This window comes from Urtica dioica, chromosome 2 (assembly GCF_054948205.1).
Source record: "Urtica dioica subsp. dioica isolate 48M chromosome 2, U.dioica_male_clone48M_v1_H2, whole genome shotgun sequence".
Classification (NCBI taxonomy): domain Eukaryota; kingdom Viridiplantae; phylum Streptophyta; class Magnoliopsida; order Rosales; family Urticaceae; genus Urtica; species Urtica dioica.
The window spans coordinates 42,901,686-43,018,853 of NC_142757.1; the positions used below are offsets into that span (position 1 = coordinate 42,901,686).

Consider the following 117,168-nt stretch of genomic DNA (forward strand, 5'->3'; position numbering starts at 1 on the left):
TCATGTTAGATGAAGATCTTCACGTGTTCAACAGGAAATGGCTTCATGATATGATAAAAGCAGCGTCAAAACCAAGACATGTCAATGAGCCAATTCCAAATACAAGAGTTCAAGACTTCAATAAAGACTTTCATGATTTAAGCCATTATCAATTGTTTCAGCCCATTAAAAGCCATCGATTTAAGCTGAAACGATTTAAGAATCCCAAAAGTCATGCACATTTATAATCTGATGAAAAATAAAACGATTTTGGCTTCTTAACCATCTCTTCAATTGCTTAGATGATGTGTTGTTACAAGAAGTTGGCTCTTTGATTCAGGCTTGCTTATTGTCTCTCGTGGTGGTTCTAACATCTCAAAGAACATCTCTTGGTTAAAGTTGTCAGCTCGCGGTGAAGTCTTGCTGACAGCTTTATTTCTGGGCTCGCTGGATGCGTGCCATCTGTCTCTGTCTTGGATCAGAGGACATTCGTTTTGTTTGTCTCGTATATAAGACAATGCGAAACCCCAGGTAGGGTTACACACTTTCACGCCGAAAAACCTGAGTGTGCCAAAAAGGTCTCTGTGTATTCTCCATTGTGTGAGTTTTGTTTTCCTGGGCGAAGAACAACACACTAATACACTGAGTGATTGTAAGGGTGAAAAGCGATGGGAGCTCAAGTCTAGGGGGAGCCTAGACTAGCATCAAGCTACGGTTCACTGGGAGTTAGGAATAGTGAAAGGTGTTACTACTGTCTGACACAACACCTTAGAAATAGTTCATACAGTAGATCTGGACTTTCATGATGAATTAAGCATTTTGCTTCCAGAAGTTTAGACCAGCTCATGCCAAGATTTATACTTTTTTTTCCATTCATTTTGGCTTAAACCATGAAAGTCTTTGTTGAAGTCTTGAACAGTATTTGGAAAAAGATATTAGAGACCACGTGAATCACAGGTTTCATCGAACTTGTCGACGTGGTTCGTATTACTTCAATTAGTAACAATTTTGATAGTTTGGACAAAAATAGTAGCAACTATGGTTTTGAACACTTTTACTAGTAACTGTAGACTTATATATCTACAATTGTTGTTCATTGTAGACTTGTAAGTCGACAGTTTCTGACAACTGTATACGTCTACATTTATTAGTAAAAAGGTCGAAAAACATGAATTTCCGTTAGGCTTAATGGAAGTCAACATTTCCGTTAATTTCCATTAAGTAATAAAAAAAATTTAAAAATTAAATGGTAAATGAAAGGGACTCAAATGTTAAAATTTTAAAAGAATGTATTAATATGTAAAATTTAACTATATAGAATATAATTTTTTTTTTATAGATAATAACTATAGAACTATAATTTTAAAAATTTAACTATATAGAATATATTTTTTAGATAATAACTATAAAACTATAAATTTAATAATTTAACTATATATTATATTTTTTAAAATTAAAACTATATAGTATAAATTATACTTATAATAAAAATTTATATAATATAAACTTAAGAATATAAAATATATATCTAAATATCTTGTGTATAGTAAGTTTGTAGAGAGAAATGTAGATTGTAAAGAGATTGGAGAGAGTTGAGAATGTGATTTGTTGTGAAAATTGAATGAAAATCGGGTGTATCTATAGTCTAAATTGAGGGATTGATGAAAGTGTAAAAATGTTGTTAATTTTCGAGTTCAAACGGTAATAAATAGACAAATATTCTCAGACACTTATCTCAAAACGGGAACAAAACGCCTGCTAATTTCCAACAACCTCTCTGCCATTTCCATTTCCATTTTCATTTTTATTTCCGAGTTAGATGAAAATCGGCACTTCCGTCAAACACATCATGGTATTAGGAAGACCTTCCTTCAATGTGGTACCCTTCCGAATGTCATGTTTAAGTGTATTAAGAGCATCTTTAATGATTTAGCTAAATGTATTGCTTAGCTAAATAGTATTTTTGCCACATAGATTTTTCTAGAGCTAAATAGTTAAGCAACTAGCTTAAATTAGCTAATTTGCTTAGATTTGCTTAGCTAAATCAATAGCCAATATGCAAAACAATGGTTAAGCAACTAGCTAAACATTTTTTATATTTACAAACAAATCATATTCTTGTTCTTACAAAAGGGTCATGTCGAGTGACACTGACAGTCGTACTATATGAAAAACATGTGTAATCAGAGAGATGTAAATTAAAGCCTATGTATCAATCTTCGGTATAACAGAGCAATCAAATACTTCTGTTTAAAGCGTGATGAGAGAGAGAGAGAGAGAGAGAGAGAGAGAGTAAACAGCACTTTTGACGAGCTAATAATTATAGTATTTAATAGTTTCGGAACCAAAAAAAATTAATAGTACTTGATTACAAGTATCATACCCCCTCCTCAAGAACACAACATGCATGTATATGAATAATTTTTTATTTAATTACTTTACAGGTTTATTAACTCCACAACATAGATTAACAATACGTGGCTAATTTATCTATTCATATTCTTAACTAGTATATTCTTCTTTAACATGATTGACATGTTGTGAAGGTAAAATACTACTATTAGAAAATGACGAGTAATTATGTAACACCAACGAAAAAAAAAAAGTTCAATCCATTAAGGTCGAATATCATGAAAGAATATTTTCTTTTTTCTATGGTATTTCATGAGAAATACTCTCCACGTTCATATATATTAAAGTTGACCCATGATTTATGAGCAAAATGGTGTTCGAATTAATGATCAAAATTACGAAAATTACCTACAATCGTGCACTTGTGATAATCCCTATTAATGAATATTGTGTTATAAATAAATAAAAAATGTTTTGAGGTCAATAAGCTGACTCACATATTCAAAAAATCAACTTGAAGTGAAAGCGAGAGCTTAGAAAAATCTTAAAATAATCCGTCGAAGTCTGAATTCGCCGAAAAATACAACAATAAAAAAAGGTAATTCGATTTTTTTCGCTTTCGCTTTCATTTTTACGTGTTCATGTTGCGTAGAACACATTTAGATCGCGTGTAAGCTATTACATATAATATTTCTAAACTTCCAAGACATTGATCATGTATTTGTTTGTGAGAAATATATATTTGATAAATTTGATGATGAGATTATAATGCAGCGATTTTAAGCATGAGATGCTAATTATAGTACCATTTTTCTTTTATCTTTGAGTATTAATTTTTTTATGCAATTAAAATAATTTTCAAATCTTCAACATTATAAATTTATATTTAGCCCCTCTTATATAATTTATTTTGGCTTTGGCCTAACTTTAGCTATGATAACACAATAGTTTTGAGCTTCTAAATGGCTAGAAAGGTGGCTGACAGAGCATATATGTTTATCTTTATCTTTAAGGCAAGAAAAAATTAATATCAAAAAGTTAAATTAAAATAAAATAAATGGTCATGTAATCACAAATCACACCGCTCAAAATCATGGTAAAGCTGAATTTTAGGTTGAATATATGTTACTAGAATTCAGAAATTATGTATATAAAATCAGCAATCAATTAAAAGGAACATAAAAGATATTTTCGATGGAAATACTAAAATATCGTATCTAAACATTTTATTTGATATATTTAGTTCCGTTTTGATAGGATTTATCTTGTGAAACTCGTAAACCAAAAATATCTACTAATTCATGTGTAGAGATTGCGAGCACCTTAAAGAAGAAAATAAAAATCAAATTTAATTTTATGTTGATAAAATCTAACATTTTTTGTCCGCTCAAATATTGGATTTGAAATTCATGAAAAGAAACAAAGGTTTTCAAAAATAGTCATTCTCGTCGATTGTCCGACGATCGTGTTATCATTCTCGTCGATCATCAACAACTCTTGTGTTTTTTTCCAAACATCTTCAACGAGGTGGAAGACATCACCATCACAAGGCTTCCTTCGAAGGCTCATGATGTTGACCAACATGAAGAACATTTGAAGATTTCACAAGTGAGGCGTGATAAGACACGGCAAGAAGTTTTACTATTACCGTTCTCTAGACGTACCCAAATAAGTTGGCTTTGAGAAACGTCTCACGAGGGCTACAATATATCCAAGTTTAAGAAATAGCTCTTGTATAATTCAGGCATCGTAACTCAACTTATTATTGTACAAGTATAAAATAAATAGTATATATGATTGTTGACTGTATCAATAATGGTTTCTTCCTATAGCAGTTTTTGGCCACCTGAAATAACCATATCATTGCATTATTGTACATTTATTGTGTAAAAGTTCTTCTGATAGTGCGATGCTGGAACAGTTAAGTTTATTCACTCATATGTTTCACTTTTAAATAAACACCATGTGATGCACGTATTCAGAACTAGGAATTTCCTGTAAAATAAAATTTCAGGAGAGCCTAATTTATAAATTTTTAAAACAAAATAAAAAGATTGTTTTTTAAAATGGGCAAAAGGTAAAAAATAAATAAATAAATAAATAAAAATAAAATAAAGGGGGCCTGCAGTTCCCCCTAGGCTAGCTGCCTCCGTCTTAACGTATTTCCAGTTTTTTTTTCTTTCTTATTTTTACCATTTCTAATTTTATATATACTTATCATATATGTTCACTATTACTAATAGTGAGCTAAACCCCTATATTGGATGAGAAACTGTCTCTTTTGTTAAGAAGTTAGGCCTAAATCCATTTCCGCTATTTGCTCTTTATAAATTTGTAATTTGAATGGGTTGAACCCCCATTTCATATGTACTTTCATGAATTGCAAAAACACATGAAATGTAATTTGATTAAATCCCAAATTAATCACATGTTATGATTGAGTGACTAAGGAACATGTATATGCACATCTTTTTATTTTTTTCATTCATGCATGTCTGTTGCTTGTCCTGCCAACCTTTCGGGTTAGGGACCATTCGAGGATTGAAAAGAACGGTGGTAAGCTATTAGGGGAAGGGAGACAGAGACACAACGTATGAAGAGGTTCCCCAGTGCGAGTCATATATCATCAAGTATATAGATAAATATAATAAAGGGTTATTAAGTTATATAGCCACACGGATATAGTGGATTGAGATATAGCTCATCTTTGGTTAATTTCTTGTAAATAGTCAAGTAAACTTATTAACAGATTAATAAAAGCCTTATTTAACACAACCAAACATATATTTTAGGTAGTTAATAGGCTGCCACGTATGCAAGTTGGCTATTTACAAATTATTTACCAAAGGTTGACTAATTTACAATTCATATAGTTTAGATGGCTTACGTAGCCAATTTTTTGTATAATAAATGTATATTAAATATTATGATAAAAAAATAACATCGTTGTTAATCCGTTTTTTGGATAAACACTTATGGACACATGACGTGGGTGGACCTGACCACGTGTCTTTGAATATGTGGGATTGAGAGTGTGATGATGAAATATTCCTCTTATCAAGTGAAGAGCATGAGAATCGATTTCTCAAGCTCTTTGACACTTTTGTAGAGGGAATATAATTTGAATTGGTAGCATTTGTTTGTGAGAGATAGTGAATTTTTATTCCCCCACTCTAGAGAGAATGGAAGTAAATTGTTCCTTTTTTGTAAGATTTTGAATAAGTGAGGTGGTTTTGATTTCTCTTGGTTCTTGATTTTAGTCTTAAAAATGTTTTTTGTGAGAGAAATGACTGAGTAGATAATTTAACATAGTCTCGGTAGAGAGAGAAAATGTTAGCCATTGACATGTGTTTGTCTTAGGTATTTATAGTGAAGTGATGAGAATTGGGGTAAATTCGTCATTTATCAGGGTCTTTCTTCCTAGTTTGAGGCGTGCTGGGTCGGGGCAGGCTTCCTTTTGTCGTGGTCAAAGCAACTCGCCCTTTTAGGTGTATCTCCTTCTCTCGAGATCAAAGCAACTCGCCCTTTTTGGCATACCTCATTTTATGGAGATCAAAGCACCTAGCTCGGCCTTTTTGGCGTACCACCTTTTATTGAGATCAAAGCACCTCGCCCTTTTGGCGTACCTCCTTTTATTGAGATTAAAACACCTCGCCCTTTTTTGGCATACCTCGTTTTATTGAGATCAAAGCACCTTGCTCTTTTTGGTGTCCTCACCTTGCTCTTTTTGCGTCCTTTTATTGAGATCAAAGCACCTCTCCCTTTTTGGCGTACCTCCTTTTATTGAGATCGAAGCACTATTGATGTCATTTTCGAGCCTCAACAATCATGAAGAAAACAATTTATGGGATTGGATATTTGATTCGATTTATTTATATGTGTATCTCATAAAAGCGTTGTATAGAAACGAATATTAGTTATTTACTATAATAGATACGAAAATTAAATGAGAGGAGTAAACAATTTATTAATATTCCAATCTCAATTATAAGCGACGAGTTCAACGATTCTGATATGACTAATGAGCTCAAAATACAATAGAGAGAGAGAGAGAGAGAGATTCCAAAGTAAAGTACAAATTCTCTCCGAAAAAGAGAATTTATACTACGACGAGATGCGAGATTCTCGGAGACACGTGTTGGCGACTTCGTCCTTCATCGCCTCTTCTTTTGCCACGTCACTCCTATGTTTGAATGGGCTCGATAGAAATCGTTAACTCTCCAGGTTTCAATGCGATATCGCATCTCCTATGCTGACTTTGGCTTCGTTGCGACCTTTGATGGCTAAGTTCTGAGCTCGTTAATGGACTTGGGTCGGGCCCTAATGATTTGTTAAATTTGTAGGACAATAATTAACAATTTTCGTTTATTTATTATTTAAGTCGTTTCATCGAACTGGGCTTCAATGACAATGGGGCCGAACTCTACCCCCACAATCAGCCCCCAGTCTATTTAATATTTGGAGAATATTGAATAGGCTTAAGAGTCAAAAAGGAGTTGAGTTCGTCCGAAATTTTGGCGCGAATCAAATATTTAAAAATATTTTATTCTGCATGCGCCCCACGTGTCGTGTCTCCACAGTGCCACGACTCCGAAGTCGAATCATTTTGGCGCGTCGACTGAAAATATTTCGCACGAATCTAAGAGATAAAATTTGATTTGATGGTTAGTTATGAAATTTTTTCAGGAAGTGGGTTTTAACCGCCCATTTTTAAAAATATTTCAAAGGTCACTTCAGATTTGCTTCTTACATTTATAGAGAGAGGAAAATTTTTCAGGTAAGTTCTCTAACTTTCTATTTTTCTTTGCTTTCGTTTCGTTATTTCCTCTTTAGCGAACTCGTAAGTTTCTTGACTTCACTCGAATTTTCTTTAAATTCGGCCTGAGTTCTTTTAGAAAGTTGCCAGTTCGACTTCTATCTCCTTTCTTTAGTTGAGCTCGCTTAGGGTAGATCCCAAAAACCATGTTAGAAAATGTGTCAGACCTAGAACGCAACCTTGAATCGTCGTATAGGATTCTAGATGGGAATGAAGATATCCTCAAATCATCCTTAGTCACTTCTGATGATCTGGTAACTTACCGTAAGAGGTATCAAATCCCGCCCGAGGTTCACCTTCTCAAGCCTCCTCCGGGGGCAGCTCCTGATACGATCATTGATAATTTATGTTGTGTTTATGACATTTTCTTTGAAAAGTACGGCCTCGGATTTCTGATTCCATCCCTTCTGTTAGAGTACCTTAGGGTTCTTAAACTCACCATCCCTCAAATGTGCCGAAACTTCGTCCGAATGGTGGTCGAGCTCATTACCCTCTCGATCGAGGTGGGAGTTCACCTCATAGTGATGGATTTACTCTGTCACTTTGTAGTCAAGGCAAATTCGAAACATGAGCCTCGTTGTTTTTACTTGTCGAAGTTCCTGAACAAAGGGATTCTTAAAAATATTCGTGGGAAGGATACCCATTGGGGTAGAAGTTATTTTTATTTTTCTGTTAACGAGCATTTCCTAGGTGCTTACGTCGGATCGTTTCAAACGACCTGGGCCGACGCCCCTAGTACGAATTAGCTCGTTAACATTAGAAGTTCGTGGGTTGTCCGTATTTTCTTTTCAATACTAACCTCCTATTTTTTTAGAGAGAGTTCGTGCTCCCAAGGCCAACATGGAATTTGACGATAAGCTCGCCAAACTCAGAAAAGGTCAAGTCGAGTGGTCTGACTTCGAACCTTTGAAGTGCGACAGGACTTCGGTCGGCTCTCCTTCTTCCTGACTATCGATTTCTCAAGCTCTTTGACGTTTTGGTAGAGGGAATATGATTTGGCTTGGTAGTCTTTGTTTGTGGGAGAGAGTGGATTTTTCTTCTCACACTCTAGAGAGAATGGAAGTAGATTGTTCCTTTTTTTGTATGATTTTGAATGAGTTGAGTGGTTTTGATTTCTATTGGTTCTTGATTTTAGTCTCAAAATTATTTTTTGTTAGAGAAATGGTTGAGTAGAGAATTTGGTATATGTAGGAACTTATTACACATACTAGATGTGTTCTAGCAACATGAACACGTTAAAGTGGAAGCGAAAATGATCGGTTTACCTCCGGCCATTGTTGAGTTTTTCCGGCGAGCTCCGGACTTCGATTCCGGCTAGTTGTTTTGAGGATCTTCTAAACTCTCGCTCTCACCCCTAGATGGTGTTATTTTCTGAATGTGTGAGTGAGTTTAGGAACCCCAAAACTGTCAAATTTATAGGCTCCAAACCATCAATGAAGAATATTGCGATCCCATAATTAAGGGATTGCGATTTGATTTCCGGCATTAATATGAGCGCGATTTGATCAGAATTAATGAGTTTATTATCATATATATGGACCATAATGAGTGGAGATTATTTCCATATTAATTTCTTAAGTGTATAAGGAAATATTCTTTCATTAAGAAGAAATAATCTTACAGTATAGTCTCGGTAGAGAGAGAAAAAGTCAGCCATTGACATGTGTTTGTCTTAGCTATTTATAGCGAGGTGATGAGAGTTAGGGTAAATTCGTCATTTATCAGGGTCTTTCTTCCTAGTTTGAGGCGTGTTGGTTTGGGGAAGGCTTCCTTTTGTCGAGGTCAAAGCAACTCGCCTTTTTTGGCGTACCTCCTTCTGTCAAGGTCAAAGTAACTCGCCTTTTTTGGCGTACCTCATTTTATTGAGATCAAAGCACCTCGGCCTTTATGCAGTACCTCTTTCTTTATGAGATCAAAGCACCTTGCCCTTTTTGGCGCACCTCTTTTTATTGAGATCAAAATACGTCGCTCTTTTTGGTGTACCTCCTTTTATTGAGATCGAAGCGCCTCGTCTTTTTGGCTTATCTCCTTTTATTGAGATCAAAACCCCTCGTCTTTTTTGGCCTACCTCTTTTTATTAAGATCGAAGCGCATAACCCTTTTTGGCGTACCTCCTTTTATTGATATCAAAGCACCTTGCCCTTTTTGACGTACCTCCTTTTATTGAGGTCATTGCAACTCGCCCTTTCTGGCGTACCTCCTTTTATTGAGGTTAAAGCAACTCGCTCTTTTCGCCGGTCGTGATTCTTTGTTTTTGGGTTGGGCCGTCATGTTTTTCCATGTAAGTTTTAGTATAAATGCTAATAATAGTTCTTTTATAGAAGGGGATTATTCCTAAACTATGACATTCAGAATAGTTTTGGACCAAAATCCAATATCTCTAATTTAATCCAAAAACATGACTTGCTTTTTTACACAATTACGTTTTTATCCTTTTATTTCTTTCAATTTTTTCTCATTGCTTTTTTTATCCTTTATTTCTTTTCTTCTTCTGCGTTTCTTTTCTTCTTCTTCTTCGTCCAAAATCTCACACTCTCTCTCTCTCTCTCTCTCTCTCTTGCGTCCAAAAGAAGAAGAACTCCGTCGAGGCTTGTTGGGCTTGTGAATTCGAGGCCCACCTCAAATCCTTCATCAATAAGTAAAGACTTTGCGTTTCTCTCTCCTCCTTATCTTCTTCTTCTTCTTCTTCTCCTCTTCTCCACGCGCGCGACTCCACCTGCAAGAAACACAAGGGAAAAAAAACCAACGAGAAAAGCTTCAGCAAATCTCCATCTCGTCTTCCCTCTCGGCCGCTCCTTCTCCTTCCTTCTCCTGCGCGAGCGCCGAGCGCCGAGCCGACTGCGCGCGCGCTCCGCCGATTGCACGACCAGCCGCCGCCGCGATCTCCCTCACTCTCCTTTGTTCTCTCTCTTCCCGAGCTTTGCCAGACCTGTGCGCGCGCCTCTGACCCGAGTCCCGACGAGCTACGAGTTATCGCGCGACTTCAGACCACCGAACCCTCCTGTGCGCACGCTCCGACCGAGAACAGCAGACGTCGCGAGCCATCGAGCACCAGACCGGGACAAGAACGCCAGGGAAAGAAAACCGAGTTTCATTGTTCTTCGTCTCTTTCATCAAGGTAAGGAATTAGATACTAGGGTTTATAAATTGGGGATTTGAAGATTCTGTGAATTATTGATGTTGTTGGTGTGATTCGGTGCTTGAATTTGTGTTCGAGACTAGTTGTGTTTTGATTTTTGGACGTGTTTTGGACTTGGCCATGAGACTTGACCGTGTATGCTGTTTTTTTTTGCCGTGTGTAACTGAGTTGTTATGGATTTTGTTTGGTCTTCGTTTGAGTTTTGTTCTCGAGGGTCTAGGCTCGATTAGGGCGGGCTACGCAGAGCCCACAGCGGCGGTTCGGGTCGACGAGGACACGGCCCGAGACATGACGGAGCTGCCGCACGAGAGTCGGCGAGGCGAGGCCGGGTAGAATCGAGAGAACGTCGGGTGGATAACTGCGCCCAAATGTGTGTTTATACAATACTGTTGATTCCCAATTTTGATAACATGTGTTTGGTGTTGCCGGGGTTGACAGTAGCTGGTTTATTGACATTGATGTTAATAAACTGTCTAGTTTATTGACATTGATGTCTATAAACCGTCTAGTTTATTGACATTGATGTCAATAAACCATCTGTTTTATTAGCATGTTCTGTTTGAAATTCTAAACATGAGCATGTTCTTTTTTTTTTTTTTATATTAATGTCAATAAACATTGGAACTTATTGGTATTGATTTCAGTAAAATGTCACAGTGAGTTATTGAAAAATAATTAATTCCTGTTCTTTTTTATTTATATTAATGTCAATAAACATTGGAACTTATTTGTATTAATGTCAATAAAAAGTCACAGTGAGTTATTGAAAAATAATTAATTCATGTTCGTTTTTATTTGTATTAATGTCAATAAACATTGGAACTTATTTGTATTAATGTCAATAAAAAGTCACAGTGAGTTATTGAGAGTATTTTTATACTTAAAGAAAATAGATAGTCATAGTTTAGGATTAAATTGAACTTATTTGATTTTGGTCCAAAATCATTGTGGAGGTCATAGAATAGGAATTCTATAACTTTTTTTTAGATATTTCATTTGAAAAAATAAAAATTATTATTTAACCGATTCCTTAACCAGTATCAAAGTAGGGTCCCATCAAAGTATGACTTTAAGCAATTGTCATATCATTCATGTAGAGAAAATATATATATATATATATATATATATATATATATATATATATATATATATATTCCATGTTTGAATATATAGTCAAATTGACATAAAACGGAGGCGGATGAAATTTAAATTCCATAACTCGCATAAAATATCACTAAACCAAACTAAACATCCATAGGATCTAATTTTATTGATATATGTATCCACTCTCAGTCAAAATTCCGCTCTCCAAGACATGAAGGAAAAATAAAATTATATATTTTGAATATTAATCTGTGCGTCAATTCCCAGGTCAGTGTTTGACTGAGTAAAGTCCTACTCATTTTTGTTTTGTTATGTGAACAAATAACCTTGTTATGACGCGGAAGAACTAGAGGCGTACAAAAATTGACCGAAAATTGGTTAAATCGATAATCAAATTGTTTCGGAATCGAAATTCGGTGTCACGTCATTAAACCGAAACCGAATTTAAAAATCGGTTCGGTTATCGGTTTTGAGTATCCAAAAATTTGGTTATCGGTTATTTAACCGATTTTCTTTTTATTTATATAAAACGGATAACCAATTTTGAAACCGGATAACCAGATTTAAAACCGGATAACCGATTTGAATCGGATAACCGAATTTGTTGATTTTGAAGAGATTTAAATCAATTATGAAATCGGTTAACCGGTTTCAGAACTGGTTAACCAGTTTTAAAACGGTTATAAAACTGGTTATCGATTTTACAGAACCGGTTAACCGAATTTTTGGTTAACCGATTTTCGGTTTTGAACCTAAGCGAACCGATTTCACCCATAGGAAGAACACTTGCAAAGACGAATATGAACTCGCGAACACATATAGACTACCAATCACACACACGAACACAAGCTTATACTCAGGTTCGGTCAAATTGACATATTCCTGCCTTCTCCAGTAATCTCATATTGTTTTACAGAAATCGAAGTGTTTACAATGATGAACAAACACACGATCGAATTGAATTTGAACCTCGATCAATTTCTCTCTCAATCGCTCGTGTTTCCCAAAATCCTAGAATTCTTAATCCCCAATCCTAATTGTGTTTGTTACTGTCAACATCTAAAACGCCTGTCTTTTATAAAAGACATAAATGTACAAGAATGTCATTACAACGTCTAAAACACTTAACCACCGAGATTGCTTGTTGCTTACGTCACCTAGTCTGAAAGCAATACTCAGAGTTTATTTTTTTGGGATTTTGACACAAATTCTTAAAAATTCATCTCTTTGATTTTAGTTTTCTTTACGTTTTGGGGTTTTAACACAAATATTACTAAATTCAAATCACTTTATCAAAACCAATTAAAACTTAAAATTTGACACTTCTATTAAAATCAAGGTAAGAGAATTCTTTTCTTGCAAAAATACTCTTTCGTGACTGTTTTCTTATTTCATGATTGATCCGTTACAAAAATTTAAAATTGTTAGCGAAATACAAATTTTTGTGACCGAACTCTCACAAAATTTTGTTTTTTTATCATAAATTTAAGAAGGGTATCACAGGTTTTGGACAACTCATTTAAAAAAAGAACTATCAAATTTTAAATTTTGATTTATTTTGATAAACGACATAAGTTTAGTAATATTTGTGTCACAATTCCTTCTTTTTTTTTTTTAATAAACTAGATAAAATCAAGAGTTGGGAAACAACAAAAAAACCAATGAAACCTAGTCCTCATTCAAACCCGTGGAGCCCGTACAAAATGCACCCGGTCTCACCCATTCACATTTTTTTAAATTTCGTTTTTCATCATTTCCAAGTTTCCAATCTTTGTCTTTTTTATTTATTTTTTTATAATGTCTTAGTATTTACTTTTCATATATTGATCACTATTACAAACCATGAACTAAAAGTGAAAGTTTCCTAAATTGGATGATAAAATGTTCAATATTCAAGCTTATCTTTGTTGTGAAGAGTTAGGTCTAAATCCATTTTTCAGTTATTTTCTCTATATTGATTTGCAATTTGACTTAAATGTACATGGTTCAACCCCCATTTCAGTTCTACTGTTAGGAATTGTATCAAATTTTACTTAATTAAATCCCAAATAATTACATGTGTATGTTTGAGTGAGTAAGGAACATATATATGCACATGTGTTACTCATTTTTTTTTCCTCTTGTGAGTTTCTGCATCTCCTAAGGTTGGACTCATGTCTTGTTGGAAGAATTGTAAATAATGAGCTTTATTTACAAGTAAATGGATGATTTGTGGCTAATATTTGAGTGGGGTCCACTCATCGGAATTTGTTAATTCTTGCGTATTCTTATTCCTCGTTGCGTCGGGTATAAGATTGATTATTTATTTGCCAAAATCATTACTATAATGAATGAGAAATTGATGCTAAAAGTATGCTTAAAGAACACATTAGTCATGTGTAAATGAAGTGAATTGCAAGAGTCCCACATGGGTTGGGTAAGTGTGTTGTTGTGGTGTTTATATACCATCCTCTCTCTTTAGTGGTCAAGCAAGTGCAAGAGAGGAGAGTGTGTGTGGGTTATCTCTTAACCTCTCGCGCGCACACACACACGCGCCGTCGCCGAGCCGGGCCGGGGTTTCGGGTTTCGGGAATGTCTCGGGCTTGGGCCTTGGGCTTATCCTTAACTTTTTATTGCAAAGTTCACTTACGATTTCTTTTAATTCCATAAAATAACTTTTGTGTTATGTTGGGAATTAATTTATTCAGCAAAGGTTTGCATGGGATTAATGCATTACTACGTGCCTTTATTCTGGAGTAAAGGAGACGTTTGAGCGAGCTTCCAAGGCTGCTCACGTTCTTAACTGACGTGTATTCATGTGTGGCTTTATTCTGGAGCATTAAGTGCCTTCAAGTGCCATTACTCTGGGCGTTTTCTTGTTCAGATTCACTCAGAATTATGCCTATAAAAGCAAGGCTTGAGTTCTCATTCGAACAGACAGAACAACACTCCTCTCTCCCTCGCTTTGAAATTGTTTTTGTTTTGTAGTCCGGTGATAGCTTCTGACGCTCGGGTTCTAGTTCGCCGAAGCCGAGTCTTGTGGTGCATTGCTCGTCTTAGTAGTCGTTGTATCCTGGGAGGCTTTCGTTCACACAATCCAGCACCCGTGGGAGGGCGATAAAAGCTTCAAGGAAACCGTCAAACGGGCCTCGACCTTTCCTTGCCATTTTTCCTGTTTTCCATTTCCGGTTTATTTTCTATTTTATTTTCCTTGCATGTGTCTTATATTTCCTATCAATATTATTTGTAATATTGCTAACATGTATGTCACTCGCCTCCAAGCCTATGAGGCGATAGATGGTCAGCCAAGCTTTGGGATTAAGGACTATCTGAGGGTTGAAAAGAACGGTGGTACGCAACTAAGGGGATATGAAACACAACGGTAAAGTCTTTGGTTGATACCCTAACAAAAAACCAATTTGCAAAATAATCCTAATTTTCATTTGTGTTTTTTCTAATGGGTTTTTTTTATGCAAGTTTTAGTTTACATGCTAATGATAGTTCTTTTTATAGATGTCCTAAAACTGTTTTTAGAGAGTTAAATTTTTTATAATAAAATTAACAACTAGTTTATAAATTTCCATTATAATCTTATATAGGTTTGAGATTATAAGCAATTGCCATATCAGTCCTGTAAAGAAAAATAAAATTCTTTTTTGGACGAAAGAATTAGACTACTTCAAATGCTAGTTTCCTTTCCTAACATCACTCCACAGTCCGCACAAGAATATAGTCAAACTCAAGCATAAAATACACATAAAACGGAGGCCGACGAAATGCTAACTCAAAACCTCACATATAATATCACTAAACCAAACTAAAAATTTAAAATTAACTAATTTTATGGATATATATATATATATATATATATATATATATATATATATATATATCAACTCTAAATCCAAAATCCGCTCTCCCAAGGGCAAAGACATGGAGAAAAATAAAATTATATATTTTAAATATAATTCTCTCTGTGCGTGTCAATTCTTGGGTCAGTGTGTGTATGAATGACCGAGTAAAGTCCTACTCTCTTTTTAGTTTTGTCTTTCTTTTGGTAAATTAGATAAAATCTACGGAAGAGAATATTTGGAAAAATAAAAAGGGAAGAAAAAAAAATCAACGAAACGGAGTCTTCATTCAAACCCGTGGAGCCCGCACAAAATGCACCCGGGTCCCACCCACCCACAAATTATTTATTTATTTATAATTTAGTTTTTTATTTCCAATTTTCTTTGTGTCCATATTTTGCGCTATTTTTCCTCTGTAATTTCTCATTTCTTTGTTATCTAACTTTCCATCCATTTTTGCCCATTGACCGACTCTCTCATCAATCAAAATAAAATTTCTCTCCCAAACCCAAACTCCTCTTTCTCTCTCTCTCGTTGGTTTGTTTTGTTTGTTTTAGCTTTCCCCTATCTTTTTCATTTTTGGATTTTCTGTTTTTCTCCTCTTCTTCCCGATTTCAGTTTCTGTCATTCTGGTTGATTTGAAGAAAGAAATAAAGAAAGAAGAGATCCGTCTTTGGATTATCGCTGGACTCTTATTGTGTCTCACCTCATCAAGTCAAGCCGCGACTCTCTCTCTCTCTCTCCTCAATTTTGTTGCCGTACGTTTACTCTCTCGAGTTTCTCGGCGGTGCTTAGACTTCCGCGCAAAGTCTCCGTCTTTCCACGTCGCTCGTTTCGGTGAATCGGTCGAGGAAAAGCTTCTAATTCACGGCGGGTTGACAAGAGAAAGAGCCTGATAGGTCTTCGGATTTTCGCCGGAACACGTAAGTCCGTCCCTCTCGAATTCATCGACGCATTGCAATCCCGAAAGTGATTCAATACTAGCTTTTAGAGAGTAAGTCCGCATAGAAATGGATAATTCGAAAAACAGACATACCGACCACCACCAATTGGGGGTAAACAAATTAGGGAAAAACATAAGGAAAAGCCCATTACACCAACCGAACTTGAACAACAACAATCAAAACAGCAACAACCAAGCAGCAAGGCAACAGCCTCAGCCTCAGGTGTACAACATAAGCAAGAACGATTTCCGCAACATCGTCCAACAGCTCACCGGCTCTCCGTCGCGGGACCCGGCTCCACCGCCGCCGCCGCCGCCGCCGAATCAAAACAACAGCTCGCCGAAGCCCCAGAGTGTTCGGCTGCAGAGGATCCGCCCCCCGCCCCTGACCCCGATCCACCGCCCGGGCCCGCCCCAGTTCGGCCAAAACCCCTTTTCCCGCCCCGGCCCCGGGCCCAGCCTCTTCGGCCAGCCTCCGATTCAGCACCCCAACTTCGCTCCCGCCGAGTCGCCCATCACGGCGTACATGAATTACCTCCAAAACTCCATCCTCGCCGACCCGTCCCCGCGCGGAGCTCAGCACCCGGCGGCGCCTCAGAATCCTCCGGCGGGATTGTTGCCGTTGCCGTCGCCGCCGCCGCCGCAGCAGCAGTTTCTTCTGCCGTCGCCGACGGGGTATTTCGGTCTTTTGTCGCCGAGGTCGCCGTACCCACCCGGGATGATGATGCAGTTCCCGCCGCTGACGCCCAACTTCGGGTTCGGACAGATGGGCGGGTCCGGGATCTTGGGCCCCGGGCCCAGCCCGAATCAGGCGCCGCCGCCGCTCTCTCCGGGGCTCCTATTCCCGCTCTCGCCATCCGGGTTCTTTCCCATTTCCAGCCCCAGATGGAGAGATCAATAGATGACGGTAATTTTTTTGGGTTTTTGTTGTAATGTTGATGGTGTATTGTTTCAGGTTTTTTTTTTTTTTTTTTTTCTGTTCGGACATAATAGTTTGCAGCGGTTTCGGAACGGGAATGTGGGGGTTTGTTTTTCTTGTACAAGTTTCGCAGTGGACATATGTTAGTGTGAAGATAAAGACTACTCAGTCTGGACGATTAACAGAAAGGAGGTAGGAGATTTTACAGATACCAAACTATCATAGGTTTTTTCAGATAGATGATTTTTTTTTGTTGTTGTTGTTGTATTATTGTTAGCTATTATGTTGTATTAGACCATAGTTTGAATGTTAATTTGCTCCTTTTTGAAATTCAACTTGCTTCTCTAAGGAACTCTTTAGCTCTGGTTTTACGTTTGGTTATTGCTTGCTCAATGAAATTTGATCTCGTTCCAGTGGTCCGAAGTCTGGACGAGTCTTTGCTGAGTTCCGATTGAATTATATCACGTTTCTGTTTGTTAACATTCATGATCCTGTTTTGTTTTTTCTTAATCATGTAAAAATGATTCGATCTTGGATAATGACCACAGATTAAGTCTTTAAATAGATTGTTTTCTATGTGGACATTTCCTAGACAAATTTATCTTCAATGCTTTACCCTTTTCTTAACATTTTTTTTTCAGATATCGTAATCAACTGATATTGTGTGGAACTTTGGTGCGTGTATTTATTTATGTTCGTTTATTTTTGTCTTTTAAGTTGCTTCAGAGCAGATTTCTGTTTTGAAAATCTGCCAAAACTCTCGGGTTGATTCACAGTTTGAACTAATTCGATTCTGAGACTTTGGATTTAGTTATATGATTCATGTTGCGTGTGTGTACTGAATGTTGCTTTCTGAATTGTGGTGGTTGAAAATTCTTGCTCAGTTATGATATTAGTTAGTGTTGCTTAGAATTATATAATGTCTTGATTCTCAAGTATGATAATATAAAATAGGCTAATCATTTGTTCACCAATTGGCTTAGTTTTGTTTATTCATTTTATTATTATTAGTGGCTACTTTAAGTGTCATTAGGTATTAAGGTCTTTCTCGTTATAATTCGTTGAGAAAATCATCACTTTTGCTGTGGCATTAGTTATCTTTATCTTAGTTGTCTAATAAACATTTCTAGGAAGTTAAATAAGTAAAACAGTATGTTGGTTGTTTATTCTATTCTTGCCTCTCGAAGGGCTAATGCTTCCTTCATTTTTGGAGATATTTGGCTAGATTGGTTTTAGGATTTACGGATGGAATAAGTAAATGCGTTATGCAATCTAATCAAATTCTTACTTCTAAACAAGATTTTGTAACTGATTTTTTTTTTCTCTCATCGTCTGAAGTACTTGCAATTAATTGAGTATTAACAAAAATGCTACATTTTATTTATTTATTCGGATTGTAGTTTTTTTATTTAATTTTTTTTTTCCACTCATTTTTTATGTACTAACTGTGCCGTAGATGTTATCACAACGTGGCATTACAGCACACACAAAAAACCATGAAGTGTAAATAAATAATAAAAAAAAATAGGGGGACGGTTTCGATAATTTCACGGTAAAGCTGTAGAGCTTCAGTTATAAATTTTGAGACTAGCAAAGAATAAGAAAGGGGAAAATTCGATGAATGCCTCGGACGGTAATTCCCTGAATGCCTCAAAGTTTATAGCATTCCATAGATACCTCGTTTGTTTCTATTTTCAAATCTATTTTTTTTTTTTAAATTCAATGAAACTTTACATACAAGTTTTTTATTATTATTAACTTAGAACAATTTCATTCAGGATCACATTTGATCCTTCCAGGCTGCTAAAGAAATACAATAAAGGAAGGAAGGACTCCCTCCATACTTCAGTAGATTTCTTTTCCAAAGCAAATTCAGTCATAGTATATGCTTTCTAAAATTACAACACCGCGGTTAAAGTATGACAGTAAACTAACAAATGTTATCAATTTTTGTTTTTCTCTGAGCACATAAGTATATATGATGATAAACTCTGAATCAGAAAGACAACGAATGTTATAAATATAAAATATCCCCTCCAAATAAAAAGTTATTTGATGTAGCAATCCTTCCTTCCTTGACTGTAGTACCTATCTTAGCTAAACGTGGCTTACCGGTAGCGGGACGGGACGGAATCCCCGCTACCGGTAATAGAGGTAACGGGACGGGAGGTCCCGTTAAGCCTAACGGACGGGAGTCCCGTCCCGTTACTGTAGCTAACGGGATCCGCGGATCCCGTCAGCGACCGTTGCATTTTTTTTTTTTTTTTTTTTTAATCTCGGCCGTTGGATCAAAGATCCAACGGCCGAAAAAAAAGAGCCGTTTGAATATGAACGTTTGATTATAGCCGTTTGAGCGAAAATGAGGTTTTTTTTTTTTTTTTTTTTTCCCACTTATTTCTAAAATCTATAAATACCCCCTCATTTCATTCATTTTCTTCACACCTTTCACTCAAACTCTCTCAAACTCTCTCAAATTCTCTCAATCTCTCTCTCTAATTCTCTCAAACTCTCTCAATTTTACTCTCTAAAGCTTTCATTTTCTCATGGCATCATCATCCCACAACCGAGGAGGTCGAAGGGGAAGAGCTTCCCGAGGTGAACGAATGTACCGTTTTGAAGAAAATTGGTTGCATTTGTCTCAAAACGCCCCCGACCCAAACACCGAATACTCTTTCGATCCAAATTATGTTGCTCCTACTTTCCACAATACGGAATTCACCGAAATTCCAAACACACAAATGCCATATTATCCTCAAATGGATCCCGAGCAAGCATATCAAGCACAAATACCGCCATCCGAAGCCACTTTTCAAGAGTTTCAAGTGTTCGAGCAACATTATCATCAATCCCAAAATCCAAATGAAGAAGAAGACGACGACGAAACCCAAGATCCAAATGAACAACATGATGACGAGGAGGAGGAAGATGAAGAAGAAGACGTCCCACCACCACCACCTCAGCCTCGAACTCAAGTTCCACGACCTCGACAACGTGAGCAACAAGAGGATACCCGACAAAGACGACAACGACGTGCCCGAGAAGAACAACAACAACAACAACCACCTCAACAACAACAACAACCACCGCAACAACAACAACAACCTCAACAAGCACAAGCATCACGACGTCGAGCGAGGTCTGTTGTCTGGACGTTCTTTGAAGAGGTGATTGCCAACGGTGAAAAAGCCGGAAAATGTCACGTTTGTGGCAAAATCTTTAGCGCTCATAACACTAGAGTTGGGACGTCGCTATTGTGGAGTCATCACAGACACTGCCAGGGGGGGACACAATCTGGAGCCTCTACAACCCAAGTAAGTAACATCGATCCTTTAAGATTTAGACGTGATTTAGTTGAATATTTTGTATCAACCGATCAATCTTTTAGTCATATCGAATCTCAAGGCTTTGTTAGATTCATTAGTTCTTTTATTCCAAACGTACAACTAATGTCTAGGAAAGCCTTGAGATCCGATATCCTAAAATGGTTTTTAGGAGAAAAGGAACAAATGAAAGACTCAATATCCTCTGGTAGATATAGCGTAGCCTTAACATCGGATATATGGACCGGTCAATCTAAGATGGACTTTATGAGCGTTGTAGTCCATAACATAGACGACGATTGGAACCTGAACAAACGTATCATAGCGTTTAGGAGGATAGAAGGTTCTCACACTGGTGAGAACATCTTAGATATCATAGTTAGTGTTTTAGCTGAGTGGGGTTTGAACAATAGGGTTATATCTGTGACCTTAGATAATGCCACTAGCAACAACGCCATGATTAGGGAGTTGACCCAAAAACTTAACGCAGACGAAACCCTTATACATCAACGTTGTGCTACCCATATCATCAACCTCATAGTTCATGCCGGAGCCGCTAGTTACGACCCTTCGATAAACAAGATTAGGAATTACATAAGTTGGATAAATAGTTCAACCTCTAGAGTAGATGAGCTTAAGAGACGGCTTAGACTAAACGGCCTTCAAGAACGCACATTTCACCTAGATAACAAAATTAGGTGGAATTCAACCTTTCTTATGCTGACCAACTTCTTATCCGAGCGTTACGTCGATGTTATTGTTTCTTACATTAACAGCGTACATGGCGAAAACGCTATATCTGATTTGGATATTAGGATGGCTGAATCATTTGTTTCTTTTCTCGACATTTTTTATAAAGAAACTTGTTATCTTTCTGCTGTTTACACTCCCACTTCTTTTCTCGGTCTTCATACTATGACCGCAATAGCTGTGCATCTTGATAAAAATAAAAACGAAACTATTTTTCAAGATTCTATTCAAGCAATGACAGCAAAGTTTTTAAAATATTGGGGGGCTGGAAAGGTTCCATTACTATACGGTTTTGGAGCCATTCTAGACGTCCGATGTAAAATTGGAGGTTTAAAATTTTTTTTGAAATACATAAGAAACCATTTTGTGGACCAAGATTACGTTGCACTTGATCTTCCGAGGATCGTGCAAGCTTTTTTTGATCTTTTCAAGGTTTACGAGGCGAAACTTCTACCGCAATACCAAGCGCAACCTTCTCAATCACAGACGCAATATCCGAGAAGACACCATTACACGAATGTCTTCGTCAACGCGCCCGCGTACAGCCCGTCTCCTCAACAACAAAAAGCTGGGACAAGTCAGACGAGGTCAAGCGCAACCGACGCACGGTCCCATCCGGAGATCCAAGAGTACGATAGGAACGATTGGGTCAGGTCGGACGACGAAGCCATCGACCTCTTGGTTTGGTGGAGGCAGAATGCGAGGAGGTTTCCGATCTTGTCATCTATGGCACAAGACATCCTCACCATCCCAGTTTCAACTGTGTCCTCTGAGGCGGCTTTTAGCAACGCGGGCCGGATCATCGACGATAGAAGATGCAGCCTGAAACCGGAGATGGTCGAAGCATTGACGTGCGGAAAAGATTGGATTCAACATCGAAATCGAGCACAAGAAACATTCATGTGCTTCGATATTCTAGACGATTTTGAAGTTGATTTTGCAAACGTAAACATAAATGGTTAAAGTATCGTGTATAACAAAGGTATATCCCGGCCCTTGTCCGGGATACATTTTCAAACATTTAACGAGGAAAGGGGTGCTCTTTTTCCTCGCCGTCGCACCTTTTTAGGGGTCGGTGAGGTTTTTTAGGAGGCCCATTTTTAATTTCACATTCTTCTTTATTGTTTTTTTTACCCATTTTTAATTATTTAACAACATTCATATTTTTCATTTCTACCCACTTATTCCAAATCTTTTCACTTTAATCCTTTCATTTTATTTCTTAAATTCTTTTTTTCAATTTTTTTTTAATGCCTAACGGGATCCGGATCCCGTTAGACATTTACCGCCTCCGTCCCGTTATATAACGGAACGGGACTCCCGTTCGGCGAATTAACGGGAGTCCGGGCGGGGGCGGGACGGGAGGCGCGGTAACTCCCGGTAAGCCACGTTTAATCTTAGCTGTCGGAGAGCGGTGTTGATACCACATCTTGACAGTCGTATTGATTATGGAGACGTTGCCAACCAAACTTGTACACCGACTTACCTTTGATGAGGATTGTCGAAGCTTCGGCGAGCCGTAGTGGAACGTGTCTTTATTTTTCCTCGAGGATGTCGCCAAAACCACCTTCTTCGACACTAAGCGTTTCGTCCACACTGTGCCAAACTCTCGGCGCCGGTGGGATCTACTGTTCCAGACAACTCTTCTTCATGTCTAGCCGAGTCATAGGCCCTCGTTCCGAATCTTGTATTTGGGTACCACACCATTGGTTAATGGCCGTCCATCTATTGTGGATGATTACCATCGTTGTCGATTCTCCATCTTATCCCAACGATGAGGATCTCCTTCCCTTATACCGAACCCATCCAAATATAGAAAATCGTGGATCCACAAGCGACTTTTCAAACCTCAATATCTCGTGGAACCACTTAGCTTTCAAATCTCTAGTTTCTAGATATGCACAATGTGCCTAGTTTAAATTGGTGATGTCACGGAAACCGACACCTCCAGATTTTTTGTGGGTGAACAAAGACCAAAGCTACCTAATGCGTCCTCTTATTTTCATCGGTGCCCCCAGGTTGAAGCTTGTGATGATACAGTGAATGTCTTAACTAGTTGGGGTGATGGGTACATTAGCAGTTCATAACATTATAATTTCTTGAAGCAATGACATTCCATCATCCTTGAGATGCAAGGGGCGCTTAATGTTCAAAGAGAGTATCGGTTGAATCCATATCCGTATTGAGTTAGAATGGGTTTACCCCTAGAACGAAATCACTATTGGGCACGAGGCAAAAGAAGTATAGATGAGGAATAATTTTGGGTGGACGAAAGTTTTGACTAAAGCTTTATAGGTCCGCATCTTTTGCTTCTTTGATCTCGTCGCCTTCAAGGATATCAAAGCAAGATCAGTCAATATAGAACTCTCTTGCCTTGCTGGAGACCGTGTTGGGGCCCTCTCTTTTCGGTTTTTTTTTCTCTGCTGCCTCATGGGTGAAATAGAATTTGGTCGCACAAGAAAACATCGGACGTTATGCAAAACGCGGAGGAATTTGCTTTAGCATTGGGGGTATTACTCTCGTGTAGGCCAAGAGGCGGAGATTTGAACTTGTCTATTACAGATTGAGTCTTAGATGTTAATAGAATGTTTTAAATGCCGAGGAATTTCGCCGGAATTCGATGGCAGCGTCGGTGCCGGACAAAAACCGGCCGACGAAAGCTACAATGTTGTTTTTCCACTTTATGTCGCTAAGATTTCACTGAAACAACAAGTCGCTTTGCCAAAAGATGATCAATCGTTTTCGTAGTCATTAAAGAGTAAGACTTGAAAAAATTCATCGACATTCGAGGAAAATTGGACCAAACGGCGTGGGTCTGGTGATTGTCGGGTGAGCCACTCTAGCGGTGAAGACGACCAGGATTTCGATGACGTCGAGGTCGTTTTGTCTGGGTTCAGTTAAGTTTCTACTTTTTTCGGAGTTAATCGGCGAAACTCGACGATTATCAGGTGCGTTTTTTGAACTTTTATTATTATGTTTTTTTTAGGAATTCGATTTTTTTAATATAATCTCGTTCATAAAGTTGTTTGTTTTGTCATGATCTATGTTATAAATTTATTCATATACTTTTTAGACTTTCAACGAACCACCACTCTTTTCGGAGACTCAAAAACCAGATTTTCTACCACTTTTTTCTGCATGTTTAAGTAAGTTTATGTCTTTGCATATACATATATTAATATTTAAGTATGAAACATCTATGTTTGATATGTATGATTTCATGTGTTTTAATTTTGGACTATATTTAAAAATATATATGTATTAATTTATTTTGCAACATTATTTTCGTTCGATTTTCCATCGAAAACGGCATTTGATTTCAAAATGACATTTCATTTGCTCATTTTTCACATTTTTTCCGTCGATGTGTCGATTTTTTGTAATAGAAGCTAGGCATATTATGACCAAGATTTTACAATGAAAAATGAAAATTTGAAATAAAATGTGGGAAAAGTCAATTCTCTTTTGTATTTCAAATGAAATAATAATTTGAAGGGAAGCATAAATGAATCCTTAGTGTGAGTGCTTAATAATATCTATCACACGTGCAAATTTTCTTAAATTTTATTTTCCACAAATTTTTTTCAAGAGAAATTGCCTAATTTGTCACTAATTTTATAACATTTTTCCACTTTCCACCAAAATGTTAATTTTTCCCAAAATGCCACCATCTATGTCAACAATGTTGACATCTATGTTTGCCCTTCACTATTAGATGTCAACATTGTTGACATATTGTTGACATAGATGTCAATATTGTAGACATAAAGGTGGCATTTTAGGAAAAATTAGCGTTTTGGTGGAAAGTGGGAAAATGTTATGAAATTGGTGGCAAATTAGGTAATTTCTCTTTTTTCAAAGAAAATATAATTTTAATTCTTTTTTTTTTTCGAAAAATGAAATATAATATAATCTTAATTCTAGTCATATATACAATTTTCCTTCACTAAAAGAAAATAGGGCCCGTTTGGTAGTTAACTCAAAAAGTTTTTGTTTTCTATTTTCTAATTTTTGTAGTTGTATTGAAAAATTATTTTGCAGTTGTTTTCAAAAAGCTGTTTGGTACAGTTTTCATTTTTGTTTTTGAGAAATTGAAAAAACTGTTTGGTACAGTTTTCATTTTTGTTTTTTAATGAGGAGATAAGAGAAGGAGGAGAGAAGAGAATAATTTATTTTTTTTTTTCCCAAAAATACCTTATATTTGTTTTCAGTTTTCTTTACTCTTTACAAAACAATTTCAAAATTTTTTCACTTTTTGTTTCTTATTTTTTTATGATAAAAACTCAAAAACACTTTTCTTTTTTAGATGAGAACCAAACACACCCAAAAGTTTCCATTGTCATGTTTTTGGTCGTTACAAAAGCACCTTAATTTACGTGGTCTTCATACCGTCGTCCTAACCATGATGTAACATCCATGGGTTATGTAATACTGCAACATTTTATCAAGATAAACTGTATTCTAACAGCAAAGGCTATCCTACTAAATCTACTACTTTTATTATTTAATGCGATCAGTCTCTTATGCATACAGAATTACAGATTAAGTATTTCAAGAGAAAGAAGTGGGATGAGTCGAAGCATGGGTCCACATCACAAAGAGTCCTACACGATAAGCCCATCTATTGAAGAAATTATGGTCACCCTAGTTCTACTTCATCCTAACCACAGCATTGGGACAAGCCTACACAAAATTAAAATAATGGTAACAATAACAATAATAATTCGAGTATGTCTTTGTACAAGGAATAATAAGATAGCACATTTGCAAAACTATTACGCAAGATCAGGAAATAGGATCCTGAGTTTCTGAATTTTCACGCCATTGCCACTTAAGCTTCATTAATTTATAGATAAACTTCAAGATTTTTTTTTTTTTATCATTTTTTTTTTTTTTTTTTGTATAAGGATGTGAAAGGTACTTAGTTGACCATTTAATGCTAGAGATGTGAGCAAAAAGTATATATATGATTATTAACTATAATGAGAAACTAAATATACCCCATTGTTATAGTGTCACTATGATTCTGTAGCCAACACGAATGAAAGCCGTTTATGTAAAATTTGCACTGAAGGTGTCTATACTTTTATGTATTTTGACATTTAACTATAAAAAGTTTTTTTTTTTTTTTTTCATATTTTATGTTAATGTAACATATTTTTCTCTGTTCAATTCTTGTAAAGGGAGTGATGTCAAATCACGATCCATGATCACTCAAACCCTAGTGAGTGAAGATGTGTTTGCGTTTGAAACTAGGATTTCTAAAAAAATACCAATACTTGCTCATATTTATATTTATATAAATTTTACTAAAATTACATACTTTTGACACATGTAAATAATTAAAAATAATAAGTAAATAAATTCATTAAATCTAAAAAAAAAAATCAATAAACATCAACATTTGCATAATTGAAAAAATACGTTGTTAAAATGTAAATAGTGGTAATAATTTAATATTTTCAGATATTGTGAATAACTTAAGAGGTGAAAGAAATCAATTTTCAAAACGTAAATACTTTATACAATGTGAATATTGTTGATAGATTTTTCGATCAACACTAATGGACACTTGTCGCGAGCAGATTTGGACACGTGTCTTGTCTAGGAGGACCTTTATACACTTGGGCGAACAAAAATGCAGTTGGGCGAGAAGAATTAAGTCCCACACGAGCGGAAGGTTCAATTAGGCGGGAAGACTTGTTGCTGGGCGACAGAAAGCTCATGGGCCGTGCAGGTGGGAGGCCCATCAGGCTTAGATGGACGAGCAATCTTGAACGCGAGCGAGAAGGAAAGTGAGTTTGTAGGTGAGCACACATTGGGCGCGTGGCGAGCATTAGGGCGGTGCAAAAAAACCGTAAAAATCGTAAACCGGACCGATGATTTTTAAACTGCCGGTCCGGTTTAAAACGGTTTTTTTATCCGGTCCGGTCTACTCATTACAAACGGTCCGGTCCGGTTTTTTTTTTAAAAACCGTTAAACCGGACCGGACCGGTTTATTTATAAAAAAAAAATTTAAAAATTTTAAAAAAATAAATTAATGTCCAATTAGCCAAATTAGGCATTTGTCCATGTATTTCCCTCCCAACATGACTATATGTTTTTGTTTTGGTGGAAAAGTAATGGTTTTTTTTTTTAAATTATGTAAAACGGTTCAAAACGGTCATTAACAGTATAGAACAGTCCGGTCCGGTCTAAATGGTTCAAAACGGTCTGCTCCGGTCCGGTCCGGTCTAAGTGATTCAAAACGGTCCGGTCCGGTTCGGTTTTTACAATTTTTTTGGTCCGGTCCGATTTGAGTTTTTAGGACCGTTTTGAACGGTCCGGTCTGGTCCGGTTTTTTTGCCGATTTTGGACAGGACCGAACTGTGCACAGGCCTAGCGAGCATGTTCCGAGCGCGTGGGCGAGCTGGCTGGCTGGACAGGTGGCTTTGGCTACTAGGCTCTTTGGAGCGGCCCACGATTTTGGACTTTTGGGAAAATTTGGCCAACAAATATATGAAAATTGAAAATTTGAGAAAAGAAAAAAGACCAAAAAAAATGGAAAGACAAAAGAAAAGAATACAATATTCTTATGATTAAATTGATTAGCATAAGACTTCTAAAATGGATATTACAAGTGATTTCTCCAATAAATAATAACATTTAACCAAACTTTAGCATTTCAGATCAGTTCCTATTGTCGTTTATAAATATAATAATAAATGCCAAGTGGGCAAGTTGCATGTCAATTGGCCTTTGGCCTACCAAAAAGGGCCAAGTTGCTTTCTCGTGCCTTTCTTGTCATGAGCTCACTAGTGCGCATCACGTGGTCGACCCAAGAAAAAAGAAGAAGCATATGCTCTCTCTCTTTTTCTTCCTGAGGCCAAATTTAGGCAAAGCAAAGGAACTGGCGGGAACGGATTCCACGTCCGTGCACAGAAGATAAATTTGTGATTCCAAAAACTAATAAATTTCTTGAGTTGTTGTAGGTAAAAAAGATATAAAAATAAACTCATCTGGTCTTTTAAATTCATTAATTATAAATGCCTCCTTGTTGTTTTTTTTCCCCTATGACAAAAACTCTTAAACTTTATCAGACTATTTCAATTTTACTCAAACTCTCTTATGCTTTTCCAACACCTGTATTTTTTTTTTAACTTTTTTTTTTTGTTTTTACCTTTTTAGTCCAAAATTATATGATTTTTTTTTATTAGTCCAAAATTATATAATTTAGTACTGTGTTTAAAATCAACGAGCTGTCTATGCAGACAATTAGTTTAGCACGATCGCTCCTAAATTATTACAATTCTTACTCACTCCTAAATAATTATGATTCTCCAGAGTCGCCTTCAATTTAATGTTTATCGGTGTACTAGATGTCGTCATTGGTGCAACTTTTTTTTTCTCTCAAACGCCATCTCTCATGCTTATAAGATTCAATTTTCTTCCCGCCCTTTCTACTCAATATTCGATAGTACAAGAGGAATATGATGGCCACACAGCCCAATTGTAACAAAAATGTGTAGGATGTGGTGGAGAATGAAGATGTAACGAAGGAGTAAGCGGCAAAGAATATTACACCATCTGCGTCGTGGAACATAATCCATGATTGTAGGATTATTTGAGCTTAAAGGTATCCGTAAAGATCTGACAATATAAACCGTATGAAAATATAATCATTATTTTATAAAATAGACTCATATAAATGACATATACCTCATGTTTAATCGAAATAATTTGTAATATTCAGTACTACAAACTGGGGATTCCACAACGGTACAGAACCGTTGTGAAAAGCTTCCACAATGGTTCTGTACCGTTGTGGAATCCTCCGATGTGGAATGTTTCCACAACGGTACTCGTCCCGTTGTGGAAAAGTAATGATTCCACAACGGGACTGTCCCGTTGTGAAAAATTTAACAGATTTAAACACTTCGCGGTTGTGTAAAGTTTTTCCGCGGCGAAATTGTTCCTGAGAGTTATTTTTACAGTTTTATAATTAAAAAACCTGAAATGAAATTATATATCCAAAACCAAATATCCATAACATCCAAAACATATATATTACATCCAAAACCAAATATATATTCAAAAACATCCAAAACAAATATCTATATCATCCAAAATCAAACTAATATTCACATTCTATAAAAGTTTGTACGTAAAATACCCACTCGTCTCGAACGTTTTCTAAGTTATCCGGTGTATATGACTTCTTCAATTGTACGTAAAGTTTGATTGACGTTACTTCGGGCTCCTTGGTTGTCTAGCTTGAAATCCGAAAATATTCTTATACGCATAACAAAAAAACATTAGAAAACAAATATTCGTGTAAATGAAATACTTCAAATAACATGTAATTAATTTACCTTTTTATCAACTTCCTTAAATCGGATGAGATTTTATTTTTCAACGGGTCGAAAAACATCGCTTGATCTTTCCAAAGAGCGAAGACAAAAAGCATCCAATGATCATTTAAATTGTACGGCATCAAATCCAAATCCTTTCATTCCTAATCCTTTCTTTTAGTTGTTTATGCTCTTTCAGTCTTCAATCGAGCATCGTAATCGGAACGTGTACTCTAGCTAACACGCCAAAATAACTCGACAACTCATCACCCTCCTTATTCATTGGTTGATTTTTTCATCAAATACTACGTTTATTTTCCTACCAAGAGTTTTACACTTATTAACCTCGGGCATAAGAGTATTTCTTCTTTTCCCGAGACCATCGATATTGGTGGATCTTCTTTTACCGCTAACGGTACTAGTGGAGGTAGTAGACATAATCTATGAAAAAAAAAAATTAAACATAATCTCAATTCAAACCAATTCCAATACAAACTCAAACCGAAATTCAATTTCAATTCAAACTAATTCCGACACAAACATAAACCGAAATTCAATTTCAATTCAAAACAATTCCAGCACAATCTCAAACCGAAATTCAATCTAATATTCTAACTCAATTCCAACTCAAACTCAAGGTAATAAAATATTTTAACTCAAATCCAACATAAACTCAAACCAAAATTCAATTCCACACTCATTTTCTACATAAATATCAAATTCAATATTCAATTTCTATTTAAATTAGACACAAATAAACAATTCTAACCTAATGTCAACATAAAAATACAAATTAAATAAAAAAATACTTACCCGTAGTGAAGACGATGAGCATGTGGCGTGGTGAGTCAATGAAGTTGTCGGAGTTGTGGGTTGTGGTCAGAGGCAAGGTTTGTGGGTTTGTGTGGGGGTGGGTTGAAATGTTTGGTGGGTTTGTGAAGAGTGGGTTTGGAAGAAGGAGAGGCGGAGAAGAAGAAGGAGGGTGTGGAAGAAGAAGGGGGTGGAGAAGAAAATGGAGGGCAGGGGAAAAGAAAGGGGCGGAGAAGAAAATAAAAGAGGGCGGGGAAGAAGAAGAAGGGCGGAGAAGAAGGAGAGGGTGGTGGGGAAGAAAAGAAGGTGAGAAGAAGAGAAAGCGGAGAAGAAGAAGAGAGAGTGAGAGCGGCGACGGCGGCGGAGGAAGAAGGAGGGGCGACGAGTGGGCGTGGGTTGGAGAGAGAGAGAGAGAGAGAGAGAGAGAGAGAGAGAGGAAGAAGAAGAAGAGAATGAAATTTCTGAAATTTTTGAAAAAAAATCGAGAGGGAAGTTTTTAAATTCCAGTCTGCGACATTTCGCCGCGGCCAAATATATACGTGGCCACGGCGAAATGTTTCCACAACGGGTTATTATTGTACCGTTGTGGAAACATTTTCGCCGCGGCCAAGGCTTAAGCTCGCCGCGGCGAAATGTTTTGTTTTACAGTTCTCCCACAACGGTACACTGTACCGTTGTGGAAGAGTTTGGCCCGGCGAGTTCATGCCTTGGCCGCGGCGAGATTCAACAACGGGTCACCATCCCATCGTTTAAACCTTATATTTTTTAATTCCACAACAGGTCAATAGTCCCATTGTGAAATCATCAAGATTCCACAACGGGACAGTTATCCCGTTGTGAAAACATCAAGATTCTACAACGGGACTCTTGTCCCGTTGTGGAAACATCATGATTCCACAACGAGACAGCGTTCAGTTGTGAAATATCCGTTGTATAATCTAACATTTGTAGTAGTGATTACAAATATACAAATATCACCCTCGTACAAATAAGTGACATATACCTCGTACAAAAATGTTATACCTCGTACAAAAATGTTATATTACAAATATCACTATTTTCGTTCATTTTTTACAAAAAAAAAAATAATTTGAACTCCCCAAAATATCCTTAATAGAATAAATATTTATTTACTATTTTATTAAAAAAAAATCAAAATCTCTCTTTATAAAAAAATCCTTAACTTTTTATAAAGAAATTTTTTAATTTAATTTTTTTGTATATAGAATAGAAAATAAAAAATTATTTCATTAAGAGTATTTTGAGGAGTTCAAATTATTTTTTTTGTAAAAATAAACGAAAAATTGTGATATTTGTAATATAACATTTTTTAGGGGATGTATATGTCATTTATATTAAACTGAAGGGATATGTCTGATATTTCTAGAAATAGAGGGGATAAATCTCGCATTTCGATTAAACTCGAGGGGTACTCTTGATATTTTCCCAAATAATAAAGACAAAGATATAAGAAACGTAAGAGATGAAAAAAAAAACCTAATTAATTATCAACGCCAACTCCAATGACACTTATCAAATATGTCTCTAGCTAAATTATCTATAAAAAAAAGTCCAACCACTAAAACATTCTGTATGCGTGTAATGTTGCTCAACTTGTACATCACCATTATCTTCGCCATCGATGTTATCATCATCACTATTAAAAATGTGATTGTCATGTGTATCGTCGATCATGATCCTCTGCGCTCTATGTATGAAGTTTGTATAAAAAAACTTTGTTGCTTTCGATTTTGATAAAATTGGGAACGATAGAACTTGCTATAGTAATCTTGCATTATACCCTAACATCGTAGTATGGCTTCCTTCTAAAAAATATCCAAACGTCCTTTCACTAGTCTAAATAGTTGCTCAATTATATTTCTACATTAAGAATGTTTCATACTAAAATATTATTTGGTGGCTTTTTGTGGATGTTCTCATTCTCTGAATTGGTATCTTGTCCTTTATAAGATGTCAATAAATGTCCGTCATTAAGATCTAGTATCACATAAATAATAGTACCTTACAAAGAACATCTAATAATTATATCCATGCTCATTAGCTTATATATAATCATGCAAAGAATACTGTATTACGTACCTTGCGGGACTCTTAAACCATGCGGTCTAGAAATTTTGTGGATGTCGTAATTGGTTGGGTGATTGTTCTGTTCTTCGTTTTGGTGCTGTTTGGATGCGTTTGTGATTGCGTTTTTGGATTTCGATTTGGGGGTTTCTCTCTGTTTGTTTGGATTTTGTTTTTAGAGTGTTTGGATTGGTGTTTTTCGATATGACGGTTCGTAGAGATTATTCCCTTCATGCGATTGGTGTTCAATTGGATGGAAAAAATTACTCATATTGGAGTTACGTTATAAGGAATTTTTTGCGTGGAAAATCGATGTGGAGTTATGTGACGGGTGTGCGTCTTAAGCCTTCCGATATCAACATGATATCATAGTATTGTACATTCACACAACTTGAATTTGGCCCGGCCCACGCGAAGCGTGAGGGGGATGTTACTCGGTTTGATCACGCTACGCGTGAGAGGAACTATTGAAGTGTGAAAGTCCCACATTGGTTGTGTGTATGAATGAACATGTGTTTATATATTAGTTGGACCTCTACACTTGACATCAATTGATTTTATGATAGAATTTCAACACTCTCAAGTCTGCCGCGGAACCTTCTCATATAGGTATTACAAACATGAATTTCTTATCTAGCAAATATACTCCTAACATATTCTTCGTAATTTCATCACTTATTGGTACTCTAATCATGTTAACACAATTTTTGTGGTACATGAAAATAACTCTAGGACACAATTTACCAGAAGCAATCTTTTTTAGGCTTGCAAACCTTCTCTCAAGCAACCACCTCCTCAAATTCACCGATGAATTGCAACCTAAGATTTCCTTAGATATAAGGTTTTTTTTCTCTTTCACACGACTCTTTCTTAAAGACCGTCTCAACGAAATAAATGCAAGCACGCGTTATAATAAAATCTCTGCCAATATATTGCGCATAGAGATTGAAAGTAAATTTCACACTCGTTGTCTAAGAAAATCTCAGAACCAAAAGAGTGAGCGTTAGATAAATCAGGCATGTGCGACTAAAGTTAATTGACTTGACAAATATCCTAGGTGAGTTTTGTTATCGTCAACAACATATTATTCTGCGAATCCGTAGATCGAAAAACCAAAAACAGTCGTATCTCCCTAATTGTCAAGCTAAAAAAATGTTATATTATTAGTTCAATTCGTGCGAAAGAACACGTGACCAATAACCTTGTAGTCTTGAACAAGTGGTGCGCAGAGTCTTGAACAACTTGCAAAGTTTGCCAAACTAAACAAACCAAGTAGCTGCGATTAATCAACATTGGTTCTAAATAGATTTTAAAATAAGATCCAAACGTAAATTTAAAAACTTATTACAAGATTTTCAAGTAGAGGTAGTGTCAAGCGGCTATATAGCCAAATAGAACTTAAGTTTTTGCAAAATAGCCATAGTTTGTCAACTATAAGGAAATTAGCCAAAGTAAAGATTAATCTAGGCTGGATTAAATTTAATCCCAACGAACTATAAAGACAGAATGTAAGCTTTATGAAGGCTGGATTAAAATTAATCGAGACAGGATTAAAAGTCGTAGTACTCTCAATTGGCTATTTTGTTATACCTAATGAAACTATGGTTATTTTGCAAAAGTCATAGTTTGAATTGACTATTTCATACCATTTTTCCATTTAAAAATCACTTTTTAGTGGTATTGGGACTATCCCGTTTAAAGATAATTTCATTAATTACATAATCACATTGTCGAAAAGTTATCGTAATTACTCTCTATCCATGCGCTTGTTCCCGCGGTTTATGATTTATCAAATTAAAATCTCAATTATAAGCAGAATATATATCATCTAATCATGTATCGTGTGTATATTATAAAAATGGCATTATTGAGTTCAAATTTTCAAGATTTAATTGGAATTTTTATATACTCATAAGTCAACTTAAGTGATATATGTGATATCTATCTAATCACATATTTGTGGTACCTAGGATAGTCTAGTGGTAATTCCACACCACCTTCTGTGTAGAGGTCGTGGGTTCAATCCCTACTGCAGCAAAACTGCCTTAAAAAAAATCTAATCACATATTTTGATTATAAAACTAGACAAATGAGAATCTTAAAATAATATTCTTAAACAAATTGAAGGACACAGCGAACCCCTAAAACTTCTTCAGGAAAATATAATAGAAACAAATCTAACTAACTGCGTGACCATAGTCTCTGAAATAAACCAACATAGTTCTAAAACTTCTTCAGGAAAATATAATAGAAACAAATCTAACTAACTGCGTGACCATAGTCTCTGAAATAAACCAACATAGTTTATTCAGGGTATTTTTGTTTTTTTTTTAACTCTCTAAATTTAGGGGTAGTAACATATTGATTATTATTTTTTATTTTATTCCAATAATCTTTTAACTTTGAAAAAATTAACATATGTAAAACCTATTTTATCTAATTCTAGTTTCATACGATTGCAATGTACCCCTATTATTGACACAATTTACCTTGGTGGTAAAATTAATTGTTCTACCGTTTTTTTTACTAAGTTTAAACCATGACGGTGATGACCAATGAGTAAAAATAGGTCAATTATCAAATTTAGGCTTCTCAGTGAACGTAAAAAAATTCATTTTTATTAAATTCATTCAGGTCTTGTCGAAATTCTGATAAGACCTAAGCGAAAACAGATAACTTTGACTTGATTAGTTTCAGTAGTGTATATGAATTACAAACTCTTACACGAAAAAAATAATTCTAATACTAATAAATAATTAAAACTTAAAAAATAACTCAAATGATACCAGAATGCTACCGAAATTATATTCCTGAGTAGTTTCAGCAGTGTTCATGAATCAAAAACTCTAATATACGAAAATACATGTACTGAATTTAGAACTTAAAACAAACTCAAATAATAACAAAATGTTCCAAAATAATATGTATTGTGAAAGAAAAATTTCATTTTGTAGACATCAAAAGTGGACGATATCGAGACTAGATCTCATAATATGTATTGTGAATGAGAAATTTTATTTTGTAGAACTCGAAAGTCCATTTTCAGATATTTTGCAACTATGAGTTCTAGCGTTGATATTTTCCTATTTTTGAGGTCAGAAAAATGAAATTTCTCTTGTGAATAGTACAAAAACAAAATTTTGACAATATTTATGGCTAAAACAAATAGAATTTCAATTCCATTCTATTTTGACTGTCAGATTTAGAGTATCTTCAACGACACTATTTTGGTAATATAAATGTAATTTCCAATATTTTAATTTTACTCTAATAACTATTTTACAAATATTTTAAATATATATTTCTAAAAAAGAGAAAAAAATTTATTTTACTAAGAAAATAGTTCATCAGACCCCACAATAAATTAATTAACTAATAGTAAATTTAATTAATTAAATAGTACATTTATAATTAATTTACTGCGGACCTGGTGGACTATTATTATAATAAAATGAAACTTTGGTTAGAATCTTAACAGAAATTAGGGATTGGCTAATTGCAACAAATTCTTCTTAGTTTAATTGATTTAATTTGATTATCTACTAGTTACATATCTAATTTGAAATATATACACTTTCATAATTTAATTTAAATTTTTAGAATTTATAATAATCTAAAATAATAGTGTTACAGTGATACTATTTATTTAATAGATTTTTTAGAACGAAATTTGTATTATTGATGATATTGATAAAGAATAAATACAAAATTCGCATCGGAGATAAACTTTTGCATAAATGCTAAGACTATTCAGAGAAAAAGCATAAAGTAATCAATAAAGACAACTAAGACTCCTTAGAGACAAACAGTAACAGAGATGCTGAGATGCATCTTACAAGATTTCGCCATCGCCCTCCGAAGAAGAGAACTAATTATTTTGGCGGACTATTGGGTCCGCTTCAAAGACCTTAATGTTAGCGAGACCATTTTCGGTCTTAAGGTTGTCACGTTTTCCTTTTGTACATTTATACTTCCTAAGGCTTCAAGTTGGTTTGACTTGGCCGATTTGCTTGCATAATATGGCATCACCCGTCACTGTCTGCGCTTTTTTTGTGGACATGTCGACAAGCAACGGCAAGGGCTTGGTGGGGGACGGTGGAACACATTCCCAAATTGCAATTTTTTGACAAGCAGCGTCAATTTTTTCTTGATCGGGCTAAGCTGGCATGAATGAGAAGCATTACTTGCTAATATTGATGGGCTAATTTGAGGAAAACCCGGTATTGGAGATCATTCGCACGTGAGCTGCTTCAAAACCACGTAGAAATGAGTTATCTTCTAGGGTTTGACTGAGACCAAGATTTTCGCCCAAAGTTTCGCTCGAGAAAAGCGACGGAGCACCAAGGGGTTGTTCGCAAAATCAATGCCCGGGATTTTCATCTAACTAGGAAGAGAATCCAATCCCTGGATTGGCGAGTAATCAAAGCATGAGATTGTGGACTTTGCTCTCGAATTTCCCGGGATAAACTTCGTTGGGCCGGAGCGAGCGGAGGAATTTGTTCGACGCGAAAAATCAGCGGGCATCTGAGGCGCTAACGGCGAAGAGGGTTCCGTCAGAGGAGGGTTGTCCAGGCAAGAAATGCGGGTGTTCTCCGCTCTGAGCCACGGTCCAAGGACTCGGCAAGGCGTTCCGGATGAGTCAAGGATGGAAACCGCCGGAGCTGAGGATGTGGATAGGCTGTGGCCGAGTAAACTACACCCATAGCTTATTAGAGGTAATTTTTCATATTTGAAAGAGATCCAAACATGCTTGTTTGGAACTGGAATGAGACGGCCAGAAAAGACTGGTTTGGAGATATCAAATTTCAGTTTGAACCTGAAAAATTCCTTCAAAACAGAGTAATATGACGTGTCCCATTTGAAGTAAGAGATTTCACCATCCGAGGAGGTGAGTCTAGCGAGGTTCTTCTCGGTTCTGGATTAGAGAGGGACTCCGTAGACACGAGTCCAGAGATTGACTGTGGAGAAGCCACAATCTTTCCAGTGGTCGGATTCGGGCTATGGGTCGAGGAGGAGGAAGCCGCCGTTGAAGCACGACAAGCCTTTCTCGCTAAGTCTCGCGCATGCCTTAGGATCTGAGAATTCAAATCCAATGATGAATGCACCATTTGACTCGTCGAGCAGCTTTGAGCGCCAGCTGGCTCTCGCTGTACCAAAGTCGGGAAAAGATAGAATTCATGAAGATGAACTATCTCCGCTGTCACGAGGATGTCGTCTCAGTCTTCTTCGTCCATGTTAAGGGCTGCCGTTTTGTCAACCAAGTGACTGACGCCACAAGGATGATGTTGGCCAAAAGTTCGATTCATTGGGAGTGGATTTTCGAAGGAAATTTGATCCATGGGGGAATGGCTCATCTAGGAGAAGAGAGTAGTAGAGGTTTCGTATATTCGATCAAGGCTCACAAGAGAAAATTAAAATTGGACATCCCAAGAATCGCAAAAAAAACGTCGAATGATTAGACAGACTGCACGACGATGCACTCATCTTGACTCTAGACGTTTTCGGCTATGAAGTATCCAAGGTTCTTGATCAACAACGAAAGTTTCGTCGACGTGATCTTCAAAGACATTTTGCTAAAAATTGAGATCGACCAAAACGAGTTATTAGTAATATCGAGTACCATTTTAATGTTTTAAGGGAAGATGGTCTTTGCGTCGGATCTTTTGCCATATATTTACATTGTATCATAACTAACATATATTCGTATCGTATCGTATCTATACGTTTCCAATAATTATTTGACATACACGTAGCCAGAGTTTGAGCATTGAGACCTCAAAATGGTAACCAACAAAAAATGTCACCGACCAATAATGTTTTCTCTTCTGAAGTTAATAGTGTCTTGAAAGTCAGCTCTCGTCGTGGATCTCAATGTTACATTTTTGGTCCAATTTAAACGGCTCTGATACATTGTATAACCATAAGGTGGGACACCCCAAAACACTGCCACATAAATAAACTTTTTTCATTAATTTCGTTTCCCAAGTCATATTCAGGGGCCATAAATTTAAAGATCTTACACCAAAAAAAAAAAAAAAAACAGTACAACGACTCGTGGGCCAATAATTGTAAGAAGTAAGAAGTTCAACAAAGCATTAAACTAACCAAACGCAGACATTTATGGCAAAAGCTTTTAAAGTTGAAGCCATACAAGGGTATTTTTATATATTATGTTATATATGTAATATGTTTGTACAATGAAGCCAAATTTGAGTCAACGGTTAAATATTTTGGAAGCCAAGTTACAGTTATATCTTTTTGGGCTTATTTTGGACGTTCGAGGAAAAAGTACAAGTCTGATTCATAAGGAATAATGCTTTTCTGAAAGAGTATTTTCATTTGTAGAAGTTCTTTCCTGAAATAAAATAGATGGCGTTATTTCTAGGGCCACTCTTAATGTATATTAGATTTTAAGTACCAGCAGAATAATATGAACGGTACATTTAAAATTAAAAATAAGCAGCAGTATACGACATTTTAGGGAGGCTTATAAGTTTGTAAAATAGAACACATTTTGCTGGGCAGTAAATATCTTCAAACTTACAAAAAGTTATATGTAAAAAATGGTTTGAAAACTAGCAATTCGTTCGATTAATATTAAACGTTTCGATCAATATTAAACGTCAGAGAGAGCCCGCTTGCAATATCACCTTCAGTCATATTGTGACTTGTCCCACCTTAAATCGAATCACGTGAAATATTAAAAATTTATATAGCATCATTAACATATCATATATATGTGATCTATAAAACTAGATAAACTCAATCAACACTACACATCACATTTAATTTGCCGCCACAAAGATCATCGATGATGTTTAGATATAAGATCGTCGGACGGATATCCTTACAATCCCATTTGAAAACAAAATGAGATTTTATATTATTTTGATTATGAAATAATTGCTCAAATTTTTATAGAGAAATATGCATGATTAGTCGCTAACAAATCTTTTCAATAAAACCCAATGTTGCCCAGTACTAAGCTTCATCGTTCAAACTTTATATAGAGAAATTCTTATTTTTTAATATCTAATATTGTTTGATTTTTTTTTTTCTTCTTTATTTTGCTAACAGTGTTTTCTAAATAGGAGTAAGTTTTTTTTAGTTTTCATTTTAGCATAGTTTTTTTTATTTTAGTGATGTGTTCTTCTTATTCAAAATTTAATGCTTTAAATCTTTACATTGTTAGAAATTTTGTTCGTAATTGTGTTCAATTATATGTTTAGGAAATCAAATTTATTTTTTTACGTTTATTTTTGTTGTGTTTCCTTTACGAATTGTATTAATTATATTATATTTTCCTCGTCAATTTCACATTGATACTTGGCAAATTCTAATTTAAATTGTATGATGTTCAGTTCGGAATTTTTTTTTTTTATCATATCAAATTTATATTTACGTTGTCATATTCAATTCTAAGGGGAGATGAATCAGTAGAGAGAGGAATTTTTTTTTTTTTAATTTTTTTTATCTTAAATTTGTTACCATAACACTGTGAGTTATTTTCAGGAGGTATAATTGTGGGTAATTTTTCTATTGTTTTGTGGGAAAATTAAAAACCAATATTTAATTTGTGTGTTTTAAGGATATTCGAGGGTTCACTTATTTGTATTATTTAACCACTTTATACTAGTTATTGAAACTTTGGCTAATTTGATAAGATATTGGTTTATAGTGGCTAGTTAGCTAGATGACCATTTTTCATAGTTCCGATTTTTTTATATGCAAAACATGTTGGGAATTAGCCATTATGGAAACACGGGAGACAAATACTTTGTAACATCTTTGAAGTCGAGAATTTGAAGGTGATTCAAGGATTTTTTTTCTCTTATGAATGTTTTTTAGGTTTAAGTTTACGTTTGGATAAATTAGATTTTAGTATTTTAGTTTAGATTTTTGTTTTAGGAAAAAGTGTGTTTCGGAAATAATTAAACATTGTAATTTGAAGTTTATTATTCTCTTAAAACAATTAGATTAATGATAATTTTTTTAAAGAGGGTAAAGCAATTAGGCTGTATACTTAGTCTACTCATTGTAATACAGTACAACTAAACCCCATTTAAGAGTCTATTTTATAACCAACTATTCAACTTCTTATGGACTCGTATGATAATTTACAATGTAAAATTCGTCATCCAAAAAATTGTGAATTATATAAGAAAACCTATTAAAATGTTAAGTTACATTCATAATGTTATAGTTACAAGGACATCCTCTCAAGAGAAATTTCCCAAAAATGCTTTATATTTTACTATCTAACTCTCAAGAGAAATTTCCCAAAAATGCTTTATATTTTACTCATCATAACTTTTTATTTCCTTCTCAAATTGAAAAATATGAATTATGAAGAGGAAAATTATTCATAATTCACCGGGCTAATTTATTTATTTTTATTTTTTAAATATACTCCCGAAACAATCCATCTATCTATTATTCTTTCATTTCTACTAAACATATTTGTCAATTTTTAAGATATAACATCGTTATTTTTTTTAATACAACCGAAGATATGAAAATATTTGTTAAATAAAAAAAGTATAAAAATCCACATTTCTAAAAGCCAAGAATACAGAGTCAACATTTAAATTAAACTCAAGCTATATATATGTCGTTAAGACAATCACTCACCCAAAAATAGTCTCATAATAAATAAATACATATGGCATAGTAAATGTCAATCTTCCGTGCAAGAAGAGGGTCCCTAATTGCCCCTGATTGAGACTCAGATGTTGATATACAATCTTAGTAGAGATCTCTTTTGGCGCTTTATTTCTTCTATTTCCATCTTTGTCACAGCTTTAAATTTGAGGGCAGTTTTTTAATCCAAATTTTGCTTTTGGAAATTAAGAACTACACAAGATAACTATGATATACTATTGTTTTTTTTACCCATATTTGAGGGCAGTTTTTGGTCCATATTTCACTGCAATGTTGGTCCACTTGTTGGGACATTGATGTGAAGAGGAAAGAAATAGCCACATTTAGTTATCTCTCACCAGATTTTAAAGGGCTTCAAACAAAAAAGTCAAAAGCATAAGTTCCAATATAGGACTCTGAAGTATTTACACTTATTTCTTGTCTATTTTTTTTTTATCCTAAATAGGTAATAAACAACAAAAATCAGGAAACCATTATCATGAAAAATGTGAATAACAAAATAAAACTAAAACCAATCAAATTCAGTGCAAAATAGCAAGACCAAAAAAGAGTAAAGTATCATCATGTTCCTCATGTCATCCAAATGCACAAAAACAAAGGTACACATGAAAAGAGAGAGAAGGAGAGTTAAGAAGATCACAATTTTTTTTTTCTTCTTTTTAAATTCGTTTTCAATCAAATCATTTCTTTCTTCATCTGATCATTCTGTACACATAGATTGCCCAAAATGTCCTCACCTTCTCAAACAAACCACCATCCTAACCAGGGAAGACTGATAGCAAACAATTAACAGTTAACCCATCAACCATCCATCCCATCCCAATTCCCAAGACGAAAACAAAATAGAAAGAAAAAAAAAAACAGAAAAAAACCAACAATTTGCTTTTCAATTTATGTAATCTCACCCGGCTGTCACCATCCCTTCGGCGACAGACGCGAGCTTCTGCAGATTCAGCTTAACAACGGTGTCGGCGAACAGACGCGTGTCCTCCTCCGTATTCCCCTCGGGCACGTCGACGACGTAGGACTCGAGAACGACCGTCCAGATCTCGCCGCCGTGGACGGTGGTGACGGAGCGGTAGTTTCTGAGGCGGTGCTCGCCGCCGATGATGGTGAATCCGGTGACGTGGCGGTCCTCGTCGAGCACGTCGAGCCTCTCGGTGCTGGTCTCGGCCGGGAGGCCGGAGATCACGTTGACGTCGCGGGTGGCTCCGGCGCGCATCTCGAAGCCTTCTTTGACGGCGCAGCTTTTGATGAAGTGTTTGTAGGTCTGAGGGCGGTCGAATCGCCGGACGACGGACCACACCGTCTCCGGCGGAGCTCGGATGCGTTGGGCCAGGAGGGAGGAGCATTGGCGGCCCCGGGAGAGGCGGTACGTGTGGAACTCCGCCACCGCGTCGGCGAGGTCTGAGAATTCCGCCGCCGTGAGGCCCGGCGGGGTGGCTAGGTGGTGTGTCGTTTGGGATTGTGATGAGTCGTGCTCCGAGGAAGGTGTTGTTAGGTTTGGGGTGTTTTCCATTTTTTTTTTTTTTTTTTTAGAGAGAGAGGGTCTTTTTTTTTTTTAGTGTTGTTTATCAAAAGTGGAGCTGGAAATCTCGGGAATTGCCGAGGCAAAAATGGGTTATATGTAAAGCTTGGGGCTTTTATTTTAATTTATTTGCAAGCTTTGACTCTCTACTCTTTTTTCTATATTTGCAACTTAGTTCATTTATTTGCTCTAATTTCAAAGGTGAAAAAGTAAGGATAGAAATGTGTATATACATATCCAAAAGTATGCTTGTCCCGGGCCGACAATTTTCACCGGGTATTCAGTCGATAGCGGCACTTGTGGCGCTTCGCTAACAAGTCAGCCTATCTGTTGTCTACAAGACAAAAAGAGATAACGACTAGCCACATGATAACATTGTAGCAAGCCGCAGGGACCGAGACATTCACACACAAACATACGGTGACAAACATCCGGTAAACGCGCCAACAATCAAGCAATCATTCATAGCGACACGACACAACAATTAAGGGAACAAAAACGTCTACTTGTCTATTGATACTAAACGGGAAGGTTATACGACAAGTTTGATATCCCCAGTGGTGGACTTAAAATCTTTGGGCTAGTTCATCTCCTACCATTCCACCACCCTTTCCTAAAGAAGAAAAACGAATATTTGACAAATTGACTCCAATTAACATTAAACAGGCCGATGAGACATACAAAATCCTCCAGGGAAATGTGTGCAAAGATTTTCTGACGAACAAAAAAGGAGGTCCCTAACATTCATCCCAACTAATCATATAGATGCCTTCATCGGGCTTACATAAAAAGGAAATCTTAAGTACAATCTATCCAAAATGCTTAGTGCCGGGCAAGAGGCAATGAGTTTACTTACTACCCTGGATGAACTTGCCCTTTTCAAATGAGCATAGGACTCTACCCCCTCCCATGGCTGGAGTTGTTGATGTCAACGACTGTTGACGACTTGCCTCCTTGAACTCTTTGATCTTGTGCTTGAAGTAGTCTAGGTCTTCCGCTTGCTCCCAAGTTTACTCTTCTTCTCACGCATCCTTCAATTTGACATTCACCCCAACTTGTCTATTGATACTAAACGGGAAGGTTATACGACAAGTTTGATATCCCCAGTGGTGGACTTAGAATCTTTGGGCTAGTTCATCTCCTACCATTCCACCACCCTCTCCTAAAGAAGGAAAACGAATATTTGACAAACTGACTCCAATTAACATTAAACAGGCCGAGGAGACATACAAAATCCTCCAGGGAAATGTGTGCAAAGATTTTCTGACGAACAAAAAAGGAGGTCCCTAACATTCACCCCCAACTAATCATATAGATGCCTTCATCGGGCTTACATAAAAAGGAAATCTTAAGTACAATCTATCCAAAATGCTTAGTGCCGGGCAAGAGGCAATGAGTTTACTTACTACCCTGGATGAACTTGCCTTTTTCAAATGAGCATATGACTCTACCCCCTCCCATGGCTGGAATTGTTGATGCCAACGACTGTTGACGACTTGCCTCCTTTAACTCTTTGATCTTGTGCTTGAAGTAGTCTAGGTCTTCCGCTTGCTCCAGAGTTTACTCTTCTTCTCACGCATCCTTCAATTTGACGAGGAGCTGCCAATGCCACTTATCTTTGATCTTGACGTAGCGGTCAGCAAGAATAGCTTCCACCTCTTTGGTAATCTTTTGGCACAGTGGCCCCTTCATGGGCGAGCGCATGTTTTGTTCCTGGCCTCTCTTCTTTGTCGAAGTATGGTATTAGGTTGTTAACGTGAAAGATCGGATGCATCTTCATCCAAGGTTTGGTGTCGATTTTGTAATACACCTTCCCACTTTCTCGAGGACAGACAACGAGTCTTCGTACTTCTGATCAGGCGATTGTTTCTTGCTTGGCGGTACATCACCAGCTCTGGCATCATCTCGAGAAGTACTTGATCACCTGGGTTGAACTCGAGCGGTCGTCGATCTTGGTCTGCACACTTTTTCATTCTTTTCGCGGCCTTCTCTAGGTAGGCTCGGGGCGATCTCGTGATTGTCTCCACATTCTTTGTTGAATCCGTATGCTTGCGGATTCTTTCCCACATATAGGGGAATATAGTGAGGCATCAAGGGTTGTTGACCTTGGACTACCTCCAAGGGGCTGAGGGACGTCGCTGGACTTTTAGGGCCATTGAAACTAAATTGAGCTACATCAAGTAGTTGTGGCCAGTTGCTTTGATTATCATTCACAACAGGCATAATTACTCATCTAGCATCCCGTTAAATCGTTCGGTTTGTCCGTCAGTCTGGGGATGGAAGCTCGTGGAGATGTTCAGTTGTGAGCCGAGTAGTTTGGATAACTTAGTCCAAAAAGTTCCCTTGAAGCGTGGGTCTCAATCACTCACAACGTGTTGAGGTATGCCCCAATTTGTTACCACGTGAGTGAAGAATAAGCGAGCCATCTTCTTGCGGCTCTACAATATTTACTCGCTGGGATGAAGGTGACATACTTTGAGAATTGATCGACCACAACTAGAATGTATGAAAAGCCCGCAGTGTTGGTATTGGTGCCCACAAGAAGAGTAGTAGTTATAACTTATATACATTTGATGTAATAAAGACTCACGAAGACTCTTGCTTGTAACTGCTGAATAATTAATAAAGAGTTGAAACTTTCATTCATTGTTCCTTGTTTGTTTGAAGTTTTATGATAAACCTTAGTCTTTAGTCCTTAAACAAACCTAACAACAAATGAAGAGTCAAATATAGATTTACATGAACAAACTCTTCATGGTTTGCTTAAAACTGTATATTCATAATCTAAAGATCAAAGGGCTATTGATCTCAGTATGATTGTTAGGAGAACCTATGATGTCTGGTGGAGGCATAGAGAGTTGGAGACTCTATAGTTCTTCCTAGGTATCTTTTGAAGATATTGAATTGGCCAGTACACTTCTAGAGACAGTATAAGAATAAATCATTTAACCTCTTCTGTCTCAAAGTCACTATGTATGAATTGCATCATGCTTACCTCAATCCTGAAATGAGACATGGCATTTCATAGCTTACATACTCTCATTTGAGAAAGTCAGAGTTCTATATTCACTATGTGATATAGACAAGACCTATTGATGAAGTACTAAGTTATGAAGATGTCATGAACAACTTTGTGAAGATTTCATAGATATGGAATTCATGTACAAGATTGCTGAAATGCAATGTATATCACCTCATGCTTTGTTCCTTGGAATGTAAATAAATGTACTGACCCAGTGTCCAAATTGAGTCATGACTCCTTTGGATGAATCAATGTGACTTGTTAGCTCCTCGTCAATACATTGTTTCTAACTTATTCACAAGTGAGGAAATAACAACTGGAAGGGTAAAATGGCAATTTTATAAATCCCATCTAGTTGATGATATTCATGAAGGGTAAACATAGATAATATTCAATGGATCCACTCATCACAATTAAGTAAAATTTTGAGTAGAAAATATATGTTGGAATTGATCTAGGGTTAAGAAAAGATTTAACGCTTTGAGCAAGCGGCGGAATTTAAAAATTTTCTTTTAAACGAGTAAAACGATTTTACTAACCTAGACAAAGAGCAAGTACATATAAAATAAAACTATTAATGAGCATTATATGTTTACTAACCTTCGAGAAGCTTGAACGTTGAGAAGCCTTAAGAAGGTTGAAACGTTCGTCTCCCCTCGCAGCACGTCTCTCTTCTTTCCTCGGGAACTCGAGCAATCACGAAAGTTTCTATCACAATAATCACTCGAGAAAGAAAGAAATTAGTGTGTGGGCACTTTTAAACACGACAACTCAAGAACAAGTCTCAAAGTCGAAGAGCTAAAACACTAGGTCAAATGTGGACCTAGGTTCCAAAACAAAAGTGAAAGAAAACTCAGAGAGAGAGAGAGAGAGAGAGAGAGAGAGAGAGAGAGAGAGAGAGAGAGAGAGAGGATGGGCGGCCAAGCTAGAGAGAGAAACTCTCAATCTCTAAAACTTTGGAATGAATAAAATGATAGGAATGATGGCTCTATTTATAGGAGAGGGTTTACCTTCAATAAGGTAGTTTCCTCTTCTATAGAATATCACATATTCATGTGCAAATATTTCCCTTTTTCTATCCAAGTCACACGGCCAACAAGGGCCTTCATGACTCCTTGGATTTCTTTCCTCTTTTATCCTTTGTTGAGATCCTTGCTTGTTTGGCCGATTTCCTTAACTTCCTCATAGAGGAAATTTGTTTCCTCTTTTTCTTTTGGCAAGTATCTTGATACATCAATGCATAAAATAATCTCTATTTTTTCTTTGGGTTCGGCGGCAAGAAGGTCTTCTAGAAGGTGTTTCTAGATTTTTCTTCACTTGTTCATGACAACATAAGAAAATGTCCATTAAGAATTTTCAAGTAAAATTCTATGAAATGAAATTAATCCACATGGTCCAATGAACTTGTTATGGCCGAGTGATAATATGTCATCATATGACAATGTCAACAAATTTATTGACATTCATTTCATCCTATGTCCAAAAAGACAAAAATACCATTTTGATAATTTTCATAAAACTTGCCTCGTTCTTGCTTTGACTTAGCTTCTAGTTTAACTATTCCTACTCGATATGATTTGTGATAGTGACCTCATGGATCCAAATGAACAAAACTTGAGCTAACATACTTGGACTCAAAAGTTCACAAACCTTTTCCAAGTTTTGCTTAATGTCAACTGACTCCACTAAAGAGTTAGACACTTAGAATCTCTCGATTCAAATGAATTTATTTTCTACTCAAGAATTAAACTAAATTGTGATGAGTGGATCCACTGGATATTATCTATGTATACCCTTCATGAATATCATCAGTTAGTCGAGATTTATAAAATTACCATTTTACCCTTCTAGCTGTTATTTCCTCAACTCCTTTGTCGGTTGTGAATAAGTTAGAAACAATGTATTGACGAGGAGCTAACAAGTCACATTGATTCATCCAAAAGAGTCAAGACTCAATATGGACACTGGCCAGTTCATTTATTCACATTCCAAGGAACAAAGCATGAGGTGATACACATTGCATTTCAGCAATCTTGTACATGAATTCCATATCTATGAGAACTTCACAAAGTTACTCATGACATCTTCATAACTTAGTACTTCACCAATATGTCCTGTTAAGAATCACATAGTGAATCCGAACTCTGACTTTCTCAAATGAGAATACGTAAGCTATGAAATGGCATGTCTCATTTCAGGATTGAGGTAAGCATGATGCAATTCATACGTACTGACCTCGAGACATAAGAGGTAAATGGTTTGTTTTTATCTTGTCTCTAGAAGTGCAGTTGTCAATTCAGTACCTTCGGAAGATACCTAGAAGAACTATAGAGTCTCCAACTCACAATGTCCCATAACAAGACATTATAGATTCTTCTAACAATCGTACTGAGATCAATAGTCCTTTGATCATTAGATTGCGAATATATTGTCGTAAGCAAACCATGAAGAGTTTTCGTGCAAATCTATATTTGTCTCTTCATGTGTTGTTAGGTTTGTTTATGGACCAAAGACTAAGGTTTTATCATAAAGATTCAGACAGGGAAGAATGAATGAACGTTTCAACTTTTTATTAATGAATAACCAATTACAAGCAAGAGTCTTCGTGAGACTTTATTACATCAAATGTACATAAGTAAAGACTACAACTCTTCTTGTGGGCACCATTGACAACAAACTCCCACTTGACTCAAAGAAGATGTGTGTAGTCCTTCATACCTAATCCCTCCCGATGCTGGTCGAAGACCTTATTCGTTAGGGCCTTGGTGAATGGATCTGCTAGTTTGTCTATCATTGAGATCTTCTTCACCTCCACATCTCCGCGCTGCACGATCTCTCGAATCAAATGATATTTCCTCTCAATATGTTTAGAGCGCTTATGGCTTCGAGGTTCCTTTGAGTTAGCGACAGCCCCACTATTATCACAATAAAGGATCATGGGCTTGTCGAGGTTTGGAACAATTTCCAAATACTTAAGGAATTTTCAAAGCCATACAGGCTCTTTGGATGCTTCACAAGCAGCCACATATTCTGCTTCCATTGTGGAGTCAGCAATGCAAGATTGCTTAACACTCCTCCACACAACAGCTCCACCATTAAGGATGAACACAGATCCTGAAGTGGATTTCCTGTAATCCTTATCTACTTGAAAATCGAAGTCAGTATATCCCGTCATAATCAGGTCAGTACCTAAATATGTAAGCATCAAGTTCCTAGTTCTTCGAAGATACTTAAGAACATGCTTAACAAAGAATGGCTCTTCTTTAAGAAAAAGAGAGCATTACCAATTATACTAACAATAAAATCTCTTTGAAATTAAAGTTGCAGCATTGTTAAGGACCTCTTTTTTTGTTCTTCGTAAAATATTTGCACCTAGGTCCCCGGAGGATTTTGTACGTCTCCTTGACATGTGTAATGTTTACTGGAGTCAGTTGGTCAAATGTTCATTTTATTTCTTTATGAGATGGTGATGGAAGGGCATGAGAGGAACTAGCTCAAAGATCTCAAGTCCACCACCGGATATATCAAACATGTCGTGTAACTTCCCATTTGATATTAATCGACAAGTAGACGCTTTTGTTCCCTTTATTGCTGTGTCGTGCCGCTCTGAATGATTGCCTGATTGTTGGCTTGTTACACTGATATCTGATGGCTAATCGTTATCTCTTTACCGTCAAATAGGCTGACTTGCTAGCGAAGCGCCGCAAGTGCCGCACGTCTCGACTAAATATCCAGTGAAATTTGTTAGCCTGTGATAGTTGGTATCAAAGTCATAAAGAGAAGCATTGGAAGAACAAGATGGCCACAAAGATCCATAAATACTCAATGACTCTATGCACTACAACATTGCATTGGGAGCATTGATGCGATTGAATAAAGACTCCACGACTTACAAGAAAACTTGTGAGCCATCCATGTTGAATCACTAAGTCAAAGGGTGAGGCCGCTTGAGGATGCATTGCGAAAGACAGAATCCCTCCGCCCCGCCGTTGATGAATCTGAGACTAAGCTGAAGTCAATCATCGAGCGTCTTCCTAAATCGAACAAGCAAAGCGTTCACCTTGGCACGCAACCGTTGAATCAAATGTGCTCAACTTTTCCAAGAGAGTTGAGATCATCGCTAAACAAATACTCAACTTAGAGCAAAAGGACAACGATATTGGCCATTTTCGTTCGGTTGTCTGCTTGCAAGGTGGATAAACTCGTTAACCCATGTTTTATACTGCAAGCTCAACCTCTCATTCTCGGTAACCCAATCTCTACTTGGATTAGACATTGATTTCGCTGAACAAGAAAGACAACGAGAATTATTAATTAACATTGAAAGTCCGATCTTACTAAAGGACCGAGAGCGAATTTAGAAGGAATGAGAGCGAGACATTGAAAGGTATCTTATTTTTTTAAAATGGATTGTAGAAATTGTGGGAAAGATACTAAAGCGCCTCAAAATCCTGGAAACAATCCTGGAAAAACGGATTGTTTTTGAAAATGGACAGTTTCTAGTGGATTTCGATTCTAATTGGTTCAAAACTCTACCGAAGTTTTGGCAGAGTTTCCCCTATAATATTGTTAAACCAAAAACCTGCAAACTACTTTAAAAACATTTAAAATCCATCCAGAAACTATCATATTAATTAACTAAGTCCTAAACCGAGCCTCCGTTGCTCGGTCACAACATTTTATCAATGAAAACTATAAAACAATCACTCAGTAATTAATTAATTACGATATCATAAACAACTAATCTAATAGAATAGTTTAAACAATTAACCAATTTCAATCTTAATTAAACTAACATTTAAAATTTAAAATTAGTTACATAACCAATTTCATTATTAAGTACAAAGTGTTGACAATTAAACTACAAATTAATTAGTTAACTAAACTAACAACTTATTAACCAATTTGATTTCCATTACAATTTCAATTTCTAAATAATATTTAATCTAAACTTTTACAATTACAATTAATTTCAACTAAACATTAACCTAAGCATATTACTAAACTAATTATAAACACTATATATATTAACAATTATAATTACATTAATTAATACATGTTACTAAACTAATTATAAATACTATATATATTAACAACTATAATTACATTAATTAATACATGTTAACAATCAAAATCAAACTAAACATACTAACAATTTATTTGATTTGAAACATAAATACTAAACTACTAAACACATATAGAATTTGAAACTAAACATACTAAATTACTAATTAAAACTAATTAATATTTATTAATACTAATTATATATGCTAATTAAAACATACTAAATTACTAATTAAAACATACTAAACCATTTAAAGTTTTTTTCTTCTTCATATATATATATATAATACTAATTATTAATATATATATATATATATACAAAAAAATAACCTTAGGCGGAGGAGAGGACTGGCGGGGAGGACCGGCGCGGAGGAGCGAAGGCGGAGGAGAGGACTGGCGAGGAGGAGCGGCTGCGGAGGATCTGCGCGGAGGACCGGCGCGGAGGAGAGGACAGGCGCGGAGGAGCGGCTGCGGAGGAAAAGACCGACGGAGGAAGAGAAAACCGGTCTGAGGAGGAGCGGCGCGCGGACTTGGACGTCGGAGAAGGCAAAAAAAACTCCAGGTGGTGGCTCGGAGAAGAGAGAGGGAGGAGATGGTGGTTGCTCAGAGAAGAGAGAGGGAGGGAGATGGTAGTGGCTCGGAAAAGAGAGAGGGAGTGAGATATATGGTGGTGGCTCGCAAAGGGAGGGAGAGAGGGAGGGAGAGTCGGAGTTTGAGAGATAGAGGCTGTGAAGAAGTGAAGAAGATGAAGAAGATGAAGCTGAGTTTATAAACTAACCCTAGTAATCAGGTGCGACAAGTCGCACCTGATACTCAAATAGGTGCGACTAGTCGCACCTAAAAAATTAATCGGTGCGACTAGTCGCACCTGAAAGTAAAAGAAAAATCTAAAAATTAATTCCACATCAGACCAATGAAAAAAATGAGGGGGAGAAGTTGAGCGCCTAATTTTTTTTAGACTTTCAGGTGCGACTAGTCGCACCTGAAAGTTTTCAAAACTATTGGGTGCGACTGTTGTCAATGGTGCCCACAAGAAGAGTTGTAGTATTTATATTGTACATTTGATGTAATAAAGTCTCATGAAGACTCTTGCTTGTAATTGCTTATTCATTAATAAAAAGTTGAAACGTTCATTCATTCTTCTTTGTCTGTTTGAAGCTTTATGATATAACATTAGTCTTTATTCCATAAACAAACTAAACAACTTACGAAGAGACAAATGTAGATTTGCATGAACAAACTCTTCGTAGTTTGCTTAAAACGATATATTCGCAATCTAAAGGTCAAAGGACTATTGACCTCAGTATGATTGTTAGAAGAATCTATGATGTCTGGTTATGAGGCATTGAGAGTTGGAGACTATATAGTTCTTCTAGATATCTTCCGAAGGTACTGAATTGACCAGTGCACTTCTAGAGACAAGATAAGAACAAACCATTTAACCTCTTATGTCTCGAAATCACTACGTATGAATTGTATCGTGCTTACCTTAATCCTGAAATGAGACATGCCATTTCACACCTTACGTATTCTCATTTGAGAAAGTCAGAGTTCGGACTCACTATGTGATTCCGAACAAGGCCTATTGGTGAAGTACTAAGTTGTGAGAATGTCATGAGTAACTTTGTGAAGTTCTCATAGATATGGAATTCATGTACAAGATTGCTGAAATGCAATGTATATCACCTCATGCTTTGTTCCTTGGAGTGTGAATAAATGAACTGGCCAGTGTCCAAATTGAGTCTTGACTCTTTTGGATGAAACAATGTGACTTGTTAGCTCCTCGTCAATACATTGTTTCTAACTTATTCACAAGCGACAAAGGAGTTGGGGAAATAACAGCTAGAAGGGTAAAATGGTAATTTTGTAAATCCCGACTAGCTGATGATATTCATGAAGGGTAAACACTGATAATATTCTGTGGATCCACTCACTACAATTAGGTTGAATTCTTGAGTAGAAAATAAATTCATTTGAACCGAGAGATTTTCAATGTCAACTCTTTAGTGGAGTCAGTTGATATTAAGCTAAACTTGGAAAAGGTTTTGTGAACTTTTGAGTACAAGTGTTTAGCTCAAACTTTGTTCATTTGGATCCATGAGGTCACTGTCACGAATCACATCGAGTAGGAATAGTTAAACTGGAAGCTAAGTCAAAACAAGAACGAAAATTGTCAAAATGGTATTTTTGTCTTTTGAGACATAGGATGAAATGAATGTCAATAAATTTTTTTGACATGGTCATTTGATGACAAGTAACACTCGGCCAAAATTAGATTTATTGGGCCTTGTGGATTAATTTCATTTCATAAGAATTTTATTGAAAATTCTTAATGGGCATTTTTCATATTGTCATGAACAAATGGAAAAGCATGTAGAAGGCCTTTCTAGAATGATGTTAGGCACCCAACATACCCAAAGAAAGAGAGAATATTTTGTGCATGAATTTATGAAGATACTTGCCAAAAGAAAAAGAGGAAACAAATTTCCCATGCATGCATAGGGAATTTCGGCCAAGGCAACCAAGAGAGAAACAAAAGAGGAAACTAATCCCTTGGGGATTTGCATGAGTTGGGCTCCTATTTTGGAGGAATGGGTAATAAGGGATTGCTCATAAAGGCTTGGAAAATAAGAGGAAACTACTTCTTTCCAAGGCCAACCCTTCTCCTATAAATACCCCACCTCATTCCTCTCATTTCATTCATCCAACATAAGTTAGAGATTGAGAGACTCTCTCTCTAGACATTGTTGGCCGACTCCTCTCTCTCTCTCTCTCTCTCTAGTCAATTTTGTTTTTGTTTTGGAACCTAGGTCCTCATTTGACCTAGTGTTTTAGCTCTTCGACTCTAAGACTTGTTCTTGAGTCGTCGTGTTTAAAAAGTGCCCACACACTAATTCCTTTTTCTCTCGAGTGATTTAGTGATAGAAACTTTCGTGGTTGCTTGAGTTGCCGAGGAAGGAAGAGAGACGTGATGCGAGGGGAGACGAACGTTGCAGCCTTTTCCAAAAGCGTCTCAACGTTCAAGCTTCTAAAAAGGTTAGTAATCTTTAAATGCTCATATTAGTTTTTATTTACATGTGCTTGCTCTTTGTCTAGGTTAGTAAAAACTGTTTTACTTGTAAAAGAAAATTTTTAAAATTCTGCCGCTTACCGAAGCGTTAAACTTTTTCTTAAACCCTAGATCAATTCCAACAAATGGTATCAGAGCTATGGTCAAAGATATGCATGTACATGTAATTAAAATTATGAGCTTGAAAATCGTTTTCGAAAGTGTACTAATTTTGTGACAAGTTAGAATTGTTTTCTTAGATTTTTTTTTAATTTATTGTTCTTGCCTTTAAATTAAAAATCATGTTGATTTTCTATGAGTTTGGGATGATATTAGAACACATTAGAATCAGTTCTAAAAGTTTTTAATTTTTTATATTAAAAAACGTGTTTTTAAGTTTGAGAAAATTTCGAGTAAATTTTTGTGACTAATTATATTGTCTTGCTAGTTTCTTTTATTTACTTGAATCGTTTTATGCTTGTTGTTATTTCTTTTATATCATATTATTACCTTGCTAATAAAATACAAATAAAAGCTTTCACAACTTCATAAAACGTTCCGTTACACTCGATTCTTTTTCGCACCTAAAAAGACCGAACTTTAATTATTTTTTTTTCTTTGAGCTGGAGTAAAATCCGCAGTAAAAGTGGCATAACTCTCTGATCAGAAATCGAAATTTAATTATTCTAGAATCAAATTAAAGGTCTATCTGTCGTCTTTCCAATGCCACCGGTTTTGGATCAAAAGGACATCGGAGCCGCTAGTTATGGCGATCTTACTCCGAGGTGCACGGCTGTTCCGAAAGTCCAGTTTTTTAGAATTTCGGATTTTCAGCCCCACTACCATGAGTTATAGAACTCTAATGAGAAAATTTTCTTGAGAAAAATGTTTTTCATAAGATTATAAACATGATGTGTAAGATTAAAATGTTTTGATTTTTGAAAGTTTAATTGAAACTGAATTTTTTTACAAAACTAGTTTGAATTTTGAAAAACCGTTTTCGTTTTCAAACTTGAAAATATTTTGTCATCGAAATCAAATAAGTTTTCAAAATGTTTTCAAAACTATATCTATATCACATATGTTCAAAATCTATAAGCTCTTGAAAATTTAAGTGGGAGGTCTCCTTGTAGACAAGCCGAAAAATAAAAAGATGTGTAATCTCAAACTTTCAAGTGTTCGAGTGAGTTGAAGTTCACACTTCCCTCATGCACTTTCCCGAAATAGAAAATAGGAAAAGATCCGAGTATGTCACTTGTGCCTTTAGGCACTAACACTTCTCTGAACATGAATAACTAGGATTCTTTTCTAGTTGTCCGCTCTATCGCTCTATAACTAGGAAAACCGTTTCCGAACTTATAAGAGTCGATGAACCAACTCTAAAAACTAAGTGTGAGGGTTATATTTGTTGTTTGTAACCCACGATCCCCAACACTAATGAAAAGTGAAATTGTCGCTAGACTAAGAGTCACCCTCGTGGCCCTCTCTTAAATGAGAGTACTCAAGGGCGCTTTGCACTGATCATTGCTCAATGAGCTAAATCCGAAAGTGAGACAATGAGACAAGACCTCCCCTCGGCGGATTGTTTTTCAAAGTCAATATTTTAGAATAAGTGGTTGGTTACACACTTAGACTCAATCCCTAGTAATCCTCCCTCGAGGCCCTGCGAAAAGATGTGAGTGATCATACCAATTTAAAAGGAGGCTGGTCAAAATTGGTGTATTGACATCTTGGCTAAGCATTAGTGATGTGTCAAGATGCATTTATAAGTAAATGACACATCATTAATGCTTAGCCAAGATGTCAATACACCAATTTTGACCAGCCACCTTTTAAATTGGTTTGATCACTCACATCCTTTCGTAGGGCCTCGAGGGAGGATTACTAGGGATTGAGTCTAAGTGTGTAACCAACCACTTAGTCCAAAAGATTGACTTTGAAAAACAATCCGCCGAGGGGAGGTCTTTTCTCATTGTCTCACTTTCGGATTTAGCTCATTGAGCAATGATTAGTGCAAAGCGCCCTTGAGTACTCTCATTTAAGAGAGGGCCACGAGGGTGACTCTTAGTCTAGCGACAATTGCACTTTTCATTAGTGTTGGGGATCGTGGATTACAAACAACAAGTATAACCCTCCCACTTAGTTTTTGGAGTTGGTACATCGACTCTAATAAGTTCGGAAACGGTTTTCCTAGTTATAGAGCGATAGAGCGGACAACTAGAAAAGAATCCTAGTTATTCATGTTCAGAGAAGTGTTAGTGCCTAAAGGCACAAGTGACATACTCGGATCTTTTCCTATTTTCTATTTCGGGAAAGTGCATGAGGGAAGTGTGAACTTCAACTCACTCGAACACTTGAAAGTTTGAGATTACACATCTTTTTATTTTTCGGCTTGTCTACAAGGAGACCTCCCACTTAAATTTTCAAGAGCTTATAGATTTTGAACATATGTGATATAGATATAGTTTTGAAAACATTTTGAAAACTTATTTGATTTCGATGACAAAATATTTTCAAGTTTGAAAACGAAAACGGTTTTTCAAAATTCAAACTAGTTTTGTAAAAAAATTCAGTTTCAATTAAACTTTCAAAAATCAAAACATTTTAATCTTACACATCATGTTTATAATCTTATGAAAAACATTTTTCTCAAGAAAATTTTCTCATTAGAGTTCTATAACTCATGGTAGTGGGGCTGAAAATCCGGAATTCTAACAAACTGGACTTTCGGAACAGCCGTGCACCTCGGAGTAAGATCGCCATAACTGGCGGCTCCGATGTCCTTTTGACATGAAACCGGTGGCATTGGATAGAGGACAGACAGAGCAGAGAGTTATGCCAGTTTTATTGCGGGTTTTACTCCATCTCGAAGAAAAAGAAATAATTAAAGCTAGGTCCTTTTTAGGTACGAAAAAGTATCGAGTGTAACGGAACGTTTTAGGATGTTGTTAAAGATTTTATTTGTGTTTTATTAGCAAGGTAATAACATGGTATAAAAGAAATAACAACATGCATAAAACGATTCAAGTAAATAAAAGAAACTAGCAAGACAATATAACTAGTCACAAAATTACGAGAAATTTTCTCAAACCTTTAAAACACGTTTTGCAATATAAAAAATTAAAAACTTTTAGAACTGATTCTAATGTGTTTTAAAAACATCCCAAACTCATAGAAAAACAACATGATTTTTAATTTAAAGGCAAGAGCAATAAATTAAAAAAAATCTAATAAAACAATTCTAACTTGTCACAAAATTAGTAAACTTTCGGAAACGATTTTCAAGCTCATATTTTTAAATACATGTACATGCATATCTTTGACTATAGCTCTGATACCATTTGTTGGAATTGATCAACGATTTAAGAAAAAGTTTAACGCTTTGTTAAGCGGCGGAATTTTAAAAATTTTCTTTTACAAGTAAAACAGTTTTTACTAACCTAGACAAAGAGCAAGCACATGTAAATAAAAACTAATATGAGGATAGAAGTTTACTAACCTTTATAGACGCTTGAACGTTGAGAAGCGTTTGGAGTGTGTTGGCACTTTTAAACACTACATCTTAAGAACGAGTCTTGAAGTCGCAGAGCCAAACACTAGGTCAAATGAGGACCTAGGTGCCAAAACAAAAATCGAAAATTAACTAGAGAGAGAGAGAGAGGAGTTCGGCCAAGTTCTAGAGAGAGAGTCTCTCAAATCTCTTAAACTTGGCCAAGTTTATGAGACACTCTCTCTCTAGACATTGTTGGCCGACTCCTCTCTCTCTCTGTCTCTAGTCAATTTCGTTTTTGTTTTGGCACCTAGGTCCTCATTTGACCTAGTGTTTTAGCTCTTCGACTCTAAGACTTGTTCTTGAGTTGTCGTGTTTAAAAAGTGCCCACACACTAATTCCTTTTTCTCTCGAGTGATTTAGTGATAGAAACTTTCGTGGTTGCTCGAGTTGCCGAGGAAGGAAGAGAGACGTGCTATGAGGGGAGACGAACGTTGCAACCTTTTCCAAAAGCTTCTCAACGTTCAAGCTTCCAAAAAGGTTAGTAATCTTTAAATGCTCATATTAGTTTTTATTTGCATGTGCTTGCTCTTTGTCTAGGTTAGTAAAAACTGTTTTACTTGTAAAAGAAAATTTTTAAAATTCCGCCGCTTACCGAAGCGTTAAACTTTTTCTTAAACCTTAGATCAATTCCAACCGCGACTAGTCGCACCCAATTAGGTGCGACTTTTAGGTGCGACAAGTCGCACCTAATGCCCTTCCGCACCAGAAAGGCTTATTTGTAGTAGTGATAGCCCCAAGGACGATAAGCCTTTCGTTAGCACGAATGCTCGTTTCCTTGAGGAGGACTTTATGAAAGATGTAAAACCTAGAAGCAAAATTGTGCTTGAAGAAAAGTTGGGTGAGGAAGCTTCTACCTCATTTATAAGAACTGTTCTTATCCCAACTGAAACACAACCTAACTCATCAGAACCTCGTCAAGTAGTACTTCGACGTAGTGAGAGGGCTTCTCAAAAGCCTAACAGGTACATGTCTTATGGAGACACTCTCGTAGCCGTCTCTGACATGGATGATCCTATTTCCTATAGCCAAGCGATGGCTTATTTTGAATCAAACCTTTGGCTTGATGCCATGAAAGTTGAAATGCACTCGATGTATGTCAACAAAGTCTGGAAACTTGTAGACCTTCCTGGAACTTCACAAAAAGATAAAAAATTTGAATTTTCTGTCATAGAGGGAATTATGACACAAATCAATTGAGCTTGCTAAATCTCTATATATTGAAGAGATAAATTTGCACGAAAACGTAATACAACATTACCGAACAAAATGCATCGGAGGTGGGTAAAGTTTTCGTTGGAAAAGTGAGAACGCTGACACTATTGAATTGCATCATCTCAAGAAAGAAAGAAAATTGTTTTTCATTGGATTGCAGTTTGCCAACGATGAGGCACGTAATCAGATGATCACTTTAAGGCCATGGTGTTTCAATGGGAATTAGGGCTATGCTACTAGAGCGTTGGCCGAATTCAAAGAACTGGCGTGGTGGGACTGCTCCTTCTCCTTCTGGTCTTTATCTATGAGGTTCCAATGAAGGCTAGGTCGGAGAAGAAAATTACAAGGCTAGCAGAGCCATGTGGTACAATTGTCGAGTTCCAATGTGATTATAACTTCAAGTCGGACTTGAAACATTTCTTTGGGTGCAAATTCAAGGTGTAGCTATCGCGACTAATTGCAATCAATATAGATTTCTTTCAAATACGAGAGGTTAATGCTAGTTGCAATCACTACGGCCATGTTCGACACAAACATGACGAGTGTGATTGACCATGGGTGACGGTCAAGGATATTGAGGGCAACTAGAAAAAAAAATTGGGGACCAAGACTGAGGGACGAAGACCTGCAAATTTCTATCTTTAGTGGTGGGTGGTCGATGGAGTCGTCTTCATCAAAAAATTTGAAGTCATGAAAGATGAACGTTAAATAAACCTTGAATCATGAAAGAAAGCGGTCGAGTTCTGAGAATGCGAAAGGCAATCATTTTGGGTTATCTTTTAGGAGTCAAAAGGAAGATGAAGTTTCCATGACTACTCTTATTCGCCAACGACACCAGACAAGTAGTATAATTACAGTTAAATCCTTAAGAAATAGATCAGCGATACGTTTCGAGGCTGAAGGTACAATGTCGTTTCCCTCCACAGTGTTAGAAAATGAGCCAAGTGAAGATACCATAAATGAGAGCTCATTGGGCCATCCATGTATTTCACGAGGTCTGGTCTCTAATTGAATTCACTACCCACTCATTTTTTCCGTGACTTATAAAAAACTTAGCACACATACTCTTAAACTTAGCGTTGAGACGAGGAACACCCGTTCAATACTTACTAACCCTAAATCGTATGTATTAGATTTGTCACAAACCAAAGGTGAGGACTAAGAGACGTGAAAGATCGACCGGTCAAAGAGTAAAGCCATTACCGGAAAGATGATGGTGATACTGGGTAGGGTTGGCGTGGAATAGAAAAAAACACGCGGTCCATCTCAAGTATTTGGGCTATCCAACAAATCTCATGAGGTACGTAGTGTTGTAGTTCCAGAGTAAAAAAACCGGTGGATGTGTAAGTGATGGATCAACAAGAGAGAGGTGCCAATGTCCTTAATGGTTTCTATAGATGTGGATGGAGTTAATGATTTTTCTAGTGATTTATAAACAAATCTTGTAGAGCAAAGTCGCAAAGACAAAGACAAAGACGAAGATTGTCTACTCGAGAAGGGAGCAAGGAGTCATATGCGGGGAACAAGTTCAGGAAGACATTGATTTCAGAAAGACCTCCATAGTGATCCTTAATTTAATAAAAGTCTTCTTAGATAACGAGTTAGAAGAATTTGCATTTTTTGGAATTCGTGACTCTACGTTGTTAATTTATTATTAAGTTGAGTATATTTGTTATGATTCTTTTCCACACTTAATAATTAATTAGATTGTGATCTGAATTAAAATTAGAGCAATTAAGCTAAATAGCCTCCTGAAAATGGCCAATTTATTTTTAGCCAACGTTCTGTAAATAAGTGGTAAATAGACAGGATGATTTATTTACAACAAATATTGGCCGAGTTTACCCTCACATTTTCCCGCCCACTATCTTCCGGGTCATTAATCAAGATCAGCTCTAATATTTAGATATTAATGCAAGCGAAAATCGAGGAGTAATTAAAAGAGGCAGATGCGTTCACATTACCACACGCAACTGCTCAAATAAATTTTTTCAAAAAAAAAAGGAGCCCCAAAAAATCGCGAAGAGGAACTGCTGAAATTTGAACCGGAAAAATAAGAGTCAACTCCTTTATTTACAATCGAAACCGAAACCCAGAGGAGGAAGCGCTGACGAAGAAGAAGAACAGAGGTTAGTAAATAAATCAAAAATACGATTTTGTTTCGTTCATTTTTTTATAAGTGGCTTTGCATGTCTATGAAATCGACAATATTTACAAAATCGCTGTGGTATAGAACAATGGCGAAGAAATCCCCCTCAAAGGCAAAAAAACAACCTGAAAAGAGCCAAGAAAAGGGGAATAAATCAAGTCGAGGAAAAACAAATGCAAGAAGGGTAAGTTTTTTGTGCCGATCTTTTATTTTCATTGTCGATAATGTTAATAAACTTGAAGAATTCAAACTTATGTTTTAAATCATAATAAATGTATTTAGGGTACTGACCGCTTGATTATAATTTGAGAATTACAACGATATGATATTGGGCTGAATGTAAATGGTTACGAATTTGTGGTTGTTCGAAATACATATAATGAGTTCATGTTGTAAATATTAGCGTTGTGTACATAAGGTTGTAAATAATAGCGTTGTGTAAATAATGTTAATCTCTAATATATGAAATGAGATCTGGTTTAAATTTTTTGATGATTTGATTATTCTGTTTGTGTGTAGATAGGGGACATGATTGTAGAAATGAAGGACTGGGATTTAAAACAACAATCATTGTTCATTCATCATTCAACATCATTAAAACCCTCATGCCACTCCTAGAAACAGAATACCAACAGGAGCTGTTCGGTCGTGGGCCATTTGCTCATCTTCAACACCTTAAAGGCCATGTATATCCCAAAAAACTCGCTCATTTACTCGTGCTCAGTCAAGTAGAGTCCGGGAATGTTGATGAACTCCATTTCAATGTATGTGGAAACATATTGGTTTTCAATATTTATGACGTTGAGTTAATATCAGGTAAATGTTTTACTTCCGTAGTTGCTGAGAATATCAAAAATTATTTGAAAATTGTTGAGTTATTTACAGTTTAAGGAATGTTATTTACAGGGCTGAATTGCGAACGAGTGCCACGTATACACGACAAGCTACGCTCCGATAATCCTTTGAAGGATGAGTACTTCAAGGTGTCAGGAACACAACGTGCACAATTCTTACTTGGCATTCTCAGCGGCAAATTTGGAGGTACGGACGAAGAACGAGTGACACTTATTAACCTGGCCATACTAGAGACGATGATGCTGCCTAGGGAACGGCAAGCTAAAATTCCCGATGACCACTTAAAAATGGCCATTGACACATAATTATTCACAAGTTATCCGTGGGGCACGGTTAGCTTCAACGCTCTATGCCATTCCCTAAAGAAATCCAAAAACTATGCTGCTGAGAAAACAGGATTCAATATAGAAGGCTTCCTACATCCGTTAATTGCTTGGGCATATGAAGTCATTCCAGAGTTTGAAGCCCAAGGATATGCAACTCGTACAAAAGAAATGCCAATACCTCGACTCCTCAAGTGGAATTTCAATTACAGCCCAGAGTACGACGAACTGCAACAATATATCTTCGACAATGACACGGTACTTGAAATCATATTAGTAATCTCTAAGTTATTCTATATAATGTTAATAGTTGCTTGTAAATAATTGTTGCTTTGTTGTAGCTGCGCATTAATCCAGTAAATGCTACTGAAGAAGAACAAGATGCTGGGTACATAGAGCGAGTAGACGCTGTTAGTCCCAAGCCTGCCCCAAACTCTGTTCAAAAAGGAAAAGGAGTGGCTAGCAGTTCTAATGGTTTGGAAAGTGATACAACAATCAACTCCTCAGATGATGTTCATATGAAGTTGGAATACGCTCTCCAAACAATAGAAATGCTGAAGAAACGTGTCGAAGAGGCGCATGAAAAGTACGACACCTTATTGGATGTATTTCAAGTGTACATCCGTAAAGATTACAATGAAACAACACCACAACATCCCAGAAAAGAACAAGTAGTAATTTTGTAGTTATTTTTCCAATTAACAAATAAATAACAATTATATTACAGGTCTCAAGTGGTACAATGCATACTGAGACATCTGAAATTCCAAATCAAACTCCAATTGATGTTCAGGTACGATAAAGCCATTCCGTGTAAATAAGTAACAACATAACACTGAAATATGTGTTTAACCATCTCTACCCTTATGTCTAACAGGATACACCACCTACCAATCAACCCGGAGTAACCACACCTGTGCAAATCCCAACAACAAAAGAGGTACACTATACTAATTACATTGGTTAACATATAGTATAATATCGTAATGTGGTTATCAATTTACAGGTACCAGAAGTTAGGAATGTAGCAAAACCAAAGCCAACCCAAGTGACACTAACGAACATGGTATTACGTTGAGCATACTATTGACATAAACATTTGTTAGCATGCATGTTATTCACATGGTATTTACATTAAAGTTTTACTGTAATAATCTGTTAATGGTATACTTATTTACATCTTATTTACAGATGCTACGAAAAAGAGCTTCAAAAGTGGAGCCAACAATTCCTGATACTGTGTCTATGGTACAAAATATAATTTAATTGAAGTTACAAAAATGTCGTATAATTTACAGGCAGGTCGTTAACACATTTTTTATGGTAGGATATTTCACCACTACTTGGAATGGAAAAGGTAGCACGTTATAGTCCGGTACGTCAAATAAATATTACTTTGTAATATGGTGCAGTTAGATTAAGACTAACAATGACTTCTAACAGGATGATTTGCAGAAGCTACAAGATGATTGGGTTTTTACCGTAAATGATGTGTTGAATAGCATTCCTAACAAGTACGAATTTGAACAACTTCCACAGGTTGTTCAAGAGAGTGTGGCCCAGCAAGAAGTTCTGAACAAGCAAGTTTACAAACGCTTGAGAAAGAATGGCCAACCAATTCCAAAGCGAACGATGCCAACCACAAATCAGCCACCTCCAATAGTGACCGAAAATATCCAAACCCAAAGTGTTGACGTACACAACCCGCAGGTAATATTATCATGTTCTAAAATAATGTTAAAAATTGGTGACTTAATAGTTGTTAATTTATCATATTGTGATTATTTGTAAATTAACAGGTTGTTAACAAGGTCACCGATGATGGAAAGCAAAAAAAGATAGGAAGGACGTTGCCAAATCCACAGCCTGTCACACAACGTCCAAAGCGGACATGTAGGAAATCAGTGTTCACTACCTCACCATACGTCACCGAAACTAGAAGTAAGAGGACTGAAGAAGGAGGACCTAACAAAGAACCAGATGGCGAGAACAAGGATAACATGGCAGATGAAGAAAGCAGCCAACCATCTTTTGATATTGGAATTTGAAAATCTTTTATTTACTAAACTCTAGTATAATTGCTCCTAAGTTTTCTTTTGAAGAACATAGCTACTATGTCACCTTTGGCTACTGCATGAATGTTAATTAGCACATGACGCTAATTTTGGGTGTTAAGGTCATTGATAGAACCTCTTTTACGAATTAGATTGGAATATTTTGAGTATTGGCTACTATGTGGCCATATTTTAGCTTTTCAAATATATTAATGGAAGTCTTATTTACAAGCTATTTACATTTGCATATCGTGTCGAGTTCTGTTAATGTACTTCTTATTTACCATAAATTTACATTTTAAAAACCAGTTTAGTTAAGTCTATTTGAGTATAAGAAGTACAGAAATAAGTTATTTAATGAATAAACTAATGTCATAACAACATATTCAAAAATACATGTGCGTGTGCGGCTTTTATTACATGGATAGAAAATAATTCCCATGTTCTCAAGATTAACAATATGCATAAAACATCAAATGTTCAACAAATAAACAAGCAATTATTCAAATATCTCGAAAAATGTAAACAACACAAACTTCATCTAATTAACCAACTATCTTAGGCAACCCCTTTTGTTATGACCATTCTGGCCACATTTGCCACATCTTTGATTGTACGGGTGGAATTTTTCATGCTTCGACCGATACCTCTTCTCTTTTGGTCGCCCAGCTTGACGTTTATGAATGGGAGGCTTAATAACTTGAGCGTCAATAGGCAGCTCCCAGTCGCCTTCATGAGAAATAGGGAAAACATCTTTCTCATACGTAGCAGCGAAGTATTCTTGACTATAATATGCTGGCACAAAATCAATAGGACGTAAATTGTTCCTATATAAAGCCGCACACGCATGAGAACATGGAAAGTCTTCAAGCTGCCAATAACAACATGTGCAAGTTCTAAGAGAAACATCAACAACTCGGCGAATTGCCCCATCAACAACTTCAAATTCATTGTCGTTAATGGCATTAACCTGCAGTTGCATGTAAATAAATATTGTCAATGATTGTAGATTCAAAACTATAAATGGGTTAATAGCTTGTAAATAATAATATGCTGTTAATAGGTTGTAAATAATAATACAATTAACAGAAACTGGAAAAGATGTAACTCACATTCATAGATCGAGCCGCCTCCTGCGAATCAAAAAGTATCTTGAACCCAGTTCCTGTAAGTCATGATTGCATCTTTGGAATTAGCTCCCTCTTCTTGTGGATCCAATTTTGAATTAAACTTCTATAACTCAAAACAAGACATGCAACCGGCCAGCCTCTTGCTTCTCGCAAAACATCATTCAAACACTCAGAGATGTTTGTGGTCATAACATCGAACCTCTTCCCCGGAAACTTGCTCCTAGCCCACAGCTCTGGATCGGCTTTGAGAAGATACTTTTTGATTTTTACTTTGTTGTTGGAGAGTATATTAAGCCAATAATCAAACTCTCTTACAGAGTAGGCTTTAGCACATCTATAGAAAAGTGGCTGAATGTATGTTTTACCAAATTTTGCCTTCACATTACACCAAAGATGTTGCATGCATATAGCAAATTTCGCCTCCGGGAAAACATTGCCAACTGCCTTGTAAATTGACTTGTGCCTATCCGAAACAAAAACCAAGTCTTTTCGAACACCATACACAACTCGAAGATGATTCATAAACCAAGACCAAGATTTGTCATTTTCAGAATCCACAATACTAAAGGCTAATGGAAACAAATGATTATCACCATCTAGAGCAGTGGCCAAAAGTAATGTACCATAGGATTTGCCTTTCAAGAAAGTACCATCAACAGATATTACTGGGCGGCAAAATTGAAATCCTTGAACAGAAGCACCAAATGCCAAAAAGAAATACCTAAATGTCCCATCAGGTTCAATCTCGGTCACAGTATAAGACCCTGCAATACATAACATTTCAAAGTCTGTAAATAAGTCATTGATTTACAACAGGTTCATTATATAACCAGAAAAAGTCGAATCCATATTGTAAATGTATATAGTATTTACAGGCAACATTTATAGTAAATAAGCTGTAAATAAAAACCTGGATTTTTCTCTTTGATCATTTCACCAACTAGTGGTAAATGACTATATGACTCTTCAAAATCACCACGAAGATCCCTCAAAGCTTCTTTACGACCCTTCCATGCACGAAAATATGTTACCTCCACATTAAATCGAGTCCTCATAATTTCAGCCACACCGGAAGGCGTAATTTGATTTGCCAATGACCCGCGAAAATCATATTTGACGCATTTGCTAATAAGAAAAGACGATGCATGTTTATTCTTGTGCACAATAGATTTACCATAGCAAGTATGATCTTGAACATATGACCTTATGACCCATAATCCAGAATTCTTGCAAACCGACGCATTTAACTTCCAGGCACACTGCATATCCGAACAACCAATACTATAACGCGTTTTACTGGATCTTAACACCTTGAATTCAAAATTGTTGCGAACTGCAGTCATGCCAATAGCCATTTGAAGTACATCTTTGCGTCTAAATACGTTATTAACATTAATTTCAAAATTCATAGGAAAATTCCTCAAATCCGGTTCAACATACAAAATAATTTCTGCCGGAGGTTCTTCATGACTAGAAAGAGGCAATAAAGCTTTCGACGATTCATGGCATTGTTGCTCAAATAAATTCACTGAAAAAAGGGTAAACTTGCATGAGAAATCAATTACCAAAACTGCATAAAAATATCAAAGACACGTACCTGAATCAATTAGAGAAAAAGACGACCATTCATCCATGTTTTGGGACGATTTATTTTCAGGGACAAAATTTTTTTCAAACGTTGAAACCTGGAAAATAAAAAGTTGAACGACTATTGGCGGCCAAATTTATTTGAATAAGCGTTCACAAATAACAACTGAATATATTTTCAATAAATATAATTACTATTAACAGATATCCAGTATATTTTTTGTTACAAAATTAGAAACTAATTACCTAAAATGATGCGTTCATAATAACTGCATCCACGTTATAAAAAATATGCGTTCATAATAACTGCTTCCACGCTTTCAATAACTGCATCCACGATCAAAATAACTGCATCCACGTCTTCAATAATTTCGCCGTTTTGAATATTGAATAATTAAAACTTGTCGAATTTTTTTTCAAAATTCAAACATAAAAACTGCCTAAAATAAAAGTTACAAAATCGGTCAAACAAGGGCAAATAAGTAAAAAAAAAAACCTTCTTAAATGAGCTACCACGTAATCATCTAGGCTATTTACGGATTATTAACAAAACGTTGGCCAATTTTAAATTGCTAGACATTACGTGGCTTACGCAGCCAATTTTTTGTTAAATTTTTTTTTTTTTGAGGAAACGTGGTCGGCACCACGCAAAATTATCATTAAAACCCTCACTTAAGTGGCGGAGGAAAACCGTGGTTACATCAAGGACTAATACCACGAAGGTCGTTCACGGCCTCTTGAACAACACTAGGAGGGGCCGATCCCAACCAACGGGCGCCCGGTTCAAAGTTAAAAGCACAACTAGCAAGAGCATGGGCAACCTTATTACAATCGCGAGGATGAAACACAAAGTCCAAACTATCGAACCTAGGTAACAGAAGGAGAACATCGTTTAAAATGGTACCTACCTCTGTAGCTTGCACCTCGTGTCTTCGGATAGCCGAGATAACTTCAAGACAATCAGATTGCAAGACCACTCTGGACTAACCCATATCGAGCGCAAAAATCATACCCTGTAGAACCGCCAAGGCTTCAGAGACTTGGGGTGAGAGGCCAAGATGAATAGTCTTCGTGTCCGCCCCAAGAATCTCCCCCCTCGTATCTCGCGCAACCACTCCGAGCCCAATCCGGCGCTCTTTCGTACGAACTGCGGCATCCACTGAGATTGCCACTTTATCAATCGGCGGCGGATTCCACTTTCTCGGTGGGGTCTCCACCCGCTTCTTCTTAGGAATTCCGCACGCTTTATGGTAGTCTTGCAGAAACAGACCGGACCATTCAAGGAGAGCGTCCGGTTTCCACACTTTCCGCCCCGAGCAGACTCCATTCCTGTGATTCCATAATTCCCAAACAATAATAAGAAACAATTCGAAAGTACGTACCGTGAGACTCGTAGAGGCATGAACGAGCATCCCAATGGTATCGCCGGCCGGGAAACCTCGAATAATATCATAGAACCCACCCAGCTTCCATACTTTCTTGGCCCAAGAACAGCCCCAGAAAGCATGATGAGTAGTTTCCCCATCAATACCGCACACCGGACACCTGTCATCAGAGCTAATATGCCGATGTTGGAGGAGGGACTTAGTCGGAATCCATCCTCTACAAGCCCGCCACACAAAGGACTTAACTTTAGGAGGAATACTTAAACTCCATAACTTGTTCCACCATTCTCCATTCCCGGATATGCCGGAAGGGCCCACCAGAACCTTCGCCTCTGCAGCTACTCGATACCCACTCCGCACCGAGTATTCGCCGTTTTTAGTGAAGTGCCATCGGAGCTTATCCGGGCCACCCCCACGACTCTCAGGAATACTGAGAATAGCCTCTACGTCCTCGGGGGGGAACATAGCCGAGATCAGGGAAACGTTCCACGCCCCGCTGATGTCCTTAAGCTCGGAAACTCGCATTTCCACGGGGATAGAGGCCGCGTCACTGATTCTGAACGTCGGGGGACAAGGCAGCCACCTATCGCTCGAGACGGATAAGCTCTCCCCATCCCCAACTCTCCATCTGGATCCCTTAACAATAAGCTCCTTACCCCAACAAAGACTCCTCCAAATAAAGGATCCTGTGGAACCACAAGAGGCTTGGAGGATATCTCGGTTCGGGTAGTAGCTTTGCTTGAAGACGCGCCCCACAAGACTATCCGGTCGGCGAATAAGACCCCACACATTCTTAGCAAGAAGAGCTTGATTGAAGTCACCGACATCTCGAAAACCCAAACCACCCTCAGACTTGTGCCTTGTGAGCTCAGACCACTTACACCAGTGGATCTTCTTCCCATGTTCTTTGTCTCCCCACCAAAAACTTGCGATAGCTTGGTGGATCCCATTTACAAGTCCTTGTGGGAGACGGAAACAGCTTGCCACGTACGTAGGAATGGCCTGCACAACAGCCTTAATAAGAGTCTCTTTACCTGCCTGAGAGAACAGAAGCCCCCCCAAGATTAGATCCTCTCCCATACTCTTTCTCTGACAAAAGCGAACACGTCTGCTTTTTTCCTCCCCACCGCCGTAGGCAACCCTAAGTACCGGTTATGACACGACGTGACGGACACCTGTAGCATCTCAGCCAGCTCTGCACCGTAATCTTCGTCTACATCTGACCCAAAACAAATGTCAGATTTAGAATAATTAATTAACTGACCTGAAGCCGCCGAATAAGAGGCAAGACACCGAGCCACCTCCTCGCACTCGTCCTTATTAGCACGGAAGAACATAATGCTATCATCTGCAAAAAAGAGATGAGAAACAACAAGGTCTTCCCTGCCAAAGCTAGCACCTCTGATAAGCTGTTGGGTTTCCTTTTTCCTTAGTAGGCAAGAAAGCCCCTCAGAACAAAAAAGGAAAAGGAAAGGCGAGAGTGGATCACCTTGTCGCAGCCCCCTCTCCGGGGTCACCCGTCCCCTGGTTTCACCGTTTATATTGAAAGAGTAACTCACTGAGGACACGCACCGCATCACCTTATCCACCCACCGGCCATCATACCCCAGCTTCAACATCATGAACTCCAAGAAGGGCCATTCTACCCGGTCATACGCCTTCGACATATCAATCTTCAGCGCCGCGCACTCGCCATTTCCAAAGCGCCCCCGGGACATGGTATGGATAGCCTCATAGCAAATCATCACGTTATCAAAAATTTGACGACCCCCCACAAAGGCACTTTGGTTCTCCGAAATAGCGGATCCCATCGTACCCCGTAGGCGGTCAACCAAACATTTCGATATGATTTTGTACAGCACGTTGCAGAGGCTAATCGGCCTAAAGTCACTGACCCTCCGAGGCTCATCAATTTTTGGAATAAGGGTGATGATCGTGTTGTTGATTTCCTTAAGCGACCTGCCATCATTTAACACCCCCAAACAAAAATCTACCACCAGATCAGACACAATATCCCAATACCTTTGATAGAACAAGGCCGGAAACCCGTCCTCTCCCGGAGCTTTGATGGCCTCCATCTCAAAGACCGCCCGCTTCACGTCCTCACCAGAGAAGGGAAGAAGAAGAGCCTCGTTCATGTCATCTGTAATAGTCGGAAGCACCACCTCCCCAATCTCCTCCATCGTCTCACGAGTAGGCTGCGAAGACGAAAAAATGGACGAAAAGTAAGAAGAGATAACAGTGTCAATATCACACTTACCTTCAACCCAGTTCCCGTGCGCATCAAGAAGGCCCCGAATCGAGTTCCGTTTCTTCCTGGCTGACGCCTTGCGATGGAAGAGCTTAGAGTTCCTGTCTCCGCACTTCATCCACGTGATCCGGCTTCGCTGACGCCAAAAAGTCTCTTCTTTCTCAAGCAAGGCGTCCAGCTGGCGTTCCTCCCTACGGACCTCCTCAACATTGTATCCGTCTTCCCTTTCACTGGCCTCTTTAAATATAGACCTCTGCCTGTCAATACGATCCCGTAGGCCACGCCACTTATATTTCCCCCAATTTTGAAGAGCCGTCCTACACCCAGTGAGAGAAGCCGCAATCCTGTCCTCAGCCGCTCTACCCACCTCCGGGTCCCAAGCCGAACGTATCGCCTCCTCACAGCCCTCCTCAGAGCACCAAGCCTCCTCGAAGAAGAAACGACGTGGTTTCCAACATCGTCTCTTCCCCGTTTCACCCGTCGTGGAAAGCAATAAAGGTCTGTGATCCGATCCCCAGAACTCCAGATGGTTGACCTTCGTATGAGGAAATAAGGTCAACCACTCCGGGTTCCCGAGACATCTATCCAATCTGCCAGCGCTACTATCCGGAGCATCACTGCGGCGCCACGTAAAGGGATTTCCTTCAAATCCGAGGTCACTAAGCTCGCAATCAGCCATCATCTTCCGAAAGTCTTCAAGTAAACCCGGACTTCTCGCTCTATCCCCACTTAGCTCCGAATTAGACGACACCTCATTAAGATCCCCTCCCACCAGCCACGGAAACTCCGGCCAGGGACGTAGTCTTCGAATCAACTCCCAAGTCAGCTTCCTCCGATGCGCCACCGGATCCCCGTAGATGCCCAAGAAATTCCAGCACCGCCCATCATCATCTGTGACCGACCCCTCCACATGGAATCGTGAGTAGGAACGAACCGAGAACACTATAGAATTCATCCAAAGCACCATTAGGCCTCCACTTCGGCCCACACAGTCCACTGTAAAACACCCATCAAACCCCAAAAACACTCGCAATCTCTCCGCCGAGTGACTCTTCATTTTGGTCTCGGATAAGAACACCAAAGCCGGCCGATGAGTCAACACATGAGAGTGGAGTGCCCTCCTCGTCCGGGGACTGCCCAGCCCCTGGACGTTCCAGAAAATGCCAATCATTGCGCTCGGCGGCCCTCAACGAGGGGCGCCGCTTCTGAGTATATAGTAGTTCCGTCCAAATCCACTTTCGAAGAAACAGACGAAGCCAAGGAGGGGTTTGAAGCTTCAGAAAGATCCGTCCAATTTTTTGTTAAAATTAAACATCATGTTTATCGTATTTGGAACATAAAATATTTAATCCAACAGCCAACGGAGTGTATTAGAGCGAGTCAGATTCGGCTTGTCACCCAATTAATGGTATGGGACAATTTGGGCCAATTCCCAACGTTGTACTAGCTCGGTTCTATTTTCCCTTCTCCTGGATGTGAACCATTTTCCATATCCTTTGTTTGAAAATTGAAAAAATTGCACAACATCTCAGCTGCTGGTTTAACAGCTCCCTACATAAGCCTATTTTTTAATTAAAAAATTACATCATTTATGATTTTTTAATTAAAAAAAATTTAAGTATATAAGGATGTAAAAATTTCCTTGTTCACCTTCTCTAGATTCAAATTTTCATTTATTGTATGATCTTCATGTTATTTTGACAAAGAAATCAGAGATCTATTTTCCCAAGAACGTTTCTTGTGACTTGGCGGATCTGGTTAGTCTGCCAAAAATTACAAATAATTTGTAAACTAGCCATATTTACACTTTTAAATTACCATTTAGCCAATCTCTGTTAAATATTTGGTAAACAACCAATCTTTATTAAGGTTACAACTATTTACCTCATTATTTACAACTATTATTTACAACTGATTAGACAAAAGTTGGATATTTACCAAATATTTATTAAAACTTAGTTAAATAGCAAACCATACATATAAATATAATTATACATCTACGGGACCCCAAAATTAAGCGGTTGCCTCCCAAAAAACAGTGTGATTTTCTTGTATCGAAAACCTCAAAGATCAAAGTTGCTTGTGGATTTGACGACTACGTGAAGCAGAGTTTAAAGATGAACTTAAAGATCTCTTTTTTCTATGTATGAGGTCAGGCTAGAGCTTAAACCTAAAATCTTTTGCGACATCAAAACGCCTCCCTTCACTGAAAGGTGGATTACAAAACGGTCATTTTTGTTTAAGATTATTAGCCTCTGTCTTGAAATCATTCACAACAAATGAAGAGCAAGTATAGATTTGCATAACATTTTTTTATAGGGTTGTTTAAAGTTGTACTCACAATCTAAGGATCTAATGAATAATTTATTCTAATGATTTTTTTTGTTATGAAACATAGAGAGTGAAGACTCTATAGTTTCTCTTATATATCTTGAAGAATATATCAATAAGACCAATGCATTTCTAAAGACCTTAAGAGTTCAAATTTATTTACCCATTCAAATATTGAAGTTCATATGAATACACTCATATTAACCTTAATCCTACGAGACATAACTTCTTATGGCCAATAACTTTCTTTAAATGTGCCATTAATCAATATTCTTTTTAGTGATATCGAATTTGTTATGATCATTTTTTGTCGAAGAAAATAATCGTAGAAATGAGTCCACACTTAAGTTAATGACATGATTTTGGCAACAATTATTGCCATACTTTTGGCAACAAAAGAATACAAATATTATTATATCTAGGCCTTAAAAAAAAAATATTTTTTATGAGGGGTATCCAAAGTTGGCCAAATCTCCCTTTTTCGAACCTAATATAGGTTGAGAGTAAGAAACCACGAAGACCATACAGAGTTGAAGTTCCCAAACCTTTTGATAACCACTGTTATGATTAACCTGTAATCCACTTAACTCACTTACGTTTTAGGAATTAAAAACTTATGCAATAATTTCTCACACGGTAAATTCAGGTGTGATCCATGTGAAGCTCTTATCGACTTGAAGGTTAAGGCTTCAATGGACTCATCTTAGTTTGGTCAGCCTCAAGGTTGAGACCCACGCTTCTGTTCATAAGGCTAATGAGATACTTGGTTATTGGATGCCCTCAAACCTACCAACAAGAATGAGCGATCAAATACTTTTGTTGGCTAAATTGATCATTTGTTAAATTTTATCTCACAAAAGATAAATGTGTTTTGAATGATTTTCTTATATTTTACTATGCTATTGACATTGTGATCATCTTATATTTAGATACAATTAATTCAGTTTAAATTGTTAATATATATATATATATATATATATATATATATACATAACTTGATTAAATTGGCTTGGTTAAAAATGAATATAGATTTTAAATATAATAAATGATGGAATTTGGATATACATCACAAACACAGTAAACACAATTAGGGCGAATTATAATCCTAATCATTTAGATACAAAGACAAGATGTCACACACAATGTATTGACAATGTGTTCGACAACTTGCTTAAACACAGAAAATGGATAAACAACCAATGATGCAATAAAGGAAAAACACACAATATGGTTACCCAGTTCGGTACAACATCACTACGTCTGGGTGCAACATCACTACGTCTGGGGGCACTCTGCCAGTGGAAAAGATTTCACTATATAGTAATCAATAGTACAAGCAAGGTCTTATATGATTACAACACAAAATCAAAGCCCTAGTAACTATTACCACAAGTGAATACCTAGACCAGAGACTCCCCCTGAATTTGAGATCCTTCTCAACTCCACTCTTCGAGCACATGCCTATGCTCGGCCATCTTCAGTCTTCAATCGCACGTGAGTCTTCAATCACGTAAGCACATAACCCAAATCGCTCAAACACTCAATCTTCTCGAATAGTATTTGATGAATAACACCGCTCTTATCAATACACAAAGTCTACCAGTCCACCGCTCTTGCACGTCTAAGAGTCCAAAGTATTTTGATAAAGCGTCAAGGCTGCTAAGGGGGTAGCGCAAGACTTTTATAGCAGTCATACAAACCTGGAAGTGTATCTAGGGTTTCTTTACCCACCCGCAAGAATATTGCATAATAAAGTCATCAGCAAGGCAATATGGCAAAACCGGAAACTTGTCAAAATTACAGACTGTGCACAAGAGGAAGGATGTCTCAACAGAAGCTGGAGCATGAAGATCGACATCTTTCCTTACATCTTGCACTAAAAAATAAAGTCAACATATAACGTAACAACAATCTTCCCCTTTGGCTATTTTTTTAGCAAACACTTCCAGAGCAGTTCTCAACCAAGCGTCATGACCAGGAAACATGTCAAAATAAATGACCCTCATGACGCCTCTCCCATTGATTGTCTAAAAAACATACCAAAGGCAAGGATCAACCAAGAAAGAAGGATGAGACAACAAACAGACTGGTCATATATAAGAGAACTGAAGTAAACAACAAACAACAAACAACAAACAACAAGATCTGAACTTAGTATAGCACAAACATACCAGAGAAGTAGCAGAGGTTGAACACAAATAGTAGTAGGGGTGTTTCAACTGGAACACGCAACATCAACAAACAATAAAATGCAATAGTTCGAAAGTTACAGACCATAGAGAAATAAGATTAGTGGGCAGCAGTTTGGGAGGAGTCATCATCACTCTCATTATCGAAGCCGTCTGAGCCACTGTTGCCAGAATCTTCACTATCTTCATCACTACCAGTATCTTCAGCATCACTGTCCTGACCAGGCTGAGAAGAAGTAGCATCATCCTTCCTATAAGAAGAAGTCATGTCACGCACTAGACCCTCACAGATGGACTTCCTGCGAGAGAGGGTCTCAATGGTCTTCTTGAGGATGTCAATCTCCTCACAAAGCTCTTTCAGAACGTTCTTTTGAACCTCATCAGAAACAGATTCCACCTTTAATGTGCTGCCAGAGGCGACAGATGTCGCGACAGATGGTCTGACAAGATCACGGGCATGTTTCCCTTCAAATAGCTTGTGACTAAAAGAAAGAGCACTAGGTTTTTTCCCTGCAACATCAGTACTGCGCATAATGTTCTTTTTTTCTTAAGCATTATGCCAGTGATGATGGAAGAGAATCCAATGGGAAGCTTCAGGACATAAGATTTGGCATGATTTTCCAGATGATCAAATACAAATTCTCTAAAATCAAAAGAAGAGCGTGTACCTATCTGGTATATCAGGCTAGCCAACTCAGCCTTAATGCTAGACCCATGAGAAGAGGGAGCCCAGTTAGCAATGCCAATGCGATAGAGAACTGAGTATTTTGCAGTAAGATCATAAGAAGGTAATGCGCCCTTGGACGGCCAAACTTTGGTCTCATCACCAGTGATTTCTTTAGCAATGACATCCAGGGAAGGAACCCGATCAGCGGTAATGATTTTTCCACAACCAAGGAAGTCATTGATAACTTCAGGGGAAATCTTAAAGCAATGCCCTCGGACAAACACTTTCCTGAATTCGGCATCATGAGGGACATCAAAAGATGATGAGAGGTTGACTATGAATTCCTTCACCAAAGTAGGGTAGTAGACTCCAATGTTGGTGACCTTCTTGATCATCTCAGCATCATGCATGAGTTCCATGACGACTCCGATCTTTAGAGCTTTGCTAGCCAGCTCTTTCTCGGGAAAGATAGCACGATGATACACAAACCTCCACTTAAGAACACCATCTTCCTTGTGAAAAGAAACATTGTCCATAGGAGCAGCCGGGATATTCTTGGTAAGCTTTTTCTTTCAAAGAGGCAAGAACCCCTTCAGCAACATCCTGTCTCTTTTTAGTCCTTTCCTCATGAACCGAAGCAGAGAATGTCGTAACACCTTTCAAACATCTTGACCTAATCCCAGAATTCACCTCCGGCCTTACCATCGGCGCGATTACTAGGTCACACTCCATGAACCTGGACCCCATGCTTGTTTCTTTCCGGCACAGGCCCAACCCCTTTCTTCACGACATTCTTCGTCTTCATCTTTGACTTCTCTTTCATTTCAGACCCTGTAGTGTTAATGCCACTTCTTGTACCCACCATTGTGATGAAAATTCCAAGATAACTACCACACAAATAACCATGAAGAAGGGTGGTTACCCAATTCAAAGAAATTTAGTGAGTAAAGGGTGAGAAATCAAGAAATATTGCTTCAGCGAAATTTGAAAAAGAGGTAACTTCCCAAGCTTTCTCGAGAGACAAACCATCAGATGCATGTTTGACGAGCTGAAGAAGATTAAAACGACGCCGAATAATTAACTGGGCCTTGGTCCAGCTCCAGCCCAAACTTGAGTTATATGGCATTTTAGCCCGGTAAATAAGTCGAATGAGCCAACCAGACAAATGAGCCCATGGACACATACTTATGTAGAACAAAGTAGCATAAAACAAAGACAAAATATCAAAGAAGAGAGAAAAATCACAAACAAACATCTCTCCACATCTCATTAATCGCTGTTGTTCGATTACACATAATCCTAGAGAGGATCCGAGACTTTCAAATCTGCTTGCATCCAAAGCCTTTGTAAAGACGTCTGCAAGTTGGATCTCAGTGTGGATATATTCAAGTTTGATATTCTTATCTTCCACTAGATCCCGAATGAAATGTTTCCTGATTTCAATGTGCTTTGTCTTACTATGTTGGACCGGATTTTTTGAAATATTGATGGCATTGATGTTGTCGCAGAACAATGTCATTACATCTTGTCCGACATCGTATTCAACAAGCATCTGTTTCATCCAAAGTAACTGAGTGCAACTGCTTCTAGCAAAAATGTATTCAGACTCATCTGTGGAGACGGAAATGCAATTTTGCTTCTTGCTGGACCAGGAAAGAAGGTTATTTCCCAGATAGAAACATCCACCAGATGTGGTTCTTCTTACAATATGTTCGGCTTGAGAAAATATTGCAATTTTTACGTGCGCAAGTGCACGTGTCGCTCAAGTAATATAGTGTATTAAGTACTAGTGTCGATCCCACGAGGAACAAGCTTAATTAACGAACAAATCAACTAGCACGAATTGAACTAAAGAGGAGATGGAAAGATGTCACAAATTATTGACAAGTTCTAACGTAAATAAATAACAAAATACTCAAATAAAAGTTGTAAGCAGAAAGAGAGGCTAAGGACCAAGGCTTCACGGTTTTATTCAACGGTTTGGATACACGAATTTGACCCACAATCAATAACCAACTCACTACTCTTTGCTAACCATACTCACAGAATAATATTGCTATATCTCTCTCGAGCATCTAACAACCTATGTCAAAATTAAGAAAATCTTCTCTCGATCTCAATCCCTAACAAAAACATGCATTAATATCAAGAGTATTCACGTGATTCTATGGCAACCTAACTATCTCTAGCCTAGGCATGCATCATAGTAATTCAAACCAAAACGCTAACAACCTAATCTTTTTCAAGCATCAAGTTGAAATATAAAATCATGAACAAGGTAGCTAATCTCGATCAAGCATTAAAAACGGATTTGAATTAAGCAAAGTAGTAGAGAATGAAAATTGAACTTCAATATATTAAATCATATCCATAACCGAATCATAAACCCGCTACGCCATAGTCCTTAATGGAATTAGTTCATAGCGTAGCGAGAAAACAAAAAGAGACCGAGAAAGTAGAAATAAGAAACCATAATTAAAAACTAAACTGAAAATTAAAATACGGGAGTTCAAGAGTAAATGAGAAGAATAAAACTGTAATTGGCGCAAATTGATGAAGAACGGCTCTCCTCTTTTTCTCTATCTCTCCCAAACACTAAGTGAAAACAATAAAAAGTTGCTAAGATCCTCAAACAAGATATTGAGAGGTGTATTTATAGGCCTAGGTCGAAATCCTTGGGTTTCTCTTAATTTTTGGAGCAGACTGGGTAATTAAAAGTGATCCAACGGCTCAGACCAACTCAAAATCCGCGTTTCCTCTTTTTTTGTCTCGGCGGACCTCGCGGCCCATGGTTTGAAGGTTGCGCCGCGAGGCTGACATCTCGGAGGACCTCGCGTTCCGCGCCTCATGCTCGGATATCGATTTCGGCGATTTTCGGAACCTCGCGGCGCGATGTCCTTGGGTCGCACCGCGCGCTTTTTCTTCCCGCTCGCACCGATTTTGTAACAGCTATAACTCTTAGCTCCGATGTCCGATTCTTTCAAATAAATATGCGTTGCAAAGCTAAGAGAGAGATCTATCCAATCATGTCATTGGATCATCCAAAATCTTTACTTCAAACTCTCAGAATTGTTCACAAGAGGATGTTGTATATCTTCTTTGCTTAAACTTGGCGAAAAGTCTTCGAATCTTCTTAAAATTGCTCTGTTACTTCACGAGATGCTCTACTAACCTCTTTTGTACCTCATTGGCCTCTAAAACCTATAAGTCTCTCAAAAACACACAAAAAAACATCACAAATACTCGAGAACAAGCTTGGATTTAATCGGGAAAATAGGAGTTTTCCACATGATTAACGCACCTATCAAATACCCCCAAACTTAAACCGTTGCCTGTCCTCAAGCAACAAAACAAATAAGAGAAAATAAAACACACAAAAGAAGTTATCTACACTAAATTGATAAATCTCAATGCTTTACGTAAAATAACTGACTCATATTTGCCTTAATTTCAAACCTCGAGACTCATATTTGCCTCAACTACCAAATGTAAAAGAATCCTTACAAGTTCGTGTTAGCTCAAGCCGTTTGCAATGTGCTTTCGTCTCGATTAGCTTTTGATTCCCAAGTCTCATAGCCTTTCGCAATCCTAATATGCGACCACAAGAATCGATTCTGTTGAATGATAAGTTATTCGATTCGACACACCATAAGCCTTCTCTTCACCCTTGATCTCCACTAATGCGCACATGTCATTCCTAGCTCGTCAATAGGTCTTAAAGGCTTGTAATATTTTAGGGTAGGGTCAAAGGTATGGAATGGTAATTTTTAGTAGCTCAAACATCGACCTTAGCGACTCAAATCTCTCACCAAAATCACAACCCTCATACAAAGCTCATTCACTCATCCCCACGTTCTTGGCATCAAATTTCGCCTAACAAGAACGTTTTACTTAGTCTTTTATTTCCAGTGCTTTCCCCCCAAACTTCGACTTAACAACAAGCGACAAGTCTCTTAAAACAAAAACATAGAACACCACGCCAAAATAACAATATATGACATAAATAAACACTTTTTTTTTTCTTTTTTCTATTTTTTTCAGATTTTTTTTCTTCCCTTTTTTTTTCTTTTTTTTTTGGCACATAACAATATAAATAAACACCGGCGTGGTGTGTCTAGTGGACAATGTAATATTTAGAGACGAGTCAGAAAACATGTCATAAAATAGAGAAAATTTCACTCAACCATGTCACTCAAGAGTCGCTAAAGTCAATGAGTTTCTTTGTGGGATTTCAAAATTATTGACTCGGCTTTTTCTGACTAAGTATCGAGAAGGGTAAATCGTTCGACTTTTTGTGAGTGGGTTCTAATTGATAAATATTCTCGTGTTGGCTTTTTTGCTCGACGGGTTATTCCTAATGCCTATATCATTCTTACTAGATCAATGTGCGCTCAATTTGGCTTCGACTAGGGATCCGAAAAGGTTCTTAGTGTGTTCGGTGGTCACTTTTCATAACTTAGTTAGACTACTACTCAAGGTCTTCTAAACATCGAGACAAACATTATTCGGGCTTTAAGTGATAACACAAAACTCAACAAGATTCATTTTCACTCGGTAATTCACAGATTTTTTTTCACATGTCTACGGCTTAAGACTATCCATATCATCGGCAAACAATTTATTGAGTCAGTTAAAGCACACAAAATACCAATTTTTACCAATTATCCTAAAACAAAAAAAAAAAACAACCTAGAAAATTAACTACTAATGTACAAAAATCCCCCGCAAGACAAACAATTATCTCCCCTAAACTTAAAACTTACATGGACCCCAATGTAATTATGCAAAACATGGATATATGGATCGACTTACCTTGCGGGGGTGGTCGAACGCCCCTACTCGTGACCGCCGTGTTCAAGCGGCGGTGGATCTTCATTTTCATTTCGGTGCTCTTTTTTCTTTCACACCTCTTTAAACGGTGTTGGCCATTGTCCTCGTGTCGGTTTGATTGGTGATTTCGGCGTCGCATCCTTTCTCTTTCCTTTCGTAGTTTTTTCCGGAGGAGTACGTGGTGGTGATGGGAGCGGCAGAGGTTTGACTTCATCTGTCTTGAGGAAGAAAACTCATTCTTTCTCATTTTCGCGTTTTCGGGCTTTGTAAATCCCGAACATCTCTTCTTCATTCTTCACTCGCGTCTTCAATTCACCTTTCGTCACGTCGATGAGAGCACCACATGTGGCTAAGAAACCTCTTCCCAAGAGTATCGGGATGTCGCGGTTCTCATCCATGTCGATGATGTAGAAATCAGCAAGGAAAGTGAATTTTCCGACTTTGACGAAGATGTCTTCCGCGAAGCCGCGCGGATACCTTACGGACTTGTCCGCCAGTTGGAGAATGGTGCGTGTGGGTTTTAGTTCACCCACTTCTAGCTTGTTGAAGATGGCCACAGGCATGAGGTTGATGCCCGAACCTAGATCGCACAAAGCGTTGTCGATGCAAACGTCTCCAATGGTGCATGGTAGCGTGAATTGGCCAGGATCGTCCAATTTTGGTGGGAGTTCTTGTTGTAGAAGCGCGCTACATTCCGCAGACAGTGTCAGCGTGGTGCTTTGCGGGAACAGATGTGGCAGCTCGTGGATGTGAACCGGCGAAGGTGGCTTCGAAGCTACAGCGATCGGGACAACGTTTCCCTTATCTTTCTTCGAGCTTTGGATAGCTGCAACATGATGATGTGAGATAGCGTTGCAATGCTCTATTGGGTTTACCTTGGAGGTGCTAGGAAGCGCATTTTGGGTTCTCGCATGGAAATCCTTTTCTAGTTGCCCCACCGTCGTCTCAAGGCTCCGGATTTGCACCTCTTGATTCTTCATTCGCGTTCAAGACTCGGTGATGAAGGAGGTGAGGAGTTCTTCCAGCTTGTCCTTGTGAGCGGGCTGATTTTGTTGTTGGCGCAGTTGAAACCCTTGTTGTTGCCCCTGTTGTTGATTTTGGAACGCTGGTGGAGGCCGGTTCTGCAGGAATCCATGTTGTTGTTGTTGTTGTGGCTCTCTCCACCCGTGGTTGTATTGGTTGTTCCAGACTCCATTGTTGTAGTTGTTGGAGTTTTGGAACGGGGGCCTGTTGTTGTAGTCCCCCACATAATTAGCATTCTTGGGATGGACATTGTTCGCTTGAGGGCAATCGTCGGTGTAGTGTGGTCCGTTACACCAAAAATATGGCTCCCGAGTTGTATACCTGACATTCACGGCGGCTTTCATCCCTTTCATCTCTCTCAACTCCTTTCGGAGATTTGTCATCTTTATCGCCATTTGTTGCATTGTCTTTAGATCGATCATGGTCGTCGTGGCTTGAGCAGTGGCGGGACCGGCCTTCATGATTCTCTTCTCTATCGGGCATTGGTCGTTGGATCGCGCTAGTTCTTCAAGGAGAGCTTGGAACTCTGATGGCGTCTTAGTTAGCACCGTGCCTCCCGCAGCGGTGTTAACTAAGGTCTTCGTCGAGTTGAGGAGTCCGTAGTAGAACGTTTGTAGTTGGACCGGCAACGTGACCCCGTGGTTAGGACATTTTCGGAGCATCTCCTTGAAGCGTGCCCATGCTTCGTGGAGGGACTCGCCGTCCATTTGCGCGAAGCTGTGAATGGCGTTTCTTAGGCGGGCCGTCTTCTCGAATGGGAAGAATTTGGCGAGGAAGGTATTGCACAGCCCCTTCCATGTGGTGATGGAATCGGGGGGATAGCGAGTTGAGCCATGCTTTTTCCCGGTCACGGAGGGAAAATGGTAACAGTTGGAATCGGATGGCATCCGCGTTGATGTTGTGGATTTGGAATGTCCCGCACAACTCGTTGAAGTTGGAGATGTGCTTGTTCGGATCTTCATTCGGGGCTCCGGAGAATTGATTTTGCTGGATCATGTTGATCGTCCCCGTCTTGATCTCGAAGCTTTGCTTACCTCCGATGGCTGGATTGACAATGGCCGGGCGATACCATTGAGTGGTGGGTAGCACATAGTCGAGGAGTGGTCTCTCTTCGTTGGCCATGGTCTCTTCTTCAATGTCTTCCTCGTCTAAACTTTTCTTCTTTTCGTTTCGATTTCTCTTGCACGTTTTCTCGAATTCGGAATCTATCGGAAGGAGACTCGAATCACCGTCTTTTCGCATCAACCTTCAAAGGAGAAAGACAACATAAAAACAGGTGAGACACGGAAAATAAAAGAATGTTCAAATTGAAATCTAGTTAATTGAATTGCAATTAAAAACTTGTTCCCCGGCAACGGCGCCAAAAACTTGTTGCGATTTTTACGCGTGCAAGTGCACGTGTCGCTCAAGTAATATAGTGTATTAAGTACGAGTGTCGATCCCACGAGGAACAAGCTTAATTAACGAACAAATCAACTAGCACGAATTGAACTAAAGAGGAGATGGAAAGATGTCACAAATTATTGACAAGTTCTAACGTAAATAAATAACAAAATACTCAAATAAAACTTGTAAGCAGAAAGAGAGGCTAAGGACCAAGGCTTCACGGGTTTATTCAACGGTTTGGATACACGAATTTGACCCACAATCAATAACCAACTCACTACTCTTTGCTAACCATACTCACAGAATAATATTGTTATATCTCTCTCGAGCATCTAACAACCTATGTCAAAATTAGGAAAATTTTCTCTCGATCTCAATCCCTAACAAAATCATGCATTAATATCAAGAGTATTCACGTGATTTTATGGCAACCTAACTATCTCTAGCCTAGGCATGCATCATAGTAATTCAAACCAAAACGCTAACAACCTAATCTTTTTCAAGCATCAAGTTGAAATATAAAATCATGAACAAGGTAGCTAATCTCGATCAAGCATTAAAAACGGATTTGAATTAAGCAAAGTAGTAGAGAATGAAAATTGAACTTCAATATATTAAATCATATCCATAACCGAATCATAAACCCGCTACGCCATAGTCCTTAATGGAATTAGTTCATAGCGTAGCGAGAAAACAAAAAGAGACCGAGAAAGTAGAAATAAGAAACCATAATTAAAAACTAAACTGAAAATTAAAATACGGGAGTTCAAGAGTAAATGAGAAGAATAAAACTGTAATTGGCGCAAATTGATGAAGAACGGCTCTCCTCTTTTTCTCTATCTCTCCCAAACACTAAGTGAAAACAATAAAAAGTTGCTAAGATCCTCAAACAAGATATTGAGAGGTGTATTTATAGGCCTAGGTCGAAATCCTTGGGTTTCTCTTAATTTTTGGAGCAGACTGAGTAATTAAAAGTGATCCAACGGCTCAGATCAACTCAAAATCCGCGTTTCCTCTTTTTTTGTCTCGGCGGACCTCGCGGCGCGTGGTTTGAGGGTCGCGCCGTGAGGTTGACATCTCAGAGGACCTCGCGTTCCACGCCTCATGCTCGGATATCGATTTCGGTATTTTCGGAACCTCACGGCGCGAGGTCCTTGGGTCGCGCCGCGCGCTTTTTCTTTCCGCTCGCACCGATTTTGTAACGGCCATAACTCCTAGCTCGGATGTCCGATTCTTGCAAATAAATATGCGTTGGACAGCTAACAGAGAACTCTATCCAAAAATTGGATAATCCAAAATCTTTACTTCAAACTCTCAGAATTGTTCACAAGAGGACGCTGTATTTCTTCTTTGCTCTAACTTGGCGAAAAGTCTTCGAATCTTCTTAAAATTGCTCCATTACTTCAGGTGATGCTGTACTAACCTCTTTTATACCTCATTGCCCTCTAAAACCTATAATTCTCTCAAAAGCACACAAAAAACATCACAAATACTCGTGAAAAAGCTTGGATTTAGTCAGGAAAATAGGAGTTTTCCGCGTGATTAATGCACCTATTAGACAAATGACTAGCTTTGGGCTTAGCCTGGTAGCGAGCACAAACTCCTACAGAGTAGGCAATGTCAGGACGACTGGTAGTGAGGTAGAGAAGACTACCAATGATACTTCTGTAAAGACTTTGATTAACAGATTCACCAAGCTCATCCTTAGTGAATTTTACATGAGTAGCGGCGGGGGTTCTCTTGTGAGATGACTTTTCCAAACCTAACTTCACAATATTTTTAGCATATAACTTTGAGAGATAAAAATACCGCCATCCAACTATCTGATCCGAAAACCCAATAAAAAGTTAAGCTAACCAACCATGCTCATTTCAAATTCAGATTGCATTTGAAATGAGCATGGTTGGTGAGCTTAACTTTGTCGACATTCCTCCAAAAACAATGTCGTCAACATAGATTTGGGCAATCATGAGGTTGCCATGGTCCTTCTTTATAAACAAACTTTTATTGACTCCACCTCTAATATATCCATTCAGCACAAGAATTTGAGTTAGTCTTTCATACCAGGCCCGAGGTGCCTGCTTGAGACCATAGAGAGCCTTTCTAAGCTTGTAGACATGTTGGGGCGAGCTGGGATCTACAAAACCTTTAGGATGGGCCACATAGACTTCCTCATTCAAGTACTCATTGAGAAACGCACTTTTAACATCCATCTGAAATAGTTTGAAGTGGAGATGACAAGAGATGCCAAGCAAGAGTCTGATGGCTTCAAGCCGAGCAACATGGGTAAAAGTTTCGTCGAAATCAACACCTTCCACTTGCGTATAACCCTGTGCCACAAGTCTAGCTTTGTTCCGATTTATATTACCATGCTCATCAGATTTATTTTTAAAAATTCACTTAGTTCCAATAACATTAACGTTATCAGGTCTAGGAACTAATTCCCATACTTCATTTCTTTCAAACTGAACAAGTTCCTCTTGCATAGCACTAATCCAGTATTCATCATCAATTGACTCATTGACATTTTTAGGTTCAATTTTAGAGACAAAGTAGAGATTACCAATCATTTCTTGATAGTTTACTGGAGCTTTTGGGCAAGTGCGCATACCATCTTCAATGTCACCGATCACCTCCTCAGCAGGATGATTTTTCTGAACTCTCCTAGAGGGTATTCTTCTTTCTGGTGGAGATTCAGTTTCCTCAGGGGAATTCTCTTCATCAGGCACAATGTCATCCACCTTGTCACCAACATCTGTTCTGACATCTATGCTACTAGGTAAAACTTCATCCTCATCATCAGCACTTTTAGAATCATCAGAAACGTCATTAACAACCACATTTATAGACTCCATCATAGACTTGGTGCGTTTGTTAAAGACATGATAAGCACGACTATTTATGGAATATCCATGAAATATACCTTCATTACTTTTGGGATCAAGCTTACGATGAGGATCCCGATCAGCAAGGATGTAGCACACTGAGCCAAAGACATGGAAGTACTTGACATTTGGCTTTCTCCCCCTTCATATCTCATAATGAGTGATAGTAGTACCCGGACGAATGGTAACTCTGTTATGAATATGACAGGCTGTGTTGAGAGCTTCAGCCCAGAAGTGAAGAGGAATGTCTTTGGCAAGCATCATCACACGAGCCATTTCCTGGAGAGTGCAATTTTTCCTCTCAACAATCCCATTTTCCTGTGGGGTGATGTGGGAAGAAAAATCATGAGATATTCCTTCTGCAATACAAAAGTTAGTAAAACTCATGTTCTCAAATTCCCTCCCATGGTCACTCTGGATTCTGATCACTTTGCGAATGCTTTCTCATTTTTCTCTTTGCACTTGATTGCATAAGGCTTGAAAAACAGCAAAAGTGTTACATTTCTCATGAATAAAATCAACCTAAGTATATCTGGAGAAGTCATCGACACATACAAACACATATCTCTTTCCACCAAGGTTTTCGACCTGCACTGGCCCCATCAGATCCATGTGAAGAAGTTCTAGAACCCGTGAGGTGGTAAGATGTTGCACCATCTTGTGAGACTTCTTGACCTGTTTTCCAATCTGACAATCACCACAGAGTTTTCCTTCAACAATCTTTAGCTCAGGGACACCGACAATGGCATTCTCGGATACAATTTTGTGCATGCTTCTGAGGTTCAAATGACCAAGCTTTTGATGCCATAACTTAGCTTCATATGCCTTGGACAGTATGCACGTTGTGACCTGAGAGTTTTTGACAGGAGACCACATGCACCAGTTGTCCTGAGACCTGGTTCCTTTCATAAGCTCATCATATTTCTCATTTATCACCACACACTTATCACGAGTAAAATTAACACGTAAGTTCAAGTCACAGAGTTGACTCATACTAATAAGATTAGCAGTCAGACCTGCAACTAAAAAAGCCTCTGTTAAACAAGATAAACCATGATAGTTGAGCTGACCATTACCAATGATCTTGGCCTTCACTCCATCACCAAAGGTGACATGGAAATTGGAGTAAGGTGTTATGTTGGACAAGAAGGTCTGAACACCAGTCATGTGACGAGAGCAACCACTGTAAAGTACCAATCACTGCCCATGGAGGCAATCAGGGAGGTGTACGCAATGTTGGTGCGATAGGATACATTTTTCACTCTCCATTCCATGCGAAGAGATGGTTGACGACGTGGTTGAGGTTACCTGTGAGAGGATTGATGTTGATGAAGGTTCCTCCCATATAGGCGATAGTAAAAGGCCGAATGTGACCTCTTCTTCCACAATGATGGCAGACCCAATGAGGTCTGTTGAAAAGAGATCTAGCTGGTCTGTGAGGATGTTGTCGATGTTGATTCTGGAACTTGTCACCACCAGATGTCTGAGACATATTGCGCGAGATCTGGTCAGCAGACTTTTGGGGGACAAAAGTGGTCTGAGACGTGGAAGCACCATGAGTATATCCAAGCCCCTTCATGTTCTTAGCAGGTTTCCCAGCAGTGAGAATTTTATCAAGGCTTTCGGTGCCAGAATTCAGCATCCTGATAGATTTCGTCATCTTGTCAAGTTCCCCATTCAAGCGGCTGACTTCGCGCTTTAGATCAATAATGGTTTCTAAGAGCCTTGTCTTGTCTTCAGTAAGAGAGAGAATGAGAGCATTTTGCTTGTCAAGGACCTGAGACTCTTCAATCCATTTAGTATGTAAGACATTATACGCATCGTTCATAGCATCATCAGAAAGTTCATCATCAGTGACAAATTTCTTTGAGGATTTAGCAAATTTATCAATAGATTCAAAGTTATGAATAGGAATAGAAGCTTTGAAAGCCACACAATTGCTTATCTTGTCAGAGTCACTATCTTCTTCTTCCTCATCAGAAAGAGTGGCGTTGTAACTCTTTTTCTGCTTTTTCAAGAAGTTAGGACACTCCTTATGAATATGTCCATAGCCTTCAAACTCATGGCATTGTATACATTTTCCTTTTCCAGCAGTATCGTGAGAGTGTTCGCCACCTCTGTCATTTCTGTGAAAGTTCCATTCTTCTGGAACCTTTGCTGAAAGTTGTCTTTGACATCTTGCGAGACATTCTTCCCAGTCATCTGGCTGAATCTCTTCATAACTCTGCCATAGGTTTTGGCCAACATAGCAATAGTATAATCAATTTCATTGTCTGAATCAGAGTATACCTGCTCCTTCTGATCATGGATAGAACTTTTGAGAGTCATTCCTTTGTGTTTCTTCTCAATCTTGGGAAGAGACATCTCGAATGTCATGGGAGATCCCATGAGTTCATCAAACTTCAGCGTTTTAAGGTCATGAACCTCCTCTATAGCAGTGATCTTCATCTTGAATCTTAGGCTTAATGCCCTTAAGGTTTTTCTGACCAGATCTTCATCCGTCCTAGGTTTGCCGAGAGAGTAGGACTCATTGGCGAGATCTCGAATACGCATGTTGAAGTCGGCAACAGATTCATCCTCAAACATAGTGAGTGCTTCAAAGTTTGTAGTGAGGCACTGAAGCTTCTGCTCGCGAACTTTAGTGGTTCCCTCATTGGGGACAACAAGAGTTTCTCAGGCTTCTTTGGCACTCGTGCAGGTGTTTATAAGCTTGAAAACATTTTTATCAACCCCGTTAAATATAGCGTTGAGAGCACGAGAATTACCCAATGCCGCCTCATCTTCAGTAGGGCTCCAGTCCTTCTCTGATTTGGGACCGGTCACTACCCCTTTGTCATCAACAAAAACATGAGCTTCCCAGCCATAGATCACCGCCTTCCAAGTTCTGCTGTCGAGAGATTTCATAAAGACGCTCATACGGTCTTTCCAATAACCGTAGTTGGTTCCATCAAGAACTGGATGACGATTGACAGACCTTCCTTCTCTGGAACTATCCATTTCTGGTAATCAGGTTTAAAATACCTAGGAAACCACCCAAAGATCTAGGTGCGTGCTCTGATACCAATTGAAAATCTGATTAGACACAAAGACAAGATGTCGCACATAATGTGTTGACAATGTGTTCGACAACTTGTTTAAACACAGAAAATGGATAAACAACCAACGGTGCAACAAAGGAAAGACACACAATATGGATTACTCAGTTCGGTGCAACATCACCTACGTCTGGGGACACTCTGTCAGGGGAAAGGATTTCACTATATAGTAGTCAATAGTACAAGAAAGGTCTTATATGATTACAGCACAAAATTAAAGCTCTAGTAACTATTACCACAAGTGAATACCTAGACCAGAGACTCCCCTGAATTTGAGATCCTTCTCAGTTCCACTCTTCGAGCACACGCCTATGCTCGGTCGTCTTCAGTCTTCAATCGCACGTGAGTCTTCAATCACGTAAGCACATAACACTAATCGCTCAAACACTCAATCTTCTCGAATAGTATTTGATGAATAACACCGCTCTTATCAATACACAAAGTTTCTCAGTCTGCCGGTCTTGCACGTCTAGAAGTCCAAAGTATTTTGATAAAGCGTCAAGGCTGCTAGCTTTTATAGCAGTCATATAAACCTGAAAGTGTATCTAGAGTTTCCTTACCCATACTCGCAAGAATATTGCATAATAAAATCACTAGTAAGGTAATCTGGAAAAATCGGAAACTTGTCAGAATTACAAACTGTGCACAAGAGGAATGATGTCTCAACAGAAACTGGAGCATGAAGATCGACATTTTTTCTTAAATCTTGCACTAAAAAATAAAGCTAACATATAACGTAACAACAATGCATTTGTACCAAAAGTTATAGCCTGTGTAAATATAGAGAAATCTATTCGTCTTGAGCATATCGTTTCAGATAAATGTCACGGGTGATGGAATATATTAGTGAGTGATTGATATCGATATGGAAGCATATATGTTTTACAAGTTTACATCAACTTGCAAAGAGTGGAACTAAAATAAAACCATTATTGTTGAGCTGACGTTTACATGTATCAATATCATTCGTATTCATCTCGACGGATTTATGTGTACTTAAACAATAATTAATTCTTCTAGCATCGAATTATTAATGATCTCGAAAAGAATGTAGTAGCTTCTTACTTCATCAATATCGATATTGTCACTTTCTTTATCAATCTCAATACCGATAAATTATATTATATTCGTATTTCGAAAAAAAGACCTAATATTCTCTGTTTCATATTATTTTAGGATCACTATAGGTTTTATTTTAATTAATTTCAAAAAGACCTTTTTGTACTCTTTATCTCATCTGTATTTCTCATTTCGTTTTTTCTCCCTGTCGCTTATTGTATTCTGATACTTGCATATACATTTGATTTGATTTTAATGTCACACTCGTTTTTGCACAATACACTTACTACACAACTTTTTATATTTACTTCATTTTTATGTTGAATTTCCCTGTAATATTAAAATAACTCAGCCTTTATAATCGCTATATCGTTTGAATCTACTCAGTATATACTTCTTGTCTTGTGATTGCCGAAACAATAATTGTATCTATTTTCTTACACCAATATTCATTATTGATTTACCATATTGCAAACTGGTAATACATACAGTTTTTAAGCTTTTCTCGGTGCACTAATTAATTGGGCCGTTTCCTGAAGTTCCTAGCCAAAATAAAAATATAAAAGTAAAAGAGGATTTTAATTTCCAAAACCAGATCGTTTCAAAGAGAATAACACAGCTAAAGAAAAACCTTTTTAGGAAAAAAAAAAAAAAAAAAAAAAAAAAAAAAAAAAAGACACAAGTTTTCATCTCCCCTTGTGTGGGTTTCTCCCTTTAAAAAAAGAAAAAAAAAACCCTAATATCGTCATTCGCCGCCGCCGCCTCCTGGGCTCCGGCCTGGGGGGTAGGACGGTTGTTAGCGAGGAGAGCAACGGCTTCGGTAGCATCTTCCACTGACGTGTGCGGCTCTAGGTGGCGTTTTTTCCTTCGTCCTTGCCTTGTCTCGTCTCACTGTCACTCTGACATGTCGGCGTTACCTGGTGTTCGGCCGTGGCGAATATCTGGGAGACGCTTGGGCTGGAGAAATAGGGACCGTGCTTAGATCTCTGATCTGAGAACGGATTGGCGGGTTTGGCTCTTTCTACGAGCGCCGATATCTCTGTTTTGAGGCTCCGGTGGGTCTTTTGTGGCTTCCTTTGCTCTTCTCTCCGACTGGAGTGATACAGAAGAGTATGCGGTGAGACTTCGAGCTATGGATGGGAGGGACGTGGCTGAAGAGTTTTCCGGGTGAAGAAGTGGTCAGATCTGCCGGTTTGGTTGTGCTGTGTTATTTGTTTTGTGTTTTAATTTAGTTATGCTTTATGTTTTTATGCTAGTTAGTCTTTGTTGTTGCTTTTTGTTTGACTTGGTTTATTTTGGAGATAGATTAGCCGCCGTCCACTATCCCGTTGTGGATTTCCTGTTATGTTTTGATCTATACAGGTTGAAGAAGCATCTTCTTCGTGGTCATCGGACAGAGGTTGAGTGGATCTTTCCATCAACCAATTTTGGTTTTGTTGAAAGAGCCCTATGTGTGCTCAATTATTGTGCTCCTCGTTCTTCCACTTGTCGGAAGCATGCACAAAACGTGCGATTATCGGAACTTAGTGTTAGTTTCACTTCGACTTAGGTTTGAGGTATTCCATGTACTAAAGTGTTTTTCTCCTGTATTGATAAGTTTTTACCCAATTTTAATGAAAAATCCGTGACATTCAAAAAAAAAAAAAAAAACAAATTGTTTCAATAGTCATATTCGTTCCACATTGAAAAAGTAATTCATTTTTGGAAAGGAAAAGAAAGAAAAAATATGATGGTAGTTGCATGACTAATATGATGGTAGTAATTCACTTTGCTTTTCTAGCAGATAAGCACTGTTTTCTTGTTCAATTTACATAACTCGCACAGGATCTTGAGACATTCTCAGATAACATCCATACAATCACTCCGCAAAACGAGGTTCCTTGTGTTTTGTTTCTTGTTTTATTTATATTTTTTTTGGGAAAATATCAATAATATTCATCGTGTTTAATCGAAATGCGAAATTTATCACTTCGATTTTTAGAAAATCAGACATATACATTTAATTTAATATAAATGACATATACATCCCCTAAAAAAATATTATATTACAAATATCACCATTTTCGTTTATTTTTTACAAAAAAATAATATGAACTCCCCAAAATATCCTTAGTAGAATAAATATTTATTTACTATTTTATTAAAAAAAAATAAAAATCTCTCTTTATAAAAAAAATCCTTAACTTTTTATAAAGAAATTTTTTAATTTAATTTTTTAATTTAATTTTTTTTTGTATATAGAATAGAAAATAAAAAATTTTAGAAAACAATCCTTAACTTTTTATAAAGAAATTTTTTAATTTAATTTTTTTTTGTATATAGAATAGAAAATAAAAAATTATTTCAAAAAAGGTATTTTGGGGGTTCAAATTATTTTTTGTAAAAAATAAATGAAAATTGTGATATTTGTAATATAATATTTTTTTAGGGGATGTATATGTCATTTATATTAAACTGAAATGATATGTCTGATATTTTTATAAATCGAAAAGATAAATTCCGCATTTCGATTAAACACGAGGGATATTCTTGATATTTTTCCTATTTTTTTAGTGAAAAAATTAGAGAATTATGACATCTCACTTTTAGACTCTAAAACTGTCATAAATTATTATTTTTATGGATTTAGTATCGACATTAAAACAGATGTGACTCTTCGATTATCGATTTGAGTAAATTTTCTACTGAAACTCTTTTGAGAGCAATATATGACACTCTAAACTTTATGAGACAAAACAAACTAGTATATGATTTTAAATATGGTTCAGCTCAAAGAGAAATTTGATTAATATTCTAGACATGGACGCAATTTTAAGAAATTTCAAGGTCGGAGTTACAATCAGACGAACAATGTTAAATATCCTGTTAAAAATATTTCGGAAAAATAAGACAAGCTTAATAGAAGAAATAAATTTGTAAATTTATTCATAATCTCCACTTTATTCCAATATATCCTACGAACGACATAACAAAGTTTTTTTGAAGATCACAAGTGCTTTCGTTACTGCCAATTAATTTTTATGATGCTTAAACGAACACCGGTAAAAGGAAAATGTGATATTAGTCTGAATGAGTCGACATAGTCAAATTTCTCTATATTAATTCTCTGATAAATTAAAAAAAAAAAAAAAAAAAAAAAAAAAAAAAACTCTACCACTAATTTGACGTCATTTTTTTACCTGGGAGAACACATAAATAAAAATACAATTGAAAACATATAAAAATAACGTCGAATAGCCAAAATGCATAAGATTGATATCTCATGCGAATCGCATCTTGCAACTTCCAACTAAGAATTCAGTCCGCATTATGTAGCCATATAAGACTACACCTCAAACAAACATTTGAGGTCTTCTAGGAATTTTTTAATCTGAGGACTTATTGATGCTCGAAGCTCTCTCTCTCTCTCTCTCTCTCTCTCTCTCTCTCTCTCTCTAAATATTTGAATTTCATCGATATAGTTATCGAAAATAATTGGATCACACTGAATTTGTAAGTCAGTGGGTTCGAACTACTAAAAAGAATTATGTGAATGGCTCTAGAGGCTACCAAAAACGTTATCATTACCCTAAATTACTTCAAATTTCCTCGCTAACCATCACTATATATAAGGGAACTTGGGAGATTAATCAATTAAAAATACAAATTTGTAAAAATAATCGATGTTTTATATATTTTGCGAAATAGCCAATAAATCATATATATTAACCAATTTGATAAAACAAAAATAACTTTCATTAAAATGAAAAGTTACCAAAAATAAATAAATTAACAAAAATAAAATAATTAAATAAAAAAACATCATAATCAATAACTTTTCCATTAATAGATTAAAAATTCCCTAAAAATATTATGAGATCTTCACCTTCGATCTTAAGCGCCGAGTCAACTTGCCATCTATCTCGAGCCGCAGATTCTTCGACCGGAAACGCAGAACCTCTCTCGCTTTCACCGCCTCCGACTCTGCCCGAAGCAGCCACTCCGAATAAACAAATTAATACTGAACCAATTAACATGAATTAACAAATAAACACAAATAAACCAAAATTAATATGAATAAATCGAAATAAACATAAATAAACCAAAATCTCATCAATCAAAAAAGAAAGTATACTAAAAAAAGAATAGTGATGGCTCCGGGAAGAGCAGCACTGGGCGAGGGACCGCGACGCGCTTCTCCGTCTATCGCCAAGCTCGAGCTTCAGATCCAAGCCATGGATCGCCGAAGCTAAGCCGATACTTCCGATGAGGTCACCGATGCGATCTCCGATCTGATCGAGGTTTTGAAGTAGAATAGTATGATCGGGGAGACGAGTAGTTCGAGCGCAAGCCCTATGTTCTTAATTGGTGGAGAAGGAGAAGAAGAGAGACCTAGAAGTGGAAGATAAGGTTGTGATGAAGCGAGTGATTAAGGTTGTGAGTGACGAAGAGTCGGTGAAGAAATCGGAGTCAAATTCGGAATCGAGGCCGAAGAAGATGAAGAATAGGAAGAGGCGTTCTCTGAAGCAAAAAATCGGAGTCAAATTCCATGAAATAAAAAAGAAAATTTGTGAGAGTAATTAAGGATTATTCAAAATAACTACCCATCAATCAAATCTCACGAAATCAGCCAACTTTATATTGATTTTTTTTAATTAAATCAGGATAAAATGTTAAAATCGGCATAGAGTTTCTGGTTCAGTTGACATGTCAGTCCAAATGGCTATTTGCCTAAAAAAAATTGAAACGTTGATTATTTCACAAGTCTAACGTTTCAAGTTGGCTACTTCATGTAATTTTTCTATAAGTAAAAATAAAAATAAAAACAAAAGAAATTGTAAGAGAAACATTGACTAGAAAATGCGTGAACATGAACCTTACAAAAAAATTTACCGATTGATCTCAATGTATTCTTTAATAATATTTAGCATGCATAAAAAAATCCAAAAATATGAGAAAACGAAAAAAAATATGTTTTCAGTAAGAAAATAGATTCTGTATAGTGAACCTATAGATAATAGAGAAAATTAGATAGGTATGAGATAACAAAAAAACAAAGTTTTTGAAGATAACGGTTATGATATTTTTTTGTCAAAAGTCTATCCATGTCGCTTTCTAACTACCAATCCTTTTTAAACGATGAAGTGTCTTATTAAGTTTATATAGTCACATTTCTCTTAAAATAAAGACCCCATCAAAGTTCATATATTCTTTTAGTTCACTTTAAAAATTAGATAAATTGATTAGTCCAAAATTCTCGAGGGCCTTGATATAATTCAAGAGCTAGTAGTTGGAGCTAAAGTGGTTCCTTAAATTCATGAAAGAAAAGAAGTAACGTCCACCTCACTCCATAGGAAATCCAGCTAAGCAAGCCATTCCTCTTTGGTGTGCATATCCACAACTTACGTCACAATGCCTCATTATATTTTTTTAAATAAAACTTTGAACATTAAACAGTGTATTTCAATATAATAAAAGATTACCCTTCGAGAAAAATCCTATATATAAATATGATTTAAAATGATCAAGTGGCTATATATATACATATATATATATATATATATATATTTAACATTGCAATTAAATTCACAATTTAAGTTAATTTACTTTCACATTCATATTAAAAACAGTCATGGTTTGTGTGTCATCATGTCAGGTATACATATAATTTTATATTAGTGGCTTATTAGGCTAGCTTACGACGATACGAATTTTAATGTTCAATGTGAATGAGATATTCGGATAGCTGTTTGTGACCATTATTGCCATTTTATTATTTTGTTGATCAGAATCCAGAACATTATTTATTGTCTTCTTATTGTTTACAAATAGGTTTGAATTCAAAGCTGTAGAGAACAAAATCATATCCCACCGAAAATCACTTCTGCAACTTGGCTTAGAAATTGTGGAATGACAACTGTGTATGAGCTAGCTTTATGCACTTTATTTTTGCAAGCTGATAAGTACTGGAAAAACAATTCGTATATTTATAAGTTTGAATCGAATGAAATTTTAGTTGTTTTTTTTTTTAGAATAAATTCCATTTTTACCCCATGGATTCGTACTTTCGTTACATTTCGTCCCCTCTACTCGAAAATATTGCAAAACTTGGCTCTAAACTCAGACACGTCCCACATTCCTTCAGTTTTCGGACGTTAAGTTATCACGTTTTGATGATGTGGCAAAATTTTAAAGGGTTTTTTCGTGAAATTATGATTTTACCCTTGACTATTTTAAGTGAAAACAAATAGAAAACTAAATTAAAACAAATAAAAGTTCTTCATCATCAGATACACTTGGTTTAAACTCAAACCCTTCAATACACGTCAGGAAACTAACTCTTCGCATCTTTCTTCTATCTCTTCATCAACAGCCAAGTACAAGGTACTTAAAAAAAAAAAAAAAAAAAAAATTCCCAGAAACCCTAAATCCTCAAATTGACAGTCTCAGTATCTGAATCTCTAGACTGATATGCAACGCCTCCAAGGTCTCTTGACAAACGATGTCCGGAGATTTGAGAAGAAAAGCTCCGAGACTCTCGTGACGCAGAACCTCGCGGCGGCGATATCGCCTCTGATCTATGCCGCTCTATTGACGCCTCAGGGAAGGTTATCGTACGATTTCTTTTGGTAGGACTCGCTCCAACGAGAAGAACAAGTGTTCGGGTTGTCTTTCCCTTTCTTCCCACCCGTGACCATGTAATGAGCGTAGTCAAGATCCAATGCCGCGGGATTTGGGATAAACCTGTCTAACTGTATTATCACAACATCGGAAATGTTCGAATCAGAAATAGGATTTGGGATAAAACGCAAGACATCGTAAGACACCGCTAGGATTTTCTTCGATGATGAAACTGATCTTGAAGAGGTCCTCGAGATCCGATCTTAATCGCAGAGCTCACCCTTCTTGATCCCAAATCCATCTGATTTCGATCTCGATTGAACGCGAGAGAAATCAAATCAAAGTTTGAAGACTGAAAATCAAAGACTGAGATAAACGATAACCCTTTGGAGAAGAGACCACCTCTATACCCAAATAGTATTGTAGCAAACCCAAATTTTTCATAGCAAAACACCAGGCCGAAGTAAGACTTCAATGACTTAATCCCATCATAACCATCACGAGTAATAATCATACCATCTATGTACAAGGACATGAGATTATTGTTGGTGATTAGTGCACCTTAATTAATTGCGGAAAATAATAATAACCATAATAACCAATTGAATGCGGAAAAGAATAATTACGCTAACAAGAGCTAATTATTAACATAGTTATTAAACAAGATCTAGATTACTTAATTAATTAATCATAAAAAACTTCATCAAGCAACCATATCAGATAAAAGACGAGTTCAAAAAAACTTACAGTTTTTGGCTCACGAACCGAAAGCTTTCACAATCCGTCTTCATCTTGAACGTACAAGCCTCCACACGATCAGATATGGAACTCCTCCTTCAAGGACTCGATGTGATGACACCAAAGTCTTCCGAAACGTAATCTTCGAGGAAGATAAGACAAGGGAGTGGGCTTCGTTATATCTCACTAGATCTGAAAACGGGGTGTTTTCGATCTTTCTCTCTTATTCCTAATAATGGAATTGTAGCAATTCCGAAGGGAAGAAGATGAGGAAGAATCGACCAACTCAAGGAGATAGAGAGGCCACGAAATTCCTTGGCTAATTTAGTTAAATTTTGATTCACATCGGCATTTATAGCACTTTAAAAGGTATCTTTATAGAATATTCTAAAAGATATTATTTCCTTTTATTGTGTTCACCCTAGTGGATTAAATCTCAGCCATTGGTGAATCCTATTTTTTTCTCTCATCCGCCAGATCAGTATCTAAGATTTTATTTTATACAACAGTATAAAATATTTTGCTGTTGAGAAAATCTAGGAAAATATATCTCCTAGATTTTCTCCTAAATGTCCTCCTAATATTTAGCCTAAATATTAGGAGAGAATACAGGAAAATATATCTCCTATTTATTCTTCTATATTTTAGGAACAGAAAAACAGACTAAATACTGGTTACCACACCAGTGCAAAAAACGTCCAACACCGTAGGAGTATGCGAGTTTTTTGCTTTTTCAAGGCCCGATAGATTTAAGCCCACTAAACACTTATTTACTTGTCCAACAATAAATAATAAGTTTATTTACTTGATCTCGTAATAAATAAACAGCTTTACTATAAATATTTATTTAATTCCCAAAATACTGGCAATCACTATTACAGTAAGTGAGATTATAATAATAATACATACTATTACTATTAATGTTCTTATCCTCCATTATCGAAGCCGAATCGGGGACGGTGGACCTACTAGTAGAAGCTTAACGATCTTGATAAAAGACAAAATATTCCTTTTTCTTTTCTAATCAAATTGTCTAGTCCCTTTCAATACTCCACCGTGTAATCCAGGACTGAACCCAACTTTGATACTAGAATTATATTTACTCATCGTAACGAGTGTCCACTGATTTTGTTAGTACGTGATCATGACCCTCCAGGTTCTGCCCGTATCGAGGTAGGTCAATTTGTTCCGTTATACCTTTCTCGTTACATATAAGCCCTAAGCATCGTTGCTTCCCCAGCGAAAGATTCAACCGAACGTAAGCCAACTTCGGAAGTGTGCACAATCAATCGGTTCTGGAATCAACCCTTAGGTGAGAGAACATTAACCTTCTTTCAGGAAGGCTAGATTCCATATCTGTAAAACACTTCCCTTCTAGGATCATGTCCCGAGTTCCCAAAACATCCATTTATTCAACCTTCATTGGCCTTTAACATGACGAATCAAAGAACCCGGTAACACGACCTAGAAGTCCATGATCACTTCATGATTAAGATCAAGTGCCACTGTGACCATCATTTGTGACCCTGGCTAGTGTGTCGTAACGGTCCTTAAACGACACATCTACATGCAAGGTATGTCCGAGTCGTACACTTACCACAAGTGCAAAATGCTCCCACTAAGTTATCAATCTTCACTTGTGTTCAACATATATGACTTTAGATAAGGCTTTCCAGGCACATATCAGTCATCGACCAAGTTTTGGTTCACTGCCCGATCTCGGATGCCCAGCATGCGATTCAGTTTGATACGGAGACTATAGATGATAGTTGTTATTGATTCTGAATGTTATCAGACCTCAACTCAACTAATCATATGATGCTAATACAGTAACTTCTTATCTTATTTAGTAGTCATCATCTTCTAGTGGGCAATATTCCTAACAGTTATGAATTATACTTGTACGCTTGACAAACAAGGTGAAATCGTGATGACTAGAAAGAAATCCAATAGAGGTGATCACACTGGAGAACATCCCAAATTACGATCCGCGAATCTGTATTCCCAAAAACCAAACATATGAGAATATCTATCCATAAATAGCTGAATTGAAAACATAATATTTTGAGTTCTATTTGCACGGGAGGACATGTGACTTTTAGATAACCTGGGTCTTGAGCAACTTATTGCAGCTTGTCTTGAACAACTTTACAATGGTTTTGCCAAAATTAAAACCATGCCACAATGGATGCGACAAAGAAGTTATGTAGACTTACAAACACCAGTTGAATGACAAGGAAGAGGATCATTCGCAATACTGGGAGATGATTGAGCAATCGTAGTCAAGGAGGTCAAAGATATGTGTGTTTCAAGAACCAAAGTATAAGAATCAATGGGTGTAACCTCGTCAGTGCAATATCAAATAGATTGATGGGTGTGTTTTATACGCATTCAACTTAGCGAGTTCTCAGGTATTTTTTTTATTGGTTTTAGAGTGATTATGATGATTTACTGGTTCAAACGAGTTAAAGAGTCTCTATAAGCTGTAGTCATTTTCCGATAAAACAAAGCAATTGTGAGTCAAAACAAGCAAAAACGGAGCATGTGACATGAAGGAGCAAAAGTTTGAGACTCTGCACGCCACGGACTCTCCTTTACGCGCCTTACAGAGTGTGCAATCGATCTCCGATCAATACGCACGTTTTGCGAACTACCCCCATTTAACCTCGCGCTGTGCGAGGCTTGTGCACCATCTCCGAACGATATTTGCACACCGCGCACAACTTCCTTTGCCCTGCGCAGTGCCCCAATGCGCTGCGACGCTCTTTCTGCGTTCCGTGTGCTTCCATCAGGCAAAACATGAAATTAACAATTTTTAAATCATTTTGAGCCGTCGAATATGTTTTAATGACCCAGATCTCTTCGAAAATTAGCAGGTAACCTATATAATCAGCTCTTTTAACCTAAAAACACACTTTAGTTTTTATTTTATTTTTTCTTAGGTTGTTTGGCTAATTGGAGAGAAGATGAAACCGGAGAAGAAGATTACCGGTCGTCGTAATTGACAACCGTGATTCAGCAGTTTTCCTTCTATCTCTATTCCTTGGAACTCCCTTTTTATTTGTGCATTTTTCAATTAAGTTTTCATGGTTTGTTTTAGTTGATTTTGTGTTTTTGCTCCTCTCGACGCCATGAACTAATCCCTTTAAGGGATGTGGTGTAGTGAGTCTTGAACATTGTTATGGATTCAAATTCACTTGATTGGAGTATTTACTCATTTTGTATTGCTTTGCTTAATTCAATTCTGTTCTTAATGCTTGAATGTGATTAGCTGTGAACACCCGAATTTTTTTTTTAGAAAACTTTGAGGAATTATTTTTTTTAAAGTAGGTTCTGGTTTATTATTTTGCATTGATTCTTTTTTAAAGACCTAATTTTACATGTCTTCTGTTTAAAAGTTAGATCGAAAAATAGTTTTATAGTACACATAATATTTTTTTTATTATTATATTACGATTAGCGCGCAGACTTGATTCGCTGGTATGGCCTAATTTTCGATTTTCAGACCTTATAACGTTTAAAATGGCTACCAAAATTATTATTTTGCGTTGATTCTTTTTTTAAAAGTTAGTGTTACATGTCTTCTATCTTAAAGTTTGATCGAAAAATATATTTATAATATACATAATATTTTCTGATTATATTACGATCACTGTGTAGACCAGTTTTCGCACAAGTTTTTAAAGTCAGATTTTATACTTGTTTTATTTTTAATAAATAGTTAAAGAATATTTTTTTCTGCATTGAACTTATAAATAGTGCTCAAAATAATGTTTTATAGTTGCTAGAATTTTCACAGAAGTTTTTACAGAGTTTTAGTTTTCCCCTGAAACTCTAATAGCCAAGGGTATTTTCGTAATTTCACATTGAATGTCATTCCTAAAAGTTTCCTGAACCTAAATAATGTCTTGAATTGTTTTCTTAGCTGATTCCCGATAGTCTTTTACCCTGATCAGGTTTCGAGTCAAGTAGAGCTTCAAATTCCTTCTTCGGCCCAAAGTGTTTTTTTCTTGATTGGTCAAGGTGAGAATAATCTCACTACAATACAGATTAATTCAAAATTAAATATAATGATTGTGTAATTCATGATGCGGTTTGTTTATAGCTTTATATGTTTGAGTACGTGTTTTGTTATTTGATTGGGTGATTGATTCTTGCAGTTTGTGATCTATGTTTTGTAAGATAAGAATACATGTTTTATTCTCTAGTCATGCTGTTTTATATGAGCATATGTATGAAAGTTTTTATGTACATGTCATATCTGTATGCAACTTAATTCTCAAAGTGAAAAGATAAATATAAGCAAGGGAGTCGTACCACCTCAAGAGGTTTTAAAGACAAGTTTTCCGGGCCGAGGCTCAAATGAGGAAATTTCTCGGACCGACGCCCTAATATGTTTATTAGATATAGCGAAGTGTGGGACCTTGCAACCCCATACTTTCGTCTCTAAAGTGCGCACTGAAATAAGTACGACGGCTTAGGGGCACCCCGAACTAAAATTTGATAGATCAAGAAAATGAAGATCAAGTCACCGATTAGTTTTACTAATAATCGGTTCATGCATTAGTTTTACCAATATGCGTCTGTATTGTAGGTAAACAACTTGCGAAGAACTAAATATGGCGGACTAGTGGCGTCGATATCGAGATGGTTGGGTTGTGGTTGCCATTCACGAAATAAGTCTTCCGCTACGAGTCTTTAAGAAATAAATTTTAAGATTTTTATTTTCATTTATTTTGAAGTTATGAAGTTTCAAAGAGTTTTATAATTTGGTTGAGATTTAGATTATGGATTATGTAGTTTTAGTATTTTTGCCGCTATGTTTAGTCATATATTCGTATTTTCACTTTTGGTTAGGTACTTCTCATAAAATGTTTGATATGTCGTCTTCTTATTTTTCTTAGATGTTATTGTTTCTTTTTAAGATCTTTAAAATTTTGGTTCGCCTTTATACGATGTGTTTTAAAACAAAATAATTCCTCCAAGTTTTCTAAAGTTTAAAAAAGTAAGTAGAGTAAGACGGTCCGAAAAGTCGGGTCGTCACAGTTGATATCAGAGCAACGAACCTACGAGCCCCATTCGCTATCGAACGCACGGCACCCCCCTACTCAAGTAAGTTAGTACTTTTATTTTTTGTTTATAACTTAGTCGTACTTTTTTTACTTAGATGGAAAACGTTCAAGCTGCTCGTGCACGAGGTAGGGGAAGGCGATGAGGTTGAGGTAGAGGAAGAGGCAGAGTTGCCGTTGATGTCCTAGTCCAAGATGTTCATCATGCTGCTCCATTTCTCGAACAAGAATGAGCAACAGAGAATCCCAATTGTCCAATCCCCGCACCTCAGCCAGCGGCCCAATCAGATCTTACGGTACTCATGACTGCATTGCTGCAACGTATCGAAGCTCTAGGAGCGGAGATACAAGATTTGAGGAGCGATATTCCCTAAGTGAATGAAAATGTGGAAAATGATCAACAAGCGCCACTAGCATCTCCCCAGAATGTACTTCGTGTGGGATAAGTCATTGTGACTGATGATCTCTTCGAGAAGTTCAGGAGGACGAGAACCCCGAATTTTGAAGGATCAACTGATCCTTTTGTGGCCGATGAGTGGATGTCAGAGATCAAAACGATCTTCAACTTCATGAATATATCAAAGACCGAGAAGATGATATGTGCTTCCTTTGTCATGAAGAAAGATGCACGCTATTGGTGGGAAACAATAGCCACTAGAAGAGACACACGTGCTATGTTGTGGGATGACTTTGTTGAGGAGTTCAATAAGAAGTATTTCTACATGCGCGTGATGAACACTCAACAAAAGGATTTTACAGAGTTAAAGCAAGGCACGATGACTGTGACCGAAGCTATGAGGAAGTTTAACTAGCTAACAAGATTATGCCCTCACCTGGTTCCAACCGAGTCAGAAAGTGTTCAAAGGATGATGTGAATATTTTGACCTGAACTGGCTCTAGCTATTGATAGTGGAAGTCATCCATCATCCACTGTTGCAGACTGTCTCGAACGTGCAATGCGTGTTCAATACCATTTTGTTCAAGTGAAGGAGGAGCAAGACTAGTACATCAAGGCATGGAAGGAAGAGAAGACTCAAAGTAGAGGAATATGTAACAATAAGAAGTCCGACCAGCCTCCCTTCAACAACCAAGTCGGCAAAGCGCAATATCTCGAGAATGAAAACGGGAAGAAGATGAGCCATCCTGAAAATAGTGGTAATGCAAATTACAAAGTGAAGACGGAAAATGGGTCATTTCCAAAGTGCAACATATGTGAGAGGATGCACCCGGTAGAATGTAAGATGGGTAGTATATTGTGTTACAAGTGCGGTCTTCCAGGACACTTCTCAAAGATTATCCAAAGCAAAACAATCAGATTGGGTGACTCAACTTCTTTCAAGCTAAAATTGAAAGGCCACAGATTTTTCAGGGCCGACTAGAAAGACCACCAGCAACTCAGACACCACCGCCAACTCAAGGTCACATTTACGCTTGCACTAATAGTGATGTCCTAGCCAACACCTCGAATGTAGTAGCAGGTCAGATTCTTTAGTCTGTTATGACGTCTTTGTATTGTTTGACTCTAGTGCAACAATATTTTCGTTATAAAAGTTACGAATTTAGGCGATAGTGTTGAAAAAACTAGAGAAGTTTTCAGGATGCGACCTTACCGTGTGTTGATATTTTATTATTAGAGTACCGCTTAAAAGGAGTACAAATGATAATTAGTGGTCAAGAGTTAAAGATCAATTTCATTGACTTAGAGATGACAGTTTTTTATACTATCTCTAGAATGAGAAGAAGACATGAGAACTCAATATTCCGAGCTTTTTAGAGGGACTTGGTATGTCCGAGTAATAGTTCTTATAGTTTTTTTTCACTTTTCTTATTAATTTTCAAGACGAAAATTCTAATAAGTAGACGACATTGTGAAACCCCAAATTTACCTATTTAAAATTTAAATTTCATAATTATATGTGAAATTCTAAATTATAAATTAGAGCTATGTGCGAAATATGGTTATAGAGATTTTTTTATGTCTGATCTTTAATTTGGAATTTAAATCCAAAGCAACTTATTTGGAGTTTATACCTATATACTTATATTTTAATTTAAATATGTATATGATTATTACAAAGGTATATATGAGTAAATAATGAGTGAAAAAAAAATGTTATATTAAGAGTACATATATGATATATGTTATATATGAATTATGTATACACATGTTTTTTATTAAACGTGTAGGAGATCAATATATATATATATATATATATATATATATATATATATATATGTTTTTAGTTAAGAATACATAGATTTTATATATGAATTATGTATATACATGTTTTTGGTTAAACGTGTAGGAGATCAAAATATATATATGCATTCTTAATATAACAATTGTTTTTTTCGCTCATTATTTACTCATATATGTACCTATGTAATAATCATATACATATATTTAAATTAAATTATAAGTATATAAGTACAAACTCCAAATAAGTTCCTTTGGATTTAAATTCCAAATTAAAGATTAGACATAAAAAGAAATCTCTATAATCATTTTTCGCACATAGCTCTAATTTATAATTTAGAATTTCACATATAATTATGAAATTTAAATTCTAAATAGGTTAAATTTGGGGTTTCCCATTAGCTACCTCGTTCATGAATTTTATATTGACTTGATGCTTGAGAAAGATTAGATTGATTATCTTTTTTAATTGAATTGCAGTAATACAGTGTGTTTAAATTTGGGGTTTCCCATTAGCTAACTGAGTCGTTTAAACATTCTTGTGTTCAATGCTTGCCTTGTTTTTATGAATTGAGATCGAAAGATAAAATTTCGGCATAGGTTTAAGTTACTACAATGCTCGAGAGAGATTTAGTAATATTATTATTGTGAACATGACTAGGAAAGTATGCATGTTTAAATCGTGCATTATTTCCGCGAATCCAAACAGTCAAATAGACTTGTGAAACCATAGTCCTTACCTTTGCATAATCGTAAAACCATCTTCTTTTTGCTTCCTTTATTTCTCGTTTAAATTAGTGATAATCCTTCCTCTCCATCTTTTAAGTTCAATTCGGTTCTAGTTAATTAAATTATTGATTAAGTTTAGTCCTCGTGGATACGACATCCTTACTTACAAATCTATATTACTCGGGCGACACGTGCACTTGAGTACGAAAATATTGCAACATGGATCAAACACGAATGAGTTCTGACTGAGTTATATGGTGTGAACTAGCACAAATCGAGGAAAATTAATATGGTCTAAAAATTCAAGATGACAAGAGACATACAATCTCTGGCTAACCGGATCAAAACAACGGTATCCTTTTTCTTTACCAATATCATAGCCCAAAAAGACACAATATAGGCTTAGGAGCAAATTAGTGCGCCATGCGGTGGGGAGTAAATCAAGTGAAACCAAAGATACGTGAAGAGGAATAATCATTTGCATTTCCAAATAACATTTCAAAATGGGACAAACCATAATTATGAGATGTTGGAATTCTATTTATCATATGAGCAATTGTATGGTTTCAACAAGATGTCGGTGTTTCTTTGTGGTGACAGTGTTTTTTTGAGGTGTGCCGGTACACGAGGTTTACGTATGATTCCATCAGAGGCAAGTAACTGAAATAATTTGTTAAACATATATTCAACCTCCAAATCACGACGAAAGAACTATGAAAACATAATATTTGGGTTTTATGAGAGCTCTAAAATCAAGGAAATTTCCAAAAACTCATATTTACGCTTCATAAGGTAAACCCCATGTATAACGAGTGATATCATCAATAACAAAAACATAATAGCTAAACCCCTTTTTTGTGCACACAAGGCACGGTCCTTACCATAATGCACAAGATCAAAAGAAGCAAGTGATACAAAAATGCTTTTTGAAAATGGTAATGCGGAAAATTTGGCAAGTTTAAAATCACTACAGTAAAAAATATAATTTGAGTTCAAATGCCTTAAGGCTCCCGTAGATACCAAAAAATATAAACGAGATGCGAAAACATGACCCGAGCGAGAATTCCATAAATACAAGTGATAAGATGAACCACTCAAACGAATCGAAGATAAATTCACACTGATAACAACATCATATACTTAAATTTCATCCAAGAGTCTTCCCTGCCTACAGCTTTTGTCACTGAGATCGCGGGTCCTGAACACAACAAGTGGAAGAAAAAAAAAGACTACTAAACTAGAAGCGTCAATTATAACTTATATCCTCCAATGGCATATCAGAGTGATCAAGGATCCACAAAGAGGTTGATATATCTTATATCGATATACGACGATGACAAACTTTTAGACGATTAGCCAGACATGGCATGAGGCGGTGAGGCAAAGAACTGTTGAAACTGCTCTAATATATACAGACAAATGGGGCATAAATTTTTCATGGAGCCAACGACCGATGATGGGACTGTGGTGGTCGTTGGTGCTGCTGTGTTTTTTCTCTGTATTAGTTTTTTCTCTGCTCAATAATATAAGATACTAAGCCTTCCAAATCCAGTGACCCTTCTTCTTGCAGTATTAATACGCATCTTTGCGCTCGCCATACCAAAAACTCAAACCAAAACACTTCAAAGATAAAATCAAAATATTAAAACAAACAAATTTAGATTCAACAAGCCTCATATTCGAAATCCAAATAGCCCAAAATATACACTGGCAATCGAAACAAATTGCGATCAAACAACCCAAATATCCAATGCAAAATAAAATCATCCAAATAATTCACATCTCTGTAATTCACCATGTACCACTGATTGTCACGAACATGATGTTCAAATATCGCAACGATCCAACGACTAACGAAGACTCCAACTCAATTTCGGCGTTATTGGTCGGAACTGTTGCGAAAATAAATTACAGTTCATCTTTTCACTCGACAGACCAACTTAATATACTCATAATATCATCTTCATTGTTCATAATAGAAAATTTTGTGTCACGATCATTCTACTCGAATTTTGTGATAATCCAGCGGTGAACGAACACGAAAATTCAATTTTAAAACTTTATAATTATTTAGAGATATATTTATGGTAACTTAATAATATATCCTAATACAATTACAAAAGAAAAAGGGAAATAAGTAAAGTGTCCTTACGCAATAATAGTAATACTAATAAGATATATATATATATATATATATATATATATATATATATATATATATATATATATATATATATATATATGAATTGAAAACCCATGAGAGTGACATGTAATCCAAAAGTGTCTTACGTAACAAAATAAAGATATAGGTGGAAAAAAAAAAATTAGCAGCCCAATATTCTTGAAGATAGCCAACTTGGAGTTCTCTTTTTCTCACTTTTCAATGATTTTTCTTCAACCTTTTTCTCCTTGTTTTTCTTCTTAACTTTATGTTTCGGCGGACTTGGATTAACATCCACTTCTTCTTCATCACTTTTTTCCTGTAAAACGATGATAAAAAATAGAAATGCAAATAAAATAAAAAAACCAACTTTAAAAAATAAATCGCTGAAAGAGACATGCACGTATCTAACTTGTCAACATTTATTTTTATAAGCAGCAAAAACCAATAGCATGTCGCTTTTTTTAAGAGAATAATCTGTTGTGACACAAAATAAAATAATATTAAGTTTTTGTTTATTTGTTTGTTTTATCACACGCACACGACAAGTAAAACAGAAACAAGGTGACCATAATAAACACAATCAGGGAGGAAGTCAAAAATCTATATTAGGGAACTAATTTGCAAAGATTAATTCAGAAGGAGCTGATTTATAAATTTTGAAAATAAAAAAATGTAAAAATAAAATAAAAATAGATAAAAAAAAATGCAACAACAAAAAATTGAGAGCCCATTATAGACTGGTACGGCTTCGTGCCTGAACACAATCTATCCCACTATGAATATATTGGTGTACGAACACATCACCTGGCTGTAGATACAATGTTTGATAAATGTCTGATCATATAATTTTTTCGAAGACTTTTTGCGTGATTATTATAATGGAGAGACTGGGTACAAAGAATGTTATAAACGAAATTGTAATTATCGTCAGATGCACTGATTGTCTAGTTGGTCTATGATGTTAATAATCACAGATTGGATCACATACATAAATGATTGAGAGTACCGTGTCATTCATTTATGTTTGTGATATATATTACATACACATGTAACCTTTTTTGTATTTTTTCTTGTCCAAATTCTATTGAAAAGAAGTATGTCACTTAACTGATAAGTAACTGTATTTGGTATGTTAAGCGATTGTTTTTTCTTTCATTTGTATGGGTATTGATCTATCAATACATGCAATATGGAATACATTAGACTTCAATATAAGAATAAAAATATATAAAACCCTTAAAACATCTCTGGCTCTACCATTATGGCATATGTATATATATATAAATGCATGCAAATTATGCTATATGTATATATATATATATATATGTATATATATATATATATATATATACACACACACGATATACCTCAATCTCGTGAGTGGTGGCCATGACGTGGACATGGGATGCTTTTGTGGTATTAAAAGTTGGCAATGAAGAAGCGAAGTCCCCTCTTGCTCGAAGGCTTAAAGTGTCCCCAGATGACTGTGATGATGATCCTGAACCCCCGTTTGATTCTTCATCCATTTCCAATATCTACAAATATATGTTACCAAATTATAGAGCTCCATATATCTTTTTGCTATATTTGAAAAAGGTGTATTGATGACATTTTTCGGTTCGGTTTCGACACTAATTAATATTCGGATTCGGATATAAAAAATGTAAGAAATCGAACCGAACCAATCTAGTTTCAGCCCTATATAGAAGGGAATCCATTTTAGTTTTAGTTTACACATTTATATAGTACGTTATATATGTATAGATATTAGATTGAGATAGATCTCCGATAAAAGAAAAAATAATAATAAGATTGACCAATCAACAAAGGTCGTATTCTACTGAAAAGACAACACAGTAAGCTACAAAACTTGGTAATTAATGACATATACTTAAATAAATAATATTAAAATAGATAGTGAATAGTAATGTATAGATAGAACAACCTGAATAGCACGCTTCACCTGAAAAAGCCTGGTCTCAAGAGCCGCCACACGATCCACCAAAGACCCTTTGGACTCAACATCTTTCAATGCCAATTCCATTGGAATTGGAATACAATCCTTCTTTGCCTTTTCCACCACAAAACCATCATTACTATTGTCATTATCATAAACACTACCATCATTCGTAGTGTTGCTTTCAAACTTGGTCCTCCTTTCCAGGTACTTCATCTACATTACATTAAAAATAAGAAAAATGAAAAAATCAATCTAAGAATAACGGAAAAACGAGACTTGCTTAATATACATATATGTGATATATTTATGAATAAATTAATTAAAATGACTCACTATAAAATCTAGACGATCCAGCCTGGAGATGAGAGGGTTGATGGAGGAGCTTGGCGGGACTGTTGAATCGTCCATTTTTTTTTTTTTTTTTTTTTTTTTTTTTTTTTTTTTTTTTGTATGTTGATTGAGATGGGAAAAAAATGTAAATTTGGGTTTGGATTTTTGTAGAGCTTGATGTGTGACAAAACTGAACTGACATAACGGTTACAGTGGTGGTTATATATATGTATTTGGGGTCCTACAATACAACGTTCGGCTGATTCAGTCCACATCACTGGTCATGCGGATAGTTTGTTACGTTACGTGGCAGATAAGTAAAATGGGCGTGGAATGAATCATTTTTGAAGACATATATCACTTGATATTTACAATACGTACGCCCTAGAAGTGATATGATGGTGATGATGATGAATCTTATATAGCCTGAAATTGTGTGGGCGTCTTTCATATATATATATATATATATATATATATATATATTCAACACCCCTTGCTTGATCAGTGGTAGTGAACGCTGTCATTTAGGAAAATAAGTTACAGCTCAATTAGCATTAATGTAGCAAATATTAATTTTGCAAAAAATAACGATTAAAAATTATAATTTAACCATTAACTAGAATAGCGAGTCAATAAAGATAACTTTACTCTTATTGTTACTAGCCAATGTTACAAAAATTAGAAAAACTAAGCAAACTAAAACAAATAGGCACAATTAATTATGGGTAATTTAGCAAAATAGCCAACTTAAACGTTGAGAATGGCTAAATAGCCAAGGTTTGGTAAATAGTAGGTAAATAGCCATTTTTATATATTTACAAACGTAAATATCAAGTAAATAGTCACTGTCATATTAAGCCACGTCATCATATATGACTATTTACTTAATATTTACCAAACCTTGGCTATTTAGCAATATCAAACGTTTAAGTTGGCTATTTTTCTAATTTTTTGATTAATTATTAATTAAAAAATATGAACTAAGTCCCACTTTTTGGAGCGAATAATTACATTTTGAACCAAAACAAATAGCCACAATTAATTACTAGCCAATGTTACAAAAATTAGAAAAACTAAACAAATTAAACTAAAACAAATAGGCACAATTAATTATTAATTAAAAACTATGAACTAAGTCCCACTTTTTTTAGCAAATAATTACATTTTAAATACTCTCTCATATTAATTAATTTAAATTAGATTTAATTACTAATAATTGTTGATGCTGATTTCGGGATCGTCAACAATCAAAAATATTTCTATAATATATATGCTTTATTTAATCATAGGTCTTAGAAAACTTCGTATAAGAAACATAAATGAAATCTCAATTTAATTAGAAAGGAATATTGATACGAAATATAGGAGGAATAAGCTTTTATTAATAATGAAATAATTACAATTAGGCGAAGTGCCGAGGTCGAGAAGGCGAACTCAACAAAGATCAGAGAATTCGAATACAGATGTTAAAGATTGAGTCTCAGCTTGTACATGTGTAAAAATGAATACACCAATTGTTATTTATAGGCGAAGAAAATATAATCTCCCGGACATGTGTTGATCAGCTCGTCTTTGCCACGTCGCAGGTAGTTCAATTCTCATATTCGGTCTTCTGGGCGAGGTTTTCTCTTGACCACGACTTCGTTACTCGACTGGTTCAACGCGGGCGATCTGCTCTCTTCGGCGACTTGGGTTTGGGCTTTTGGCTCGGAGCTAAGCTGTATCATTTATTGGGCTTTGGGCGAACCAATGCCAAATAAATAATAAATATTTTTTGAAAAAAAATTATACCCCCACAATTAGCTCCCAAATATTTCCAAAATATTCCGAATATTTTGAAAATATTTACCACGGAGAATTCGAGCTACCTTGAATTTATAGAGGGAATTTTTTTTTGACATGTGGAGTCGCGTGGAGACGTGTTTCTTAACACGTGGCGCGATATGATTGCACTTCAAAAGTCGAAGTCGAAGAGTCGCGAGCATCGGTTGATATCTTCGAAGATATCAAGGGAATATTTTCGATTTGGTTTTATTTTATTCGAAATCATTAGATTTTCACGGGATTCGGTTAAACGTAAAGACGTATAAATAAGCGTACCGAAGAGTCACTTCCTCTCATTTATATTCTCTACATTTACAGTAAAAGGTAATTCTTTCTCTTTTTTCATCTACTTCGAACTCAAGTTCTCTCTCTCTCTGAGTTCTTTGAATTTATTATTTAGACTTCGGTTACTTTTCGCTCTCAGTTCGACCAACGAACTCAAACAAATTCATACTTTTAGACACTTTGTCCTTCAAAACTCTAGGTTTAGATGTCGAACTCGGGAGTTCGTCCATCGGGGTCTCAACCTCTAGGAAATGAAGACATCCTCTTACATTCTGCTGTGACCTCTCTCGATTTGAGGGGAATTCGAGAGAGATACCAAATACCCCCATAAATCAAAACCCTTCTTCCCCCTCCCGGAGCCACTGTTGATACCATTGTGGAGGGTTTTTGTTGTACATACGAGATCTGGTTAGAAAAATGTGGGCTAAGATTTCGAATACACCCTCTCCTGTTCGACTTCATCGAGGCTCTCAGGTTGACCCTGCCTCAGATGTGTCCGAACTTCGTTAGGATGGTGATGGGTCGGATAGTTGTGGCCCACGAAGAAAAGGTCGAACTCACATCGATGGATTTATTCCATCTTTGTGTTGTCAAGGTGAACTCGAAACACGTTCCGAAGTGTTTTTATCTTTCGAAGGCCACAGGCAAGGGAGTGATCTCTGGCCTTGCTTCGAAAGACAAGTAATGGGGGAGGCGGTATTTTTACTTTTCCGTCAATGAGCATTCCCTCGGGAACCGAGCTTGTTCATTCTCGTCGAAGTGGGCGAGCTCGGCGAGTATGCTTGGATTCGTTCTCTTTATTTTTATTATTTTGTAGTTGACGAATGTGCTGACGTTTTCTTTTTTTACTTTGTTTTTTAGGAAAGATCAGGGCGCCCTTTCAAGGAGAAGAGTTTGCCGAAACACTTTCGAAGTTGCAAGAAGGCTGTGTAGAGTGGTCGAGCTTTACATTGTACAGATTTATTTCGGCCAAACTTTGGCCATACCCGCCGACTGTTTTAGAGGAAGATTTTGAAGAAGGTAAGTTCAAAAGAAGATTTCGACGTAGGGGATAACATGAATACCCCGGTTAGTGTTCTCGAGGCAAGAAAGAACAAGAAGGGAGGTGCTACCTCTACTTCTGACTCCGGCACCGTCGGTGCCCATTGCTGACCCTGACGTCGAAGTAACGAGGGTCAGGCTGGCGTCTTCGATCCCGGTAATTCCGGTGAATTCGGGGAAAGGGCCCGAGATGACCGCGACCTCGCCCGTGGTCGTTTTGGTCGTACCCCCGACCGTTTTAGAAGGAGACTTCGAAGAAGGTTAGTTCGTTTTTCCTCTTCTTTTTTTTTGTCACATATATGCATTTTTGCCATTTGTGGCTAAGTCTTTTATTTAAAGACGTAGGGGACAATATGAACACCCCAGTCAGTGCTCGCGAGGCGAGAAAAAACAAGAAGGGGGCGCTGCCTCTACTTCGACTCCGGCACCATCGGTGCCCATTGTTGACCCTGATGTCGAAGTGATGAGGGTCAGGGGGGGACAAAGAGAGCCCACTACCGAAGCCCCCATGGCCGCAGTGTCCCGGGCCGACAAGGGCAAGGTTGTTGCCTAAGGTAGTAGGGCCCAGTTGAAGTCGAGGAGTGGTGGTCGAGCTGACTCTGCCCCGTCTGCATCCCGGAAGAAGAAGTATGTCATCAACTTTCACTACGCACAAGATCATATGATGTGCCAAGACATCTACTCTTCGGCGGGATTTCTCCGTCAGCTGATGTGCCCTGACAGGGGCCTCCCAAAAGTACGAGGGCTCGCCGAGGCGGATTGGTACAAGATGATGGCTTCGGCCATCACCGGGATAAGCATTTTTTCTTGTGTATTATTTTTGAATAGTCGACCTGCTATACTTGTCAAAAGAAATATTTTAAGAGATGGTCGAACTAATTTTTTTATGTCGTCGAGCTCTTATACTTTGGGAAATTTGAATTTTGGGATTGTATAGTAGTCGAGCTGACAAGAGTTTTTTTTTCAGCTGTCGACCCAACTGAACCGGGGCGTGTTTCGCTACGAAAAGCGCCTCCACGATGCTAAGGTCGAGCAAGAAAAGCAGACTAAGGTTTAGAAGGGGACGGAGTCTCTTCAAGACGAGCTCCGGGGTATGAATGACAAGATCGTCACCCTTCAATACGATCTTCCGGCAAAGGATGCCCTCTTTGAGAGATCGAAGCAAAGGAATGACGAGCTCTATGCCAAGGCCCACTGCCTGTCCGTGGATCTCGACGATAAGAAGGCCAAGATGCAGAAGTAGGGCGCTCATGCGGATGGCCTGAGGAGAGAAAAGGAGAAGCTGGCGATCGATCTGGCGGCTTGGGATGAGGAACTGAAAAATGCCCTGGAGGAGCTCGCTCGAACTAAGAGGGCGGCGAAAGCGGATCGTGACCGGGCTGTTCATGCGGTGAAGAAGGCGACTTTACGGCGATATTGGGAGTATATATTTAGGTGTCGTGCGCAAAAGTAGAAGATGGACGAGGCTATCCTCATCCTAAAAAAGCTCGAGCAATGCCGCGGAAAACAGAGAATTGATCTCGGAGGCTATGAAAGGCGGTATCTCAGACTGGACGGGCGAAATGAAAGACACTGAGGATGACATCGCTCAATATGAGGCCGACTACGCGGCCATCGCCGTCCTTGAGGTCGAGGACATCCATTTCACTCCGTACTTGGACCGATCTCCTACCGATGCTCCCACGACTGAAGTCGAGGCTGCAGCCATCGATGAGCACGGTTCGATGCTCGATCGTACTGACGAGGTCCTCAACTCGATCCCGGAGGGAAATGAGGACGTGGCGGCGTTCACTCCTACCCCGGAACAACGAGATGCCGAGGTCGAGCACCGAGATCAAGCCTAAGCTCTTCTTCTTTGCCAGCAAGGAATCAACTTTTTTTTAAAAGTTATTATTATGATTTTGTTTTTGTTCTTAGGGCCCGTTTGTTTTAGACGAAGTTTTTATTTATTTTGAGACAATTATAGGGGGCTTCGGTACCCTTATTTTATTTGGATTATTATTATTTTATGCAATCTATCTAAGAATTTTTGCGAAGTCTTTTAGCTCGCCAAACTCTTCTATGAATGCGTGAATGTTTAAATATTTGTCTAAGTCATTCAGGACATCCAATCGATCTGAGTATTTTCACTTTGTATTATTTTGTTGGAGTTTTAAGTAACTGGGACTTGCAAAATCTGTTAAATCTTTTAGATCACCGAGAATCGATCCAAAATGTTTACCTTAAGATTTTATGCTGAAGTCGTATGAGAATTTTTAAAGAATTCTATAAGTCTTTTAGATTGTCGTAAATCTAAAACGTTTCCCTTAGGTCGAAGTCTTGTAGTGGCTTTTGTTCAAAATCTGTCAAGTGTTTTATAGGAATGACGCTGCGAGATGTCGGATCTTACCACATGCGCCGTGTGGTATTTGCATTGCTGGCCTAGTCCGAGGACGGGATTGTTGGCCGAGGTGCGAGCTCCGTAACTCAAAGGTTTTTTTTTATTTATTTTATATTTCCTTTTACCTTTTATTTGCCAAAAGGAGGGTTGAGAGTTCTAAGAGGTTGGAGACTGTGCCTCTGCCAAAGAAAGGCTGCCTACGTACCCTTATTTAGGGATCAAGTTGGATGTAGTTCGATTCTTATCGGGTTAACAGTAGTATTTTTTAGGTTGATCACGTTACATGATCGCAAAACGGGGACTCCATTTAGCATTTCGAGTTCATAGACCCCAGGGTGTGCTACTTTGGTGACCCTGTAGGGGCATTCCCAATTCGCACCAAGTTTTTCGGCGTTTGCCTCGACAGTGTTCTAGAATATTTTTCGGAGAACTAAGTCTCTCATCTCGAACTTTCTTGGATTGACGTTCTTGTTATAGAACCTATCGATAAACTATTTGTATTGAGATAGTCGTGTTAATGCTAGCTCCCGTTTTTCGTCTATGAAATCCAATGCATCACACATTGACTGCTCGTTCTTTTGTTCATCTTCATGGGCGTGCATTACTCTGAGAGTTTGTACTTGATGTTTGATCGGGATGATTGACTCGACTCTATGTGTTAGGGAAAACGAGGTTTCCCCGGTCGGCCTTCTTGGGCTAGTTTGGTAGGCCCAGAGCACGTATGGCAGCTCTTCCGCCCATCGTCCCTTCTTAAACGTTAGCCTTTTCTTGATGGAGTTCACGATGGTCTTGTTTGCTACTTCAGTTTGTCCGTTTCTTTGGGGATACCGTGGCGTCGACATCCTCAGTTCGACGTTGTTGCTATAGCAAAATTTTCTTAGCCTTTTATATATAAATTGCGAGCCATGTTCCGCCACGATTTCATGAGGCATCCCATGCCGACAGATTATGTTTTGCCAAATGAAGGCCTCCACGTCAATGTCTTTTATTAGGACGAAGGCTTCTGCTTCCACCCATTTTGAAAAATAATCTGTCAAGATTAAGAGGAATCTTAGTCCGCCTGGGGTGACTGACATTGCTCCCACGATGTCCGTAGACCACTTCATGAATGTGTATGGAGTGAAGATGGAGGACAGCTCTTCTGTTGGTCATTTTATGTTAGGGGCGTGTCGTTGGCACCGGTCACAGTGACGTGAGTATGCCTCACAATCGGCTAACATTGTGGGCCAGAAGTAGCCCTGTCGTTTTATTTTTATGGCGAGTGCTCTTCCACCCCCATGGTTTCCGCATTCCCCTCGTGTCGTCTTTGAGGATTCGTTTAGATTCGGCCAATCCGACACATCTGAGGTATGGTCCTGCGAAGTTTCTTTTGAACATGCTTCCTCTTATAATGCAGAATCTTGCACTTCGTAGTATGAGCTTGCGTTTCGCCATTTTTCAGTCAGGGTTGTACCAGTGGTGATGTATTGCATGATTTCATCTCTCTAATCCCCCCTTCTATAGTTACTACTGCCGCGACGATAGTAGATATAGAAGGTTGCTTGAATGTCTCGACTGGTATAACTCTTTTTAGGTCCGAATCCGAAGTGGATGCTAATGCGCCTAAAGCGTCTGCGGAGGTATTTTCACCCCGATGGATTCGTGTTAGAGTGAATTACTTGAATTGCGCCGTGAGGTCTTTTACGACCTTCAAATAGGATTCCATTCGCTCGTCTCGTGTTTCGTACTCACCTGAATATTGATTAGCTATGAGTTGCGAGTCGCAGAAAGCTTGGACTTGCTTTACTCCAACAGCTGTGACTAATCGTATCCCGGCTATTAACGCTTCGTATTCGGCTTTGTTGTTAGACTCGATGAAGTCAAGTCTAAATGATTGTTCAATTATTTTGCCGTGAGGGGATGTTAGGTGGATTCCTACTCTTGCCCCTTGTTCTGATGATGCCCCGTCTACTTTTAGTATCCACGTGCCGTCAATTTCTGCATCGGCGGCATTTTCTCTGGGGAGTTCGACTAGGAAATCTGCCAGAACTTGTGCTTTGGTGCATGTCCTAATTCGATACTTGGTGTCGTATTCGCTTAGTTCCACGGCCCATTTGGTCAGTCTCCCTGACAGGTTGGGACTGTGTAGGAAGCTCTTAAGCGGTTGGGTCGTCATTACTATTATGGTGTGGGATTGGAAGTATGG

General features: G+C 37.3%; 6 protein-coding genes and 1 long non-coding RNA gene across 8 annotated transcripts; 3 read left to right on the forward strand and 4 right to left on the reverse strand.

The window, feature by feature from the left end:
• Positions 1 to 15,675: 15,675 nt before the first annotated feature.
• Positions 15,676 to 17,526, forward strand: LOC149404832 (protein HAIKU1-like). Its single transcript, XM_089607095.1, has 2 exons — positions 15,676 to 17,070; positions 17,157 to 17,526. The coding sequence occupies exon 1, from the start codon at positions 16,231 to 16,233 to the stop codon at positions 17,062 to 17,064; it is 834 nt and encodes a 277-aa protein (XP_089463221.1). The 5' UTR covers positions 15,676 to 16,230; the 3' UTR covers positions 17,065 to 17,070; positions 17,157 to 17,526.
• Positions 17,527 to 41,651: 24,125 nt separating this feature from the next.
• PYL1 (PYR1-like 1) lies at positions 41,652 to 42,660 on the reverse strand. The gene has a single exon (XM_089606443.1). The coding sequence runs from the start codon at positions 42,556 to 42,558 to the stop codon at positions 41,941 to 41,943; it is 618 nt and encodes a 205-aa protein (XP_089462569.1). The 5' UTR covers positions 42,559 to 42,660; the 3' UTR covers positions 41,652 to 41,940.
• Positions 42,661 to 62,538: 19,878 nt separating this feature from the next.
• Positions 62,539 to 62,854, forward strand: LOC149404834 (uncharacterized). The gene is made up of 3 exons (XR_016294128.1): positions 62,539 to 62,587; positions 62,672 to 62,734; positions 62,801 to 62,854. It is a non-coding gene; the product is annotated as an uncharacterized LOC149404834 (long non-coding RNA).
• Positions 62,855 to 62,901: 47 nt separating this feature from the next.
• On the forward strand, positions 62,902 to 63,842 carry LOC149404835 (uncharacterized). The gene is made up of 5 exons (XM_089607693.1): positions 62,902 to 62,919; positions 62,986 to 63,042; positions 63,122 to 63,169; positions 63,238 to 63,504; positions 63,594 to 63,842. The coding sequence occupies exons 1-5, from the start codon at positions 62,902 to 62,904 to the stop codon at positions 63,840 to 63,842; spliced, it is 639 nt and encodes a 212-aa protein (XP_089463819.1).
• A 559-nt stretch (positions 63,843 to 64,401) lies between these two features.
• On the reverse strand, positions 64,402 to 66,612 carry LOC149404836 (uncharacterized). The gene is made up of 8 exons (XM_089607694.1): positions 66,576 to 66,612; positions 66,419 to 66,506; positions 66,289 to 66,352; positions 66,153 to 66,237; positions 65,096 to 65,742; positions 64,961 to 64,981; positions 64,734 to 64,818; positions 64,402 to 64,643 (listed from the first exon to the last, which is right to left on the reverse strand). Exons 1-8 carry the CDS (start codon positions 66,610 to 66,612, stop codon positions 64,402 to 64,404), a joined length of 1,269 nt encoding a protein of 422 aa, XP_089463820.1.
• An 8,209-nt stretch (positions 66,613 to 74,821) lies between these two features.
• On the reverse strand, positions 74,822 to 75,924 carry LOC149404837 (uncharacterized). The gene is made up of 2 exons (XM_089607695.1): positions 75,390 to 75,924; positions 74,822 to 75,231 (listed from the first exon to the last, which is right to left on the reverse strand). Exons 1-2 carry the CDS (start codon positions 75,922 to 75,924, stop codon positions 74,822 to 74,824), a joined length of 945 nt encoding a protein of 314 aa, XP_089463821.1.
• Positions 75,925 to 107,149: 31,225 nt separating this feature from the next.
• On the reverse strand, positions 107,150 to 109,719 carry MSP2 (microspore-specific promoter 2). Of its 2 annotated transcripts, none has more exons than XM_089606838.1 (4): positions 109,457 to 109,719; positions 109,127 to 109,336; positions 108,531 to 108,698; positions 107,150 to 107,479 (listed from the first exon to the last, which is right to left on the reverse strand). In XM_089606838.1, the coding sequence occupies exons 1-4, from the start codon at positions 109,529 to 109,531 to the stop codon at positions 107,324 to 107,326; spliced, it is 609 nt and encodes a 202-aa protein (XP_089462964.1). In that variant the 5' UTR covers positions 109,532 to 109,719; the 3' UTR covers positions 107,150 to 107,323. The 2 variants fall into 2 exon arrangements, with proteins under 2 accessions (XP_089462964.1, XP_089462963.1); XM_089606837.1 differs by having other exon boundaries at positions 109,109 to 109,336.
• Between the last annotated feature and the right edge of the window lie 7,449 nt (positions 109,720 to 117,168).

Excerpts from the sequence above, each read along its gene's own strand:
- LOC149404832 (XM_089607095.1), top strand. The coding sequence starts at position 16,231 with ATGGATAATTCGAAAAACAGACATACCGACCACCACCAATTGGGGGTA.
- PYL1 (XM_089606443.1), bottom strand. The coding sequence starts at position 42,558 with ATGGAAAACACCCCAAACCTAACAACACCTTCCTCGGAGCACGACTCA.
- LOC149404835 (XM_089607693.1), top strand. Across the intron at positions 63,043-63,121 it reads TTCCTGATACTGTGTCTATG|GATATTTCACCACTACTTGG; the intron begins GTACAAAATATA and ends TTTTTATGGTAG. Across the intron at positions 63,505-63,593 it reads TTGACGTACACAACCCGCAG|GTTGTTAACAAGGTCACCGA; the intron begins GTAATATTATCA and ends GTAAATTAACAG.
- LOC149404836 (XM_089607694.1), bottom strand. The coding sequence starts at position 66,612 with ATGGATGAATGGTCGTCTTTTTCTCTAATTGATTCAG. Across the intron at positions 66,507-66,575 it reads TTTTTCTCTAATTGATTCAG|TGAATTTATTTGAGCAACAA; the intron begins GTACGTGTCTTT and ends CCCTTTTTTCAG. Across the intron at positions 65,743-66,152 it reads TCAAGATCATACTTGCTATG|GGTCTTATACTGTGACCGAG; the intron begins GTAAATCTATTG and ends TATGTATTGCAG.
- LOC149404837 (XM_089607695.1), bottom strand. The coding sequence starts at position 75,924 with ATGGACAATGTTTCTTTTCACAAGGAAGATGGTGTTCTTAAGTGGAGG. Across the intron at positions 75,232-75,389 it reads TAGCCTGATATACCAGATAG|GGAAAAAACCTAGTGCTCTT; the intron begins GTACACGCTCTT and ends CTGATGTTGCAG.
- MSP2 (XM_089606837.1), bottom strand. The coding sequence starts at position 109,531 with ATGGACGATTCAACAGTCCCGCCAAGCTCCTCCATCAACCCTCTCATC. Across the intron at positions 109,337-109,456 it reads TGGATCGTCTAGATTTTATA|ATGAAGTACCTGGAAAGGAG; the intron begins GTGAGTCATTTT and ends AATGTAATGTAG. Across the intron at positions 108,699-109,108 it reads AGGTGAAGCGTGCTATTCAG|ATATTGGAAATGGATGAAGA; the intron begins GTTGTTCTATCT and ends ATATATTTGTAG.